The sequence below is a fragment of the Geotrypetes seraphini genome, chromosome 11, assembly GCF_902459505.1.
Source record: "Geotrypetes seraphini chromosome 11, aGeoSer1.1, whole genome shotgun sequence".
Lineage (NCBI taxonomy): Eukaryota > Metazoa > Chordata > Amphibia > Gymnophiona > Dermophiidae > Geotrypetes > Geotrypetes seraphini.
The window spans coordinates 1,426,042-1,550,402 of NC_047094.1; the positions used below are offsets into that span (position 1 = coordinate 1,426,042).

The 124,361-nt window shown below is 44.4% G+C and overlaps 1 protein-coding gene across 4 annotated transcripts; it reads left to right on the forward strand.

Moving 5' to 3' along the window:
• The first annotated feature begins 19,964 nt into the window (after positions 1 to 19,964).
• On the forward strand, positions 19,965 to 94,802 carry ERN2 (endoplasmic reticulum to nucleus signaling 2). Of its 4 annotated transcripts, none has more exons than XM_033963764.1 (22): positions 19,979 to 20,131; positions 42,251 to 42,368; positions 44,086 to 44,119; positions 48,025 to 48,097; positions 48,190 to 48,262; positions 48,598 to 48,720; positions 49,254 to 49,355; positions 52,950 to 53,211; positions 59,717 to 59,795; positions 68,766 to 68,916; positions 69,507 to 69,625; positions 73,203 to 73,373; positions 74,485 to 74,746; positions 75,987 to 76,077; positions 76,153 to 76,342; positions 77,448 to 77,547; positions 78,994 to 79,193; positions 84,356 to 84,503; positions 84,689 to 84,816; positions 87,752 to 87,875; positions 88,712 to 88,779; positions 94,268 to 94,802. In XM_033963764.1, the coding sequence occupies exons 1-22, from the start codon at positions 20,048 to 20,050 to the stop codon at positions 94,430 to 94,432; spliced, it is 2,865 nt and encodes a 954-aa protein (XP_033819655.1). In that variant the 5' UTR covers positions 19,979 to 20,047; the 3' UTR covers positions 94,433 to 94,802. The 4 variants fall into 4 exon arrangements, 3 of the variants coding, with proteins under 3 accessions (XP_033819655.1, XP_033819656.1, XP_033819657.1); XM_033963765.1 differs by having other exon boundaries at positions 74,488 to 74,746; XM_033963766.1 differs by lacking the exon at positions 44,086 to 44,119 and adding an exon at positions 44,160 to 44,268.
• The last annotated feature ends 29,559 nt before the right edge of the window (positions 94,803 to 124,361 follow it).

A 124,361-nucleotide genomic window follows, 5' to 3' on the forward strand; every position in this document is an offset into this window, starting at 1 on the left:
TAATTTATTTTCCTAATGGCCAACCATCCCTCCTTCCCTCTCTGTTCGCTTAGAGGTCACCCATGCGTTAAGAATATGCTGCCTGCTTGTCCTGGGATAAAGCACAGTTACTTACCGTAACAGGTGTTATCCAGGGACAGCAGGCAGATATTCTTGCGTCCCACCCACCTCCCCGGGTTGGCTTCTTAGCTGGCTTATCTTAACTGGGGACCACGCACTCCTCCGTCGGGCGGGAAGGCACTCGCGCATGCGCGGTGCGGCCAACTAGAACTTTCTAGTTAAAAGTGTCCGTACCGGGGCTCCGTCGGTGACGTCACCCATGCGTTAAAGAATATCTGGCTGCTGTCCCTGGATAACACCTGTTACGGTAAGTAACTGTGCTGTTTGGGCAGTCCCCCTAAACAAATATATTGGAATGGATTGTGGTCTGGGTGAGGTTGGTACCATCTTGGGAATGCCCCTGGCCCCCTCCTTGTCCTAGAGACAGATGCTAGGAATGATTAAGAAGGGTATCATGAACAGATCGGAGAAGGTTATCATGCCGCTGTACCAGGCCATGGTACGCCCTCACCTGGAATACTGCGTCTAGCACTGGTCACCGTACATGAAGGACACGGTACTACTCGATAGGGTACAGAGAAGAGCAACTAAAATAGTTAAGGAGCTGGAGCAGTTGCCGTACAGTGAGATTAGAGAAACTGGTCTTCTTCTCCCTTGAAAAGAGGGGACATGATCAAAACATTCAAGATACTGAAGGGAATAGACTTAGTAGATAAAGACAGGTTGTTCACCCTCTCCAAGGTAGGGAGAACAAAAGGGCACTCTCTGAAGTTAAAATGAATAGATTCCATACAAATGTAAGGAAGTTCTTCTTCACCCAGAGAGTGGTGGAAAACTGGAACACTTTTCAAGAGGCTGTTATAGGGGAAACACCCTCCAAGGATTCAAGACAAAGTTAGACAAGTTCATAGAAACATAGAAAGATGACGGCAGAAAAGGGCTATAGCCCATCAAGTCTGCCCACTCTACTGACCCACCCCATTAAGTCTGAGTACTAATGACCTAGTTCCTTAACTTTCCCTCGTAAGGATCCTACTAGGGCATCCCATTTATTCTTAAAGTCAATAATGCTGGTGGCCTTGATCACCTGCTCTGGAAGCTTGTTCCAGTGATCTACAACCCTTTCTGTGAAGAAATACTTCCTTATGTCACTATCGAATTTTCCTCCTCTGAGTTTGAACGGATGCCCCCTTGTGACCGAGGGTCCCTTGAGAAAGAAGATGTCTTCTTCCACCTCGACACGTCCCGTGATGTATTTAAATGTCTCAATCATGTCCCCCCTCTCCCTGCGCTCCTCTAGAGTGTAGAGCTGCAATTTGTTTAGTCTTTCTTTGTACGAGAGATCCTTGAGCCCCGAGATCATCCTAGTGGCCATCCGCTGAACCGACTCAACTCTAAGCACGTCTTTACGGTAATGTGGCCTCCAGAATTGCACACAGTACTCCAGATGAGGTCTCACCATGGTTCTGTACAGTGGCATTATGACTTCAGATTTGCGGCTAACGAAGCTTCTATTGATACATCCCATAAGTTGCCTTGCTTTGGATGAGGCCTTCTCTACTTGTTTGGCGGCCTTCATGTCTGCACTGATGATTACTCCCAAGTCTCTTTCTTCTGAAGTCCTAGCTAGTGTTTCTCCATTTAAGGTGTAAGGTTTGCATGGATTTCTGCTACCGAGATGCATAACCTTACATTTCTTAGCGTTGAAGCCCAGCTGCCATGTCGAGGACCAGTTTTCCAACGTAAGCAGATCCTGCGTCATACTATCCTGCAGATTGCTTTCACTTACTATATTACATAGTTTAGCGTCATCAGCGAATAGTTACTTTACCCTGAAGCCCTTGGGTCAAGTCCCTTATGAATATGTTAAAAAGGAGTGGACCCAGGACCGAGCCCTGTGGCACTCCGCTGGTCACCTCCGATGTCTCAGAGAGGGTGCCGTTGACCACCACCCTCTGACGTCTTCCACTCAGCCAATCATTGACTCATGCAATTAGTGTCTCACCTAACCCCATCGATTTCATCTTGTTTAATAGTCTACGGTGTGGGACGCTGTCGAAAGCCTTACTGAAATCCAAGTACACTATGTCCAGAGACTCTCCCGAGTCTAGCTTTCCTGTTACCCAATCAAAGAAGCTGATAAGATTGGATTGGCATGACCTACCCCTAGTGAATCCATGTTGACTAGGATCCCTTAGATTCCCCTCATCCAAAATCGTGTCTAATTTACATTTAAGTAGTGTTTCCATGAGTTTACACACTATTGATGTGAGACTCACTGGTCTGTAATTCGCAGCCTCCGCTCTGCAACCCTTTTTGTGCAGAGGAACGACGTTAGCTGTTTTCCAGTCCAGGGGGACTCTCCCCGTACTTAGGGAGAGATTGAAGAGCATGGTTAACGGTTCTGCCAGGACATCGCACAGCTCCCTGAGCACTCGTGGGTGCAATTTGTCTGGTCCCATGGCTTTGCTCACCTTGAGTCTTGACAGTTCGCTGTAAACATCAGCTGGTGAGAACCCAAAATTCTGAAATGGGTCTTCCTTGCTTGGCTTTGCTTCCAGCTGTGGCCCATGTCCAGGTGCCTTGCAGGTAAAGACTGAGCAGAAGTAATCGTTCAGTAGTTTGGCTTTTTCGGAATCTGTTTCCACATAAATCCCGTCTGCTGTTCTAAGGCGTACTATCCCGTTTGTGTTCTTCTGCCTGTCACTAATATACCTGAAGAAGGATTTGTCCCCTTTCTTAATGTTCTTTGCTAGAGTTTCTTCCACTTGAAGTTTGGCCTCCCTGACTGCTGTTTTGACCGCTGCAGACCTTGTCTTGTATTCAATGTTAGCTTCTTTCTCCCCGGTGCGTTTGTATGAAAGAAATGCTCTTTTCTTGTCCTTGACTAGGTGTGAGACCTCATCAGTGAACCAACGGGGTTTCTTCTTTCTTCTTTGTTTATTTACCGATTTTATGTAGCGGATAGTTGCTTCGTGTAGTGTCCTTTTCAGTGTTGACCACATAGCTTCCACATCGTCCGTTGTTTCTTGAGCCTGTAGCGTCTGATGGACGAAATCACCCATGCTTGCGAAGTCATTGCCCCGGAAATTGAGTACCTTCGTTTTTGTTTGTGATCTAGGGAAGCCCTTTCTAAGGTTGAACCATACCATGTTATGGTCACTGGTTGCCAGTGTTTCTCCCACCGAGACTTCCGTGACGCTTTCCCCGTTCGTAAGTACCAGGTCCAGGATGGCCTGGGCCCTAGTGGGCTCTAGTACCATTTGTTTGAGCTGTACTCCCTTCATGAATGTTAATATCCTCCTGCTACTACAAGTTGTTGCTGATAATGCGTTCCAGTCTACATCAGGCATGTTGAAGTCCCCTAGCAGGACAACGTCCCCCCGTAAGGTGATATTCTCAATGTCTTCAATTAATTCTGTGTCCTTGTCCTCCGATTGTCTTGGAGGTCTGTATACCCCACCGAGGTATAGGCATTTCTCTCCGCCCCTGGCCAGGTTTACCCAGATGGATTCCCCAGTGTACTTGACATCTGTGATCCTAGTTGTCTTGATGTTCTCTTTGATGTAAAGTGCTACCCCACCTCCCAACTTACCCTCTCTATCTTGGTGAAGCAGGTTGTATCCTGGTATAGTTATATCCCACCCATGAGAGTCTGTGAACCATGTTTCGGATATTGCTACCATGTACGTAGGTAGGGCTGGTCACAGGACACTGGTCTTTGACCTAGGGGCCGTCGTGGGAGTGGACTGCTGGGCATGATGGACCACTGGTCTGACCCAGCAGTGGCAATTCTTATGTTATGTTATGTTAAGAAAGCAAACAGGATGTTAGGCATGATTAAGAAGGGGATCACGAGTAGATCCGGAGACGTCATAATGCCACTTTACAGAGCAATGGTCAGACCACACTTAGAATACTGTGTCCAACACTGGTCTCCATACCTTAAGAAGGATATAACTCTGCTGGAGAATGTGCAGAGGCGAGCCACGAAACTTGTCAGAGGTATGGAGAATTTGAACTACAAAGAACGCCTCAGTAAACTCGGACTGTTCACCCTCGAAAAGAGAAGACTGCGAGGAGATTTGTTAGAGATTTTTAAAATATTAAAAGGATTTGATAAAATTGACAAGGAAACAGCATTACTGACATTTTCAGATGTGACACGGACAAGAGGTCATAGCCTGAAACTGAGCGGCAGCAGGTTCAGGACAAATGTCGGGAAGTTCTGTTTCACACAACGAGTGGTGGGTGTTTGGAATGCTCTCCCGGAGGAGGTGGTGGCAGAGGCTACTGTTCTGGATTTCAAGCGCAAGTTGGATTCACACCTTCTTGCAAATCACATCGGGGGATACGGGAAATCCGGGTCTCCAATAAGGAGCACCTAACTGGGCCTCCGCGTGTGTGGATCGCCGGACTAGATGGACCTAGGTCTGATCCGGCGAAGGCGTTTCTTATGTTCTTATGTTATGTCTTGGCTAAAAGGTTTCATTTTGGCAGGCCCAAAATTTTAAACCAAAGCACTTAACACCGATAGTATCAAATGCCAACTGCATTATTGTTTCAGAATATAGAGTCCTTTATTTCTGAATTGAACCCATGTTTCAGGTTGTCACAGATCAATAGCAACCTGTTTCTATGAAAAAACCTTGGACAAAGAATGGGAGAAGAGTCTTGTAAATGGGACCCTAAGAGATGCTGAACTTCCTGGGCTGGTGCTTCCTCTTTGATGCCATGCTATTTAAATGCCTTCTCCTGTGCTTCCCCTCTTCACTGCAATTTAGATTCACAGTGGTTGATATAACCACAAAAAGTCTAATGCATCTTATTAGGAAGGGAGAAACCAAAGGGATTGTAACCATCAGCTCTGCTCTAGCTTCTCAAATACTCCAGCTTTCAGATATGCAATCTGAAATGGGGCCCTGTGCTCGCCATTGAGACACAGAGCTTCTGCAAGCTGTCGAACACTTTTCCTTTTTTGTTTGCCTGACTATACTGTAGTGTTAATATTTCCCATCTAGCCGTAGCCTAAAGCCTTGCTAACATCCATGCGTGGAGCAGACAGGAAGATTAAAATCACTTGTCCGTCATTTCACAGGAGCTGCACACAGGTCACTACATTTCTGGGTAACTTTGGTAAAAATTATATTGTTGTTTTCAAGTGGTACTAAAGCCAACAGATATTTAAAAAATAAACCTGAAAGCTGAATCTGGCTGCTAGTTGACGTGTTAGAGTTTTGTCCTATCTCCCTCTTTAATTTGTTTCAAAATGGCTCGATGGTCTAGTTTGTTTAATATTTGGGGAACATCTGTATGTGAGCTTGTAAGCATAGGAGCCAGCTTTGTGACCCCTTTGCTCCTGAGTCTTCATTGGCTCCCGGTTTATCTTAGAATTCAATTCAAATCTGCTTGCATCTCTTTCAAAATTTTATATGGCATTTTTATTCCCCTCATTCCCTTATGAAATGCTTACAGATTTTCCTTTGCAAGAGGCATCCAACAATTCAAACTCTCCCTTCCTTCTAACGGACCTCTTCTCTTTCTCAAACAGACATAAGAGAAGCTCACACTCGAATTTTGTTTCCCCACCAGTTAAAGGATGTAAATTTAAAAAACACCATCAATATCGTCTCTCACATCAAGCGGCATTATGGGGCAAAGATCTGGAACAATTGCTCACGCCTACTACTTATGGGGAATTTAGGAAACACCTGAAGTATTTAGGCAACTAACCTGTCCAATCCTACTCCACAATAACTGGTCTCTAGCGCTGTTACTAACTAGCTTCTAATTTTGTTAATTCTAATTAATTTATAACCCGCATAGAACTTCACAGTCCTGGGGTATATAAACTGTTGTTATTATTAAGATCTTCAGTCAATCTCTGGCTTTTAAACTTTCTCAACTTAATTCTGAGGAGCCCCAGTTCTTTCCATAAATTTCTAAAAACTGTTCTATTTGCCAAACATTTTGAAAACTTAATTTCTCTGAAACCTTTGTTTTTACTTTCTTTAGGGTTTCTTTAATTGTAAACCAAGTCAAGCGTCCTTAGGTTGATGACCTGGTATATAAAGTTAAGCTTTAGTTTAGTTTAGTCAGTCACCCCCACTAGTGAGGAAGCTGCTTCATGGTGTCAAGGGAGGAGTAATTTGTATTGTTTGCACCCCAAATCATTAATAAAATTTGGCACTAGAAAACTGCTTCACAAAAGGATGGATAAGCACCAAATTTTGTTTTAAAAAGCCCCCCCCCCCCCCTGTTTAAAGCTCTTTTCAATGTCCTTGTTTGGTTAGTTGCATTCTCCCTTCCACAGTTTGAGCAACAGTAGTGATCAACTGGCAACTAGTGAGCTGCTGAGGCTCTTGAATGGTTTAATAAGAGAACGGAGTTGTCGTTATCTTGCAATTTCCTTTTTTCCTGCCTCAGGTATAACTCCGTCTTTTGAGACCTTCTAAAGAGGAAGTAGGCAGCTCCAGTCAAGTGCCACAAGCCAGCTGGGTTTTCAAGATAAGTCACTTCATGAAAAATATTCATAAATGTTAGTTCAATAATTGTCAATTTATATATCTAATAGAACTCTGCTCAGAGACATGAAGGCAATATGTTCCGCCTCACCACCCAATCATTGCAGTGTTCAAGGTAAATTTGCTCCAGGTAAAAAACTCTCATTAACTGTTTATGTTGCTAGCTACCACAGCTATGCTTAGCCTTTTATCCAAATCTAAGGTATAAAAACAGATTTGTTCAAACTTAGCTTTGAAAAAGTAGCTGGTTCCGATGTGCCACGTTTCGGTCCTGCGTCGGGGAACCGACAAACAAATAAGGTTAAATTGGAGGTGAAAGCTCTGAAATAAAGATGAATGTGTGTTAAAACCACAATATTTAATTCAATACACAAGGTTAAAAACTACTCACTTTTTTGTTTTAAATCTATGTATGGCTCAGTCTAAAGGGAGGTACTCACCATAAAGCATAAAATGCGGTTTACTTATGCCGTCAGAACGTAATTTCTTCTCACTATACAAACGGAGACCTGCACTCCAAATGAACTATTTAAAGGCTGCCACACGCCAAAGTGAACCACACGTACAACCCACGTCACCACGTAAAGCTACGCATGCAATCCAAGTCCCATTCACACTCTCAAATGCTACAGATTCAGAGAGAGGGGATATCCAGCACCCATTATTAAAAGAGCTTATAAAAGGGCACTTTGGTCCAACAGAGAAAACCTATTACTACCAAGCAAAAAACACGATACAGATATAGTATGTGTTCTCCCATACTCTCAACATGCATTTAAAATTAAGCAAATTAAACAACATTGGAACATCTTACAATATCATGATGTTTTTGAAAACCTTCCTAAATTTGCTTTTTCACGAGGGTGGAACCTCAAACAGCATCTCCCTAAAGCCCAATACCATTCTGAGACATCCAACCTAAGTTCAATAGGCACTCATTCACCATGCTCCTCTTGTACTATTTGTCAACATAGTGTTAGACTAACAGACATTAATGTCCCTGAATGGGTGAAAATGTAAATCTTTGAAAGCAACTAATTGCAATACCAAAGGGGTAGTGTACATCATTGAGTGCCCCTGCCACTTGCTCTATGTAGGTCACACCATTAGGAGTATACGAGTGAGAATAGGTAAGGAGGTTTTGGAAGCTCCTCTCACCCATCATTGGCTTACAGCCAAACACCCTATTTCCTCCCTGCGTTTTTCTATTTTGGATGCGCCTACACTCCCTAGAGGGGGTGATTTGAAAGCTAAGTTATTCACCTTAGAACAGAGGTGGATCTATACCTTGGGTACTCTGTCTCCCCATGGACTAAACAGTGAAATTGAGTGGAGAGCTTTTTTGTGACTCTCTTTTTGGAAGTACAGGGTATTTCCCTTGTGGGAGTTTTCTCATGTAGCTGCAAGAGATCACTTTTGTTTGATTCCTTCCCCCTGTTTTTGCCGTGGTCTGTTCGCTGTTGGCTGCTATTTTCCTTCATTTCTCTTACCATATATTGTGTACTTTTAATCTGGAAGAGAAGGACGTTTGTCATCTTGTTTGTAAGGCAGTGTGTATGTGTAGCGCATGGGTATCGGGTTTCATATTGACTTAGCATTTGAGAGTATGAATGGTTCTTGGATTGCATGCGTAGCTTTACGTGGTGACGTGGGTTGTACGTGTGGTTCACTTTGGCGTGTGACAGCCTTTAAATAGTTCATTTGGAGTGCAGGTCTCCGTTTGTATAGTGAGAAGAAATTACGTTTTGACGGCATAAGTAAATCGAATTTTATGCTTTATGGTGAGTACCTCCCTTTAGACTGAGCCATACATAGATTTAAAACAAAAAAGTGAGTAGTTTTTAACCTTGTGTATTGAATTAAATATTGTGGTTTTAACACACATTCATCTTTATTTCAGAGCTTTCACCTCCAATTTAACCTTATTTGTTTGTCGGTTCCCTGACGCAGGACCGAAACGTGGCACATCGGAACCAGCTACTTTTTCAAAGCTAAGTTTGAACAAATCTGTTTTTATACCTTAGATTTGGATAAAAGGCTAAGCATAGCTGTGGTAGCTAGCAACATAAACAGTTAATGAGAGTTTTTTACCTGGAGCAAATTTACCTTGAACACTGCAATGATTGGGTGGTGAGGCGGAACATATTGCCTTCATGTCTCTGAGCAGAGTTCTATTAGATATATAAATTGACAACTATTGAACTAACATTTATGAATATTTTTCATGAAGTGACTTTTCCTGAATTCAAGCAACTGTCTTTAGTCACTCAACAGTAACAACATAGCGGTTGAGTTTGTTACCCCTTCAGTATTTTTCTGACTGGGTTTTCAAGATAGGCACAAGATGCATTTGCAGCAAATGTTTCTGGCTGCCCTAAAGGGAAGGGGACTTGTATACCAGCTTTTTATCATTTTGGCATGTCAAAGCAGTGGGCACTGGAGGATTAAATCACAAGGACCAGCACTAGGCTTTGATTTTGCAACCTTTGGATGCAGAGGCAGCAGCTCAACCAGTGAGCCATAGCCCTTCCTAAAGCCCAGTTGGCAGAGTGTAGCTCTTTTCTGCTTCTAACCTGTGTTAAAGCATGAGGAGTGCATCACTGAGGGGACCAAAACCTTTCCTTCAGTTGGTGCTCTTTCCCTCCCTGTGCAGGAATCCCTGCTCTCAACATCTGACGCTATAATGTAGTGTTCCAGGGCCCCCCTCCCCCCAGTCAGGTTTTCAGGATGTTTACTCGTTTGGGATCTTACCAGGTACTTGTGACCTGGATTGGCCACTGTTGGAAGCAGGATCCTGGACTTGAAAGACCTTTGATCTGTCACAGTATGGTAACTCTTATGTTCTTGAGAGATCTGCATGCACTGTCTGCATTAAATGCAGATTTATCTAATGCCTATTTAATTGGGTTATCACGAAAACTTGACTGGCTGGGATTCTTTTCCTGTACTGACTCGGGCAGATGCTGAGACGGCTTTCAGGGGTTGTGTGTGTCATGTAGATAAGTGCAAGCATTGGCTGCTTTTACATAAAGCAGTGGTTTTATTGCTACGATTAGTAATTTGCTATAGCAGAAGGCTTAGCTGCACCCGAGGACTTCAAGTCAGTTGTTGTGACTCCTGATGCAGGTGGTTTCTTGCCGAAACGCAACACCATGTGGTGTCTGCTATTTGAGCCTTATTTTATTTCTAATAAATGTCGATTGATCCAATGCTCTGGACCCCAGGATATTTCATTTCAGTAGAAAGTCATTGTCCTATTCCTTCTCTGTTTTGGATTTAGGATCCAATAGGGTAGTGCTTCATTTCTGTTTAACTATGATAAGGTCCACTGATTTCCTAATCATTATTGATCTAGTGACAGAGCCATAAGTTCTGTTAATAAAAATTGGCAGCCTAAAGTCACTTCCAAACCATTTTATCATTTTTAGCAGAACGGCCCTGGTGATGGTGGTCCCCTTGCAGCTTCCCTTTTCCATGTTCTTTGTCCTTCCCCCCCCCCCCCACCCCGCTCCCAACAGTTTAGTTTAGCTGTGCCTTTGTTTTTTTACTGGTGGGGTTCAGGCCCTTTCAGAAAGATCAGAGCAAAGCGTCATGTCGATCAACGGTTTTGAAAACTGCTGTTGCTTAGTCATGGTGCACCAAAGAAAAGAAGGAAAAAAGGCTTGTGTAACTTTTATAAACATTTTTGTTCTCTTTACAGAAGAGATAGACCCCCCCCCCCCCCAAGTTCTTTGATTCCTTCATGGACTGGATTAGAATCTGAGAGATTGGTTTGTGTATGTGGCTGTGGCTGCTGGGGATACAGAGGAAAAGGATTTACTACTGTATCTTGGGTCTGATTGCAAATGAAACAGTGAGCAGCACTTGTTGAACTAAACAATGAGCCCATGTTCAGAGGGCTGCAGCGTAAGAAATATCGACAACACCAGAGATTAGCAGAAATTGTATTTAAATGTAGTCAAACGGATGTAAATGCGGTAATTTGCTATTCCTTCCCAGCGCTCGGAGAACAGCGCACAAACATATCTTGCCCTTACCTCTGGCATTGGTGTGTAATATTTTTCAGCTTAAAATCTGTTGGTTTTGATTTATGGCAGAAGTGAAGCCATGCAAGCCTTGGAAGTGCTGGGAGTAAAAAACAAATGTGTGATTCCAAGCAAACATTAAAGTAAAAACACACATTGGTGCCTGGTTTCTGCGCTTAAATATAAGCCTTCCAAGTGAAAAAAAAAAGTTGTAAAGATGTAGAATGACACCAATCTGCTTTGCCTGACCCAAAACTCTTCTGTGTAAGCACCAGGCCGGTTCTTCATGTTTACTTTTGATCTCACAGTTTGCATTGAGCACCGGATAGATGTGTATTGCCACTTCTCTGGTATGAGTTGGGCGTTGTTCTCTATGGCGCAGGAGTTCTGAGCATTGGCCCCCCCACCAGTGCTGTAACAGCCTGTCCTTTGCCAGTGGAAAACCAGAGTGGATTAGAGGAACCAGTTTAACATAATTGCTGAAGAGGAAAGGAGTATGCAGGTGGGACACTTGGCTTCTAATCTTCTATCTAACACTGGTTGTGACCTTAGGATATACACTTTCCTCCTCCTGCATCAGCTACTCAGAATGTAAAGTCTCTGGGTCAGGTGTCATTGTACCTGTGTATGATTTCTTCTAAAGCCCCAGGTTTAGGAGACCACTTAAATTCTAAAAAGTCTTAAATTACACTAAGGGGCTCATAATTGAAATGGATGACCTAAAAGACAGGTCATCCAAGTGCAGAAAATCAAAACTTTTTAAAAAATGTATCCGGAGACATTTTAGGCTCTGAATGCCACTGTGCACCCAGAGCTGAAAGGGGCGGTTTTGGAAGAGTGGTGATTGCGGGATTTGGGTGGGATGTGGGCCGACCTAGACTGCCTGGATGGAACTTATACATTGTGACTCAGGCGATCTAAAATGAAGTCTAATTTCCCAGAAGATATCCAGAGTGACCACATAACCACTGCAGACACAAAGTACAGACACCCCTCCCCCCACACACACCCCCTCCCTCCCACCACCATAAAAATCAGAATAAAATACATACCTGCCTCCAGAACATCAGCACCTGGCATAGGAAAGCCTAGTAGAGCTGCACCGATGTGGCTTACGTAGTCTGGGGGTGGGCTAGTGAGCCATAGAGAGGAGGACACAGGCCCATAAGCCACTCTAACCACTAAATTCATGGTGAAAAATATGAGCCCACCAAAACCCTAATATATTGCCATATAGGTGTTGCCTTCAGCCATAAGCTATTGGGGTTTTAGACAAGTGGGTATAGTAGGTTTTGGGGGGCTCAACATAATGTAATGTAATTTATTTCTTATATACCGCTAAACTCCGTTAGGATTCTAAGCGGTTTACAGAAAAATAGACAATAGAGTGCATTAAAATTATAAGTAAAATAGGTACTTAGAAATTCCCTTACTGTCCCGAAGGCTCACAATCTAACTAAAGTACCTGGAAAAATGACTTATAACTTATATAGGAGATCTGGTGAGATGTTTGACACCCTTTTTGTGAAGTTGTTGCCATGTCTGGGTAGCCCCTCCCACACACGTAACACAGCTGGCCTTTCCCATGTCCAAAAGGTCTTGTTCTGGGCATTTGGGATTTGGAGACTAATATTTGGCCGAGAATGTGATATAAAGATATGTAGTGGCGGTCTGGATGATCAAACGCATGGACGAGTTTTGGAAAAAAGTATACTTTAGAAGCATTTTTCGAGAACGGACATTTGTGTCTTGCCAACTTTGGGTGACTAGCGCCCTACATCCAAATTGGACTTGGACATATATTTTTATTATGCTTCTCTTAAGCGTTCAGAATGAGAACTCAGGTTCACTGAAGATCATTTCCCAGTTCACACAGGGCTCGGGATGTTTGGCTAAGCTGGTTGCTCTAATCTCATTTCGATCTGAAATATATGTATTGGATCCTAAGTTGGAAGGAAGTATTAAAAAGTTTTAGAGGCCAGAGAGGTAGAACTGATTTTGCAAGTCTAAGTTTGGTATTATGTATGTTCTCCTCTAAGGCCCTAACTCCAAGATGCCAAATTCCAGATGCTATATGACTAGGCATGTCATGTGAAGGAGATGGTCTCCTTGGTGTTCCTCTATCTTACTCCCAGGATTCCTTTTCTCTGCCTGAAATGTGAGAGCTGAGTAGCCTTGAGTGTGGGGTTTTAATATTCTTTTGATAATTGCTTCGTGATCAACCCAGATTTTTTTTTCTTTCATCTTTTTGCTTGGAGTGGCAGAAGTGGCTGACAGACGACAGCTAGCCACTGAGGGAAACTGGGAGTTCAGGTTAATGTGATAGCTCCCGCTGGCTCTCTTCCTCCATACTTCACTTTTAAAGCTTAGCTCTGTACTATGGTATATTAATTGCCACTGAACATTATATAAAAATGGAATGTGAATCTCTGTATCCATAGGATATGCTTTTTGTACCTGTTTGGGAGAAAAAGTGAAACGTTTTAGTTCTAGATTTTCACTGCTGGATATTTTTTTAGTGTGATTGTCACTGGTTATCCAGTGTTTATTCTGTATGACTAGACTTTACCAATTAAAGTTTTTGATATTTAAGCTCTGGTGTGGCTGTTTTTGGTGAAATACAGACTTAATTACTTGGATTGAGCATGTACCAATGACTAATGTGTGCTAACTATCACGCAGACCACTGTATACACTGATTCATTAGAGCAGCTTAATGAAAGGACCCCTTGGTAAGCGTTTACTGTTATTTGAATGTACTGTATTTTAAAAAAATACTGCTTTCCTCTGCATAAGCCAAATCTAGTAAAAAGTAATTGCATTTTAAATAGAGGAACTAAAATGTTTCTTGCAAGAAGTATATTCCAATCCTTGGATTTTATTTATTAAATACAACTTATATTCTGCTTCTATCCTTAACAGTATTTGATCTTCTTTTCTTTCATTTTGACACAAATGTATTGCTGCAGACACTATAGATGTCTCCAGGATGAAGGAAGAGACATTTTAAAGAGCTACTTTACTGATTACACCCCTTTCCCCCCCCTCCCAAATAAAGATTCTGTATGGGGTTGCTTTTTACTGTTTCATGAGCAAAACATAGGGATATTGCTGTAGTCTTGAGTCGACTGATACAAACACTTCTTGTTGTGTGCCTTATCATGGTGGTAGGTATGGATTAGATTGATGTAGGGAGGGGACTTCATCTTCTCAAACTAGTGGTTATAGTGTCATATTGTTACACTGCTTTTTACATAATTGTATCCTCCTTTATCCCATTTTTAACATCGGAGATGGCAGATGACCACCTATGGGGAGCTCTAGTATGCCCAATAAGATAAACGGATAAGGTATGATGTGATACTACGTCTGCCTAGCACTGGTTTGCTTCTCAATGTGTAGTGTTGCCATCTATGGTCTGTGCCCTGAAAATGCCAAGGACAAATCCAAGCAAGCATAAGTAATTCTATATTACAATGGTTAGGCCAAGGGTGATCATTTGTATAGTTTCTATGTTAGGACTATTTTCTGGATACTATTTCTTCCATATTGAGAATTCTTAATTTATATCTTATGACCAAAACCAATTTTTTAAAAATTCAATCCTCATAGGCTTTAGGATGAGCAGTTGGATGTGTGACTGTGAAAGGAAAGGATGAGGGAAAAAAGCAATAGCTAGCAAGGGAGTTTACTGGGAAGTGAAGAAGAGGAAAGTATACACAAGGATGATGGGTAAATATGAATCACTGAAGGGGTGATGGAAGTAGGAAAGAAGTGTTTCACATGAACTGGCACTTGTGATGGAGCGACTCTCGGTGATGGCAATCTCTCAAGCCAGGCGTGCTGTAGTGGAAGAGCACATGAGTGCAAGAAGAGGCAGCATTATCAGGATGATGTGGTGAAGCAGGAGCGATGAGGAGGATGTTGACATGACTGCTGCAGATAGCAAGCCTGGGCACTGGGAGGGTTAGGAGAGGACAGGGAGAAGGTTGCTGCTGAGATTGAAGAGAGCCAGATAGCAGCAGATTTTATTTTCAAATAGTTTTTATTGATTGTGCAAAATACAATGCAATAACAGGACTTGGATAACAGCATGTACAGTCATGTACTTTTGTGTTTCAACCCCCAAATCGTCCCCTTCTCCTTTAACCTTGCAACAAATCTTCCAGACTTTGCAAATTACCCAACATTGTTTCAAACACATCCATCACCTATTTAAAATGTTCCACTGGCCCTTCCTGTTACAGATAATGTATCCGCCAAGGGCCTTGGTTGTTATGGCCCTAAGCCAGCCTTAATCAAAGCCCCCCCCCCAACTTCACCCCCTTACCCTGGTTAATAATTTTTTGGTATGTCTACATTAGGTAGCAGTAGCTTAATAGAGGCAACCCGGAGATGTTGATGAGCTGGGGAAGAAACTGAAAAAAGATGGAGAATTGAGAAGAAGCAGCCTGATCTAAGGGATATAATTGGTCTAAGGTCTGGTCAGAGCCAGTTCCTGTGATAGTAATGTATAAGTGCGATTACACTGAGGGACAGGGGTGTGTGAGTGGTAAAGGAGGGCTGAGATTGTGAGCAACATTGCTGAAGGGTTAGAATCCTTTTTTGTAGATGATAGCAAGATTTGCAACAGTATGGATTCTCCAGAGGGAGTGGAAAACATGAAAAAGGATCTGCAAGAGTTAGAAAAATGTTTGATAATTCAATCCGTTCAAAATTCTGCTGCACGACTCATATTTCATGAGAGCCGCTATGCTCACATTACCCTTCTCAAGTCACTTCATTGACTCCCTGGCCATTGCCAAATACAGTTTAAACTCCTCTTGCTGGTATCTTAATTCATCCTGCTTCATTTTCTCAATCAAGTTCCTTATATTCAACTTGATGTATTTTATCTGTTGTATGTATTACTTTTTTCCCTGCCATGCCGGTATTTTCTGCATTATATTGTAAATGCTTTTTGTCTTTATCTGTTTTTAAGTCCATTATTCTAATTTGTATTTTATCTGTATCCCATGTATTAGCTCACCTTGTTATGAACTGCCTAGAACTTTATCGGTATGGCGGTATATAAGAATAAAATTATTATTATTATTATTACAAGTGTATTCACTCTGAAACCCCACGATATCTCTCCTCACATATCTCCCTCCCCTGCAATCTCTGCTCATCAGGCAAGCCCCTCTTATTTGTACCCTTCTCTTCCTCTGCCAACTCCAGACTCCATCCTTTCTTTCTTATGGCACCATATGCCTGGAACAGGCTGCCTGAATCAATACGTCGTGCTCCACCCCTGGCAGCGTTCAAATCCAGCCTAAAGGCCCACTTTTTTGAAACTGCTTTCAACTCTTAACTCCCACTCACTGGTGTCAAGTACCTAGACCCACTGTATCATTTCCTCTACCATAATCTCCCCAATCTTGAAATGTCCTGTCTAAATTAGATTGTAAGCTCTTATGAGCAGGGACTGTCTATTGTATGTTAAAATGTACAACCCTGTGTATGCCTTTTCTGCGCTATAGAAATTAATTAGTAGTAGTAAATTTAATGTAGAATGATGCACTTAGGATTAGAAATTCAGGGAAGCCTAGGACATGAGAGGCTGCCACCCACAGTGACAATCACTCAAGAAAAAAGAAAGTCATAGCGCAATATACATTTTATATGCCAGGTGGGTGGTACTGTACAGATGAAATTCACTAGTTCAAAATGCTGGAAAATGCATGTCACAACAAATGAGCTTAACTGATCACAAAAAAGCCCTCAAAGGAGAGATCAATCTTAAATGTGGTGCCAATACATTCCAGAAGGCTAGACAAGTAACACCAAACATTTTGTGTTGATTTATATTCCTTTAGCTATGTAAGGCTGGATAAATAATCAAAAGGCCCAGAAAGAACAGGGGCAATCGTTTATCTAAAGTTCTCATACTGCCCTGCTCACTGGTGTAAAAGTGTTTTCTGAAATAGAAGTGTGGAGTGGATGCAGAGGCTTATACTAAAATATCCCTCTCAAAAATTACTCCCCTTGACATAAACCACCCAACCTCCCTGGGTACAAATGGCTGTTCTTGTACAATCCCTCTGGAGGCTGAACTTAGAAATAAAACCAACCTCCTCTGCGATGTCACCTGTGCGGACACTCCCCTTGAAGTTCAGTTTGTTTATGCAGCTTCATTTTTGCACCATACTTCACAGATGGCCACCTCAGGACAGGATGGCATGGATTCATACCTTAGATGCGGTAGCTGTTGGCCGGTTTTGTGGCCATGTATCCTGTGTGCCACGGGCCACAAGGAAGGAGTGAGACTAAACTAAACCTTAAGTTTATATACCGCATCCTCTCCACGGAAATGGAGCTCGGCACGGTTTATAAGAACTTAAAATATAAGAAGAGAAAGGAAAAGGTTTACATGAGCTTATATTTAGAATGGAAGAGTAAGGGGGGAAAATAGAATTACATGTTAGAGAAGAGCCAAGTTTTCAGTTGTATGCAGAATAGTTGGAGAGAGCCCAGGTTCCACAACGGGATAGTAAGGTTGTTCCAGAGACCTGTGATTTTGAAGAGAGGAGATTTTCCCAGTTTACCTGCATAGAGAATACCGTGTAGAAAGGGGAAGGATAGTTTATATCTTTGGGCGGGTCTGGTGGAGTCAAGACTCGAGGAGTTAAAGAATAGTGGGATTAGGGGAGGAAGGATGCCGTGAATGATTTTAAAAGCCAGGCAGGAGCATTTGAAATGTGAGACGTGTGCGGATCCCATGCTCCCCTCCTACTGAGAGGCCCAACGTCCTTTAATTCCACCAGAGTTGCGATTGCTGCGTCCGGGTGCCTAAACTGGGCGCGGATGGCATTTTTGTGAAATGCAAGCGCAGTTCCGGGAAAAAGTCTGCTAATTTTGTGAGATCCGAAATGCGTTTCCGGCCTCCGGTGACTGTTTTTCCCCAGATTTTGTGGATCTGAGCTATCTGGCTGTATGCGAAAAAAGGAAAAGAGGTTTTGCCTGTTTCTCCTGCTCAGACTCCAATACAAGTCTGCACCTTCAGCTGCCAGCATGTCAATTTGTTCCTTTGCTGGGGTACCAGAAAGCAGGCAGCTCGTCCCCCGCCCTTGCTTCTGCTTCGGTGTCTCTGCCTTTGCTGTCACCTGTTTCTTCAGTGGAATCAGCAGATATGGCTAATTTGGCAGATCTGGGTGATACCCAAAACAATGGGTTCCGAGACCTTGTGGATTGCCAGGGGGTGTGCAGGCATTTCCAGACTGGCCGCCTGCCCATCTTTATTTCTGGGTCATTGTGAACATGGAACCTGGTTTCAGAACATATGGGTCAGGCAGAATGTAAAGTTCTGAGCCTCTTCTGTCCGCTTCTTTGCTGGACAATGCGGTTTTGGTGGGAGTGCTGTTAGAGGTCTGGGAGTCCCTGGAGGGTTCCCTTAGCTTGGACATGGCAAAGTTGTATCCCATGGCATCGGACTTTAACTAGCACCTGGTGCTGCTGACGGTGGATTCAGCTGTGGCTCAGGTCACCAAGCGTACCTCTTCTCAGATACAGAGGTTTTCCTGCAGGATGCATTTTGTTCTCAAGCATCTTTCTCTTTCTGCTAGGGCGGGAGGGCGAGCTGCGGCAACCACTTCCTTGTGTCCTGGGCATGTCTAATTTTTTTTGACTGATGCATGCTATGGCATCTTGAACTAAGCTGGGAGCTTCTTCAGTGTCCGCTCGACGAATGACTTGGATTCACCAGTGGTTAGATGCTCCTTCAGCTAAAGACTATGCTGAGCAGGTTCCCTTTTAAAGGTTCGATCCTGGTTGGCCAGGGTTTGGATGACCTTATGGCCAGTGTTCAGGGCCGTAAGCCTGAGGTGCTCCCTGGCTCTAGACCTCGTCCGGCCAGGGGTGTGGGATGGCTGGATTTTCGTCCCTTCTGGTGCACTTCTCAGTTTGCCAGACCCTCAGCGGTAGGACAGCATTTCAGAGCTCCCTCCAGTCCTTGCTTTGGAGGTGCAGTGTGCCAACAGTTTTCTTACGCCCGGCCTTCTGCCCCTCCCTATAATTATGCCAGGTTTCTGGCGGGGGTCCCCCCCGGCTTTCGGCCTTCCTTCCGGAATGGCGAATGGTACTCTTGGACTAGTGCGTCCTCAGGCAGCAGCTAACTCTTTGGGTCAGGTACCCAACCAAGATTTACAAAATTCAAGCTGGGCATAGGCCAGGGCCAGACTTAACAGTAGACTGAGGATAATTTTCCCTGGTGTCCAATCACTTCACATAGTGTTTTACTTCATTAAAAAGAAATCAAGCTGAACCTGATGAAAATTGATAATTTGAACTTTATACCTGCAACTCAGATTTTCAAGTAAACTTCCAAAACTAGTTACAAAAGTCTTTCAAAGCATTTCTTCAGCCACATTTCCAGGATCCAGTCACTTTAGTAAATCCCTTTCCTTGTTACCAATGGTGATCTGCTCCTGGTCCCACGTTTTACCTGCTATAAACAGAGTGACAATTGCTTTTCTTTTACCCACTGAGATTTCTGTCCTGACAACAGTCTTGGAGCACAAAGCTGTGTTTCTCAACTTGCTCCTGGTCAGGTTTTCAGGTTATCCACAATGAATATGCATAAACTTAATTTGTATACACTGATAACTGCTGTAGTCCAGGTCGGGGTAGGTAGAAGCAAAGTTTCAACCATCATGGTTCCATGCTTCTTTGGGTTACCAGATGTTCGGATTTCCCTGGACGTGTCCGGGAGTCTGGACCTGGCACTTTGTCCGTGTTTTGAAAAGCTTTCCAGCTCGCAGTGAGGTTGGGACAGCAACACGGTGATGTCATGCACATGAGGTTGGGACTCGAATGGGGCGGGGCCATGGATCCAGATTTTTGGTTCCCCAAAATCGGGTAACCCCCTAGTTCTGTCCTACCCGGACGCAGTGAAATCTTAATAGCAATAATGATGGCAGCCACGGAAGCATGCACTGCCTCCATTCTACGCAGACTTCTTTCCTGCATATTGATTGTAGATTTGAAAACCTGAGTGACAAGAGGGACTCCAGGACGAGTTGCGCCCTTGATTCTTCTCCGGATGAGCCACTCCAGGTCTTGCCCTCATCCCAAACTGAATTAAACACACCACAGTATTGCACTCTGGCAATTCCATTTCCTCTACCATAATCTCCCCAAGCCTGAGATGTTAGATTGTAAACTCTTCTGAGCAGGGACTATACAAATGAGGCATAGTAGAGAGGGATCTCTGCTCCAGAAGGTCGGAGCCAGGCCAAGGATCTTCCACGTGGCATCTGACAACACGCCTGCATTTCCGGGCTCGCTGCCATTGGCCAGCAGCAAAGAGTCTGGCTTCTGATTGGCAGAGACGACGCAGGCGCAGCAGCAGATCCGGTTGAGGCGGAAGCGTTCGGTCGCGATGGTGACAGCGGAGGCCAGATGTGGCCCGAGGCGGCAGCGGGGCGAGAGCGGCGGCCAATGGCGAGGGAGGCTCTGCTGCGCTTCGGCTTCCTACTCTTGCAGGTAAGGCGCGAGACGGACATCGTTGCAACCCCCCCCCCCGACCCCTGCCTCTGCACACGTCATTCAGGACAAGAGATGCGTCTTTAATTACACCCCCCCCGGATAAGAGAGGCATTTATCAACCCCCCCCCCCAGCAAGACCTGTGTCTCTCCACTCACTTTTCCTTTTAGGACTAAAGATGCATCCCATTAATAGCCCCCTCCCCCATCAAATCCCCCCCCCCAGGCAAGACCTGTGTCTCTCCACTCACTTTTCCTTTTAGGACTAGAGATGCATCCCATTAATAGCCCCCCCCCCCCCCCCCCCAGCAAGACCTGTGCCTCTCCACACACTTTTCCTTTTAGGACTAGAGATGCATCCCATTAATAGCCCCCCCCCCCATCAAATCCCCCCCCAGGCAAGACCTGTGCCTCTCCACACTTTTCCTTTTAGGACTAGAGATGCATCCCATTAATAGCCCCCCCATCAACCCCCCCCCCCAGCAAGACCTGTGCCTCTCCACACACTTTTCCTTTTAGGACTAGAGATGCATCCCATTAATAGCCCCCTCCCCCATCAAACCCCCCCCCCCCCAGCAAGACCTGTGTCTCTCCACTCACTTTTCCTTTTAGGACTAGAGATGCATCCCATTAATAGCCCCCTCCCCCATCAAACCCCCCCCCCCCAGCAAGACCTGTGTCTCTCCACACACTTTTCCTTTTAGGACTAGAGATGCATCCCATTAATAGCCCCTCCCCCATCAAATCCCCCCCCCCAGCAAGACCTGTGCCTCTCCACTCACTTTTCCTTTTAGGACTAGAGATGCATCCCATTAATAGCCCCCTCCCCCATCAAACCCCCCCCCCCAGCAAGACCTGTGTCTCTCCACACACTTTTCCTTTTAGGACTAGAGATGCATCCCATTAATAGCCCCCCCCCCCATCAAATCCCCCCCCCCCAGCAAGACCTGTGTCTCTCCACTCACTTTTCCTTTTAGGACTAGAGATGCATCCCATTAATAGCCCCCCCCCCCATCAACCCCCCCCCCCAGCAAGACCTGTGCCTCTCCACTCGCTTTTCCTTTTAGGACTAGAGATGCATCCCATTAATAGCCCCCTCCCCCATCAAACCCCCCCCCCAGCAAGACCTGTGTCTCTCCACTCACTTTTCCTTTTAGGACTAGAGATGCATCCCATTAATAGCCCCCTCCCCCATCAAACCCCCCCCCCCCAGCAAGACCTGTGCCTCTCCACTCGCTTTTCCTTTTAGGACTAGAGATGCATCCCATTAATAGCCCCCACCCCCATCAAATCCCCCCCCCCCAGCAAGACCTGTGTCTCTCCACACATTTTTCCTTTTAGGACTAGAGATGGATCCCATTAATAGCCCCCTCACCCATCAAATCCCCCCCCCAGGCAAGACCTGTGTCTCTCCACTCACTTTTCCTTTAGGACTAGAGATGAATCCCATTAATAGCCCCCTCCCCCATCAAATCCCCCCCCCCAGGCAAGACCTGTGTCTCTCCACTCACTTTTCCTTTTAGGACTAGAGATGCATCCCATTAATAGCCCCCCCATCAACCCCCCCCCCCAGCAAGACCTGTGCCTCTCTACACACTTTTCCTTTTAGGACTAAAGATGCATCCCATTAATAGCCCCCCCATCAACCCCCCCCCCCAGCAAGACCTGTGCCTCTCCACACTTTTCCTTTTAGGACTAGAGATGGATCCCATTAATAGCCCCCTCCCCCATCAAATCCCCCCCCAGCAAGACCTGTGCCTCTCCACACTTTTCCTTTTAGGACTAGAGATGGATCCCATTAATAGCCCTCTCCCCCATCAAATCCCCCCCCCAGGCAAGACCTGTGTCTCTCCACTCACTTTTCCTTTTAGGACTAGAGATGAATCCCATTAATAGCCCCCTCCCCCATCAAATCCCCCCCCCCAGGCAAGACCTGTGTCTCTCCACTCACTTTTCCTTTTAGGACTAGAGATGCATCCCATTAATAGCCCCCCCATCAACCCCCCCCCCCCCCCCCAGCAAGACCTGTGCCTCTCTACACACTTTTCCTTTTAGGACTAAAGATGCATCCCATTAATAGCCCCCCCATCAACCCCCCCCCCCAGCAAGACCTGTGCCTCTCTACACACTTTTCCTTTTAGGACTAAAGATGCATCCCATTAATAGCCCCCCCATCCCCCCCCCCCCCCAGCAAGACCTGTGCCTCTCCACACTTTTCCTTTTAGGACTAGAGATGGATCCCATTAATAGCCCCCTCCCCCATCAAATCCCCCCCAGGCAAGACCTGTGTCTCTCCACTCACTTTTCCTTTTAGGACTAGAGATGCATCCCATTAATAGCCCCCTCCCCCATCAAATCCCCCCCCAGGCAAGACCTGTGTCTCTCCACTCACTTTTCCTTTTAGGACTAGAGATGCATCCCATTAATAGCCCCCTCCCCCATCAAATCCCCCCCAGGCAAGACCTGTGTCTCTCCACTCACTTTTCCTTTTAGGACTAGAGATGCATCCCATTAATAGCCCCACATCAACCCCCCCCCCCCAGCAAGACCTGTGCCTCTCCACTCATTTTTCCTTTTAGGACTAGAGATGGATCCCATTAATAGCCCCCTCCCCCATCAAATCCCCCCCAGGCAAGACCTGTTCCTCTCCACACACTTTTCCTTTTAGGACTAAAGATGCATCCCATTAATAGCCCCCCCATCAACCCCCCCCCCCAGCAAGACCTGTGTCTCTCCACTCACTTTTCCTTTTAGGACTAGAGATGCATCCCATTAATAGCCCCCTCCCCCATCAAATCCTCCCCAGGCAAGACCTGTGTCTCTCCACTCACTTTTCCTTTTAGGACTAGAGATGCATCCCATTAATAGCCCCCTCCCCCATCAACCCCCCCCCCCCCCCAGCAAGACCTGTGCCTCTCCACACACTTTTCCTTTTAGGACTAAAGATGCATCCCATTAATAGCCCCCCCATCAACACCCCCCCCCAGCAAGACCTGTGCCTCTCCACACACTTTTCCTTTTAGGACTAAAGAAGCATCCCATTAATAGCCCCCCCATCAACCCCCCCCCCCCAGCAAGACCTGTGCCTCTCCACACACTTTTCCTTTTAGGACTAGAGATGCATCCCATTAATAGCCCCCTCCCCCATCAAACCCCCCCCCCCCAGCAAGACCTGTGTCTCTCCACTCACTTTTCCTTTTAGGACTAGAGATGCATCCCATTAATAGCCCCCCCCCCCATCAAACCCCCCCCCCCCAGCAAGACCTGTGTCTCTCCACACACTTTTCCTTTTAGGACTAGAGATGCATCCCATTAATAGCCCCCTCCCCCATCAAACCCCCCCCCCCAGCAAGACCTGTGTCTCTCCACTCACTTTTCCTTTTAGGACTAGAGATGCATCCCATTAATAGCCCCCTCCCCCATCAAACCCCCCCCCCCCAGCAAGACCTGTGTCTCTCCACACACTTTTCCTTTTAGGACTAGAGATGCATCCCATTAATAGCCCCTCCCCCATCAAATCCCCCCCCCCAGCAAGACCTGTGCCTCTCCACTCACTTTTCCTTTTAGGACTAGAGATGCATCCCATTAATAGCCCCCTCCCCCATCAAACCCCCCCCCCCAGCAAGACCTGTGTCTCTCCACACACTTTTCCTTTTAGGACTAGAGATGCATCCCATTAATAGCCCCCTCCCCCATCAAATCCCCCCCCCCCAGCAAGACCTGTGTCTCTCCACTCACTTTTCCTTTTAGGACTAGAGATGCATCCCATTAATAGCCCCCTCCCCCATCAAACCCCCCCCCCAGCAAGACCTGTGCCTCTCCACTCGCTTTTCCTTTTAGGACTAGAGATGCATCCCATTAATAGCCCCCTCCCCCATCAAACCCCCCCCCCCAGCAAGACCTGTGCCTCTCCACACACTTTTCCTTTTAGGACTAAAGATGCATCCCATTAATAGCCCCCCCATCACCCCCCCCCCCCAGCAAGACCTGTGCCTCTCCACACACTTTTCCTTTTAGGACTAGAGATGCATCCCATTAATAGCCCCCTCCCCCATCAAATCCCCCCCCAGGCAAGACCTGTGCCTCTCCACACCTTTCCTTTTAGGACTAGAGATGGATCCCATTAATAGCCCCCTCCCCCATCAAATCCCCCCCCCCAGCAAGACCTGTGCCTCTCCACACACTTTTCCTTTTAGGACTAGAGATGCATCCCATTAATAGCCCCCTCCCCCATCAAATCCCCCCCCCCAGCAAGACCTGTGCCTCTCCACACACTTTTCCTTTTAGGACTAGAGATGCATCCCATTAATAGCCCCCTCCCCCATCAAATCCCCCCCCCAGCAAGACCTGTGCCTCTCCACATACTTTTCCTTTTAGGACTAGAGATGGATCCCATTAATAGCCCCCTCCCCCATCAAATCCCCCCCCCAGCAAGACCTGTGCCTCTCCACACACTTTTCCTTTTAGGACTAGAGATGGATCCCATTAATAGCCCCCTCCCCCATCAAATCCCCCCCCAGGCAAGACCTGTGTCTCTCCACTCACTTTTCCTTTTAGGACTAGAGATGCATCCCATTAATAGCCCCCACCCCATCAAATCCCCCCCCCAGCAAGACCTGTGCCTCTCCACACACTTTTCCTTTTAGGACTAGAGATGGATCCCATTAATAGCCCCCTCCCCCATCAAATCCCCCCCCAGGCAAGACCTGTGCCTCTCCACACATTTTTCCTTTTAGGACTAGAGATGGATCCCATTAATAGCCCCCCCATCAACCCCCCCCCAGCAAGACCTGTGCCTCTCCACACACTTTTCCTTTTAGGACTAGAGATGGATCCCATTAATAGCCCCCCCATCAACCCCCCCCAGGCAAGACCTGTGCCTCTCCACACATTTTTCCTTTTAGGACTAGAGATGGATCCCATTAATAGCCCCCCCATCAACCCCCCCCCAGCAAGACCTGTGCCTCTCCACACACTTTTCCTTTTAGGACTAGAGATGGATCCCATTAATAGCCCCCTCCCCCATCAACCCCCCCCCCAGGCAAGACCTGTGTCTGTCCATTCATTTTTCCTCTTAAGACAAGAGATGCACCTCATTTATTGGCCCCTATAATTGTCTTCACTATAAGGAAGGGACTAGGGATCAGTTTAAATTCACTTTCCCAACATGTAAGGGAATAAAATCTTTTGAGCTTTTTCTGTGTAATTTTTGTATTAAGCTACAAAACTCTGGAACACTTTGCCAGCAATTGAAGTTAGGAAAGATTTAAAATCTGTATTAAAAGTATTTGATTTTAAAAAATACAGTATGTTCTGAATGAATAATAGGACGCAATGCATTTAGCCTAGTTGATGAAATCATTTGAGCAGATAAGAGCTTGGGACATTTATATCATATTGAATTCCTGGAAGTAAACTTTTAGTTTTTTTATGTAATCCACTTCCAACTAGAGTTAGTGAAGGCAGAATGTAAAAACTGGGTGATGTAAAGACCCTGAGCCCTAGCTACGTTACCCAGATTGTGAGGCTGCTTAGGTTATAAGTGGTTTATGAATGAATTAAAATGGTGTAAATCCCCTGTATTTCCCCCTTGCCTTGCTCCTTTTCATTTAAGAACATAAGAATTGCCCCTGTCGGGTCAGACCGGGGGTCCATCGTGCTCGGCAGTCTTATCTGTTTCCTTATTTAGCTTTTGAATTATACTGTATATTCTTTCCTGAGGCTCCTCTGATTTTTATGTAGGAAGAGCAGTATAGCAATTTATCATTAAATATAAATATACAGCCTCCTTTTATCAGATGTCAGGAAAAGTATCCTCCAAACCAAATCAGCATCTTTGTAATGAGTTACCATGAATCTGAATTGTAATGTATTTTCTGTCCCTGTAAAACCATCTTCTTTTGTAAATAAAGCACTTGTATTGTACAAGAAGAGAAGCAGCCTGGAGTCTCAAATTGTTCCATGAGTCTAGAACCGGAATGTTTCTGTGCAGGGCAGAGATTTTCATTTGCAAAGGAAAATACTGGATTCAGGGATTTCCATTCTATTTTCCTTGCATACAGTGCTTTTTGGTCCAGTCTGTTCACTTGCACATTCTACCTTAGAGATCCATTACTTAATAAAACTGAAACCTGTGAGGATCAGCAGTGGGCTGAGAAAGTAGTGGGGTGAGGTGCTGTTGGACCCATGGGGGAGGAAGGGGGAAGTGTTGCTGCATTCCATCTCTGCCGATGATGGACCTGGGGGGGAGAGCTGGAAGTTGGAGGGAAGGGATAGAAGATGCTGGACCCTGGGGAGGGGGGCAATTTGACTGGCTTAGGCTGGAGCTGGAGGAAAGGGAAGAGAGAGATAAGGGTGCTGGCCACATGGGATGGGGGGCCTGGAGGGAAGAAAAGAGAAGAGGGTACTGGCCCTATGGGGTTAGGGAGACTGGAGGGAAGGAAAAAAAGAGAGGATACTGGCCACATGGGATGGGGGGACTGGAGGGAAGGAAAAAAAGAGAGGGTACTGGCCACATGGGTTGGGGGGACTGGAGGGAAGGAAAAAAAAAGAGAGGGGACTGGCCACATGGGATGGGGGGACTGGAGGGAAGGAAAAAAAGAGAGGGGACTGGCCACATGGGATGGGGGGACTGGAGGGAAGGAAAAAAAAGAGAGGGGACTGGCCACATGGGATGGGGGGACTGGAGGGAAGGAAAAAAAGAGAGGGGACTGGCCACATGGGATGGGGGGACTGGAGGGAAGGAAAAAAGAGAGGGTACTGGCCACATGGGATGGGGGGACTGGAGGGAAGAAAAGAGAAGAGGGTACTGGTCACATGGGATGGGGGGGACTGGAGGGAAGGCCACTCAGTTTTACACATGCACTGCTCGGAGTGATTGCTGCCGAGATTGGTAGGAGTTGTGGCTGTCAGAGGATGAGGTCTTCAGCTAGCAGGGCTTTGGGATCTTCGCAAGCTGTATTTTGAGTTGGGGGATACTGGAACCAAATGAGACAAGTATTTTCCTGCTCTTTAATATAAATGAAGCCAACAAGAAGTTTTTCTGACCCGTGAATGTTTGTGTTTCAAGTTATATAACATACCTCATGAGGTCTTTTCTTGAGATGTAGTGACCTGAATTGTACACACTATGCAGCGATACCTAACATTCTGTTTGAATACAAATGGTAAGCAAAGAAATGAGAGCAAAGAAATCTTTGCTCTATTGTCCCTGCAAGCAATGAAGGTGTCTTAGGACCTCAGTTGGCTTTCCCATCGATGCTGCTTTCATGCCCTGGAGGCACACCGCATCCTTTCTACCCATGCCAGGCAGCTTCGGGGGGGATTCTGAATGTCAGTTGAGCCCTATGCTGCTTCTTAGATTCCATTGTAGAAGGAGCAGCTACAGTGCTTCTTTCGATGTGTCTTTTGGCACAGACTCCTGCCTTGGGTGTGCCAGTGCTGCTGTGCATGCCCTCTGCTTGCTAGAGGAGTATTTGCAAAGGTGGTGCCTTCCAAGTCTTGTTTAAACAGTGGAGGAAAGCTGTGAACATATCAATGCAGGAAGTACGAGAACAAATTGCTGCACCTAATTCTCTTGTACCACCACCAACCAGCAAATAAATGAATGTTTCCAACATTGGCAGCAAAAGTGGTAGTGCAAGTGCCTAACAAACGTCATTGTGTTCTCAGTGGGGGCAGGTGACGTGCTAAAACTAAAATCTGCAGAAAGTTCAAGAAAGGTCCGACTCTGCTCATGAATCTTGGCCAAAAGACCAAACAATACATTTCTGATTTCTCAGCCTGGCCTAGTTAATAATGTACCAAAAAAGAGGTTAAGGGAAGCAGACTGTGCTTGGTGCCTCCTTTCCCCTCTCCTCTTGGAAATTGGCAACCACTGCTGAAGAGGAGAGAAACCTTTCCATTATAAAGAAGTCTCACTGCAGGAGCTTAATATACCTACGTCTAAGAAGGAGTTACAGTAGACCAATCGGCTTATTAATAGCACATGAATTGAGGTCTTTAGATAAAAGAACATAAGAGTTGCCAAAGGGCCAACTAGCCCAGTATGCTGGTTTTTTAACAGTGGCCAAGCCCAAAAGTAACACAATTCCATGGCTTTCCCAATGTCTACTTTAATAATGATTTATGGACTTTACCTCTAGGAATTTATCCAAACCTTATTTTAATCCAGCTAAACTAATTGTTTCTATTACATCCTCTGACAACAAGTTCCAGAGCTTAATGTTTTCTCCTATTTGTATTTTGCCATATATAATTTCATGGTGTGTCCCTTAAACCTTTGTATTTTTTGAAAGAATAAATACAGTGGTACCTCGGAATTCAAGCTTAATCCATTCCTGAACCCCATTCAAGTTCCAAAACGTTCGAGTTCCAAGACAATTTTTCCCATTGAAAATAATAGAAACTGGATTAATCTGTTTCTTGGTCCCACAAACTCAGCAAGATCGGGCCCCTCAACGGGCATAGACAGCAAGATTGGGCACCCCCCAGGCAGAGACAACAAGATCGAGCACTCCCCCCAGCAGAGACAGCAAGATCAGCCCCCCAGGCAGAGACAGCAAGATCAGGCCCCCATCGGCATAGGCAGCAAGATCGGGCACCTCCCAGGCAGAGACAGCAAGATCGAGCACTCCCCCAGCAGAGACAGCAAGATCAGCCCCCCAGGCAGAGACAGCAAGATCAGGCCCCCATCGGCATAGGCAGCAAGATCGGTCCCCCCCAGGCAGAGACAGGAAGATCGGGTACCCCCCTTCTCCGGCAGAGACAGCAAGATCGGGCACCCCCCTCTCCGGCAGAGACAGCAAGATCGGGCACCCTCCCAGGCAGAGACAGCAAGATCGGGCTCCCCCCAGGCAGAGACAGCAAGATCGGCCCCCCCAGGCAGAAATAGCAAGATCAGGCCCCCACCGGCATAGGCAGCAAGATCGGGCACCCCCCAGGCAGAGACAGCAAGATCGAGCACTCCCCAGGCAGAGACAGCAAGATCGGCCCCCCAGGCAGAGACAGCAAGATCGGCCCCCCAGGCAGAGATAGCAAGATCAGGCACCCCCCCAGGCAGAGACAGCAAGATCGGCAACTGCAAGCATTGCTCAGCCCAATGCGTTCTTCCCAAGTGGAAACAGGAAGCTTTGGGCAGTTTCTTTACGTTCGAATTCCCAAGCAAAAATTAATTTTAAAAAAGGTTCGGATTCCGGATTCCGAGGTACAACTGTAGTCAGTTTGTGATTAACCTTTCCATTTCGCTCAGGATTTGGCTGCCTCATCTCCAAGCTGAACGACCCCAACTCTTTAGCCTTAGCACTTATGAGTCGCTTCATTCCCTTCTTCTACTACTATTAATTATTTCTGCTCTGTACCTTTTCTAATTCTGTATCTTTTGGTTTGAGCTGTAGCAACCAGAACTGCAGACAATATTTAAGTGCATAAGAACATTAGAATAGCCTCTCTGGGTCAGACCAATGGTCCATCAAGCCCAGTAGCCCGTTCTCACTGTGGCCAGTCCAAGTCCCTAGTATCTGGCCAAAACCCAAAAAGTAAAAACATTCCAAACATATGGCAGATAAAGGCCAAATGGCCCATCAAGTCTGCCCGTCCGCAATAACCGTTATCTCTTTCTCTCTCTTGAATTCAGACAGTTTCTGTCTCCACCACCTCTTCCGGGAGGCTATTCCATGAATGTACCACCCTTTTTGTAAAATAGTATTTCCTTAGATTACTCCGGAGCCCATCACCTCTTAACTTCATCCTATGCCCTCTCATTCCAAAGTTTCCTTTCAAATGAAAGAGACTCAACTCATGCACATTTATATTACGTAGGTATTTAAACATTTCTATCATATCTCCCATCTCCCGCCTTTCCTCCAAAGTATACAGATTGAGATCTTTAAGTCTGTCCCCATATGCCTTATGATGAAGACTGCATACCATTTTAGTAGCCTTCCTCTGGACCAACTCCATCCTTTTTATATCTTTTTGAAGGTGTGGCCTCCAGAATTGTCCACAATATTCTAAATGAGGTCTCACCAGAGTCTTATACAGAGGCATCAATACCTCCTTTTTCCTACTGGCCATACCTCTCCCTGTGCAACCTAGCATCCTTTCACCAGGACTTTCTTCATGTTATTCACACCATCCGGCGTGTCTACTCTATTGCAGATTTTGGTATCATCCGCAAAGAGGCAAATCTTACCCGACAACCCTTCAGCAATATCATTTATAAAAATGTTAAAAATAACAGGCCCAACAACAGAATCTTGAGGCACCCCACTGGTAACATCCATTTCCTCAGAGCAATCTCCATTGATCACTACCCTCTGTCGCCTTCCACTCAACCAGTTCCAGACCCAGCCCGTCACTTTGGGACCCATCCCGAGGGCACTCAGTTTATTTATACATGTCTGTGTGGAACACTGTCAAAGGCTTTGCTAAAATCTAAATATACCACATCTAGCGCACATCCTCTATCCAATTCTCTGGTCACCCAGTCAAAGAAATTGATCAGATTTGTCAAACAAGACCTACCTTGCTAATAATTCCTAACTTCCTCTTTGTTTTCGTAGCTGAGTAGTGTAAATCATATTGGCCATGATGGCACCTAGATCTTTTTCCTCGGTGGCAACTCCTGCATCATGATTGGCAGTGAAAAAGAGAGGTTATTAAGGCAAACTGGCATAGGTAGCAAGACTTCTTTTCAGTGAACTATAGTTTAGTTATAGCTGATGGAAGGACGGCAGGCAATGAATTAATTCACCTTTACTCTTATGAGACTGTACGTTTATCAGATTTATGAGGAGTTTGAAAGCAGACGCTACCCAGGCGGGAGCAGAGCTCCTGAGACTAGGGCGGAGATATCCTAGCTGAATGTTTGCAGAAAGTAGGGTTGTGGCTGATGCTGTTTGAACAAAAGCTGGCAGAGCGATGATCTGCGGTAATAGCGATTTTCTTAGAGGCACCCTCTGGAAGAGCACCAAGGAGCTGTATGCTGCCCTAGTGCACTGTAGATGTGGAATCCTATTACACAAGGAACTTAAAAACCAAAAAGAGCAACTAAAGAACTGTAAGAAACAAAGGGTGAGGAGAAGAGAAGAACGGTAACAAAATTCCAAAAGGCATGGGAAGAACACAGGGGATCAAAACTTAAATGGTTGCTTGTGTGTTTGAGCTGCAATAGTAAACCTAGTATTACATACATAGGACGTGGGCCACCACACTGCTCTGTGTATTTCATGTATTGTAGCGCCTTTGTAGAGGCTCTGAATTAGTAGCGGTATAGAAGCTCTCAATAAACAACTCCGGCTGTGAAGAACTAAGGCTGGAACTAGGCAGACATTCACAGTCTATGTCGCATATATAGCTGGAGAGGCTTTGATGGAAACTTCAGTAATTTGGGATATGAGGACAGTATTGAGCAGCCTTCTACAGTCTGTGTCCCACAAGTGACATGATGGCTTGGATGGTCTGGAGGGGGCTTCGACAGCGACTCCAGTAGTTGGGACCTAAGGACAGTGCCAGGCAAACTTCAAGACAATTTAATCATGAATTAATGGGCAGAGTGGATGGCCCTGGCAGGTCATTTACTATCACTGGCTTTTACAAAGTTGCATTAGAGGCTGGCGAGGTAAATGCTCTACCACGGCTTTGTAAAAGGAGCCCTATGTTAATATTTAAGTGCAAGAAAACCAGTTGCTCAGTTGTTGGTGAGTCATGTATGTAGCCTTAACCTTATTGATAACATCAGAAAGCTCTGTAGTTCCAATGATCAATATTAGTGGAACAACTCCCGAATAGTAGAAATCTTTTTAGATGACATTAAAGTACTTTTTGGTTTGCAATAATTCCAAAAATAGGAGTATAACTCAAAAAACACTGAACCTAAATTGATTGACAAAAACAAAAGAAGGTTCAGAATAAATAAATATGAAATCTACTAGTGTTTAAGCCCGTTAGATTAACGGGTGCTAGAATAGATGTGCAATCTTAATAGTTTATAAAATTTACTGAAAACTTACTGTGAGAGCTTTAAAATGCTCTCCCCTCCCCAAGTAACAATGCATACAAGCATGTAAACATGTAGAGCAAAGTTTCAACTATCTAAAAACTCCGTCAACTGAACATAATAACATGACTGGTTGAATACTAATAAGCTTTCTTGAAATATTTCGAAAACTAACACTCTCCTCTTCCCTGGGAAAGAGGGAGCACAATTAATTTCTCCAGTCACCATTGAAAATACCCCACTTCTACCAATCACAACTACTAAAATCTTAGGTGTCCTTATAGACAATAAGCTAACATTTCGACCACAAATTAGTGCATTGGTTAAAAATTGTTTTTATAAATTAAGAATGATTCGATCATTGGCCCCTCTTCTTGATATTAGTTCCCTGAACGTTCTGATCCATGCACTTGTAATATCAAAAATGGACTATTGTAACTCATTATTAAAAGGGATCTATCATAAAGACTTAAAACGCTTGCAGCTTATTCAAAACACGGCCATTAAGATAATCTCGGGCGCAAAGAAATTTGATCATGTTACCCCTTTGCTTCAAAATGCCCACTGGTTGCCTGTCCCACACAGGGTAACTTATAAAATCACCCTTCTGACATTCAAAACTTTGCAGACCAATACACCAGCATTCATAGACAGACTTTTGATTCCATATGACCCTCCGAGAGCTTTAAGATCTATTTCTCAATACAATCTTAACATTCCTTCTTTAAAAATAATTGGTACACGTCGTACCTCAATCTTTCCTGTGACAGCCCCTATGATCTGGAATACTCTTCCTTTACACTTAAAAATGGAAAAAAATTTAAAAAATTTTAAAAGCAATTTAAAGTGCTTTCTTTTTAAAGATGCTTTTAATTGATCAATTATATTTTAGTAATTAACCTATTCTTGATTTTTACATTTATTTTCCCAATCCCCTTTTGTGTTTACCTTAAATGTTTCTCACATTTTCTATATCGATTGTATTTCTCCCCCTCTTCCTATTCGTGTTTAGGGGCCTTTTGGTCCGTTTTTATCTAGTATGTAATTGTTGTCAGTCTTGTAGTTTTTATTATAGAAATGTATGTTTTACTTGTTAAATTTTTGTTTAAATGTTAATTTTAAATCTTGTTCAACGCTTTGTAGTTTCGAAAAAGCGTTTAATCAAAAATCTGAATAAACAATAAACCCTGAGTAACTCAAGAATGAAAAGGAATGTTTGGTGCTTAGATGCTTCTCTTTTTGGTGGTAATAGTATATTGTGCATGTGCAGGAATGGATTTTAAAAGTGGGCATGTGTATGTAAGGGTTTTATTGTTATTTTTAAGATAATTTTAAGAATTTTTTTTTTTATGTTGTATATCTATAAATGTCCTTATAAACAATATTCCTTGTGAAGATTCTGTTTGAGTTTGGTAATAGTTTTCCTTGGTTTGGGCCATCTACAACTGTCATCAGAATGTCTGAAAAACTTCTAACTCTAGAAAAAGCACCATATAAATGGCCATGGCTGAATACTGGTTCTTGTAAGTAAATGCCCACTTTGTCTAAAGTTTGGCCCTGAGATTTATTGATTGTCATGGCGAAGGCTAATGTGCCTGGAAATTGTCTCCTTCGTAATGTAAATGGCAAATCAGTGGACGTTGGAGCAAATCAATACGTGGAATAAAAACTAATTTTCTTTCTGCTGAACCGGTTATTACTTGAGCAATGATGAGGTTGGTTTTTAAGTCATTAATGATGAGGCGGGGGGACCATTGCACAATCCTCTTTTAGTATTTAGATTTCTCAGCAACATAATGATTGCTCCTTTTTTAAGGTTGAGTTTATGTTTTTGGCATACCTGTTGGAGTTAGTTCATTGAACAACTCTATGGGATAATTTTGTGTGTCTTCCTGAGTGGAGTCATCAATTGAGGTGGAGCTGAGATATGTTACAATCTGTCCTTCCAAAATGTTGAGTACCTCTTCATTTATGGAGTTTACATCAGAGTTTTTTGCACAAAGTATAGATTTTTTAATTAATTTTGGAATATCTGTAAAAGTAATTTTTTCTCCCAAAAAGTCTTTGATGATATTTTCCGTGGTTAAAATTTTGGAAGGAATTTCAATAATGTCATCAGGCAAGCCTTCAATGTGTGGTGTGTCACCATTACCAACTTTGTTTGATAAGTCAAATGCTGAAATCAGTGTCTATTGATTGAATATTGTTTTTAAGGCTTAGGACTTTGAATTTGGGCCAGAGGTTGTTATTCTTTATACATGCCTCTAAAATTTTTCTCCGGTCAGCATGAGGCACCACAGGAAGTATTTGACGCAAATCTCCACCAAGTAAGAGAACTTTTCCTCCAAAGGGTTTCTTGTTATCCATTATTTCTGGTAGTAGTTTGTCAAACACTGTAAGAGCTATAGAGGGGGCCATAGTACATTAGTCCCAAATGATTAGTTTAGCAGATCGTAAATTGTCAGCATCATTTGAATTTATACGCATACACTTCTCCCTCCCCATTCGCGGTTTCTGCACTCGCGATTTCACATAATCGCGATTTTTTTTCTGGGGAGGGGGAAAATTTAAAAAAACATATTTTTTTACCTCCCTGCTGCCTTCCCGGCCTTACCTGGTGGTCTAGCGGGCTTTCGGGGCAGGAGCGATCTTCCTACGCTCCTGCCCCGTGCAGATCGCCATGAGGAAATGGCTGTAGGGAGTTCCCGTTTGATGTTGAAATGGTTTTGGGTAATCCTTACTGCATTTGGGGAGGGCTTCAATGGCTGGGAGGATGTAGATGGCTGGAGTAGGTTTTAATGGAGATTTCGGCAGTAGGAACCCAAGCACCGTACCGGGTAGAGCTTTGGATTCTTGCCCAGTAATAGCTAAGAAGAAAAAATTAAAAAATTTAAATTGAATCAGGTTGGGCAGACTGGATGGACCCTTCGGGTCTTTATCTGCTGTCATCTACTATGTTACTTAGTGTGTGCATAAGTTCTGGATTTATTCCAGAGTTAGGTGAAATGTGCATTCTTTGTTCTGCAGCTTCTGAGGGATCTAAAATATATAATTGTGCATACTGTCTGTTTTGTCCCTGTTGTGGGTGCAGTGTGCCTACTCTGTGACAACTGGAACCATGGATGCAGAAACAGTATGGGCCATGGCCAGGAGGTGGAGTAATGTTTGCTCCCATGGAGGCAAATGCTAGGGCACTATTTAAAGATCATATATTATCAAATACATTTTTGCTATAATGATGTTGCCTGGTCATGAGTTGCTGGAAGAAAGGATTGGTAGTAATTTGAGGAAGATATACTTTTCCCTTTGAGCAACATTGTGAAAATTTACAATCTGAAGGTCTTTCTGCTTCAAAATGTTTAGCATTACAAAAGTTGCAGATGTGATCTAAATATCCACATGTGTGTGTTTGAATGTTGTTCTCATTAATATTTTGCATGTCATTTATAAATGCAATTGGTTGTATTGCGGTCATTGTCTGTTGTGTATGGTTTTTTTTTTCCGTGACAGATGTTTTATAATGGATTTGTATAGGTTGGTGTGTTGCTGACTTTGTGAATGTTGTTCTTCTGAAGTCAGTGTTGCTATTGTAGATATTTGTCGTTTTGGTTTTTTTTTTGTTGTTGTGTTTTTTTTTTTTTTGTTCAATAATTCTTTTTGCTCGTCTTTGTTTTTCTGTTTTGGCATGTTTATGACGCAGTGATTGCTGTTCTTCTGGAGTTAGAGTTGATATTATAGTTCTTTTTCTTTCTGTGTATTTTTGACGTGGTTCTTTTTTTTCTTCTCTAGATATACTTGCTCGTTTTTGTTTTTCTCTTTTGGCATGTTTCAGACGCAGTGATTGCTGTTCTTCCGGAGTCAGACTGTGTTCTGTGTTTTTCTGACGTTGTTTTGTTTTTTTTTCTTCAATAGATATACGTGCTCGTCTTTTGGCAAGTTTCTGACGCAGTGATTGGTTTTCTTCTGGAGTTAGAGTTGCTCTTTTAGCTTTTTGGGGGGCTGCATTTTTTTTTCCTTGATATTGCTGTTGTTGAACAGTTTTATTTGTTCGTCTTTGGTTTTCTCTTTTTGCCTTTCTCCTCTTTAACTCTTCCTGTTGAGGTGAGTATTCTTCCTGTAGGTGTCTTTTTTTAATCATGGTGTTTTAATTTTTGTGAATGTTATTTTAATTGTGTTTGTTTAATGTGATGGTTGGAGTAGTTGAATGGTGTTGCTAATTGTTGTTGTTTTTTTTGGCCCACTGAGTGCTAACTCTGTTGTTTTAGCTACTGTGACTGCTGACCCAGGGTTTTTTTGGGCACAGTGAGTGCTGCCAATGGTTTTATATGCTCACTGACTGCTGGCACTGGTTGGTTTTCGTACACTGAGTGTTGGCAATGATTGTGTATGCTCGCTGACTTTTGGGACTATTTTTTTAGGCCCCTTCCAACAACACCTCTCCCCTCAAAGCAAAGCAAGATCACTACCTTATCCCAACCAAGCACACCCCCTTCATCCAAATCAATCCCTGGTCCCTTCCCCAGCACACCTTTCCTGGTAAAGCAATGCAAGATTGTTTCTTTTCCCTTACCAAGCACACCTGTACCGCAAAAGCAAAGCAAGATTGCTCCCTGGTCCCCTTCCCAGCACACCCTCTTTACTCAAACCAATGAAAGATTACTCACTGCTCCCCCGGTACACTTGCTTTCCACAAACAAAAGCAAAATTGCTCCCTGCCCCAAGCACACAGGTTTTGGCTTATCTGAGAAGTATCCCTTTTTCTGAAGCAGCTCTGACAGGGTCCAATTCAGGCTCTTTGTAGCGATAGGGAAAACGCCACACGCACACCGCCGTAGGCTTCTTAGTGAGATGGAGGAAACAGCCACACACAAATAGCAGCAGGTGCTAGAAGAGATATGTAGACTTAGACATTTATAAATTTATTTCTTTGTGTAAGTCTGCCTCCCTGTTTGTCTGTTGTTTTTTTTCCTGGGTGTCTCCTTGGCCACTGTCTGTCTATCTCCTTGGTCGCTGTAGGTTTGTCTGGTTTTTTTGCTGTCTGTCTGTCTCCTTGGCTGCTGTCTGTCTGTATTTATTTATTTTGGTCTCTCTCATTGGCCGCTGTCTTTGTCAGTCTGTTTTTGGTGTTTGTCTCATTGGCTTCTGTATGTTTGTCTGTGTTTTTCTGCTTTCTGTCCCCTTGGTCGCTGTTTGTCTGTCTCATTGTCTGCTGTATGTCTGTGTCTTTTTTTGTGGTATTTCTCATTGGCCACTGTCTGTCTCCTTGGCTGTTGTTTGATTGTCTGTATTTTTCAGCTGTCTGTCTCCTTGCCCACTGTCTGTGCGCCTTTGTTTATTTAGGTCTATCTCTCTTTTTTTGCTGTCTGTCTCATTGGTCGCTGTATATCTGTCTCTCTCATTGGCTGCTGTATGTCTGTCTGTCTGTCTTTTTTTTTCAGTATTTCTCCTTGTCAACTGTATGTCTGTCGGGGTTTTTTCCCCCATCTGTCTCTTTGGCTGTCTGTATTGTTTTGATCTATGTCTCTTTGCACACTGTCTGTCTATCTCCTTGGTCGCTGTCTGTGTGTGTTTTTGTATTTGGTCTGTGTCCTTAGCCGCTGTATGTCTCTCTTTTTTTGCTTTCTGTCTCTTTTTTTTTGCTTTCTGTCTCTTTAGCCATTGTCTGTCTGTCTCCTTGGCCGCTGTATGTTTCTCTTTTTTTGCTTTCTGTCTCTTTAGCCATTGTCTATCTGTCTCCTTGGCCGCTGTATGTTTGTGTCTCCTTGGCTGTTGTTTGATTGTCTGTATTTTTTTGTTCTTTGTCTCCTTGCCCGCTGTCTGACTCTTTTTTTGCTGTCTGTCTCCTTAGCCGTTGTCTGTCTGTCTATCTCCTTGGTCGCTGCGTTTGTGTGTTTTTGCTGTTTGTCTACTTGGTCGCTGTCTGTCTGTCTGTCTCATTGGCTGCTGTATGTCTGTATGTATTTTTTTCCTGTATTTATCCTTGGCCACTGTATGTCTTTTTTTATTTTTTTTCCATCTGTCTCCTTGGCTGTTGTTTGGCTGTTTGTATTTTTTTTTTGCTCTCTGTCTCCTTGCCCACTGTCTGTCTTTCTATCTCCTTGGTTGCTGTCTGTGTGTCTTTATTATTTTGGTCTGTCTCCTTGGCTGCTGTATGTTTCTCTTTTTTTGCTTTCTCTCTCCTTAGCCGTTGTCTGTCTGTCTCTTGGCCGCTGTATGATTATTTGTGGTTTTTTGCTGTCGGTCTCCTTGGTCGTTCTTTTTCTGTATGTCTCATTGGCTACTGTATGTTTGGCTGGTTTTTTTTTTTGCTGTATTTTTCCTTGGCTACTGTATGTCTGCCTTTTTTTCCCCCCCCCGTCTATCTCCTTGGCTGTTGTTTGGCTGTCTGTATTTTTTTGTTCTCTGTCTCCTTGCCCACTGTCTGTTTGTTTGTTTTTTTGCTGTCTGTCTCCTTAGCCGTTGTCTGTCTCTTTGGTTGCTGCGTTTGTTTGTGTTTTTTTGCTGTTTGTCTACTTGGTCGCTGTCTGTCTGTCTGTCTCATTGGCTGCTATATGTCTGTATGTCTTTTTTTGCAGTCTAACTCCTTGTCCACAGTATGTCTGTATGTCTTTTTTTCCTGTATTTATCCTTGGCCACTGTATGTCTGTTTTGTTTTGTTTTCTGTCTGTCTCCTTGGCTGTTTGTATTTTTTTTTGCTCTCTGTCTCCTTGCCCACTGTCTCTCTGTCTGTCTACTTGTGAGTATGTCTGTATTTTTTGTGTCTGTTTGTCTTTTTTTCCTTGTCCATTGTATTTTTATTTTTATTTTTTTTCAATCTGTCTCTTAAGCCCCCTGTCTTTCACTGCTACCTAATTCTGTTTCAGTATGTGTGACATATTTCTATCAGTCTGTCAATGTCTCCTCTTTTTTTTTTTTTCTTGCACTGTCTCTCCCTAGCCCCCTGTCCTTATGTGTGAATGTGGAGAAGTCAGGGGGCTGTTGGGGAATATGCCCCTTCTCCCACCTACCTTTTTTTTCTTTATCACGAAACTTGCAGAGAGTAACTCCAAACTGGCACAGAGTAAATTGGCACAGAGTGACTTGTGTAAGTTAAACCGGCACTCGACACTCGTTGGTATGCGAACGTGCGCCCGCGGAAAATTGCTTTGACAACCTTCGAACTCGCATGCTATTACCCCGACGGCGCTTAGTTCAGGTCAAAAGAAGAACGTACATACCTCTTTACTTTGATTGACGTTGGGTTCAGCTGCCACATTTGTTCTGGGAACAACACTTGGTGCGGTGCCTCAAGTTTCAAGTTTATTAAAATTTGATAAATCGCTTATTGCATACTAAGCGAGTAACAATTAATATTTAAGATAGATCAAGAATCCATTGTACATCATTAAGGAGGGTTAAAAACAAACAGACAAAGCAAACAAACATGATTCATAGGGGAATGAAAAGTAAGAGAGAACAGTTACAATGTTAATATTTATCTTAATTTTAAGGAAAAGAAAAACGAATAGGGAGAAAACATGAGGAAAGGGATTGGAATTGATACAAATGAATTATTTAAACATTGAATATTAAATAAAATGAATTATTTTAAACATTAAAAGCATCTCTGAATAAATATGTTTTTAAAATATTTTTGAATTTATTGAGATCTTTAACTTCTCTTATATGTAAGGGCCATTACAGAATATATGTCGTGTCATCTGGTTCCGATAATTTTCAGACAAGGAATCATTAACAGACCCTGAGATGCGGAACGGAGAGAACGTGTCGTATTATAAGGAATGAGTAGCCGATCTATAAATTGCGGTTCGTTAGTGGATAATGTTTTAAATACTGAAAGCATGTGGCTCTTGAGAGGAACTAACCAATTCAACAGGTGTAGCTGTGAGTCTGCTACAGCGCTCGAGTGCTGGTGAGGCTCTTGAGAGGAGCTGCCGCCACTCTTAATAAATTCAGCAGGCGTGCAGTGTAAAAGAGTCGGCCACAGCGCAATGTAATAGCACCACAGCTCGTGCATCCCGTTGAAGAGGAACTTCCGTCTTGCAGCGATTTACTTTGGGGTCAGGTGCGGTTCGTGATAGGAGCTGCTGCCGCGGCTTGAAAGTTAGCCGGCCAGGCCGCGAGTGTGGGGGCCCAATTTATCTTGAGAGCGGCAGCGGTGTGTATGTGGCATGAAACGTTGTGCACATTGGTGGGGGGGGGGGGGGAGCGGAACCTTTTCTTCAATATCTGTGCCTTTGCCAGCAAGGGAAAGACCAGGCAAACAGCTGACTTCTTCGGCTTCTTCCCCTATTATCTGGAGTCAGCTGGGGCAGGGCTCGCTGTAGGCTCCTTTTATCACCTGGGGAAAATGAAAAACTCCACCGTCAGAGTCTCTTTTTTAATCTGGGGAAACCGCCATGCAGAAAGTGCCATTGCTGGAGAGCAGGGAGTGCTGCATTTTAAAATTTCTCTGCCGCGCATGCGCACTCTTGCCGGCAACGGATCATGGAACACGCTGGTAAGAGTGCGCATGCACCGCTTAGGGTTTTATTATAAGAGATTGAAAATATATGTAAAATAATGTGATAGATATGCTCAGAAAAAAGTAAATTGTGCCTACTATGTAACTTAATAGAGGGCAACGCAATGCTTAACACAACATGGATTCATTTATATATTCAATTTTCTCTCCTAGGGGAGCTCAGAATGGATACATGAATTTATTCAGGCACTTGAGCATTTTTCCCTGTCCCGGTGGGTTAACAATCTATCTAATGTACCTGGGGCAATGGGGGGATTTGTTCCTGCCCCCTGAAGATGCCTCTGTAATGTTCTGAGTTTTGGATTTTGTATTGTCTAGTCTATTTTGGGTCCTTGGTTCAGGCCTCAGAGGCAGCGGGAAGTAAAATAATGAGACAAGAGCCAGATGGTACAGAAAAAGTATATTTTATAGAGAAATAGGTTTAGAGTCTAAATGAATTCCAAAACAGCTTCTGTGTGTGTCTAAAAATGTGGCTGTCCTTCTGAAAATGGCTGAGGGGGGAAATGTGTTGGTGTGAAGAGAAGGGCACTGCAGGGTCTTTCAGTGTTTGAAACGATGGTTCTTCTTTTGAAGAACTGGTAGCTGGAGCCATTCTGTGTCTGAATTCCTTTGTTATACTTCAAGCATATGTCTTAGAAAGCCACTACAAGCAGACTAAATGACTCCTGAAAGACCAGTACTTTTTGCCCTGAAGATAGAAACATAGAAGATGACGGCAGAAAAGGGCTACAGCCCATCAAGTCTGCCCACTCTGCTTACCCATCCCCTGTCTATGCCCTAATGACCCAATTTCCTTATCTTGACCCTCGTAGGGATCCCACATGGGTATCCCATTTATGCCAGACTTTAAGAATAAATGGGATACCCATGTGGGATCCCTACGAGGGTCAAGATAAGGAAATTGGGTCATTAGGGCATAGACAGGGGGTGGGTAAGCAGAGTGGGCAGACTTGATGGGCTGTAGCCCTTTTCTGCCGTCATCTTCTATGTTTCTATGTTTCTATCTTCAGGGCAAAAAGTACTGGTCTTTCAGGAGTCACTTAGTCTGCTTGTAGTGGCTTTCTAAGTAAAAGGTCTTTGGCTCTTGCTCATCTGTTGCTATCTTCACTAACATTTCCCTGGATCCGATTGTTTTAATATATCCCACAGCCCCTCACTCTGGATATGCCAGCACGCTAATGCTGACATCCATTAGACCACTAGGCCTTCCTAAAGTAGGCAAGAGATTTTGCTCCATTTACGACTGAGATCGCATACCACTTATCCTAGCTTAGACTGAGGTTCATTACTGTCATGGTATGTACAAAACTACCCCAACTGAAGTATGACTCGGCCATCTTTGTTAAAGGGGATCTGAAACTTATTGCCTGTCTTGCTGAATAAACTACTGCAGTATGAAGCTTTTGAGTCTTTACTTCCACTTCAAGAAAGGGGTTTTCTTGGCTTTCCCCGTTTATGGCTATCCTAGGAGTTTTCTACTCATGACCCCATTCCATTAACTGAGCTAGCGTATGGCTCTTCTGGCTGTTGTGGTTCTGTGGCTGGCTGCTTGTCCCGGTTGGCATTTAGCAGTAAAGATTAACATGCTGTTTTTCAGTGTGGCGCTGAGCACACAGAGAACCTTCCGGAGACCCTGCTCTTCATCTCTACACTGGATGGGAACCTGCATGCAGTGAGCAAGAGAACAGGAGTCATCAAATGGACATTAAAGGATGGTATACGAGAACTCTCTGTTCATATGTTAAGGATACTGTAGAGAAATCTTTCAACATAAAAGTAGGAATAGGGTGAGCCAGGGGTATAACAGGCAGAAGAAATGGCAAATGACATTTAATGTGAGAGACTGCAAAAGTGATGCATGTGGGAAAGAGGAACCCGAACTATAGCTATGTGATGCAGGGTTTCACATTAGGAGTCACTGCCCAGGAAAAGGATCTACCATATATACTCGAATATAAGTCAAGATTTATGGGCCAAAAAATGGCCCCAAAATGGGGGTCTCGGCTTATATTCGGGCCATCGCCTACCCACCCACCTCCTAAACCTATTGCGGGCCTTCACAGGGCCTGCCACAAGATCCGGTGGTCCAGCAGTAGGCTTGGACTTGAGGGATCCCCCCCCCCCCCGTCTCCTGTTCTGGCTGAATCCAAAACCCCATACACACACCCCAACTCCTCGGCGGTGGACGGGACAGTGGCCTAGAATGGAGGAGAAGGAGGAGGGCAGGAAGATCGCTCCTTCTTCATGATCCAGCTGGGTACCAGGGACCCAAAAGGTATGTGGGGGAGGCAGGAGGGAGGTGTGGTTGTCAGTTTCATCAGGCATAGGAGGCAAGAGGGATTCCTCCTGTCTCGCCCACCGCGAGGCTGGGAGGGAGTGCGGGGGGGGGGGGGTTGGATTTGGCTGGGACGGGAGACAGAGGATCCCTGATATCCCGGCCCACTGCTGGACCACTGGATCACTACAGGGCATTGGGAGGGAGGGAGATGGTACAGGGCAGTGAAGGAGGGAGGAAGAGCTGGGTGCAGAGCCTGGCAGGGAGGGAAGGGGGCTGGGTGCAGAGCCTGGCAGGGAAGGGACTGAGGGAGGGGGCACTGGCTGCAAGGCATTTGAATATTAAGCCCCGTCCTATATTTAAGTCAACCATTTTCCTCCTTTTTGGGGGGAAAATGGGGTCTCGACTTATATTCGAGTATATGAGGTAGGTGCCATTGTTTTAGTGTTTTCTATAACATTGATGATGCCTCTCACAAAATAAATAAAAGCCTTGTGATGTGTTATATCCTAACTATCTCAAAAGTCTAAGTTGGAAATAATCAATGCAAATATTAAAATAGACAACATTGTGTAAATAGAGCAATGGTAGATCATCTCGTGTGTTCCCATGACAGATTGATCCCTTCATCTATAAGGCTTGTAGCATTATGATTGCTAAAGCCAATTGCTTCTCTGTGGGGCAAAGAGAAATTTCAACTGCTGCCTTTTTGATAATGCAGGGGAGAGGCTGGTGATGTTGGCTTCGGCTTCACCATAGAAATATACAGGGGCAAGGTTATGACTTATTTGTCCTTGAATGAGTTGTTGGGGTTTTGTTTTTTTTTTTAATTCTTTTACTGGAGTGCAAGTTCAAGGCAGGACCCCCTAGAAACATAGTGGCTGTGGGTCTGTCTCAGAAGATCTGGGAAGAGCTGTTTTCTTCCTGACTCCCCCTGCACTGGATGGACCTGAAATCCTATAAAACCTATTACACAGTATGTGAACCTCTGAGGGCAGCCCAGCTGTAGGACTAATACACTGGATTACAAGCTAATTAATTAATTTCTAAAATAGTATTATCCATAGTTGGTATCGTGGCAAAGCTTGTGTGCAACCTGGCTGCAGTCACCAGCCTTTATTTCTGTGTCTTATTAAAGACTTCTTTCCCTCTTTCAGACCCCGTCATCCAGGTTCCTGTGCATTTGGCTGAGTAAGTTGGATTCTCTGCTCTTCTCTCTTTCTCTTTTTAGGCTGTGACATGCAGTAGTGGGGTCTTTACTGGGAAGGGGACAGGGATTCTGACTCAAGATGTCAACAATAGCAGCATCTGTGGACTTCGGCCTGAAGTCTGAGTATCTGGTAAGGACCATGGATGTTGTCTTGTTCCCCCCCTCCCCCCATGGATATTCAATATGAATCCATATTGTTAAGACAAAGATCCTTAAACTGGAGGGGGCTTGGAACTTAGTTGAGAGGGCTGAGTTGATGCTTTTTATGTCTTGGTGCAGTTCTAGGAACAGTGAGTATATCACATGCAGTATGTAAGCTACAGCTGAGCTTCACAGTAAAAGTAGAGCAGGAATATCCCAGTACAACCAAATAATCATAAAAGAGGTGGGGGGGGGGTTAGATTGTGAGCCCTCAAGGGACACAGCATACCTACTGTACCTGAACCTACACTGCTTTGATAGCTTTCAGACTTACAGGCAGTATATGTAATTGTTGTTAGGTGCCATCGACTCGTTGCTCAGGTCCTAGCGACTTGTTGAATTGTGGATCTAAAGAGAAATTGGTTTTGTACTAGTCCAGAAAAGTCCTCCAGCATCATCTCCATGGTTGTTTTCAATGTGCCCAGCCATCCGATTGCAGGTCGCCCTCCTATGGTTCCTTCAATCTTCCCAAACATGATGTCCTCTTCCAGTAATCTCTCTCTTCTGCCGATGTGACCAAAATAAGACAGTCATAACTTCATCACTTGGGCTTCGAGTGACATAGCCAGTTTGATCTCTTCCAGAATTGATTTGTTAGTTCTTCTGGTGATCCATGGCACGCCTACAATCCTTCTCCAGCACCAAAGCTCAAATGAGTCAATCTTCTTTCTGTCTTGTTTCCGTAGTGTCCAGCTTTTGCATCCGTAACTGGCCATTGAGAAAATGAGTGTGTGGACAAGTCTGATCTTCGTTAGGAGTGTTACCTCCTTGCCTTTGTCAAGAGCCTTCATTGAAGAGCAACCCAAGTGCTATTCTGCAGAGTATTTCCTCCCTCTAGTTGCTTCATTGTTTACAAAAGAGCCCAGGAGATTGAAATCCTTTACAACAGGGTTGCCCAAGTCCGGTCCTCAAGATCTACTGGCAGGCCAGGTTTTCAGAATATCCACAATGAACATGCATGAGAGAGATTTGCTTGCACTGCCTTCTTGGTATGCAAATCTCTCTCATGCATATTCATTGTGGATATCCTGAAAACCTGGCCTGCCAGTAGATCTCGAAGACAGGACTTGGGCAGCCCTGCTTTACAACTTCTATCACCTTATAAGAAACCAAATTAAAAAAATAAATACATTTATATCTCCCAATAAAAAAAGAACAACAAAATAGAAAAAACCCCAAATAAAACCAGGACTTAAATGGTCCCACTTATATCACATCATGTGCTCTGTCATTCACTTCAAATAGTGAAAAGATGGTGCTGATATTTCTAAGATAATATACTGGTCGAAATTCAAAATGATTTAACTAACCAGAAATGGCCTCTGACTGGTTAAATTGCTTGTTTGGAGCTATCCACTCATTTTCACTGACACGTAACTGGTTAATGCCGCTGAAAATGAGTGGTCAGTGTCTCCAAATGCCAGCATGGACTGGTTAAGTGCCACATGACTGGAACTGCATAAAACACAGTCCCATCTTCATGTGGCAGGTCATGGCCACTCTAGTTCTGAATAAGTTAGCCAGCGTCGCGTAAACCGGCTATTTGATGCCAAAGCCTGAACATGGCCTGGCATTGAATTTCCAGGAATATTGGCAAAACGCTCACTGCTGCCGTGTTAATATTTACAATCATATTCAAAAATGGTTGAAAAACTTTTATTCAAAACAGACTATTGATTATATTTGAATATAAATTAAGATATAATCTTTGATTTTATATTCCATCAAAACCCGAATTCAATATTGATGTGGGATTAAAAATTAATACTTGGCCCTTGATCTGGAATTTGCAGTCCTTGCTATAAAACACTGGCTTGTTCTTCTATATATGGTGCCAGTGTTTAAAAATTTTCATCTAATTAAAACAATACACCCGATTCCAAGAAAGAAGAAAATGCCATTCATCCCTGGTATTAAGACCTGTGGGTTTTATTGTGTTTAAGTTACATCCTTGTTCTGTGTCCAAAATGGAAATTTGATCAATAATCCCATACTAGTTAAGAAAATAAGATAAATTAACTTACGATGGATCCGAAGAAATTTAAGTTACAGATTAGAGAATGACACGGTGAAAAAATTGGTCCCCGTCACCGCCCCGTCCCCGTCTCACCATCCTCTGCACCGCCCCGTCACCGCCATTCCCTTCACCGCCCCGTCACCGCCACTGCCACCCCATTCACCGCCCCGTCACCGCCACTGCAACCCCATTCACCGCCCCGTCACCGTCACCGCTGCATACATAAAAGCCTCAAATGGGTACGATTTTATATACTTTTCTAATATCTCCCCTATGTATCTGCCATTGCCCCCCCCTGTGTCCATATTCCATCCCCATGGCATGTCCCCTTTTTGTCTCTGTCCCTATGCCCCATGCACATAATTTCCCCTCTTTCTGTTACCTTCCTGTGTCCAGATTTCCCCTATCTTCCTCTTCCATACCAGTGTGTCTCTTCTTTTCAACCCCATCTAGCTTTTTTCCCTCTTTCTTCCCCCCCCCTGCTTCTAGCATCTGGCTCACCTGCCTGTCCTTCCCTTTCTTTCCTGCTGTGGGTTTTTCTTTCCGTTTTCATCACCTTGGCCCAGAATCCTTTTCCCTTTCACTCCCTCCTTACAGTCTGAGCCGGGAACACTAGCGATCGCACGGTCCTCGCAGCCCCCACCCGCCTGCCCAATCGATCCTAGTGTTTAGCCAGCTCTCTCCCTTCTCCTCACCTTAATTTGCAGGCTTTCTTTTTCAGCGACCTGCACGCTTTCCCAAAGAGCCGCACACGCGCGGCTGCTCAGTGTTCAATCTTCTGCTCTGCTGCAACTTCCTGTTTCCGGTTGCGTCAGAGCAGAAGATCGAAACTGAGGAGCAGCGGGTGCGCGGCTCTCTGATAGCGTGCGGGTCGCCGAAAAAGAAAATCTACAAACTAAGGTGAGGAGAAGGGAGAGAGCTGGCTAAACACTAGAATCGATTGGGCAGGCGGGTGTGAGCTGCGGGGACCGCGCGATCCTTCATGCCTCACTGCGGGGACAAGACCCATTCACCGCCCCGCGGGCGGTGAATGGCCTTGTCCCCGTCGCCGCAGCGACTGCTAGTTTTCTTCCCCGTTTTCGGCGGTGACCCGCGGCTAAAATGCGGTGGCCGCGGGTAAACCGCCACCGTGTCATTCTCTATTACAGATGTTTCCTATTGCTTTTGTATTCACCTATCCTTTTGTTTGAAAATCCTAGATGTTTAGCAAACAGATTTGCTGCACAGATATTTAAGGATTAAGCCAATTACTTCAGCAGAGAGAGACACCCTACTAACCCCTAATACTTCTGTCTTACACAGTGCCATGTGAGGCACCTGACTAACCTATACTGTAAATGAAGACCCAAGAAAGTGGCAGGCAGCTGAGACCCTACATCTCAACATAGATGAAGAACAGACCTCAGAGCAGCAGAAACCCAAGAATGAGTCTGGCTGCTAAAGATTTTCCTCTAAAAATCTAAGTCTGTTTGAAACTCAGCTATGATCATGGCTTTCACAAATTCCACAGCCTAGTTGGAAGTTGAGTGAAAAAACAGTATAAAAAATATGTTCTCTTGTAGTGTTTGAAGGGTAATCAACCCCTCTTTATCTGCACCTGAGAAATGTTCTATTAAAGAGCGGTGAATTTGATGTCTCCAGACTGAATTTGTATTCTTATCTTTTTAGGCCATCTTTCCTCCCTGATCCCAGTGATGGCAGCCTGTACATATTGGGTGGGAAGAATAAGGAAGGGTTAATGGTGAGTAGCAGGCTCTGCAAAGCCATGTGGCCTGCATTTAATTTTCTAAGAAAAATAACCCTTGAAATGCTGTCTTTGATTCTGTTTTGTAGAAACTTCCATTCACCATCCCGGAATTAGTTCAGTCCTCTCCATGCCGCAGTTCTGATGGAATCCTGTACACAGGTATGAATCCTTTATGTGTATGAGGACAATGTATGTTATCCGCCAGGACAGGAGAGTGTCACAATTTGTATCAGTGTGTCTCACATTACATGTCTCTCTATAGAGAATAATAATATACTGTATTTCTAGTATGTGAAAGTTAGTCTTGTCTCTGTAACATTACATGTGTTGAATGTGGCTTTGAAGTTCTCTGGCACTAGTGGATGGTTTCAGGTGTCCATAGTTAGTCTTTTATGCTATAAGTGGTGTGGACAGTAAAGGGTATGGACTTGAATATTGAAGGAATAGCAGGGATGTCCTTGAGTGTTTATGTAAGAAGAGATATATTCTTACAGGAAAGAAGCAAGATAGTTGGCTTGTTCTAGATCCAGAATCCGGAGAGAAACAAACAACTCTGTCCACCGAATCCAGGAATAGTCTGTGCCCTTCAGCTCCACTTCTGTATATTGCACGGACAAGTGAGTGTATGGACCCACAAGTACAACTCATGCATGTATGCTGTTCTGGGCAGGGAGGGGAAGAGCAGCTTTGCCTTTGCACAGGAGCGGTTTGCAGGCTTGGGGCTGGGGGAGGAAGAACCCTCCCCCAGTTTCTGAGTTTGAAGAAGAGATGCGTGCTGACTGTTTGGATAAGTTCCTGGAGGAAAAGCCCAGAGTCTGCTTTTGAGGTAGACATGGAGGAAGCCACTGCTTGCCCCATGATCAGTAGCATGGAATGTTACTACTATTTGGGGTTTTGCCAGGTGTTTGACCTAGATTGGCCACTACTGGAAACAGGATACAGGGCTAGATGGACCATTGGTCAGACCCAGTAAGGCTATAGACAAAGCCATGTAGACATGTGCACATACACATACACGTATGTGCTGATAATGTGGGAAGATGCACATACAAGCAAACGGCTTCCGAGGAAATCCGCACATCCCCACAACTAACAATGAGCAATGTGGTGAAAGAATTGTAAGTCTCACATGGTTTCCCTCCGTTTGCAGAGTACATGATCATGATGTTTGACACCAAGTCTCGTGAACTGCACTGGAACGCCACATATCACGATTATTCTGCTCCACTCTTTGATGAAAGTCATGGCTACAGTGAGTACCTGTCCTTTCAGGTCTCTTTAGTGTACAGTATCTCCTTTCTTGCCTTCCTCCCTTTGTGATTTCATGAGCTGCATTTTCTACCTCTTATTCAGGTGACAGGTCAAAAGCGCGCGCCGACAAAGGTGCGCCGAAACAACTGAGCGCAAGGCGGAAGCCCGTGCTGAAGAAAAACACTGTTTTAAAGGGCCCCGACGGGGTGTGTGAGGGGGAACCACCCACTTTACTGAATACAAATCGCGCCGGCGTTGTGGGGGGTTTGGGGGGTTGTAACCCCCCCCCCACATTATACTGAAAACTTCACTTTTTCCCTAAAAAACAAGGAAAAAGTTAAGTTTCCAGTATAATGAGGGGGGTTACAACCCCCCAAATGCCGCACAGTACCGGCACGATCTGAATTCAGTAAAGTGGGAGGGTTCCCCACCAACATCCCCCGTCGGAGCTCCTTAAAACATTGTTTTTCTTCGGTGCGGGCTTCCGCCTTGCGCTCAGTTGTCTCGGCGCGCCTTTGTCGGCGCGCGCTTTTGACTGTGAACCCTCATTCATCATCTTTCATGCTGTAGGATTTAGAGGACTAGTTTCATTTAGGGCGTTGGTCTTTGACCAGAGGGCCACCTTGTGAGCGGACTGCTGGGCATGATAGACCACTGGTTTGACCCAGCAGCGGTAATTCTTATGTTCACATGAGTGGCTGACATCAAAAGTCTCCGAGCTTTCTAAAACAGCTCATCACGCATGTGAAGGACTTCTCACATCAAGCCATCTTTTTGCAAGGCTCATCAGGCTTGAGTTTTTATCCCCATGAAGCTTTTGGTTTTGTGTTGGGTCATCTCGGTGTCAAGTTTCCTTCTCTTTAGTGGTCCCCTTAGTTTAGTTCGCTATTTAAAAGGGGGTAAGTTCAACATCGAAATCTTAATTGTACTTGAAATATAGCCTCTCTATCTCAGGAAGAGATTTGGGGTCCCAGTTTAATTTTCCATAAAATACTGTTTCAACATTTCTTGAGCTGACAACAAAGAGCTGTAAGGAAAGTTCCAAAAATGTGAATTACTATTTTGCACATTATCCAGTTTTCCTGTTTTAGCAGCAAGCATCACATTGCCCTTCATCAAGGCACTATTTGGTGCTTCCAGCAGTTCAGTCCTTTTCGTCTGGTCTTTCATAATTCCCCACTGTTGCCCCAACTCCTGTTTTTTGCAACTACTCGCCTTTCAAGGTTAATCCCCTCCCCTGGTAGGTTCAAAGGCAAAGGGCAACCAGCTTTACTAGGAATCATCTCAATTATGGGTTGCCAATAATCCACTTTTGTCAACAAGTACAGTGGGAGCAACATCAGAGGTACAGTAGTCCCAAAAGATAGTTCTTGCCTTTTACTTTTAAGATTTCTCTGTCTGGAACTTGACCTCTACATTCTTTGGAGTTCTCAAATAAAAATGGGAAATCTCTTCCTAAGGAGCTCAAGTTCCTACCTGTGGTTAGTAGTAAGTGAGGAAGAGGACTTAAGATACCTTCTCCTGGATCTTTACTCATTCCATTATATAAACCACAGATCGGAAAGAATATCTCTGTCCAGGAGGAATTGCCACTGCGTACTTCAAAAACATCTTCTGGTATTCCCCACTTGGCACGAGGTGTTTTTAGTTGATGATAGGAGTCACAAACACACAAGGTGGGAGCTCTTCCTCCGAATCCTCCAAAGCTTAGCACCAGGTCCTCTCACCGAAGCAGGTCTCCCACCTATGTAAAATTTTATGACAGTGTGGTTCTACACATGCAGTGCAAAGTTCCTGCGTAAAGTAATATCCAGATTTCCACCTTAACCAGTCATCCTTCCAACATTTTTCTCCAGGTTGCATGTCTATGAATGTGAATGGCCTTTCAGACCTTGGACAGCAAAAGAATCTTAGCCTTGCACTTGGAAAGTCCAACCAGTGTTTCTTCGGACTGCCATAGCCTAGTACACTTTGTCTAACTGAATAGCTCACACTCGGAGTTGTGAGGAACAGAGCTGTACAGTGAACTTCTGTCCCTGTGTTCAAGTCCCATTGCATTCAGAGAGGGATTTTTGATAGAATAGGACCTTTGATTAAGCTGCTTTTTGGAATGTCTTTGAGGTTCAGGATCTAACTCTTATCTCTCCAAAATGGGGTCCATTTATTTTTCACTTTGTCTAAATTCTGAAGATGCAGGTTGCTAACAATCATATTTGCTCGTTGGCATGCTGTGTTTTGTTTTTAAGTCAGCCCTGTAAGGGATTTCAACTTAAGAGAAAGCCATATTTCTTATCTATAACAGGGGTTGGCTTTGCACAATGACATAGAAAGCTCAGAGAGCCTGAGCTCTATATGTAGTGCTATTGCCCATTGCTGTCCTAGAAGAACTCCTCTTCCAGCTAAGTAGCTTCCCTCATGCTGGCTCCTTTTCCCAAGCATCCTTTCTGGAAGCCAATTGACTTGAATTTGGTTTCTCTGATCTTCTTTCTCTTTTGTTAAGATTCTTCACTTGATCTCTATGACTCATACAGCATTACCAGACTCAGAAACAGTCTACACCAGAAATGCCATTCAGAGTCAACGCACCTACGCCACCTAATCTCACCAGATGCTGCTTAGTGTACTGTATATGTTTTGTTTTCATGTCTACTGTATATTGTAAATTATGTCATCTCTGTCCTATCTTGATTATATTGTGGATGTACTTTGTAACCCATTCTGGGTTCCTTTGGGAGGATGGGTTAAATAATTGAATAAATAAATAGCACCAAATAGTGACCAATGATCAGATCAATAGGTTCAAATTCTGTTTCTGCTGCTGACTTTGGGCAAGGCTCACTTTTCTCCCACTGCCTTAGGTTTCTAGTTAAATTGTAGGCTTTTGGGGTCAGGAACATGTACTGTATATTTCACTCCATAAGACGCACCTAACCATAAGACGCACCCTAGATTTAGAGGAGGAAAACAAGAAAAAAACCCATTCTGAACCAAATTCTCTCTGCCATGCTCTGCACCCAACCCCACACTCCTTGCCAAGCTCTGCACCTTGTCTCCCCTCCCTGCCAGGCTCTGTACCCTGTCCCCCCTCTGGTGGGCTAGTGGCTGGCAGGGACAGGGCAGGCAAGCTCCCCCCCAAACCTCTTCTCCCAAGGTAGGGACAGGGGACAGGTAGGCAGGGAGGGGAGACAAGGTGCAGAGCTTGGCAAGGAGTGTGGTGTTGGGTGCAGAGCCTGGCAGAGAGAATTTGGTTCAGAATGGGGTTTTTTCTTGTTTTCCTCCTCTAAATCTAGGGTGCGTCTTATGGTTAGGTGCGTCTTATGGAGCGAAAAATACGGTACATGTTCCTGATTTAAGGTAGCAAAGAAATGTGGGAATCACTGAAGTGTTTGCTTTATATATTTCTCCAAATCATCTTAGTGAAATGGGAGTGTGAGGTACCAACACAATACAAGTTTCAGTTTGCATCAATTTTCTCTGTCTGCACTAGTATTGCTTTGTTTGTCCTGTGGTGCATGGATAGGGAGGTGGAAACAGTGGATTGACAGGAGGCAGCAGGTTGCTTTGGTAAGACATTTTCTTTTTATGTTTTACGTAGAAATGGTACACTTTGCTTCAGATGGTGATGGGCTGGTTGTAACAGCAGACAGTGGGAATGGCGAGGTTATCTGGATGCAGAACTACGGCTCACCTGTGGTGGATATTTTCCTATGGCATCAGGACAGCCTACACAAGATCCCCCACCTAAACATGGCCATGGAAACCCTGAGATACCTGACCTTCAACTCGCAAGATATTCGGATGATGAAGTGGAATTACCAGTCTGTGAAGGATCTCTCCAGCATGAAAACGCAGCTCTTGTGAGTCTACCTCAATTCTGTACTCTTCATTCTGCTCAAGATGGCCAACCCCCAGCTTTCTTGAATGAGGAGAAGAAACACAGGTACTGGGTAAAGACCTCTTTTGATAAATGAGATTAGCTAGGAGTTGCAGCCTACAGAACCCCTTCCTCATAGGTTCTGCGACTGCTACTAATCATTTTCTATAGGTGCTACTGAGTGGTCCGTCCACTGTATTAACAGCATTATAGGTTGCACAGAATTCTGTCAGTCGCACTTTATTTAGGTTATCAAGGTGTGATCACGTATCTGAGTTTTACATTAAGCTGTATTGGCTTAAGGTAGAATACATAGTGAGGTATAAATTGTTGTTGTTAACCTATTTAGCTATACATAGATTGTCACCATGGTACCTGTTGGAGGTAATCGCATACCAGAATTCACTCGTAAAATTACGGTCTGCTGGTAACGGTGATTTGGTGATACCATCTAGAAAGGAGTTGCGGTTGCAAACCATGAGGGTGGCAACATTTTCATGTGTGGGCCCAGTAGAGTGGAATAAACTCTCATCTGCACATCATCCAGAGGTCTTCAGTTCCTGTTGATTTTTAATGCTTTGGGACAGTGACAATTTTGGACCAGATTCAGCCAGTGTTTATACAAACTTAGCAGATTTGGCCTTCTTATATCCAGCCATCCCAGTATAACATGAGTGTTCCAAAGAAGAGCAAAACCTACCACTTTCATGATGGATAGGAAATGGACTACTTCTTCGTCATGGTGAAAGACAGGTGGTATTGTCTAATTTGTAATGCCTCAGTATCCTTGCCAAAAAAGGGTAATCTGGAACATCATAATAAGGCTCTTCATAACAATACGTTTGATGCTGATTTTCCACCCAAAAGTGAAATTCGTAAACTGAAGCTCAAAGAACTTAAATTGAAATTGGATACTCAGCAACAGTTGATGACAAAGCCAAGGTCACATTCGATCAATGCAACCATAACATCCTTCAAGGTCAGCAAACTGATTACAAAGAAATGCAAACCTTTCACTGAAGAGGAATTTGTAAAAGATTGTTTTCTTGAAGCAGCTGACAATCTATTTGAAGAATTTAAAAATAAGAAAGATAGCTGCTCAAGATGTACAATTGTCAAGAAACACCGTTGTGCGGCGAATAGAAAAGATGTATGGAGACACAACTGAACAATTGTTGGAGGATTTTCAAATTGTGTTGCTTTCTCACTCCAACTGGATGAATCTACAGACATAAGAGGCATAGCCCAGTTACTAGTCTTTATCCGAATGGTTTTTGAGGACTTCAGTGTTAAAGAAAAACTACTTGGAATGATTTCTTTAAAAGGGAGAACTACCGGTCAGGAAATATTCAGTTCGTTCCATTCTTTTGTGACAAAGTGTAATCTTCCATTGCATAGACTTGTTTCCATCACTACTGATGGAACAAGAGCAATGACAGGTGAGGTTAAGGGTTTCATAGCTCTCTGTAGACAGCATGATCACTTCCCAGATTTCCTTTCTTACCACTGCATCATTCACCAGCAAGTTTTGGCAAGCAAGAGACTCAATACAAAGATTGTCATGGATATCACTTTCAAAATTGTAAATTCAGTTTGTGGAAGATCACTTCAAAGATGGCTTTTCAATCTTACTCTTGATGAAGGGCCAGCGGAAATCATTTTGCACGCAGATATAAGGTGGCTAAGTAGGCACAAATATCTGCAAAGATTTTGTAATTTGTTGAATGAAATAAAAAGTTTTTTGAAGGAGAGGGGAGATGCAAGATGTTGCAGAGTTGAATGATGAAGAGTGGTTATGTGATCTGGCATTTCTCGCTGACTTTACAGGTGAACTAAGTGATATAAACAAGAGCAAATTTGAGCTAATGATGACTGACTTTGCAAACAACACTTTTGATCATTTTCCTAATACGCAGGACCATCTGGGACAATATCCAAATTTTGTTTTTCAGAACGAGAAGTATGGATTCCTTTTACTAAGCTGCACTAGCGTTTTTAGCGCACGCTACAATGCCGCACTTGCTAGACACTAACACCTGCATAGAGCTAGCGTTAGTTTTTCCGCGTAATGCAGGGGTTAGCGTGCGCTAAAAACGCTACCACAGCTTAGTAAAAGGAGCCCTATGTGACAGAAATCTGTTCTGTTACCCAGGAATTCGAAAATAGATTCTGTGACTTCCAAAAAATTGGAACAGTTGTGGAGTACTTGTCATACCCATTCAAAGTAGATGTGGACATTAAAGAAACTGCAGCTGCTGTCAGTAAAAATTACTCATTGAACAAGCCATCTCTTGAAAACAAAATATTAACCCTTAAAAATGACATTTTTCTCAAGATCCGTGCTGTGCAAGAATTGTTTTGGAAGCTAGTGCCTAGAGACAAATTTCCCAACTTGAGAAGATGCAGTGAAGTGAACAGAGTTATCTTCTAACTCTGATCTTAGATGCTCTGGAATAATGATAATTGTACAAATATTTCCAATCAAATATTGTTTGTTAAAAATTAACAGTAATATTGTTTCAAAAGGCATTTGTACAATGGAGACACGTTACAGTCAGAAGTGTAAATGCAGATTTTCTGAATAACAGTCTCAAATGCTGTTCTGCTGCGTTTACTTATATACCTAATATACGACATTCTTCTACCTGCATATAATTGGTCAAAAATATTTGATACCATATTAGGCTCCCTTCTATACATTCACACGGGGGGGGGGGGGCGTGGTTTTTCCCCCTTACAAAAGAATTCCTAAAAGTTACATTCTAGTACTAGCTTAAATCATAATAAAGAAAAATACAGAAGAAACAACTCATGCTTACAAAGAAAAATATTCATGCACATAGCTATAAATCATCTCTCTTTTCTGTGTTCCTTAAAATACCCTCTGCTCCTCTTGCATGGTACTGAGTGAGTTTCCAGCATGCATTGAAAAGTCCTTTGTCTCACAGTGAAAAAGGGGAGTGGCTAACCAACTCCAAAGAAATCTAACTTTTCCTAGATAAGTCCTCTGATACATTTTTGAGGTAGCTACATTCTAATCTAAGGCATTTAAATGAAAGTTCCTACATATCTAAGTACTAATTTATATTTTAATAGCTTACTAAAAATTGAGTCATATACTTATATGCATACATTTATTTATTCATTTATTTAGCCCATCCTCCCAAAGGAACCCAGAATGGGTTACAAGAGTACATTCATAGTATGGTTAGGACATACTTTGGTGAGAAATATAGACTCTACAGCATTCACAGTATAGACAATGGGGTTAGATTACAGTATAGACATAACATGCAACATAAAATACTGACTTGGTGGGCATAGGTGTATCTAATTAGCGTTTCTAACTTTACTCTGCAAAAAAGAGGGCCCCTTGGAATGTGATCCCTGTAGCCCAGAGTAAGAAGAAAAATCCATCTCTATAGCAACCAGGTCAAAGGCCAATCTATGTCTGCCCATGGTCTCTGGAGTATAACCCCCCCTAGACCAGACTGGGCACAAATTGAACAATGAGCCTCTGTGAAATTAGGCTGCGGGCATCTGGTTTGTATCTTCTCTAGCCATCAACAGAGCTTATCAATCAATTCTAATGCCCCAAGATGAATTCCTGCTCTTTTCCTGTTTCTCTTCAATGTCCACAGCACAGATATTTTCTCAGATCAATATTTTATATTTTATCCCATCTTTGTCCAACTGGTTTTGTATTCTGGTTGATCCAATTTTGGTTTTATATATCCACTCATAAAACTTTCTCACCTGCTCTTGGATTAAGTCCTTATCTTATCTTATATTCTCCTTGACTATTAAAATCCTTTAAACAATGGTAAGAAAGTTTAGTGGCTATTTTTTTTTTTAATTTCATGTTCGCCCATACCACCAAATACCTTTCCATTTTTAATAGGCTGCCACCCCCCAGGCTCATTTAAACCCAAAGAGCCAGATCAGAAGCTGTACACTCCTGTTTCGGTTCAACTTATTTGTGTGAATCTGTGTTTTCCCATCTGAAAATGACAGAGTTCACAACGTTCCAACATGACAGATGAACATCTCCAGGATTCCCTGAGACTGACCCTCACGCAATATTCACCCAACTTCAAAAAGGCTCAGGCTCAGATATCTCACTAATGAGCAAGAGCGAAATATTAAAGATTGTGCAAGATCAGCCTGGATCAATACTCAACCTAAATTTAACACAAATTACTCAATAAAAGTTAGTTATTAAGTCAGTTACAGAAAGTTATTACTCAATAAAACTCAATAAAACTGGATCTTCATCTGTCTGTTTTGTTTTTGCTTAATTTACTTAACAGCTGATCACATCTAAGTAAATGACAGAAGGTTCATTAAAAATGGGTGGGGGGAAATCCTCCAACTTTATTGGGTTAAAATTTAATTTGAAACTTAATTTTCATGGTGGTAGATCACCAACACTTTTGGCCGGAAAAAGTAGATCACGACCTGTTTGAAGACTCATAGAGGTAAATATTCTGTTGCTGGTGTTATTCCCAAATATTTAATGCCAGGCCAATGTCCTGGCTTTGGCTTGAATAACTGGTTTATGCGGAACCAGCTAACATATCCGGTTAAGTTGGTGAAGGCAGATAGGTCATGTGGCCTTTATTTAATCTGCCTAATCATCCTATCTACTATTCCCTCCACTCCTTCAGAGAGCCAACGGACTAGTCCCAAGCTTTATTGAATTCAAATGCATTCTTCATCTCCACCACTTCCACCAATAGTATTTTCTGAGGTTACTTCTGAATCTATCCCCTTTCACCTTCATCCTATGCCCTCTCATTCTGGAGCTTCCTTTCAAATGAAAGAGACTCAATGTATGTGCATTTATGCCATATAGGTATTTAAACATTTCTGTCATATCACCCCTTTCCTGTCTTTCCTCCAAAGTATACAGTATATATTGAGACCTTGAAGTCTGTCCTCACTTGCTTTTTGATGAAGACCTCTGACCATTTTAGTAGCCTTCCTCTGGACCAACTCCATCCTGTTTATATCTTTTTGAAGGTGTACACAATATTCTAAATGAGGTCTCACCAGAGTCTTGCACTAGGGTTTAAGCGGCTATGAATTACTGTAACTATGACAAATTGCAACCTGTAAATTGTATATTGGTATTAGATCCCTAGTATGTATCAAGTTAAAATAAAAACTTGTTCTGTAACTATGGAAAATTGTAACCGTTAACTGTATATTATGTATGTTAACCATGTCTGTAATCACAATAGCTGGGCACTAATAAAAACCAACAGTCAATACCAAAAACATGTACAAAATAGCCAACCTACCTGCTTAATATAACAAATATTGGGGCAACCTTTTTTTTGTTTACAAAAACAGTTCTCAATGTGAGAACCATAAACTATTCAAGTTTCAAGTTTCAAGTTTATTATGGGACTTGATAAATCGCTTAATCGGATATTCTAAGCGATTTACATTTAAAATTTACAATATAAAATCAAAGAACAATAATAATGCAATACATAATACATACAATTTAAATACTGGCTAAAATATTCTAAATTTAAACAATATAAAACACTAGGAAGGGAGGGATGAAATATGATTTTAAAATAAAGAAGAAACATTAAGGGCATATACGAACAGGATATACAGTAATTAAAACATGTTCAACCAAATGATTAATTCATGAAATATAAAATTATGTAGAAAAAGCATCTTTAAAAAGAAAAGTTTTTAACTCAATTTTAAACTTTCCAAGGTCTTTCTCCTCCCGTAAAGAAATAGGGAGGGCGTTCCATGTTTGAGGTGCCGTACAAGAAAAAATAAGTTGTCTTCTTGTATTAATAATTTTTAAAGATGGGATCGATAGCAGATTTTGTTCACTAGAACGTAAAATTCTCTTTGCAGAGTATGGAATCAGCAATCTATATAAAAAAGCAGGGGTCTTATTAATTAAAGTTTTAAAGATAATTAAACATAGCTTATAAGTGATTCTGTAGTTAACAGGAAGCCAATGAGCCTCTTTGAGAAGTGGTGTTACATGATCAAATTTTTTAGAGTTATTTATTAATTTTATAGCTGTATTCTGGATAATTTGTAATCGTTTTATTTCATATTGTGCAATTCCTTTGAATAAAGAATTGCAGTAATCAAGTTTAGAAATCACCAAGGAGTGAATCAAAATAGTGAGTGATTTAGCACAGAGAAATTTCGAGATAGAACGAATTTTACGTAATCTATAAAAGGTGATTTTCACAATGTTGCTGATATGATCATGCTATTGAAATCGAGGCTACCAGCATCATGCTAAAAATAATTAAACCAACAAAAAAACTATATGCAAAAGACAGGGCTGAAAAGAACTGACACGCTACTAGGAGAAAGACTCCTTGAGTGCATGGCTGCAATGACTTGCTTTCAAACTGCACCCAAATGAAGACATGTAGAACCCACTTTGATTGTACTAGAGAAACTCCCCTTTCCCCATACTGCTTCTGTTTGTTTTCCAGGCCAGCGTTATATGTGGGGAAGCATGCATTAGGCTTCTATGCCTCCAAATCTCTCATCCACCAGGGTGTGGCTGTTGTGGTAAGCACTTGCCTCACAAGATATTGTCAACTGATAGTGCCACGGATGGATTAGGTCTCCCAGAGCTCAGTTAACCCTCCTTCAGCCGTTTCTGCTCCAGTCCCTTCTATCCCCCCTGCCTAAAGAACAGATCCTCATGTTCGCATTCTTTTTAAAACCCTTCTCTAATCCTTAATCATTTAATTGCTATAAATAAACTTTTCTTTTTTCATTGCTTCTGGTTCCTTCAAAAAATAGTTTCTGACATAATGTTATGTTTCGCCCCAGAAAGATGCATCAGGGAAGCTCTTTTGAACATCCAGTCCTCGCATTACCTTTGCTGGTGAGTGGTAGTGAATGTTTATATGTATTGAGATAGATGACAGGAGCCTATGGGAGACTTTTACAGTTGCTAAAGTCAGGGGCTTGTACAAACTGGTTTCAGTTCAGATGCTGAGATGCTAATGTGTGGCATGTGAGTGTGTGGATTTCTTGCTGTGAAGTTTCTCAAGGACACCAACCAGTGCTGGAAAGACAATGAGCTATTTGACAGCGCTGAAAGAAAATGCAAGTCAGCAGAACACTCCATCCGGGAACCTAAGAACTGATAAAGTGATGCCAGGCTAATGTGCTGAGGCACTGATACTGATGTACCCGTGTGAAGAATGGAAACTTCAAGAAGAAGAAAGTTCCAGAAGCTATGCCTGTCTAGGGCCCCCCAGGGAAGAATGGAGGCATAGACTAGGAGAGGGTTAGATAGGCAGTTGGTCTCTCCAGTAGGGTGATACATATTCACAGCCAGGGGAATTGTCTAAGACTATGACACCTTCTGTATAAAACCCCCATGCTCTGGCAGAGTGTCTTTAGAGAAGCTGCCCATACTTACAAAAATATGCTGGCACTGTTTGTATGAGGTTTTTTCTCACCATTGTATATGTCCAAACTGATTTATTTCTGATTTGACAAATGCTGCTATAATACTAATTACTAGAATAAAAAGTTATTTGCTTTGGAAGTTACAATGTAATTTTGAGAGTTTTATTTTTGGGTTTTTTTTCTTCACGGCGGATCCCCAGTGAGGTAAAGTAAGCAGCCTTTTACTTCAGTATGTCCAGACCGGTAGTGGTTAATCTTACAAGTGGGTATATATCTCATCATGACCAGCAGGTGGAGACTGAAAAAAAACTGGAATAGTACATAAGAGATAACTTCCCCTATTCCTATAAGTCTTCTTTCAGTCTCCAGCAGATGTGAGTGAGCTGTACCCATCTCCCTTGGTAGGGCTATTGGAATTTTTTTAGGGTTTCTAGTCCCCGTTTTTGGCCGGATTGAACTTGGGTGGGCTCTGTTTGGGGGTCCGTCCGACCTCAGGGGTGTCAAACCTTGCAGGTCTCGTGCTGGGTCCCTCCCCCCATTTCCTCCACCTCCCCACATTTTTTTAGAGGAGCCTCAGCAGTAAGCCTTGCCCCCTAATTCAAGCAAACCATATTGCTTTGAGAGCCTGAGGAGTCTGTTCTGTAAGAAAAAAAACCTCGTAAAAAACAAAATCCTGAGGTAGTGCTGGTCTGAAGGGTTGCTTTCTCTTTAACTATGCTGTAAATTACTGTATTTTTTGACTAACCGGCACTTTTATTCTAGCTAGGTCGCGTATGGAGCAATTGAGCACTTTTCAGGGGGAGAGGTGCACAATTTGGTCCAGACGCAAGGCACTAGCAGCCGGCCTGAAAACAGCTGTTCGGGCCGGTGCAGTCGTGGAGCTCCGTCGGCAGCGGCTGCAGGTATCCAGGGTTCCCCGGCCTTAGTGCCTCGCGAGTCGACAGGGAGCAATGGGGAAGCCCGGTCTTCCCCCACTGCCCCCAGAGGGATTCCCTCTCAGCTGATTTTTGTTAACAGCTGATGCCAGCTTGCCTGTTTTAGTGGCTGGGTTAGATCAGGCTTCCCAGCCACTACAGGCCCTGGAGGGATTATTTTTGGCGGGATCTTTGCCATTTTCATAGACAGGCCCCTCCATTTTGTCTGCAACCTCAGGTGACCTTCCCCCTATATTGGAAAAATGGGGGCAGGTTTCAGCTGGGTCCCCTGGGGTATTTTTCCCCTGATTTAATTTTTTCTTTTTGCAGAGCCTATTCAGGCGTCTGGGGTTCCCATGTGTACCCAGGGGTTTTTTTGGGGGGGGAGGAGTTCCCTCCGCACCCCCTCTGGCTTTGCCTCCCTCTTCTCCTTTGACGTCTCCTCATCCTCCTCCCTCGTCCAAGCGCTTACAGGTGGCTTGGGTTGCTGATTGGTGGTCAGAAGAGTGTGTTGGCCTGGATGAGGACCTGGACCCTTTTTAGGAATTCCAGGATCCTCCCAAGGGGACGGCGGTGGGGTGTTAGGTTTCCGGCGACAAGGCATCCATGGTTTGCCATTTTCAGAGGGTTGAGCTACCAGACCTGATTCAGCAGGTCTCATCGGTGCTGCGTTTTGCAGGAGCGCCACCGGAGACCCCTTGTGTGGGGGACCGTCTTCTTAGGGGGATCCGTACTGTTTCGCGCTCTTTTCCTATGCATCGGGATATTCGGCATATTGTACTGGTGCAGTGGAATACGCTGGAGGCACCGTTTCGGTTAGCGTGCGCCATGGCTCGTTTGTATCCCATCCCGGAGGCTACTTTAAAGTCGCCAGTGGTGGACACGGTGGTCTCGGCGATTTCTAAGTGGCATACTGTGCCTGTTGAGGGCGGATCTGCCTTACGGGACCCTGAGGAGCGTACGTTGGAGACCATTCTTAAGCAGAATTTTGCTGTCTCTGCCTTGGGGGTCCAGGCGACTATTTGTGGGGGGGCTGATGGCTTCTTCCGTGTTTCAGTGTGCCGAGCGTATCCTGGATCGTGAGTCTGATGACTGGTCCTTAGTGGATCAGGAGGTGGCAAACATTGAGATGGCTGCCTCGTTCCTCTCGGATGCTCTCTATGACTTGGTGCGGACGTCGGCTAAGTCTATGGCTTTTGGAGTGGCCACATGCCGTACCTTGTGGCTTCAGGTTTAGTTGGCGGATGCCACGTCCAAAATTAAGCTTACCAAATTTCCCTTTTGGGGTTTTTTTTTTTTTGTTTGGAGAGGACTTAGATAAGTTGGTTCAGACTCTGATGGACTCTAAGGTGCCCTGCCTGCCTGAGGTCTCGGGGTGGCACTCTCCATGGGCGTCTACAGGAGTTCTGCAAGTATCACTCTGGGCGTGGGGCTGCTACTTTCCAGGCTTCAGGGTTTTCCCGGTGTCGGTTTTCTCAGCGCATGCAGTCCTATCGGGGGCCTCGTCAGGGGGCTCAGAATCCCTCCACCGGTTCCCCTGCTGCCCGTCCAGCACAATGACCTGTTGCCGGTGCCCCCTTTGGTTCCGGTGGGTGCCTGGCTGCGCGACTTTTTTCCCAAGTGGGCCGAGATCATATCCAATCAGTTGGTCCTCAAGGTGGTGCAGGTCAGTTATGCTCTGGAGTTTGCCCGCTCTCTGCCAGATCATTTTCTAGCCTCTCCATGTCAGGCGGAATGGAAGACGCAGGCTTTTCACCAGACCCTTCAGCGCTTTCTAGATCTCAAAGCAGTTGTTCCAGTGCCCTCTCAGAAGTGCGGCTCCGGCAGGTACACCATTTACTTTGTGGTGCCCAAGAAGGAGGGGACCTTTCGGCCCATCCTAGATTTAAAAGGGGTCAACAGGACTCTTCAAATTCCCTCTTTTCGCATGGAAACACTGCGCTCTGTCATTCTGGCGTTAAAACCGGGGGAATTCCTTCCTTCTCTCGATCTGACGGAGGCCTACTTGCATGTTCCCATTCGGGTCTTCCATCAGTGCTTCCTTTGCTTTGCAATTTTGGGTCAGCACTCTCAGTTCTGTGCACTTCCCTTTGATCTGGCCACGGCTTCTCTGACGTTCACCAAGGTTATGGTGGTCATTGCGGCAGCCTTGCAGTCAGAGGGCATTCTGGTGCATCCCTACTTGGACGACTGGTTGATTTGGGCAAAGTCGTTGCAGGAGAGCACCCGGGTTATGGCTCGGATGGTGGAGTTTCTCCAGTCACTGGGCTGGGTGGTCAACCTTTTCAAGAATCGGTTGGTCCCATCTCAGCATCTGGAGTACCTTGGGAAAGGTCTTCCTTCCAGAGTCCCGGGTAAACAAATTGCAATCTCAGATTCACCTCCTCGGGCGCAGGATTTCCTCCAAGCCTTGGGGTCGCGGGTGGCTTCCCTAGATGTGGTGAGGTGGGCGCCGGCCCACATGCGTCCTCTTCAGTTTGCTCTGCTCCGTAAGTGGTCGCCCCAGAGGCACAGTTTGGATCTCCCTGTTCCTCTGCAAGGCTTGGTGCGCTGCAGTCTTCGTTGGTGATTCCAGACCTCTCCTCTTGTTCAAGGAGGCGAGTCTGGATCAACCACAGTGGACGGTGCTTCTCACGGATGCCAGTCTCCTCGGTTGGGGGGCTCAGTGTCTAGGTCACTTAGCTCAAGGCACCTGGTCCACAGAGGAGGCGTCATGGTCGATCAATTTGTTGGAGACCAGAGCCATCCGTCTGGCCATGTTAGCCTTCCAATCCTTCTTGTCGGGCAAGTCAGTCAGAGTTCTGTTGGACAATGCCATGGCGGTGGCTTATGTCAATCATCAGGGAGGCACCAAGAGCACTCGGGTAGCACAGGAGGCGGCTCTGCTCATGCTCTGGGCAGAGTCCCACCTTCAGGACATCTCAGCCTCTCACATAGCCAGAGTGAAGAATGTTCAGCGGACATAGAAACATAGAAGATGACGACAGAAAAGGGCTACAGCCCATCAAGTCTGCCCACTCTGCTTACCCATTCCCTGTCTATGCCCTAATGACCCAATTTCCTTATCTTGACCCTCGTAGAGATTCCACATGGGTATCCCATTTATTCTTAAAGTCTGGCACGCTGTCTGCCTCGATCACCTGCACTGGAAGCTTGTTCCAATGATCAACCACTCTCTCTGTGAAGAAATACCTTCTGGTGTCGCCATGAAACTTTCCGCCCCTGAGTTTGAGCGGGTGTCCTCTTGTCCCTTGAGGGTCCCTTGAGAAAGAAAATATCATCTTCCACTTCGACACGTCCCGTGAGGTACTTAAATGTTTCGATCATGTCTCCCCTCTCCCTATGTTCCTCGAGAGTGTAGAGCTGCAATTTGTTCAGTCTCTTTTCGTACGAGAGACCCTTGAGCCCCGAGATCATCCTGGTAACCTTCCACTGAACCGATTCAATTCTGCGCACATCTTTACTGTAATGTGGCCTCCAGAATTGCACACAGTACTCCAGCTGAGGTCTCACCATGGCCCTGTACAACGGCATTATGACTTCAGGCTTTCGGCTGACGAAACTTCTATTGATACAACCCAATATCTGCCTTGCCTTAGGTGAAGCCTTCTCCACTTGATTGGCAGTTTTCATGTCTGCACTGATGATTACTCCTAAATCTCGTTCTGCTTAAGTCCTAGTTAAAGTTTCTCCGTTCAAGAAGTACGTCCTGCATGGATTTCCGCTTCCGAGGTGCATGACCTTACATTTCTTAGCATTGAAGCCTAGCTGCCAGGTTGAGGACCAACTTTCCAATGTAAGCAGGTCCTGCACCATATAATTCTGTAAACTGCATTCACTTACTATATTACATAGTTTGGCGTCATCGGCGAATAGTGTTATTTTACCTTGAAGCCCTTGAGTCAGATCCCCTATGAATATGTTGAAAAGGAGTGGACCCAGGACCGAGCCCTGCGGCACTCCACTGGTCACCTCCAATGTTTTAGAGAGGGTACCATTAACCACCACCCTGGAAGTCTGCCACTCAGCCATTCATTGACCCATGCAGTTAGTGTCTCTCCTAACCCCATCGATTCCATCTTGCTTAGCAGCCTGCGGTGTGGGACACTGTCAAAAGCTTTACTGAAGTCCAGGTACATGACGTCCAAAGACTCTCCCAAGTCCAACTTTCTTGTTACCCAGTCAAAGAAGCTGATGAGATTGGATTGGCAGGACCTACCCTTGGTGAATCCATGCTGACTGGGATCCCGAAAATTCCCTTCATTCAAGATCGTGTCCAATTTGCTTTTAATTAGTGTTTCCATGAGTTTGCACACTATTGATGTGAGACTCACCGGTCTATAATTCGCAGCCTCTGCCCTGCAACCCTTTTTATGCAGAGGAACGACATTAGCTAATTTCCAGTCCAGGGGAACTTTCCCCTTACTTAGGGAGAGATTGAATAGCTCAGCCAACGGTTTCGCCAGGACATCGCTCAATTCTCTGAGCACTCTTGGGTGCAAATTGTCTGGTCCCATGGCTTTGTTCACCTTGAGTCTTGCCAGTTCACTGTAAACTTCACCTAGTGTGAACTCAGAATTCTGAAACGGGTCTTCTGTGCTTTGTGTTGCCTTCAACTGCGGACCGTGTCCCGGTGCCTCACAGGTGAAGACTGAGCAGAAGTATTCATTCAGTAGTTCGGCTTTATCGGAATCTGCTTCCACGTAACTTCCTCAGTCGTCGCATGCGAGATCCCGGAGGGTGGTGTCTAAGCCCGGTAGCCTTTCAGTTGACAGTGCAGTCTTGGGGTCAGCCCCTGATGGACCTGATGGCCCCGAGTGTCAACGCCAAACTGCCCTGCTTCTTCAGTCATCGCAAGGACTGGCTGGCTGAGAGTCTGGATGCTGTGGTTCAACCATGGCCAATGGAGGGGCTGTTCTATGTGTGGGCAGAGTTCTTCTCCGCATCATTCACCATTCGGGTCTCGTGGTTCTAGTGCCTCCGGATTGGCCTCGACATCCTTGGTACGCAGATCTGGTGCGGCATCTGGTGGCGGATCTTCTTCCTCTGCCTCTCTTGGCAATCTTCTGATGCAGGGTTCCATTTTAATGTTCGATCCGGGTCACTTCTGTCTTATGGCTTGGCTCTCGAAATGGGTCACCTAGGTAAGAAGGGGTATTCAGGTAAAGTGATCTCAACTCTCTTGGGGTCGCGGAAGCTTTCTATCTCTCGGGCTTATGTGAGGGCTTGGCGTCTATTTGAGGAGTGGTGTGATGCGCATGGAGTGATCTCTTTTCACGCTTCCCTGCCTAACATCTTAGAGTTTTTGCAGGATGACCTGGATAGGGGACAGTCTTGGTCTTCTCTCTGGATTCAGCTTGCGGCCTTGTCAGCCTCTCGTGGGTTGTTGAAAGGTCAGCGTTTGACTGCCATTCCTGATGTGATTCGCTTCTTGCGGGCGGCCAAATTACTCAAGCCTCCCGTACGACCCTCTGTTCCATCTTGGGATCTGAATTTTGTTCTGTCAGTGCTAGTCGCCCTCCTTTTAAACCATTGGGCGACTGCTCTTTGAAGGACCTTACTCTTAAAGTCATCTTCTTGGTGGCCATTACTTCTGCTAGATGTGTTTCTGAGCTTCAGGCTTTCTCTTGTAGGGCTCCCTTCTTAGAGTTTTCTAGGGAGCGGGTTATCTTGAGGCCTGTTTCTTCCTTTCTGCCAAAGGTAGTTTCTCCTTTTCATGTCAATCAGACTGTGGTCCTCCCGGTGTTGGGTAGTCGTGAGGGATTGTCTGAGCAGAACAGTTGCGCAAGTTGGATGTCGGTCAGGTTCTTCGCTCTTATGTGCAGAGGACCCAGGAGATCAGGAAATCAGATCATCTCTTTGTCCTTCTAGCGGGTCCTCGTCAGGGGGATGGCGCTTCTTAGGCTACTATTGCGCGCTGGATCAAGGAGACTATTGCTTCCGCTTATCTTCTGAAGAAGAAGCCTGTTCCAGAATTTCTCAAAGCTCATTTCACTAGGGGTCAGGCAGCTTCTTGGGCTGAGTCTTCGCTTGTGCCTCCAGTGGACATTTGTAAGGCTGCGGTTTGGTCTTCCTTGCATTCATTTGGCAGACACTACCGGGTAGACGTTCAGATGCGTTGGGATGCTGTGTTCAGTGAGAGTGTTCTGGTGTCGGCCCTTCGGTGGTCCCACCATTGATGAGGACTGCTTTGGTACGTCCCACTCATAAAGATTAACCTCTACCAATCTGGAGATTGCTAAAGAAGGAGAAATTAGGTTCTTACCTGCTAATTTACTTTCTTTTAGCTTGTCCAGACCGGTAGAGGTCCCTACTCTGTCTATTGTTGTGTTGTGGCTGTTGCGCGGGTATTTTTGTTTTTTGCTACGGGTTCTAGTATTATTCTAGGGCTGGGGAGAATTGAAGAACAGCGACTGTGGCTTGGCTGGCTTAGCTGGTGAGCTGTGGGGACATTTTCTTTCTGGGATCTCTCCTTTGCATTTTCCAACAGCATTTGGGTATGTTAGTTATTACTCCTGTTCGGAGTATTGTTTCTTTCTGTTTCCAGTTCTTAGTTGTTCTTGGCTATTCGGCAGACTGATAGGAATAGGGGAAGGTATCTCTTATGTACTATTCCAGTTTTGTTTGTCTCCACCTGCTGGTCATGATGAGATATATACCCACTTGTAAGATTAACCTCTACCTGTCTGGAGAAGCTAAAAGAAAGTAAATTAGCAATTAAGAACCTAATTTCTCCTTGCTTCCCTGATACAGCCTTCTGGGGCAAAACATAACATTATGTCAGAAGCTAGTTTTGGGAATGTTGATAGCGCGTTTACTTAATATAAGATTAATACTATCTATGAATTCTAATATTGTGGATTATTGCATTTTATGATATTGAAAAAATTATATAATCCATAATAATTTGTGACTGGATCAATAAATATGCATAAACCATATATCATCTGATGGTCATATAAACTAGTTTTGGAACTATCTGGGTGGGTGGCTGTATGCATGATAGTTCCACTGGCTGTAGCTATTTTTGGGATCACTTAATTGGATTACAATATTGATTTATTTTCCTGTCTACATATAACCACCCCCTCCCCATTTACAGTAAGTAATTTCACTTTCCTACTGCACAATATATAAAATCATAGCTAAATTATGTCCCCAAGTTGTCCTGTGCTCATACAAAGCCATGTCCTTTTCTCAGCCTCAAGGCATCAGGCTGGCTAATGTGGAAGGCCCTACAACAGAGGATGTGACCCTGAAAGAGAGCAGCGAGTGTGACATAACGCCCAGCACGGACATCAGGTACCCCCAGGGGAGTGTCATCTCTTTCCAGAGCCAGTGGCTTCTTATAGGTTAGTCTTTCCTTATAACTTCAGGGGCTCTTAAGATGTTGTCTCTCTACTGATCGGGGAGCTTTAGATTAGATTTTGGAAGGTGTGATTTTTCTATGTGGTACTGATAAATGTGGATGCTGGTTTTGCTAAGAAAATTTTGAAAGTTTACTTAAGTTTAGGTCTTCTCTAAATGGTCTGTTTTGTGTTTATATTTGACATGGATGGGCAGCCCAGCTGGGCCTTAGGATCTTGATCTGCTGTTTCAGTTACAGCTTGTGCTTAAAAACCTCCTCATATTTGAATAGTCAGGTTTGCCATCATACCAAGGAATGGAGTTAGGAATCTTTGCAAACGGGCATCTCCTTCCCTGCTGATTCCAGCTGTTCTTGCAGTGATGACGCTTACCAGTTTTTGTGTTCTGTATAGTAATTGTCCAGGGCTCAGTAGGGATTTTATAACACATACATATTACATGTCCCCAAATCTCCTGTCAAATAGGCTTAAAAGTTGGTACTAGAACATGGTTTATTTTGGATTGCCAATACTGGTGCTAGTCGTGCTGTTGAGAGCAGACCTTGTAACCAAAGCCTCCTGTTGGATGCTCCCAGGTCACCATGAACTCCCTCCTGTGGTTCATACAACCATGCTGAGGATGTTTCCCCAGACCCCGAGGAAAGACACAGAAGTGATCATCCCCAGGAGTCCTGCCAGTAGGACGCTCTTTGATGTAAGTAGATGTACAGCACGATACAATATCGATTCTTGTGTAAACTGCATCTACCCATCCAGTGAGTTTCCCTTTTTCTTGATGTAAGCGTTGAGTTACATGACTCTTGTTTTCTGATCCAGCACTGTGACAGATAAGTGATTGCTGTTTTGTATACATTAGAAACATAGAAATATGATGGCAGATAAAGGCCAAATGGCCCATCCAGTCTGCTCACACGCAGTAACCATAATCTCTTCCTCTCTTTAAAAGATCCCACATGCCTATCCCATGCCTTCTTGAATTCAGTCTGTCTCCACCACCTCTTCCGTGAAACTGTTCCATGCATCTACCACCCTTTCTGTAAAATAGTATTTCCTTAGATTACTCCTGAGCCTCTCACCTCTTAACTTCATCCTATGCCCTCTCATTCCAGAGTTTCCTTTCAAATGAAAGAGACTCGACTCATGCGCATTTACATTATGTAGGTATTTAAACATCTCTATCATATCTCCCCTCTCCCGCCTTTCCTCCAAAATATACATATTGAGATCTCTAAGTCTGTCCCCATACGCCTTACCACGAAGACCACACACCATTTTAGTAGCCTTCCTCTGGATCAGCGCCATCCTTTTTATATCTTTTTGAAGATATTTGAAATGATGTCTCACCAGTGTCTTATACAGGGGCATCAATACCTCCTTTTTCCTACTGGCCATACCTCTCCCAATGCATCCTTCTAGCTTTTGCCGTCACCTTTTCAACCTGTTTGGCCACTTTAAGATCATCACATACAATCACACCCAAGTCCCGCTCTTCTGTCGTAGTTCTTCATCCCCTAAACTGTACCGTTCCTTTGAATTTTTGCTCCCAAATGGCACAGAGAGATTAATTTTGTCATGTTTGCACCCTTTTTTGGGACATTGGTGCTTTATAGTTTATGGGAGCAAGTGATTTGAATATCATGTTAAGGTCTGGAATTGTAAAGAGACACTGATGCTGTCTCACAAAAATTCCTGTGATCATCTCTCAGTGTCACATATACGTATATTAAAAGTAAACACATTTAAAAAAGCAAAAAATAAAGACACATCCATATTTCGAGTTACATGTTCTAAAGATTTTTAATACTTCCTTAAGAATTTGGTATCAATTTGCCATTCCTTAACATTCCCTACTACTCTACCCCCGCGTTTTTGTATTGTATAAAAATCCAGAAATAACATCAGATTGTTTATAGATGATTTGAAGTTTTATAGTTCCATCAATCAACACCTTGAGGAACAACCCGGTGTAGTTAAAAGCTTTCCAGATTACATCAAAATGACTTTTTACTGGGACAAATATGCTAAGGCAATGTTCCTTAGAAAGAAATTGAACAAAACCGAAAAAGTGTCTCTGTAACAAAGGAACTTGTATAGGAAGGTGTGTGTAAATCCATAGAAGTAGAGGAAGAAGCAACAATTCAGCATAAATCACTGAGAAAAAAGGCCAGCAAAGAGATACAGAAATTAAAATCAATATAGAAAAGTGCAGTAGGATCACAGAATAAGTTAAAAGCCATTAATCAGCTGTCAATTCCAAAACTTTTGTACAGCTTTGTGCAAACTAGAAAATTCCTCCATACCCACAAGGTAAGTTATAAGAATTGGTGTATGCAGACTGCATTTGGTGAGCCAAAGGAGGAATGGGCTTTAAAGCTAAATTATTTCTATAGAGCTTTATAATCGTAGGCCTCCAGACCTACTGAACAGCCTCAACAGATCCAAATACAGAAAAATTATTAGAACCATAGAAAAATGATGGCAGAAAAGGGCCATAGCCCATCAAGTCTGCCCACTCTAATCACCCACCCCCTCGACTTTACCCCTCTAGAGATCCCACATATGTATCCCATTTACTTTTAAAATCTGGCACACTGGTTGCCTGAATCACCTGCAGTGGAAGTTCGTTCCAATGATCAACCACCCTTTCGGTGAAGAAATACTTCCTGGTGTCGCCATGAAATTTCCCTCCTCTGATTTTCAGCGGATGCCCTCTTGTGGCCGATGGTCCTTTAAGAAAGAAGATATCATCTTCCACCTCGATACGGCCTGTGATATATTTAAACGTCTCAATCATGTCTCCTCTCTCTCTACGTTCCTCGAGCGAGTACAGCTGCAATTTATTCAGCCTTTCCTCATATGGGAGATCCCTAAGCCCCGAGACCATCCTGGTGGCCATTCTTTGAAGTATGAAAGTAAACATCCAGAATCCATGTGCCATTAAACCTGGATGAGCAATCAGATGAGAAGGAAAGGACCTAGCTGAATTTGTGAAGCAAGAGGAGAAAAGAGTCTTTAAAGAATTAGGCCAGCAAACGAGGAAAAGCAAGACAGTAAATGATGGAGCCATGTTTGCTACATACTCCTTTGGGACTGAACATAAGCATCACAACCAGGGCAGCAGGCGATTGACCATGCCTGTCACACATAGGCACTTCTGTATGATGCCACAGAGTTTGAATACTGCTTTTATTATGATAACAATCCAACCATATTGCTAATTAACATTTTACTTGTGTCTTTCCCTCCTCTGTAGAAATAACATAACATCCACACTCATAGCATATGATATAAATGTGATTTAAAATACATTTATATGATCCTGACCAGTCTTTTCCCAGCTGCAAGTGGCAAATGCACAAAGTATTTTTCCAAGAACCACATGTGAACGAAAACTAGACATGTGAATGGTACATAGATAAACTGATGCCAAGGGATGAGAGATTGATAGTTGTAGCCCAGAACATCAGTTTACAGACCAGATGATTCACAGCGGGTTGATGAAAAACTGGACAATTGAACATATGTAGATTCTATAAGGAAGAGCTGGAAATGGCTAGATGGGAGGTTTACATCTGGAAAGATACAAAAGGTGTCTCATCCTTTGGAAACTTTGAAACTTTACATCGCTGTACCAGACAAGCATTAGGATCACCTGGGACATTCCAATTCCAACTGGACCCTGTGGCAAGGGAGAAAACGTGAGAACAGCATTGATAAAAGCGGTGTTATTTCCAAGTGACTATTCTGTGAATTGAGAGAGCGAAACCAAGGAAATGTGGCAGAAATAGTTCCCATCAAGAGGCTTGATTAAAAGGAGTTTTCAAGAGCACCTTCATAAGTTTCCTATATGTGGAAAACCTTCATGAATTCCAGAAGGCAGTTTCTTTCGCATGATGGAGGTTCTGTGGTAAGAATTAGCAGTAAATTTGGAAGGCTGAGATCCTACTCCATGGAGACAAGGAACTGGGCTTTCTATCACACTAAAAATGATAAATGTTTCCTGTTTTCTACCCCCTTCCCCTCAAGACACTCACTTTGTATATGCAGATATTGTCATCCTCTGCTCACACTGTCCTGACCTGAGGAAAGAGGTTTTGGCCTCTGAAAGCTAATCAGAAATTGTATTAGGTTTGTTCTTTTCTCTGTTTACTCTACTCTCCTAGGAAGGGTGCACCTTTTTGCCTGTGAGCTTTGCAGTTTCCAGTCTTTTATATGCATGCTAATGAGAGTTCCTTCTTTAGTTTAAAAGCTTTTTGTTTTTCTGGTTAAAGTATTTTACACCTAATGGATTGGAAGAGCAGCTTCAGCAAAGGCACCAGTTGAGTGACTTTGATCCCAGCAGTGCAGATCCCCCAGAGCCAGCAGGATGGGACCTAATCGCCACGGGGCTCGTTACGGTGCTGGTGGGAGCCTGGATTTTGTTTGCCATCATATACATAAAGGTAAGCGAATGTCTCCCTCAACCTCTGTAATGAGAGAGCAGAAACAGTTTCTCACCCCCAAAACATAGCTGAAAGTACAGAAAGAAACTCTCACAGCAGTCCATCGTCTTGGGGTCAAGAGAGATCCTTTTCTACCCCCACTTGCCTCCTGAAGTCCAAGTGCCAGACAATAAAGGGAAACAAATTTTGGATTTCTTATTGGCCTGACCCAGCAGCGGCAATTCTTATGTTCTTTTGGCAATGTCAGATAGGCAAATTGAGACTCGGGTCTGGAGATATTTGGTGTGGAGAGGTAGATCCAGGAGTCGTCAGCCTAGAGATGATGCTGAAAACCATGGGAGATCAGTTCACCGAAGGAGTGGGTATGTATAGAGAAGAGGGGAGGTCCCAAAACAGAGCCTTCAGGTACACTGATTGACAGTGGGATAGCATTTGTGCAGGATTTGAGTCAAGGACGCTCAGCAGATCGAGCGCAGGTAGCGGATGTTGGAAGTCAGCCAGGGCTGTAGTTTGACACACCTTACAAGACACGACATAGGAGGAGCAGGGGTATCTAGAAGATGGTGTTAGATAGGAGGAAACAGCTTTATTGACAGTAGTTGAAGGGAGTGATGAGACGGTGGGATCCACTGATTTAGACAAGTTCTAGAGGAAGTCTATGAAGCTTCAGTAGCAAAAGGCTGGGGAAAGGCTTCTACTACTACTACTACTATTATTAATTATTTCTGTAGTGCTACCAGGTGTACACAGAGAAGAAGAAAACAGCTCAATAGAGCTTACAATCTAAACAGGATGTCATGCATACAGGGGAAGGGTTAATCTGCTGGCTGGGTTGGTGAGCAGAGGAGTAAGGTTAAGGATTGAAGGTTATATCAAAAAGGTGGGTTTTCAAGATAAGTCGCTGCTTTTCTCTGGGTATGAGCAGTAAGAAATTGATTTGTTCCTTGGGATTCTGCCAGGTATGTATGACCTGGATTGGGAACAGCATGCTTTGACCCGGTTTGTTCTTAAAAGCAATCTTCATCTGTCTCCACAGCAAATTGGTGTGAACCTGAATACGAATATAGATAACTCTTCCACATAATGTTAACTTAATCATGTTTTATACCAGAAGATTCAAGAGCAGCAGCATCTGGAACAGCAACTAAAAGAAAAGCTTCAACGCCTACAACAGCAGACTCCGACTTCACGCTCACAATTTCTCTCTAATGATACCAGACTGGATGCCATAGATTCTATGGAAGAATCGACACAGACACCCTGCAAAGACTCTGTAAGCTCAGGCCGACAACACGAGAGCAACAGCTGCTCAACATCACAGGATACTGTACCACAGGGAATACTGCATAGGTATTCGAAAGCCGGTTCAGGAGGTGAGTGACCCTCCCCTACCTGTCTAAGAAGGTCAGTGGCAGTAGTGTGATGCATTAGCTCTCCATGCTGGAATCAGTACAAAAGTCATTATATTAAGTAGGATAACTCTTTGGGATGTTGCCAGGTACTTGGGACCTGGGTTGGCCACTTTTGGAAACAGGATACTGGGCTTGATGGACCTCCGGTCTGTCCCCATATGTTCTTTAATCTACAATTAAAGTTGCAGGATAAACCCTTGAAATTAGAATCTGAACTTAAAGTTTTGGGAATAGTTTAAGATAGTCATTTGTCCTTTTAAGGCTCAGTTACAAGCCTTGCTTAAACACATTTTTAATAGAGTGAAAAAACGGATTTTTCTGAGTGAAATATGAAAAGCTGCATCCAAAGGAGAGCAACGAAACTGGTAAAAGGGCTGGAACACTGCCCATACGCCGAGAGGTTGGATAGGCTGAGGCTCTTCTCTCTGGAAAAAAGGAGGCTCAGGGGAGATATGATAGAGACCTTCAGGATCATGAGGGGCATAGAGAGGGTGGATAGGGACAGATTATTCAGACTGAGGGGGACAACAAGTACGAGGGGGCATTCGGAGAAACTGAAGGGAGATAGGTTCAAAACAAATGCAAGGAAGTTTTTTTTCACCCAAAGGGTCGTGGACACTTGGAATGCGCTACCGGAGGAAGTGATCAGGCAGAGTACGGTACAGGGATTCAAACAGGGATTGGACAGATTCCTGAGGGATAAAGGGATCGTGGGATACTGAGAGAAGTATCCAGGAAATAAGTACAGAAACCCGACCAGGTCGTGCATGTGCAAGACCGGAGGGTTAGGACGTCGATGGGAAGAGAGGACTTCAATGGGAAAGGTGCACCAAGGTGGCAAGGGGGCCCCTTCTGGTGATTCAGACAGGTTTGGGCCACCGCGGGAGAGGACTGCTGGGCATGATGGACCTATGGTCTGACCCGGCGGAGGCACTGCTTATGTTCTTATGTTCTTCTTCATTCTCACATCTAGAAGCAAGCAAGTGGAATGTATTCCTTCTTCTGGGACATTTTGAAAGGCCCATAACACTTACCTAGTTGGTAGTAGGTGATTTTAAAGATGATTCCTGAGAATTGGAATGGGGTTTTTAAAATTCTGTAATTCCTGGTTGTGACCAATTTTTTTAGATCACTGTAAATTACATTGCACTATTAGCGATTCATAATTTAACATTTCTGTTTTCATTTCTTCTATTTCCAGAGACAAGTGTGGACTGGCAGGTAGTAGGGAAAATTTCCTTTAACCTGAGGGATATATTGGGTCATGGGGCCGGAGGCACTTTTGTCTTCAGGTGAGCCTGGTCCTGTAGGGTTTACCACCTTGCGAGACTGTTGACGTTCATGACACTTTCTCTTTCTACTTGTAGGGGAAGGTTTGATGATCGAACTGTTGCGGTCAAGAGGATCTTGCCAGACTGTTATAGCTTTGTTGATCGGGAGGTGGAGCTGCTTCGGGAGTCTGACCAGCATGCTAATGTCATTCGCTATTTCTGCACCGAGAAAGACAAACAGTTTTACTACATAGCAATTGAGCTTTGTGCAGTGACTCTTCAGGAGGTAACATGAGGCGAGGGAAGAGTGGGCACTGAGATTTGTGTGTGTTGCAGAGTTTGTCAAATTGGCTGCTCTTTATAAAGAGGTGGTGAGTAAATGAATGGTAATGTTTCTGGGTTAGAACACTTGAAGCAGGTCTTGTCAGACTAGATGCTGAGCAAAACTACTTTTTTACTGAAACTGTTGAGACTTGTTTTTCAAAACACTGGTAATTCGGTCATCTGATTAATTTCTTTGACCAGAGAGTTGGATCGAGAGAGAGCACTGGATGTGGTATATTTAGATTTTATCAAAATGAACAAATACATAGGAACTTAATGTAACTAATTGCTTCAATAAATTACTAAAACACAATAAAAAATGAAGCAAACTATCTGCAAATTATTAATAAATATAATAAAGTCAGAGTTAATACACATTACATAGTAATTCTAAATCAAAGTGAAACATTTGACACAACCTCCCTCCCATTATAGAAGTGCAATAGTGCAATCTAAAAAGTATATACTCCAATAAAAGTTCTTATTTCAATGATGACTTTGATGAAAGCTGATAAGATTTTCTATATTTTCTCATCAAAATTGTTGTCTCCAATTACCAGACAGTGTTTCGCAGAAAGCATCATCAAGAGACAAGACATAAGGGTGGAGGGCTCTGAAGTTGAGATCCTGTAACTGTAAAATTTATTATAAATACAAAAGGCAGAAGGAGGCCTGTGTAAGTCTCCAGAGAGACCTAATTTAAAATACCATATTTTCCAAAAGGAGTCTGTGCACAGGGCTGCTACTAAAATGGCCAGTGGTCATTGTCATAAAGGGAAGACATGATGGAGACATTTAAATATCTCCATGGCATAAATTCCAAGGAGGTGAATCTAAGGATGAAAGTGAAAGGGTCAGACTCGGGGCTAATCTAAGGGTGTTGAATTGATGGAATGGAGAGGGCGGAGATGAAGATTGTATCTGAATTCAAGTACATTGGATCTCTAAGGGAGAAAGAAGGGCCATATGGTCTTCACCTGCTGTCATTTTCTCTGCCTCTGCTTATATGTTCTTACAATGAGGATAAAAGTTGGTTCTACCTTTCTCTCTCTCTCTCGCATTATTAGTATGTTGAGAAGCCGCCTGAAGATGGGCCTAGATTAGATGCCATCTCCCTGCTTTATCAGACCACGTGTGGTCTTGCACACCTGCACTCGCTGAATATTGGTAAGGAAGAAGCAGCTTATCCTCGCTCTGCAGTCATTTGCAGAGGGTATCTGAACCTTGGCTTCAGAAATAAGAGGCTGGATTGGTTGCATGGAATATTGCTATTCCTTGGGTTTTGGCTAGGTACTAGTGACCTGGATTGGCCACCGTGAGAACGGGCTACTGGACTTGATGGACCTTTGGTCTGACCCAGGAAGGCTAAGAAAGTAATGTGAGAACAGAAAATGGCTTCTAGGGGCAGTATAAACACCGAAAGATTGAATCTGAGTAGAGTTTTGCACTGTGTTCATGCCACTGACAGGATCTGTCATTCAAACATGATTCCAGTGTGCATAGATTGGGAAAATTACATGCAACCAGTTGGAGGTTGGTGAACTTGACAGCACAATCCACGCACAAGGTCATATGAGCAGTAAATCTTCCGGAATATGTAGTAGGTACCTGATTACAGCTGGATAAACAGGGACCTAAAAGTAGTTGGCCAGGGTCACACAGTCATGTTTCATTCATAATTCCTGGTCACATGCTTCAGGCTCTTTCTCGCTCTTTTGGCCAAAAGTAACATAGTAAGTGATGACCAGTTTTTGGCCCAGTTTTTGAATTCAATGCATTTTCAATTCTTATACTTAGATAGGATTGCGTGATGTGCAGGACTTTTCCTCCCTCCCAGGCCCTACATTTCAATGTGTTTGGGAACCATTTTGGACTACTATGACTCCTGTGGCTCGCAGCTGTTTGCTCAACTGTTGACTCCCTGTTTTTGTCACATATGTTGTAACTGTTTTCTTTGCTACTTTTCTCTTTGCTATTGTTGTATTTCGAAGGAGGACCCAAAGAGGGGTTGGGGTTGGGTGGGGTAGTTTGGTGTGTGTGTGGGGGGACTTCGGATTTGTAATATCAAAATGTTGAGCATACCTGAAGTTTGTTATGTATCATTGTTTGCTGTTTTTCAAGAGCTCAATAAAATATATTTGCTATATACTTAGATAGGATTGAAGTCCACAGAATCCTGTTGCAAGTGGAAAAGTTTTTTACTCCATCCAAAATTACAAAGACTAGGGGACCCTCGATGAAGTTACAGGGAAATACTTTTCAAACCAATAGAAGGAAATATTTTTTCACTCAGAGAATAGTTAACCTGGGGAATGCATTTCCAGAGATTGTGGTAAGAGCAGATAGTGTAGCTGGTTTTAAGAGAGGTTTGGACAAGTTCCTGGAGGAAAAGTCCATAGTCTGTTATTGAGAAAGACTTGGGGAGAAGCCACTGCTTGCCTTGGATCGGTAGCATGGAATGTTGCTTCTATTTGGGTTTCTGCCAGTTATTTGTGACCTAAAATGGCCACCGTGAAGACAGGATACTTGGCTAGATGGAACCGTATGACCCAGTATGGCTATTCTTATGTTCTTAGTCATACAATTCTTAATTTCTGCGCATTTCCTTTTCAGTACATCGGGATATAAAACCATGCAACATTTTGATCTCATTACCAAACTCCTGTGGAACAGTAAGAGTGGTTATCTCTGACTTCGGGCTATGCAAGAAACTGCAGAATGGGCGGCACAGTTTCAGTATGCGCTCTGGGATTCCTGGCACGGAGGGCTGGATTGCCCCTGAAGTGCTATTTGGAGACCCCAAGAACAACCCGGTGAGCTTTGAAACCCCCTCTCCCTATAAACCAATATAGCTTATTCACTCAACAGAGGGGCTTCTCGGAGGCTCTTATTTTGTGTCTAGGGGAATTGCAAATTGTTCAGTAAATCAGACAGTAAGAGGTCAATTGTGGAGGGAGGGGTAAATTTTCCAAATTTTTATAGGTATCATCAAGCCTATATTTTAAGACAGGGTATGTATTGGATCCTCCCAGACCTTATGGAAAATGTTCCCGATTGGTTATATTTAGAATGGCGGCTCCTGTTTCCTTTACATTTGTCTCATCTTATTAGTATAAATTTGCCCAGGAAATATAAAGATAATAGAATTTTGCTTGACACATGGAAGACCTTACATTATGTTAGTAATTTATCACCAGATCCAATTTCTAAATCATTAAATCAATCCATTTGGGTAAACTCCAAGATCAAAATTGGCGGATTTAAAATCGTTTGGAAGCATTGGATTATTGCAGGTATATGGACTTTAAATGATGTTATTCTAAATCACTGCTTAGTTTAAATAAATCACAAAATTTTAAGTGGTTGCAATTGAAGCAGGCTATTCAGGAGGGGTTCCCTGAATGGAAAGTTCTTAACTCTCAGTATTGTTTGGAATTCCTATGCTTTCAGGCGGATTTCTTGGGTCACCAAGCCGCACAGTGGTATAAATTGTTGTATGGGTATTTGAATAAAAAACACAAAACTGGTCTTAGGGATATTTGGAGCATTGAGATTGGGCACCAAATTTCTGCCTCTCAATGGCCACGTTTTTGGTCTTGGAGAATAAAAACTACAAGGTCAGCATCTATGAGGCAGACCTGGTTCTTTTTGTTGCATAGAGCTTTTTGGACCCCAGTTCGTTTACAGAAGTTGGATAGCTCTAGGTCCAATAGATGCTGGCATTGTAGTTTAGAAGCTGGGACTTTAGATCATTTTTTTTTTTTCTGTCCCTATATAAATGCCTTTTGGAAGTTAATTTGGTCCCAAATTAATTCATTGTTAGAAAATCATGTTGCCCTTTCATATGATACTATACTATTTGGTACATCTATGAGATTTAAAAGCCCAATTTCAGCAAATAATAATAAACTTTTATTAATATTGACCGGGGTTGCCATTCAACAGATTATACTAAACTTAATTATACCTTTTGGTGGAATTCAGTATGTCATATTTACAAAATGGAGAGGGTGCTTGCCATACAGAAAGGAAATTATCATAATTTTAAAAAGATTTGGGGGCCATTGATTACTTATTCTAATGATCAGACATCTTAAACACCTTGCTATTATATAAGATATAGGTGGGGTGGGATTGGGAAAGATAATAATTGCTAATTGTTTTATTATTAATAAATGGGGGTGGGGGTGGGAAGGGATTCTTTTATATTTTAATGATTATAAGTAAGATTGTCAAGTGATTTGTTTAAAATTTTTCTGATTGATTATTATACACTTGTTGTAAGATATGAAAATGAATAAAGATTAAAAAAAAAAAGACAGTAAGAGGTCAATTTTCAAAGCAATTTTCTTTTGCTTAAAAATTGTTGTATCTGTATAAATCGTGAGGTGTTCAAAAGGAAGCACACATGTACATCAGGGGTGTCAAACTCAATCACATAAGGGGCCGAAATGTGAAAAAAAAGCTAAGTCGTGGGTTGAATTTTTAATTAATATTCTTAGAGTCGCTCTTCCGGAGTCTGTCATAGGGGAAAACACCCTCCAGAGATTCAAGACAAAGTTAGACCAGTTCCTGCTGAACCAGAACGTACGCAGGTAGGGCTAGTCTCAGTTAGGGCGCTGGTCTTTGACCAGACGGCCGTCGCGTGAGCGGACTGCTGGGCACGATGGACCCCAGCAGCGGCAATTCTTATGTTGTTAGGATTTAGCGGGCACTAAATGCGCATCTTAATAAAAGGACCCCTTAGTCTTAGTAGAAGTCTAGGGTTACAACGTCTTCAACCCCACGCCGGCTCTGTGGTGTAAACAAAATAAATAAAAAAGACTTTTCCTCTCTCTGTTAGGTCCTAGTTCTAACACCAGCTCTGGCAGGATACACATTTCAAATCTGACATACTGTAATCACAAAACAGAAAATAAAATTATTTTCTACCTTTTGTTGGTCCCAGGCTCTGGTTGTCTGTCATTTTCTCTTTCTCGGTGCATCTTTCCTTTTTTTTTTCATCTCCATCCCCCCAGCTTCAGCAATGGACCCCACAATCCCCATCTATCCTTTTCTCAACTACCCTTTCATCTAGCATCTCTCCCTCCTTCCCCACCACCTCAGGGTTCACCATCTCTCCCATTCTCTTCCCAAGTACCCTCCTATTCAGTATCTCTATCCCCCCCACATACCATTCCTTATGTCCAACTTCTCTCCTTTTCTGTTCCTTCCCTCCCTCCATCCCATTGTCCACCATCTCTCTCCCTCTCCTCTGTTTTATTTCTTCCACCCCCACGCCCTTCATCCACCACACCCTCTCCCTTCCCTTCCATCTCTTCTTCTGCTGACATCTGTTCCAGTGTTATATATATAACACATGCCAGGCAAGGTCCTCCACTGGAACAGATGTCAGCAGCAGAAGAGATGGAAGGGAAGGGAGAGGGTGTGGTGGATGAAGGGGGTGGGGGTGGAAGAAATAAAACAGAGGAAAGGGAGAGAGATGGTGGACAATGGGATGGAGGGAGGGAAGGAACAGAAAAGGAGAGAAGTTGGACATAAGGAATGGTATGTGGGGGGGATAGAGATACTGAATAGGAGGGTACTTGGGAAGAGAATGGGAGAGATGGTGAACCCTGAGGTGGTGGGGAAGGAGGGAGAGATGCTATATGTTTTTGTAAAGCCACTCACATAAACATCTACTCATTCTCTTCACTCTGAAGTTTGGCATTGAGGTTCTTGTGGTTCTTGGAATAAACACTGTGGGCAATTTCTGCGCAACAGGACCTATTACTCATCATGAGCACCTCGAGCTCCCTAATGTGCACCAGAATACTGATGGTAAACGTGTTTATTTTTCTTTTTGCTCCCATAACCAATGTTTGGCATCAGGATGTGGCCCTTGAGTCTCCTGCAAATTTTATTATCAATACCTCAGTAGTGGCAAATTAACTTCTTGGTTCTTTTCCCCCTTCTTCTTCCCAGTCTCACCTTCCGTTTGGGCCCTCTGTTCCTACTCTCCCTCCATCCCGGCTTCCTGGTCTCCTCTTCAAAGCAGCCTGCTAAGGATCGCTGGCCGACTGTAGCAAACCTCGCAGGCTGCCATCGACCTCAGTAGCACATTCCCTCTGCTGCAGTACCGCCCCTCCTCTGACGTATGGGAACGTGTCAGAGGGAATGTGCTACTGAGGTCGACCAGACGAAAGCAGACACTTGTGAAGAACAGTAGCAGTGGTTTGTGCTGGCGGGCCAGATTAAAGCAAAAAAAGTAAATGTCTAGCAGGCCAACTTTTAATGCACCGCAGGCCAGAGTTTGACATGCCTTGATGTACATTGAAAGATTTGATTCTTACCTTGATAATCTTTCCTATAAACAGGAGCAGAGATCCTAAACTAATGGGTAGTCGCCCAAAACCACCAGTTTCCTTGACAGCTGTGCTATAGTCCCTCAGTTTGTCACAAAGCAATGGAAGTAGCTAACACGAAGAAACTCCCCTCATAGTAGTTATAAGTAACATGCAAAAGCCACATGATGTAAACGCAAAACAAGATGGAATAACATTAGCCACTTGCACTAAGAGTTAATGAGTTTCATGCCATCTCTGGATAGTGAAAGTCCAGCAAGGATCTTGAGTTAGAAGCTTTGATGGCAACTCCAGTAGTTGGGGAATAAGTCCATTTGTCTGTGCCCTTAAAATGATGAGAACAGATCAAGGATATATATGTTATATCACATCCCATGCTGTAAATTTATCTTGTTAGGCAGACTGGATGGGCTGTACAGGTCTTTATCTGCTGTCATCTACTGTGTTATGTAATAAGGACACCGAGAATGGGAGAGCACTACAGGAGTGTAGCACATACCTAGGGAGGACTTCTGAACTTTTACCGGGCAATGCTGTATCTCCTCTGGAGGGGATGTAGGAGATCCCCCAGTGGGGTGCAGTGCTGTCACCTTCAGTATGTCTCTTAGTCTAAGGTCTATGAAGAGCCTCCATTACAGGTAAGGAATCTCATGTTACCTCTTCCATAACTATGAGCTTTTTTAAATTTTTACTTAATTCATTTGAATTATGTGTTTAGAATTACTAGTGGAAGCATGTCTCAATCCTCTGTGGGCCTAAAGAGAGAATTTTGATGATGTACTCCCCCCCCCCACTCCGAATAACCTGACTCATACTTGCACGCTAACCAGAGCCCAGAAGGGGATTGCTCATCATGAACCAGCCATATTACACAGGAATAGGTGATAGAAGTCATGTTTCAGTTCAGTGCTCTTGAACAGGAATTGTTAACTCAGCCCTGAACGCATGGCCTGTCCTTCTCAGGCTGGGAAGGGGATCCTTCTGCTCTTGGGACCTGGTCCAAGGCTGAGCCTTCGACCAGAGAGTCCAATGTAACCTCTACTATGAACACTTATCTTTCTGTTCACTTCTGTTTTATTGACTGACTGATTTATTCTTTAATGCTTTTTCAGTGAAGTAAACAAGAAGAGCATAGCTTTGTTTTCATGCACAGATCTCTTGCAGACATATGAAAATGCTAGTTGTTCACTGTGGCCATTGTATGTACAGTTTCTAACAAGAAACAGAGTTACTGGAAGGGATTACTCATCTCTGGGGTGACCATAAAGCTTCCTGTCCCAAGCTAGCCCTGGGTTTGCCCTGTTGCCCGTAGGACGATGCACCTGCAGACTGTAGCTTGAGTTCTTTTTCTAGGGGAGAATTCAGTTGGGAAATCCAGACGTACATTTGCTCCATGCATGCAGTAGGATGAAACCAAGTCTGGGTCAGCTTGTTTTCTCTGAGATACAGTTGTGTGATCACTCTGTTTGTCTCCAGCCTTTTTTCATTGTCCCAGAAATGTTGTGTGACTTCAGCTCACTTGAGCTTTGCTTATTTGACAGAAATAACTTTTTGCATAGTAAGCTTGTGTTGTCCAATTTTCTTCCTTTGTTTGATATGGAAGTATAACTGATCTCTTTGGTTTCTTTCAGAGCTACCCAATGGATATTTTTTCTGCAGGGTGTGTGTTTTATTTTGTGCTATCCAAAGGGCAGCATCCGTTTGGCGACAACTTGAGAAGACAAGCCAACATCATAGCAGGGAACTACAGTTTGCAGTGTCTGCAAGAGGACAATCACGGTACAGAATTAAACTATAAATCCTTCAGGGCCAAGGAAATACTTACTGTATCTAAAGTGTAACTTGCCATGAGCTACTGCTGAAAAAAAGCAAGAGCATAATCAAGGTGCCGCGTTATCTCCCGTGTGTGTGTCGGCAACCATTTCTTGACTGGGGCGTCAGTAACACTGTCTTTGTTTACCTAGAAAATGTGGTGGCCAGAGATGTGCTGGAGGCAATGATCACCAACGCACCGGTACAGCGCCCATCGGCACACCACGTTCTTAAGCACCCTTTCTTCTGGAGGCATGAAAAGCAGCTGCAGTTTTTTCAGGTCTGAAATGTTGTTAATATCGGGGCCAGATTGGTAAAAAGAGGCCTTTGTATGCCCTTATGCAGGTTTTTCCCATACACTAAGGCTATTTTTACCACAACTGTAAAATAGCCTTGTTGCCATTTTAAAAAATGAACACAGGCCATTTACCAGCTCCTGTTAAGTAAGCATCAAGGGCTTCTGAATTATGGCAGTGTAGACATCCCACTGTCTGTCCCTGACATAACCACGCCAGTGCACGCACATTTCAAAGCTACCATGTGACACTATAATACATCCCATGGTAGTCCCATGTTATGCTCTGTTAGGCACACAGGAGTAAATTCTCTATTAGTACGTTTAACTTAGGCGTGCTTTGGACGTCCGGTAAACGTAAATACCAATTAACTATATTTAGGCGTGAGATAGACGTCCCTATAACTTCGTCTCGGTAGACGTCCCGCAAAATAGACGTGCGCAAAATAGACGTCCCTCGTCGCGCAAAATAGACGTGCGCAAAATAGACGCAGGTTTCTGAAACGTCTCCAATGGACCCGTGATAGACGTGAGTACGGGTTTGTTTTTTGTTATTTGTTTTTTTTTTAAATTATACTTTATATATACTCTTTATTATCACACATTCAGCATTGATAAGTATAGGATGATGAAAAACATAACTAAAACACAGTATCAGAATTGTACAGTTTACCATTAATACAAGGAAAAAAAATATGTTATGTTTCAAAGGAAAACTAGAAAATGAAACGTACCGAGTGGGTGTTGAACTTACATTATCATTATGGAAGGTGGGAACCGGTAGATGTGTGCTACACAGAAAGCTGTACAGGAATGTCATACTCACCTCCTATTAGAAGTGGAAAGGATAGGACTTTGAACACCATATAGACTTTTTATAAACTTCGTTTAACTTCCACAAAGACTGGCAGGAAAGGCACCCTAAGTCATCCAATAAGCTTTCTCTCGATTTCCCAGAGACATTATTTCAGAGAGGATAGTTTAGAAGTGATATCTTGCTCGAAAGAACACTCTCCTGGTCTTAAAACATTGCAACAATCACCTCATTCTTCACAACAAGAAACAGAATCAAAACACAGATTAAACCTGAATGTGGCTTCCAGTTCACAGGAAGAGGAAATAGCAAGCAGCACAATACTGATCTCATTGTGACATCATCAAAGTGCACCTGGAAGGCAGATACGCCACAAGTAAAATACAGGCTGGGATTTGAACCCTCAAAGGCCGGACGATTGGTAGAGAGTGCCTTTCCTCACTGACCCACAGCTCCAATTCCTCTGGTTCCCTTGTCATATCATATCTTAGTGAAGTGCTAAGGGAAAAGGAGTTTAGCTATAATGTCATAATAGGCTGCCACAAAAGAGTGGTAGCTCAATGGTTAAAAGCGCTGCTTTCACTGAGCCCCAAACCCATATTCCCAAGTGTGCTTGAATGCATGTGAGGTGGAACTCCGTTTTTCTTACACGCTAATCTTCATTCTAAGCACTGTACTAATGCATATAGGACTGTAAATAATCTGTTCCGTTTAGGCGTTATTTGTGCTGCAATTCTTTAATACATATTTCATATTTGTTTTCTACTTGAAAACGTTCCAAATCTTTACGCATTCCTTTGCTTAAACTTATTTGAGTTCATCCTGATATGATACCTAATGAAGCACGGACAGCTCAGTCAAGCAGCTGTAGCTCTATCGGTTAGGAGCCCAGCCTGTGCTGCTAACATCCAGAGGTTGTGGGTTCAACACCCACCACGTCTTTTAATTGTGGCATATTACTTTGAAGATGCAGATTGATGAGGTCACAATGAGGTCAGTTTTGTGCAACTGAACACCTCCATTTTGCAATGAGGGAAGCTGGATTGTTAAGGTGTGTATCTGTTTATTCTCTTTTTAAGTGCTGATAATGTGTGCTGGTTTTTCTTTGCTTTCAAAAGAGAGCCGATTGCAGTGCTGTTTGTTGAGACAAAAAAGGGGGTTGTAAAAGCCATGTGAAAATTATATTATGGTTTGGGCTGAAATGTGGTTTGTTATCCATGCAATATAATGTGTTCCATTGTTATGGTGTCATTATATTTATTAGGACAGAGAAAATATGAAAACTACCTATTGAAATTCACTATTGGAATTATTGATGAAAAAACACAGTGGACGTCTGCCTCGCGTGTAACAAAGAGCCGCAATTACGATAGTTGAAACGGCATTGAAATCCAAGTTAGACCAGGGTTTCTTACGTCTACATAATTCACGAGATTTAGACGCACAGGTTCGCCCAGGTAGCGCCTATCTAGCGTCCCCACGTGGCACGCCCATGGAACGCCCACGGAACGCCCACGTCCAGAGCTACAGACGGGACTATGCTTTCGATAGACGTTAGTTCGTTATGTACTACCTAGGGACGTCTATGTGTCGTTCATTACTCAATTAACATTAATTAAGACCCTTAACTCCGTGATTATTCAATTATATTCGACGTCCAAAGCACGCCTAAGTTAAACGCAGTAATAGAGAATTTAGGCCACAGCGTCTTACACAGCTTAGTAAAAGGGCCCCTAAACAGCTGCTAATCAGAAGGAGCATCCCCTCCCTCCTTGATCATCCCTGCTAGAATCTCTTTTCCCTCTATAGTTTCTCCTCATCTTCTCTTTCAAAGCTCTTTGTGACACCAACCGCACAGCACTGATTTGAAAAAGGAAATTCACTAGGGGCCTGACATACCCAAGACACCTGCATGAGAAGCTGAATTGGGCACCATCAGTGCTGAAAGACAACAGTGAATTTTCTTTTTAAAGATGGTGCTGCAGGACCAGTGCCATTTGGAAGGCATAAAATACCTATTGAAATCTGTGAGTGGGACTGGTGTGGGATTGGCACTTGCAAGCTGGGTGTGGACTGGAATAAGAAGTGGAAGTGTTTTCCTTTCAGGAGGTCAGTGACCGAATAGAGAAGGAGCACCTTGCCAGCCCTCTTGTGACTGCCCTGGAATTCAAAGGCCGCAGCATTGTCAGAGTTAATTGGAGGCTGCACATATCTGCCCCACTGCAGACAGGTAACCCCAGACTGGGCGTACGCAGCTACATTTCCGACTTATTGGAATCTCCTTTCGATTACAACCCTGAAAAATGTGCAGATAAACGTTTAGAAATTAATTATAAAGCCGTTAAAAGTCATCTGCTCTTTGCATTAGAGAATGGCATGGGACAAATGGCAGGGTCCCCGTCCCGTCCCCATTCCTATAAGCTCTGCCTTAACCACGCAAGCCTCGAACACTTATGATTTTAAAGTATTTAAGGCTTGTGCAGGTGAGGACGGAGCTTGCAGGAATGAGGCAGGGACAGGGAAAAATTTGTCCCTGTGTCATTCTCTACTTTGCATCTTTGTAAGTTAGCACTGGTGATTGATTGAAATTCAGCATCCCTGTAAGAACTGCCACACTGGGACAGACTGAAGGTCCACCAAGCCCAGAATCTTGTTTCCAATAGTGGCCAAGTACCTAATCTAATCTAATACCAGATTTCTGAATCGTTTAGTTCAAGGTGATTTACACTAAAAAGAAGCCATACTAATTCTATGCTGCTTGTCTTAGCAGTGACTTTCCCCAAGCCATCTCACTTCTGGTTCAAGGCGATTTACAAGTCAGGAGGCCCTTGTAGTAACATGGGAAACTTTACAACACAGAGAAGTAAGGGAATAGTGTATTGGAGGGCGAGATACGATACAATTAGAGGAAGGTTACATTGCAGCTGAGTTGCAATGCATGTCACCAACCCTCAGTGCTCCAGCAGGAGGCCAGCTTTATCCTCAAGGATCAACAGAGCTACCTAAATCCTGGATATAATAGCACTGTATAACTGAATAATATAGATAATGCATTCTTTGTCCTAGACCTAAAAAAATTCCGTTCGTACAAAGGGAATTCAGTGCGGGACCTGCTGAGGGCAATGAGGAATAAGGTAAGTTCTACTGAAAGCAGTTTCTTAACTAAGATTTGTGTCTCGATTATGTGGTTTATTCTAAATTGTCTGCAGTGGTGTTTGGGAAGGACTCAGGTTAGTGTAAACCAAAGTATTTTATTTGTATACCGTCATACCCAGAGAGTATGGCGGTATACAACCCACGATTCTCTGCACTAACGTTGTTTGCATGTAATATAGTACCCCCTCCATATTCACGGGGATTAGATGCGCAGCCCTCTCACAAATACCATAAATTTGCAACCAACTTAGTCCCCCCAAGTGATGTCAGAAGCATCCATTGTCTGATTGGGCACAGGAGTTGAAAGCCAGCAGCCCCCACCCCAAGCCCTGGCCCTGCCAGCTGATGGAACACTCACGACTATGGAGGGAGACCAGTAGAGTTAAAGATGATCAACTGAAGCACTACCACCTGTCTCAAGTCTTCTCAGTCTATTTCTATGTACTATGTATGTTTGGCTCCCCCTTCATTTTATGATTAGTCTCTGTCTGTGTCACTTGGATTCTTATTATTCTTTCCTCTTACCCTCTTTTCATCCTGTGAATCAGTCTCAAATTAAAGTTACCTGCACAGATGTTCTCTGAAGACAGCAGGATACATATTCTTACAATTGGGTGATGTCACCTGAAGGAGCCCACAGGGGAATGTGCCCTTGCTCATTTTCTAGAAACCTTTGGAAGCGTCACACCATCTCCTTCTTATGTTCATGCTTGCAGCTGTCACTTGGTACCTGATCAACTCTAAGAGGAGGTGGGCAAGTGTTGCACATCCCTTCTGCTACCAAGGAAGCTGAGTGGTTCTCATTTCAGTGGTGCTTTGTGGACACCAGTGATTTCCATGCTTTTGTCTCTGAAGTCCAGTATTGATGCACTCTGGTCCCCACCTGGCATTTAGGTTAAGTCTTTATTATGTGCAAATAAAGACTCTTTGAAGATTTAATCTTTTTATGCAAAGTTGTGGTCAGTGCTCCCTTGGTTGGTCTTTTAACCCATTCCCACTTTTTGGGGGGCTTGGTTTGATTTGTGGGACTTGGTTCCAGTTTTTTGGGTTGTTTAGTCAAAAGTGACTCACAGATAATGGAAGGAAGAAACTGGTTAAATAGAGGTATTGAGAAGAATTAGCGGAACAGCAAAGATTGACAGACCTCCAGTGAACAAGCAAGTTACCGTTTTCTTTGCATCCAGAGCTAGCTTATGATCGTAGAGCCATTTAGAGACTGATTCTAGATGACCCTGCAAAGGTCCAATTGCAGGTGCATATGCATAGGTCAGGCACAGAAAGAAAATGTCATTGGTGTAAAAGTGGAAACAAATGCTGGTCCTTTAAATAAGTGTTGCTAAGGGATAATAAGTTAAAAAGAAGGGGAGAAATATGAAAATGAGCAGCCTGAACCTAAGAACAGCCTTACTGGGTCAGACCAATGGTCCATCAAGCCCAGTAGCCCGTTCTCACGGTGGCCAATCCAGGTCCCTAGTACCTGGCCAAAACCCAAGGAGTAGCAACATTCCAGAATCTCAAAGATTAACAAGATTCCGGAACCCCAAATAGGAGCAACATTCCATACAGAATCCCCAAAGGGTACCAAGATTCCGGAATCCCCAGAGTAGCAAGATTCCATGCAGAATCCCCAAAGAGTAGCAAGATTTCATGCTCCTGATCTAGAGCAAGCAGAGGCTTCCCCCATGTTTTTCTCAATAATAAACTATGGACTTTTCCTCCAGGAACTTGTCCAAACCTTCTTAAAACCAGCTACACTATCCACTCTTACCACATTCTATGGCAATGAATTCCAGAGCTTAACTATTTTCTGAGTAAACAAAATATTTCCTCCTATTGGTTTTCAAAGTATTTCCCTGTAACTTCATCGAGTATCCCCTAGACTTTGTAATTTTTGACGGAGTGAAAAATCGATCCACTTGTACCCGTTCTACTCCACTCAGGATTTTTTAGACTTCAATCATCTTCCCTTCAGCTGTCCCTTTTCCAAGCTGAAGAGCCCTAACCTTTTTAGTCTTTTCTCATACGAGGAGTTCCATCCCCTTTACCATCTTGATCGCTCTTCTTTGAACCTTTTCTAGCACCACTATATCTTTCTTGAGATAAGGAGACCAGAATTGAACGCAATACTCCAGGTAAGGTCGCACCACGAGAAAAGTGAATCTGAAATTCCAAGTGAACATACAAGTAGATGAGACAGTAAGAAAGAATGGTTAACTAAATCCAATGCCGCTGAAAATCAAGGGAGACTGACAGAACAGTGTTAAATGGGAAAAAAAATTTCACCAAGTACTGCTGGCAGGTCTGTTTCTGGGCTGAAATGAAATCTGAACCAGGATTGTTTGAGGTGAAAGTAAATTTCTGGTGTCCAGATCTTACTGCTGATAATGGTGGGCAGTTTGGAAGGAATCTGTCCAATTGTCTGGACTATTTTGAGAACCTATCGGTCTGCGGTTACCTTTCTTGGAAAAAATTCAGCCCCCTCTTTCCAGAAGATTGCTGGGTCAGGCTATGTGAAGTGGTCTTATTTTAGGAAAGTGCCCCACCTCGCCATCACAGGTTTTGATAAACTTTTTATGCTGAATCTTAAATGACTCACCAGTGGAATACTTGTGGATATGTGGAGGGGAATTTTTGATAAGACGTCTAAGTCTGTGTTTGGACGTTTTGAAAAAGACATTCAGAAATCCAGCAGAGAAAATGTTCATTTTCAAAACTGCAAGATGTCCATTTTTATTTTTTTTTTAATCTAGACTTATCTAGACTTTTTGGTCCTTAATATATCTATCTTTTTTGGCCATTCCTGAATATAAAGACGTCCCCATGAAAAATGTAGAAACGCAAGCGTTCCCGATGTCCAACCAGTCTACAGCTGAGCATAGCAGATGCCCTAAGAAGTGGTGAGTACATAGACACACACAGAGACATGTGCTGCAATAGAAATCAATGGCAGCCAGCTAACACAGAGCAAGCAGAGAGATCATACCTCAGGAGCTGAAAAAACTTCAGATATTCTGACCACCTCACCTTCTCAGTCACCCAGACAGGGACTCTCCGGACCTCACAAGAAAATTAGGGAAGACACATGATCCGATTCTGATCCCGGCATACCTCCAAGGAACCGCAGCAGCCTGCACTCTACCCTTTTGTGGACGAACCCAGGGTGAGATGGTTCCCAATCCCATAGACCCGATCTGACATGCAGGCTGTCTGAGGGGTTTACTGCAGGTCTGCTAATAGTGCCCCCCCCCCAGAAGCAGGCGATGTAAATACCAAAGTCTGCGATCTCTCACCAAAGGATGTCTCCAAAGGGTGAATCCACAGCACAAGGGCAACCTGTGCCAAAAGATGAAATAAAAAATTAGAAATGTAAAATGAAGCACGAGCAGAAAAGATAAACCAGCAGTCAGAGCTGTAGGAACAGACTGGAAATCTAAGGCACATGACAGGAGGGGCTAAAGGTTTGTTTTGGAGTACCTGCAGCTCAGACTAGAGAGGAAGCACAAATCCGCTGGTGAAGATTCCAGAGTTTATTGTACAAGAACAGGATATTTGTACCTTGCGTGATCTGAAAGTTGGCAAGCAATTGCCAAAAGAAGTATTCGACAGAGTACGACAGTTTTATAAAGATGATGAATTCAGCAGCATGTGTTTCCTGTTCAAGGCAATAGAATCAAAAGTGGTTGCTATTGAGCAACCAAAAAGAGATGTATGTGGTGTATCTTCGGAACCTGAGTGCTCTCCAACCCTTCCGTAAACATCTGAAAACCTGGCTTTTCTCAAAAATGTAATCACTCCCTCCTCTCTAACACTCTTCTTTCCTCCGATCTTCATCTAACCCTTTCCCTGGAGTTCCTTTCTGAGCTCTATAACCATGGAGATGGTGCGGTATACAAACCTAAGGTTTAGTTTAGTTTAGTATCATGACAAATATGGAACTGAAGATGAAGGTGCTATGGTTTGATGATCACAACTCAATAACACTATCTGCAGGCGAGAAGCTCATGATTTATAAAACATCAAAAGTATTAGGAGTAATTCTAGATTCCTATCTCACCATGGGCGAGCAGATTACCTCCCTGTTCAAAAGACTTTTCTTCAGATTGAGGCAGTTGAGAACAATAAGATCAGTCCTGAGCCTGACTAGTTTTCTGACAGTGACTCAAGCAGTTCACGTCCATATCTAGATTATTGCAACTCTTTATATTGCAACATCACAAAGAAAGGACTTCAGAGGTTGCAGCTAGACTGATTTGAGAGGGACAGTCCACTGCTGATAGAATTACACTGGCTGCCAGTCAAGTATAGAATTCAATTTAAAATTGCATGTATGGTTGACTGGGCCAACTTAAGCCATCTAAGTTTCACATGCCTCCTATAATTCAAGAATGACTCCGCGCTAAAAATTATCTCATCCCTCTCCAAGTCAAGTTTGGAGGAAATCACTCTTCAAATCCATCTTCGAGTTTCAAGGCCCAAAAATTTGGAACTGCCTCCTGACCTGCTTGCCAGTTGCAGGGTATAAGGCACAATATGGTAAATCAGATTCTCAAAATTTTGTGAGCTTACACCAAAGTGGTGTATAACTCTTGGTGCTTCAGGCACTCGTTCTGTCTGCATTTGCATTATACATTAGATCATTAAGCTTATGTTACAAAGTGCACATATCAAAAACAGCTATAAAGTACTTATGGAAAAATCCTATTTGCAATATGAATTCCAAAGATTGTATGCTACAACGATGACAAATGTGTGTATGGTTGTGGTTCGGTATCGTATATCTCCACTGGTGGATCTTAAGAGTTCGACTGGGCCATGTAAGATTTAGCACAGTTTAATCACAATCTGTGTTAATGAGGTGGTATGAGCCTGCTGGAACAGTCCCAGAATTGAAGCTGCTGTGAGAGGTTATGGAAGCCATTTTCCTATGGTAGTCACAAGGGGCAGGAGCGAATGGGTGATCATCCTAGGGGGGAAGGTGGTTTGTACTGTTGTGGGCTGAGGGGGGGGGGGAGCAAGATTTAAAAAAAAAAAAAAGGTGACGTGGTTCTTGGCCAGCACTTGTTGCTAGCCCAAAAGCTGTCCTAAGTTAGCTTTGCGGGTCTCTGGCACTGAATATTACTAGCAGCTGCATAACTGCTGGCTGCTCCCCAGTGCTGCCCACTTTCAACATGGGCAGTCAATGATATTCAGCAGTTCTGCCCAGTTTAGTATCTCAAAGTAGAGCAAATCCTGCCTGCTTGCATTTCATCTACATTTAGGAAACTCTTTTGATTAAGGAGGAATTACAAATTGGTGATCTTATGTTGAATTTGTATCATGCATTTACACTCTTTTTGGCAGTTTCCTCAAAATTTGTGAATACTAGCTCTGACCAAACTGTCAGCTTCAGGCCATTTTGTTGAAGCAGTAAGTGAATCACCACTGCAAATCCGTTACTTACCCTGTCTTTGTTCATCTTTTCTAAAGAAACACCATTATCATGAGCTTCCTGTTGATGTCCAAGAGACCCTTGGGGAACTGCCCGATGACTTTGTGCAATATTTTACCTCTCGTTTCCCTCATTTACTCCTTCACACATATAAAGCAATGAGTCTCTGCGCAGCAGAGCGACTGTTCCATGCGTATTACTGACCCAGCAGGGACTATTCTGTGCATACTACTGACCCAAGCCCAGGAATGATTCTTCCATATGGTCTGCTGAAGACTTCCACGTGTGCCTCTGAACCAGAGCTGCAAGAAACCACCAGGCCAGATTACAGCAAACTGGGTGTGAGCCTGTGAATATAGCACTCAAATGCCATTTACATTGCTTTGAAATTTTTTACATTTTTTTAGATCATGACAACTTGATTGTAGATAGTCTGTTACTGCTTTTTATACTGAACTTGAAAACTTTGTGTAAAAGTTTATTGGGTGGTTTGAACTTCTGCTTTACACTTTTGGCCAAGCCTGTTGTAAAACAGAAAATCATACAGGCTAATAAAAGTCTTTAAACCTGTGATATCTGCCTGCCTTCTTTAAGGTGCTATTATGCCTTAAACTTTTAGGGCCCAGGTGCTTATCCCAGTAGTGTCTGTTGTCCAAATAAGTGCCTTTGGCTGGGACTATCCAATGATTTTTCAGCTACACTTTCTGGAAATGGCCACTGAATATCACTGCTAAGTATTCTGTCCTGACTATCTAGACCAGGGGTGCCCACACTTTTGGGGCTTGCGAGCTACTTTTAAAATGACCAAGTCAAAATGATCTACCAACAATAAAAATGCTAAACATATATATATATATATATATATATATATATATATATATATACACACCGAGTGTACTTTGTATTTATGTTCAAATATTTTTTTATTATACAGCCCCCCCCCCCCAAAGGCCTGACCCCCCCCCTGAAGGCCTGCACTACCCCTCGAAGGACTGCACTCCCCCCCCCCCCAAGGCCTACCCTCCCCACATCCATTTACCTAATTCCAGCAGGGAGCAGTCTGCAGAGAGGATCGCTGGTACTTTAGCGATCCTTGCAGGTTGCCATAGGCCTCAGGAGCTGTCTTCCCTCTGCCCCAAGCCTGTCTCTGACTTAGAGGAGGGACAGGACCACGGCAGAGGGAAGACAGCTCCTGAGGCCTATGGCAACCTGTAAGAATTGCTAAAGTACCACCTGCCACCGGCCGTCTCCCATTCGTCCCCTTTGGAGATCCCCACAGGAATAAGGAAGTTAAATTAATAGAATACTTAGGCACAGAAAAACAAAGAAATACTTCCAAGAACTGCCCCATAAGAACTGCCTGTCACAATGCTCATTAGTGGAACTGAATAAAAGTCAAGTACAATGGATTTAGAAGGGGGATGATCCACCCGGGTGCACGGCTTGGAGGGGTGCACAGCCGGCCAGGTCCGGGTCATCCTGCCTTTCTTTTCCCCCGGTCCGCGCTCGGGACTTGCGCCTGCCTGGTCCCACGCCGACGCTCGAATGGTGCCGTCAACTCCCGCGAGTCTTGCAATAACCAGCAGCACCATTTGGGCGGCGGGTGCAAGCCCCATGCGCAGACCGGTGGAAAGGAAGGGCAGGAGGACCCGGACGGCTGTGCATCCCTCCAAGCCGTGCACCCGGGGCGGGGGCGGACCTCCCCACCTTGGTATGCCACTGATTGGGAGGCCGATTTTGGGGTTTTTTAAATTGTATATCGGGCAGCATTAGGCCTTGCTCTTACCTCAATCATTACAGGCGCTTCTATTTCTTTTGATGCACTGAGCTCCGTCCCCCACCGACCTTCACCCCGCCCTTCCAGCACTCTGATTGGCCAGCGTTCTTTAAGAGGCGGGCCAGTCAGGAGGGGAAAAAAAGAGAAGGGAACCTGCTGTGCGATCGACTGGGGTCGCCTGAGCGAACGACCTGTCGATCGCGATCGACGCATTGGGCACCCCTGATCTAGATCAATGGTCATAATTACAAGGCCCACAAACCAATGGCAGCCCCCCCCCAGTTGAGATCTGGTACTTTGGTTCCTGTGCTGAGTGGACTGCTGGGCACAATGGACCACTGGTCTGACCCAGCAGCGGCAAATCTTATGTTCTTATGCACTCTTTGGGCCAAGGGCAGCATGAATAAAGTAAACACTGCATTTAGTGACCCCCAGAAGCTTTCCCTCTGCTGCAACTTCCTACCGCGGGAAGCTGTAGAAGAGAGAAAGTTAGAGCTGGGCTGCCCTCAGTCCAAAGAGTCCAGCACAGGAAACAAAGAAAGTGCCAGATCTGGACAGGGGATAAAGATGCCAGACCTCTGAGGAAAAGGGAAGGGCAGCGAGCGAGACAAGATGGTGAGCATGGATGGAGAGGAGGGGAAGATGTGGAAAAGTAGACAAGATTGAGAAGCAGAAAAATGGAAGAAAGTGAAAGCTAAAGATGGATGTCAGGTTGAAAGTGAAGGAGAGAAAAAACAGCAAATTGGATTAGGTCCTAGAAACAGTTAAGAGCACAGACAGAAGAAAGTGCTGCCACAGCCTCGGAAAAGATGGTGAGAAAAATAAAATCAGCAAAGGTCAAAAATGATTTTTATTTGAAATATGTCAGTTTTGAGAATTTTCATCTGCTGTCTATATTTTGCATCGTTCAGGAAGAAATGTGCTGCATGAAGAGTCTGGCATCATGGTTTCAGTTGTGTACTGTATATTAGGACTTTTAGTTTGTGTTGTGGTCCCGTATTTGCATTGGTTTCATTGTGTATCTAGAGCTAGAATTAACAAGGTAAGTAAATTTGCTCATGACAAAGTTGTTAAAATTGCAAGATTGTAAAAAATAGCAAAAGGACCTTGCAAAACATTGCATTAATTCATGCATAATGGCATAGGTAATTTTTCTATTTAGAAGATACCAAATGCTTGCTTTTGCCTTGCTCAAAACTGAATTTGTGTCTACAAAGATAACATGCTTCTTCATAGCACAAATGCTATAAAATATAACTTGAGAAAAAGACAGCCTCATTGCTTCTTTGCAAATTGATATACACAGCATCAATTTTCAGTGCTAAGTTTATACATCTGCAGAAGGAGCTAAGTGAGGAGGGAGGGGCAAGTATTAAACATGAAAGTAAAACCTTTTGAGCAGACTACTCCACAAGTCTTGGGATCTTTGTGTACATAGCTTGAGGTTTAACATTATATTATTCTCTCCTTGGAGGAGGAAACCTATAATGGCAGCTGGCGCCATTCTGTGTCTGAATTCCTTAGCATATCTGTTCCAGGGCTGTACAGGTTACTCCCCAGTACTATGTAAAGGGTTCTTTGTTAATCTCAAGTACTGGTACAGTAGAATCTCAGTTAACCAGTATTCAACCAACTGCCAAAAGGTCTCCCATGCTCCTGATCCAACTCCCCCTCACATCAGTCCCAGAAGCATCATGGCAGCCACAAAAAGCTGCCTCGTTTGCGCCTTCAGCTTTAGAACCAAGCCATTGTTGGAAGCTGACACCATCAGCTCTAATGCTAAACATTACCATCTCTTCACTATACAAGTGAAGGCTTTCAGGGATAGCAACCATTCCCCAGGAGCCAGGGTTTGGTGGCTAAGAAAATCTGCTTTTCCGTTGTCCATCCCTGCTACGTGCACTGCTGAAAGCACTAGCCCATGGAAAGAGCATTTGGGCTTCCAGGCATAGAGGTGTACTCCTTGTACCCCCTTGGCAGTTGCCATAGCCCAAAAAGGCTCAAACCACCTTGTCCTGTAGTATACTCGCATATTTCAGGAAAGCGATTGATGAACCACTTCCTCTGAGAAGGGAACCGGTGGTCTCCAACTCAAACCCTTTGTGGGGCCACATTTTGGATTTGGAGGTACTTGGAGGGCTGCAGAAAATATTGTTAATGTCTTATTAAAGAAATTACAATTTTGCATGAGGTAAAACTCTTTATAGTTTATAAAACTTTCCTTTTAATTGTTAAAAAGGAAAGAAATATAAACTATAAAGAGTTTTACCTTATGCAAAATTGTCATTTCTTTAATAAGACATTAACTATTTTTTCTGCAGCCCTCACATTTAAAATTTAATATCTTTCCTTTCTCAAACTGACACATTTCAATAACTATATTGAAAATAAAATCATTTTCCCTACCTTTGTTAGCTGGTGACTTTATTTTTCTGTGCTTTTAACTGTTTCCAGGGCCTTCTTGTCCTTTGACTGTTTTTCTCTTCGTCTTCACTTTCTGCCTTGCATCCATCTTTGGCATTAACTTAATATTCAATTTTTCTGCTTTCTTTTCAAAATCTACGTTTCCATGTCTTCCCTTCCTATTTCTCTCTTCTGTCCTATTTCCATGGTCTGACATCTCTTTCCTTCCTTTCTCTCAAGGGATGATAGCCCAGGAGGGGGACGGTAGGGCTAGGAATCCCAGAGGAAAAGCGGAGACGTGGGGTGGCAGGAATATGGGGAAGCAGGAAGCCAAGAGGGTAAAGGCTGAGGGCAAAGCAGAAACACAGAGAGCGGGAAAATTGCCAGAAATCCAAGGGCAAGTGGCCCAGGTAAATACAAAGGTGGAAGAAAAACGACGGGACCTGCGGGGCTTATACGCAAATGCAAGAAGCCTCACAGCCAAGATGGGTGAACTAGAAGTCGTGGCCAAAGAGGAGGACCTGGATATAATTGGGATTGTAGAAACCTGGTGGACAGAGGAAAATCAATGGGATGTAGCGCTGCCGGGGTACAAGCTCTACAGGAGGGACAGGACCCACAAAAAGGGGGGAGGCATAGCACTATATATAAAGGACTCTATCCACTCGATCAGGATGGATATGGCAACAAAGGCAGAGGAGCTGGAATCGCTATGGGTCAAATTACCGGGAAACAAGGGTGCGGGCATAAAACTGGGGCTTTACTATCGACCACCTGGTACACCAGAGGGAGTCGGACACGACTTGGAAGCGGAACTGAAACAGGAGTGCAGGACTGGAAGTGTAACAGTGATGGGGGACTTCAACTACCCAGGGATAGACTGGAGTACGGGTCACTCCAACTGCACGAGGGAGACAGGATTTGTAGAAGCTGTGAAGGACTGCTTCATGGAGCAACTAGTCAAAGAACCGACGCGAGGGGGTACTACTCTTGACCTCATCCTAAACGGTTTAGAGGGGCCTGCAAGAGGGGTAGAAGTGGGAGGACCGCTAGGCAACAGTGATCACAACACGATCAGATTCACATTAGAAAGAGGGACACCCATAGTTAGGAGGACCGCAACAACTGCGCTGAACTTCAAGAAAGGGAACTATGTTGCTATGAGGGAAATGGTGGGGAGGAAGCTCAGAAACATCTTTAGGATGGAGACTGTGGGAAGCGCCTGGACCCTATTCAGGGACACCCTGCAGGAAGCGCAAAGAATGTACGTCCCCAGTTTCAGGAAAGGCTGCAAGAACAAGCGATCAAAGGACCCGGTTTGGATGTCAATAGAAGTAAAGAGGGCGATAAAAGACAAAAAAGTATCTTTCCAGAGTTGGAAAAAGGACCCAACAGAGGAAAACCGTCAGGCGCACAGGAAATGCCAAAAGGAATGCCACCGGGAGGTTAAAAAAGCAAAAGGGAAATACGAAGAGGGGCTGGCCAGGGAGGCGAAAAACTTCAAGGCATTCTTCAGTTACGTTAAGGGGAAGCGACCAGCGAGAGAGGAGGTGGGGCCGTTGGACGATGGGGACAGGAAGGGAGTGATTAAGGAGGATAAAGAGGTAGCTGAGAGGTTGAACACGTTCTTCTCGTCGGTTTTCACGAGCGAAGACACTTCTAATATACCGGACTCAGAGGACCTCATGAGTGGGGAACAGGCTGAGAAATTAGAACACATAGAGGTAAGTAAGGAGGATGTCCTCAAACAGATAGACAGGTTAAAATGCGGCAAATCACCGGGCCCGGACGGGATCCACCCAAGGGTTCTGAAGGAACTAAGACAGGAAATAGCGGGCACAATCCAACATGTTTGCAACCTATCCTTGAAAACGGGTGAGGTACCAGAGAACTGGAAATTGGCAAATGTCACACCCATCTTCAAGAAGGGATCGAGGGGTGACCCCGGGAACTACAGGCCGGTGAGCCTGACTTCAATTATAGGGAAGATGGTGGAAGCTATGATCAAGGACGGCATTTGCGAGCACATTGAGAGGAATGGCCTACTGAGAACAAGCCAGCACGGATTCTGTAAGGGGAGGTCGTGCCTAACGAACCTGCTGTACTTCTTTGAGGGAATAAGCAGTCGCATGGACAAAGGGGAGCCCATAGACATCATTTACCTCGATTTTCAGAAGGCTTTCGACAAGGTGCCACATGAAAGGCTACTTAAGAAGCTTTGGAACCACGGGGTGGGAGGGGATGTGCACAGATGGATCAAGCACTGGTTGTCGGGTAGACTGCAGAGGGTTGGAGTAAAGGGTCAATACTCTGACTGGCGGGGAGTCACGAGCGGTGTGCCACAGGGATCGGTGCTGGGGCCGTTACTCTTTAACATATTCATCAATGACCTGGAAAAGGAGGCAAAGTGTGAGGTTATAAAATTCGCAGACGATACCAAACTGTGCGGCAGAGTTAGGACCAGGGAGGAGTGTGAGGACCTACAAAGAGACCTGGACAAGCTGGAAGACTGGGCAAACAAATGGCAAATGCGCTTCAACGTGGACAAATGCAAGGTCATGCATATAGGGAAAAAGAACCCGTTGTTCAGCTACAAATTAGGGGGGGTATTGATGGGAGACAGCAGACTCGAGAGAGACTTGGGTGTGCTGGTGGATGCATCACTGAAGCCATCTGCACAGTGCGCAGCAGCCTCGAAAAAAGCCAACAGGATGCTGGGCATCATAAAAAAGGGCATAACAACCAGAACACGGGAAGTCATCATGCCATTGTATCGAGCGATGGTGCGTCCGCATCTGGAATACTGCGTTCAGTACTGGTCGCCGCACCTCAAGAAGGACATGGCGGTACTTGAGAGAGTCCAAAGGAGAGCAACAAGAATGGTAAAAGGGCTGGAACACTGCTCATACGCCGAGAGGCTGGATAGGCTGGGGCTCTTCTCTCTGGAAAAAAGGAGGCTCAGGGGAGATATGATAGAGACCTTCAAGATCATGAGGGGCATAGAGAGGGTGGATAGGGACAGATTCTTCAGACTGAAGGGGACAGCAAATACAAGGGGGCATTCTGAGAAACTGAAGGGAGATAGGTTCAGAACAAATGCAAGGAAGTTCTTTTTCACCCAGAGGGTCGTGGACACTTGGAATGCGCTACCGGAGGAAGTGATCAGGCAGGGTACGGTCCAAGGATTCAAACAGGGATTGGACGGATTCCTGAGGGATAAAGGGATCATGGGATACTGAGGGAGGAGCTGGGATGTAACAAAAGTATAGAAAGTTTGTCAGGTAATGAGTATAAACCAACCAGGTCGTGCATGTGCAGGACCGGAGGGCTGGGACTTCGATGGGAAGGCAGGACCAAATTGGGAGGCCAAGGTGGCAGGGGAGCCCCTTCAGATGATTCAGACAGGTCGTGATCTGTTTGGGCCGCCGCGGGAGCGGACTGCTGGGCAGGATGGACCTATGGTCTGACCCGGCAGAGGCACTGCTTATGTTCTTATGTTCCCTTCCTCCTTTCCTTCCTTTCCCCTGGTCTGGCATCTGTCTCCTTCCCTCCCCCCATTCCCTGGCATCTCCCCCTCCCCCTCTATGGTTTGATATCTCCTTTCCTTACCTCCCTCCCATGAACTTGCCATTTCTTGTTCCTCTCCTCTCCCTTGTCTTCCTTCTCCTTCCTTCCTTCTCTTTCCCCAATTGGGTGCAGCAGCAACATAAGCAGCATTTCCCTTCCCCCTTTCCTGTGCAGGAGAGGCATTTCTCTTCCCCCTTCACTCCCTCTCCCTATGGAGCAGCAGCAGCATTTCCCTACCCCCTTTCCTGTGCAGGAGAGGCATTTCTCTTCCCCCTTCCCTCCCTCTCCCTTTCCCTATGCAGTAGCAGCATTTCCCTAGGGTCCTCCTTTCATATGCAGCAGAGCATTTCTCTTTCCCCTCCCCTTCCGTTCCTTTCCTTGTGGAGCAGCAGCGTGTCTGGCCGGCTCCCAATCTATTGTTCCGTTCAAAGCCGCGGGTGGCGGCTCCTCACGAGATCCACGCCTGCGTCGGAAGCCTCTGATGTTGTGACGTCAGAGAGGCTTCCGATGCAGGAGTGGATAGCGCAAGGAGCGGCCACCCGCGGCTTTGAATGGATCGATCGACTGAGCCGGCCAGACACGCTGCTGCTCCACAAGGGAAGGGGGAAGAGAAATGCTGGTGTGGATGGCGCGAGGAGCCACCGCCGGCCGCAGCTTTACAGTTGATCATCGCGTCCAGACTGCGGGCCGCAAAATAGCACCTGGAGAGCCACATGCGGCCCACGGGCTGCGTGTTTGAGACCGCTGCCCTAAATCAAATGCTCCTCAGCCATAAAAGGTTGGCATTTGTCATCAAGATCACCAATGTTGAGATACGGAGGGGAACTCCTTTGGAAAGAGAGGCTTCAACCACAAGATGAGTCTGCACTGTCCAAGGGAGCTCTGACCTTTGCCGCCTTTTGTTTTCCCACTGAGGAGTCCAGAAAGAAATCTGGAAGAGGATGATAGAACTCGAGTTTGAACCTCTCTCCTGCAGGATATCTAGCACCCAGTGATCTATGACCATTTCTCTACAAATGCAAAAGCCTCCCTCCAGTGTGTTTAGGCTCAGCCTGGCATCATAATTGCTTTTTTTGGGGAGAGGTAGAGCAGGCTGTCAGTGGTTGTGCCTAGCCCTTCCAAATCTTTGGCATTCTGAAATGGTCTCTGACCTAAGGAGCCTCCAGAATATTGGCGATAGCACCTGGAGGCATGTAAAGTACCGTGCCTGATCCGGTAAGGATTTTGGTTTACGGTCTTGTACATCTTATAGTAAGGTCATCTAGGCCACAGTTCTTCAACCGCCGGTCCGCAGAAAATTCCTGCTGGTTCACGCAGGACCGGCGAGATCAACATCTTTAATTTCCTGCCGGTCCGCGCAGGACCAGCAAGATTGAGGAGCTGTAGTTCGCGCTGGTCCAGAGAGATAACGGAGAGCCTCCAACAGCCGTGCTTTCTCCCCTCCCAGCGGCTCTCCTTACTTACAAGCGCAGCGATTCAGAAAGGAAGCCTTGGAGCTTTTGCTGAGTCAGGCCGCCTCTGATGATGCAACTTCCGCTTTCCTCGGAGGCGGTGCAACCCAACAAAGGACCCGAGGCTGCCTTACTGAATCGCAGCGCTGACAAGTAAGGAGAGTTGCTGGGAGGGGAGAAAGCTGCTGGGCATGGTGAAAAAAAAGGGACAGCTGCTACTGGAGAGGGAGAAGGAGAGATGCTGCTGGGAGGGGAGGAGGGAAAAGAGTCTGGGAAGCTACTGGGCAAGGGGAAAAAGGGACAGCTGCTACTGGACCTGGAGAGGGAGAAGGAGAGATGCTGCTGGGAGGGGAGGAGGGAAAGGAGTCTGGGAAGCTGCTGGGCAAAGGGAAAAAGGGACAGCTGCTACTGGACCTGGATTGGGATAAGGAGAGATGTTGCTGGGAGGGAAAGGAGTCTGGGAAACTGCTGGGCAAGGGGAAAAAAGGGACAGCTGCTACTGGACCTGGAGAGGGAGGAGAGATGCTGCTGGGAGGGTAGGAGGGAAAGGAAAGAGAAGAGAGTTACTGCTGGACAGGGGGAGGAGGGAAGGGAGAAAAAAGAGGAAGGATCGAGGACATATGCTAGATGTAATTTACTTAGATTTCAGCAAAGCCTTTGATACAGTTCCTCATAGGAGGCTGTTGAACAAACTTGAAGGGCTGAAGTTAGGACCCAAAGTGGTGAACTAGGTTAGAAACTAGCTGTCAGATAGACGCCAGAGGGTGGTGGTAAATAGAAGTCGCTCGGAGGAAGGAAAAGTGAGTAGTGGAGTCCCTCAGGGTTCGGTGCTGGGGCCAATCCTGTTCAATATGTTTGTGAGTGACATTGCTGAAGGGTTAGAACAGGGGTGTCCAATGTCGGTCCTCGAGGGCCGCAGTCCAGTCGGATTTTCAGGATTTCCCCAATGAATATACATGCACTGCTTTCATTGTATGCTAATAGATCTCAAGCATATTCATTGGGGAAATCCTGAAAACCCGACTGGATTGTGGCCCTCGAGGACCGACATTGGACACCCCTGGGTTAGAAGGAAAAGTGTGCCTTTTTGCAGATGATACTAAGATTTGTAACTGAGTAGACACCGAAGAGGGAGTGGAAAATAAGAAAAAGGGTCTGCAAAAGTTAGAGGAATGGTCTAATGCCTGGCAACTAAAATTCAATGTAAAGAAATGCAGAGTAATGCATTTAAGGATTAATAATCGGAAGGAACCGTATATGCTGGGAGGAGAGAAGCTGATATACACGGACGGGGAGAGGGAACTTGGGGTGATAGTGTCCAAAGATCTAAAGGTGAAAAAACAGTGTGACAAGGCAGTGGCTGCTGCCAGAAGGATGCTGGGCTGTATAAAGAGAAGCGTAGCCAGTAGAAGGAAGAAGGTGTTGATGCCCCTGTACAGGTCATTGGTAAGGCCCCAATTGGAGTATTGTGTTCAGTTTTGGAGACTGTATCTGGTGAAGGACATAAGAAGACTTGAAGCGGTCCAGAGGAGGGTGACGAAAATGATAGGAGGCTTGCGCCAGAAGATGTATGAGGAGAGACTGGAAGCCCTGAATATGTATACCCTAGAGGAAAGGAGAGACAGGGGAGATATGATTCAGACGTTCAAATACTTGAAGGGTATTAACGTAGAACAAAATCTTTTCCAGAGAAAGGAAAATGGTAAAATCAGAGGACATAATTTGAGGTTGAGGGGTGGTAGATTCAGGGGCAATGTTAGGAAATTCTACTTTACAGAGAGAGTAGTGGATGCCTGGAATGCGCTCCCGACAGAGGTGGTGGAGAGTAAAACTGTGACTGAGTTCAAAGAAGTGTGGGATGAACACAGAAGATCTAGAATCAGAAAATAATAGTAAAAATTGAACTAAGGCCAGTACCGGGTAGAGCTTTGGATTCTTGCCCAGAAATAGCAAAGAAGAAAAAATTTAAAAAATAAATTTAAGTTGAATCAGGTTGGGCAGATTGGATGGACCATTTGGGTCTTTATCTGCCGTAATCTACTATGTAAATTCAGGTAATTTAATAGTAGCCATCTGGACAAGGGATAGTGGCCAGTGAGGTAACAAAGTTTGAGAGCACCATGGTTCCTGTACTGAGTGTAGCAAAATGCAACACAATTAATGTATTTACAATGGTATATGTTTAAAAAAAGAGACAAGATTCATGTACTTAATAAGACATTCAGAATAGATACCTTTTTATGTTCTGCATACAACTATTATGTTACTCAGGAGAGACCGTGCAGACAGACTGATTCTACTACAAAATAATTTGTCAGAAATAAATGTTCACTGTACTGCTGATAGATTATAAAAAGAGAAACCTTTCTTTTTAAATTTTATATATAACTATAGAACCCTGAAATTAAATAGCAATGAGCACACCTTGGACTGGTGAAAGGGTGGGAAAGCTCTAGAGTACTGGAGTCCAGTACTGTGTCTAGTATTGGTCGCCGTACCTCAAGAAGGACATGGCGATACTTGAAAGGGTCCAGAGAAGAGCAACGAAAATGATAAGAGGGATGGAAAACGTTTCATACGTTCATAGGTTAGAAAAGCTGGGGCTCCTCTCCCTGGAAAAGCAGAGACTTAGAGGAGACACGATAGAAACTTTCAAAATCATGAAAGGCATAGAGAAGGTAGACAGACTATGGGGAACCACAAGTACAAGTGGGCACTTGGAGAAACTGACAGGGGACAAGTTTAGAACCAATGCCAGGAAGTTCTTCTTCACTCAGAGGGTGGTGGACACATGGAACGCGCTCCCGGAAGTTGTGATAGGGCAGAGTACGCTATGGGGATACAAAGGATTGGATAAATTCCTGAAGGATAGGGGGATTGAGGGGTACAGATAAGAGTAGAGATAGGTTAGGAAGAGTATAGATAGAAGAAAAAGGGAGATTATAGGGTTAAGTCAAGGAACACCTGACAGGTCATAGACCTGATGGGCCGCCGCAGGTGTGGGCTGCTGGGCGCGATGGACCTCTGGTCTGACCCAGCGGAGGCAAGTTCTTATGTTCTTGTTATGCTTCCCAAGCTACCCATAAGCTAAAACAGACAGAACAGATCACATGACACAAACAGAAAGCCTCAAAGAATCAGAAAAAAAATACCTGAAATTAAAGTAGATGCAGAGCAGAAGAGACACCTTTGCAGAAAGAGAAACATAAGGGCACTGCACCATGACACAATGTGGAGCTACAGAAATTGTTTAGATGCCTCCTGCAAGCATAGGGATAAAACTTCTGGTCCAGACAACTGTACTCCTTGCACCAGAACACAGTTTAGGCACAGACAATGCTGCAAATGTATCCAAGATAAGAAGATATTTCTAAGAGCTTGAAGAGATACCAACCTAACATGGGTGCTGGGCTTATTTGCTACACCTGTCCCAGAAAGACTAATATCACTGAAATTGTAGATCCTTCTGCAACTTATTTTGCTGCTGCTACAGCAGCACTGAAAATAATGTGGAACCAGCGGTATAGTAAGGGAGGGTGGCACCCAATGTCACCATGCACCTCTTGAAATGTTTGCCAGTGCGAGCAGCACTCTCTTATGTGCTCATGCCAGCCTCAGCACCCTTTCGACATCATATCCTGGTCCAGTGACCAGAAGTAACATCAGAAGTGAGCAGAGGTCAATATGAGCAGCAGGTAGAGGTTGCTGCTCACATTGGCAAACATTGCAAGAGGTAGACGGTGGGTGGAAAGGAGGCGGGGAAGTCTGGAGCCCCAGCCCCAGCTCTAGCCCTCCACCACTGGGTAGAAGCAAGCCAACATTCCCACAAGCTGGTACATGGAATTCTGAAGTGGACTGTTTGTATAAATAATAATAATAATAATAACTTTATTCTTGTATACCGCATTACCATGGAAGTTCTATGCAGTTAACAGATGAAGAGACTGTACATTTACAGCGAAGTTACAATTTCGTTAATGTTATATTTACAATTTTAGATGATACATATTTGGTCAAGTTACATTTACATTCTAGACAATAAATATACGCTGAAGTTATTTTGGCAGCTAGGTTATGTTCGGAGTGTTTACATTTGCTATAAGCTCGATACAGCAGCGTTATAGATGTCGATGTTACATGAGGCGGTAAGGGTCTAGGGGAGAGGGGTCAGAAGAGGAGGGAGGGGGGAGGAGGAGGGAGGATAAATCAGAGGAATTTGTCAAAAAGGTAGGTTTTAGTTAACTTCCTGAATGTTTGATAGTGGGGGGAATTGGAGATGAGAGTAGAGAGGCATTTGTTCCATTTGCCCGCTTGGAATGCTAGTGATCGGTCAAGGAATTTTTTGTAGAGGCAGCCCTTCAGGGATGGGAAGGAGAACAGATAGGTATTTCGAGTACGAGAGGGGCCAGTAATTTCAAGGTGCTCAGATAGGTAGATTGGTGAAGAGCCTGCTAAGGTTTTGAAGCAGAGGCAAGCGAATTTAAAGGTGATTCTTGCCTCCACCGGCAGCCAGTGGAGTTTGGCGTAATAGGGGCTAACGTGGTCGTATTTTTTTAGAAAATAAATGGCAGTTTTGGCTAAAATCCTCAACCTTGGCCTTAAGAGGTTAAAGATATACTGAGAATCCCCAAAATCCATTTTTTAAAACCGTTTTATTGCTGATGCTGTTGAAATTTGGAAGAGCTGAGTGAGCACTTAAACAAAACTGTATAATTCAGAATTAAATTACAAGCATTAATAAAACAAATGGGACAAGCACCGTCTCCAGCTCATTTGCTTGCAAATATTGTCAATATCCAATACCAGAGCCAAACCTTAAAAAGTTAGCTATGACAGGAATATCTAGGAATCATCCCCATGTAATGCCAACTATAATAAACTTCAGGGGCACCATTCAAGAAAGATGTTTGCCAATCATGTTTTAAAGAAAAAGTCACACCAGTCAACTGGTGGTCACACTTACAGATCACTTAACAGCAGTAATTACTACTGCTGGCATAGAAAGAATAGTCTCTCTTTAAATTCATTGATGAGAAATCGATTGGGACCATGAAGGAGGAAGGCTTGTTTTTCTTTTCCAGATTATGAACAAAGCTAAAAGATGAGTGTGCTACAGCAGACAGTTTTGGTTTTCATCTGTGAACCTGGCCAATTTAAGTTTTTTTTAAAAGATATTTTAACTACATCAGTTAACATGGATGCTTAAGCAAATACAAGAATACATATGCTATATTGTTTTGGTTAAATAAAACTATTTAAGTTGTTAAGGTAATGAGTTGTCCAAACATGATTAACTTATTAAAAGTGGATATCAATAGTTATGAAATTATGAGGGGAACTGTGTATTTCTATTAGTATAACCAAAAACTAATCTGCATGTAATTGTAAATACTGTGTCAAGATCAGCCAAGCAAGAATGAGTCTCCTCTGTAGAAAACCATGATTTGAATCAAGTTCACCCTGCAACTTACTCAAGTACCATTCAACACTCCAGCCCAACCACAGCACTATAGCTTCATGTATATCCGTTTTACTACAGTTCCCAAACTACTCACCACTGAGCAACAGTTTCTTCAGCATTCCTACAGAACGGGTTTACTCTCTTCTGCCAGCAGGTGGAGACTGAGAACACTGAATTCTACCAGTCTTACAAATGGGCTGTGCAATCCCACATAAGATCAGTCTGTTCTCAGCCTCCAGCAGGTGGTTATAAGCCTGTGCAGTCCTATTCTATTTCTTGACCTTTAGTTAAGGTCTGTTGGAGAGAATGAGCAGGGGCCTTTTAATAATAATAATAATTTTATTCTTATATACCGCCATGCCCATCGAGTTCTAGGCAGTTCACAATTACATTAGGATCCGCATTGACATGCCGATTTACAACACCTTCCGCCGAACATGGCTGAAGAAGCGGAAGAGGGAAGGAGAGGAGGAAAGCGGTCAATAGAGGGGGGGGCAGGGCCGAACGGGCTGATTTACCACAATTTATTGGATTTACAACAACTTTAGCCGAACTTGGCTGATGAGGAAGGAGGCGGAAGTCAGCGATCAATAAAGGGGGGAAAAGGGTCGAACGTGTGGCCGGGTGATTCCGGGGAGGGGGTGTTACGGGGCTTGTTTGTTGAATAGATAAGTTTTGAGTGTTTTTCTGAAGTCGAGGTAAGTGGGAGCCTCAAGAATCATTTGGGCGATCCATGGGTTCCTCTTGGCTGCTTGGAAGGCGAAGGTTTTGTCTAGGAATCTTTTAAGATGACAGCGAGGGATAGGCGAACAGTTGAATTCTGCGGGATTTCCTGTTGGTGCAATAAAGGTTAAAGAGGGGATTGATGTATCTTGGCGAGAGGCCATTTACCGATTTGTAGCAGAAGCATGCGAATTTGAAGAGCACTCTGGATTCGAAAGGTAGCCAGTGAAGTTGGTGGTAGAAAGGGGTGATATGTTCCCATTTCTTTAGGCCGTAGATGAGGCGAACAGCGGTGTTTTGGGTCATTTTTAGTCTTCTGGTAGTTTTCTTCATGGAGTTCAGGTACATAATATTACAGTAGTCTAGAATGCTGAGAATGGAAGATTGCACTAGAAGGCGGAACGAGGAGTCATTGAAGTATTTTTTGATAGTGTGGAGTTTCCAGAGTACCGCAAAGCATTTCCTGACGCTGAAGTCGGTGTGTGTTTCTTAGGATAAATGTCTGTCCAGCGTAACACCCAGAATTTTTACTGTGTTTTCAAGGGGGAAAGGCCTTCCTTTCAGTAGGATTGTGGTGTCCTTGATTTTGTCGTTGGGGGAGGCCAGAAAAAATTTTGTTTTGTCGGAATTTAGTTTCAGCCTAAATGCTAGCATCCAGAGCTCAATCTGGTTGAGTATGTTTGTAATGTAATCGAGTGTTTCAGGTGTGAGACTGGTAAAAGGGATAACTAATGTGATATCATCAGCATAGATGAAAAATTTGAGCTTGAGGGTATGTAGAAGGTTACCTAGGGAGGCTAGGTAGATGTTGAACAGGGTGGGGGATAGAGGGGAGTCCTGCGGTACACCGCAGGTGTTTTCCCAGCTGTATGAGAAAGCGATGTTCTGGTGTACTTTGTAGGATCTGTTTTTTAGAAATCCCTGAAACCAATTGAGGACCTGATCAGAGATACCAATGTGTGACAGACATTCAAGGAGAATGGTGTGGTCGAAGGCACTGCTTAGGTCTAGTTGTATAATCAATGCACTAGAGCCCTGACTCTAGTGCATTGATTTTATGATAGGGACTGAACTTGGGTCCTCAAGGGTGGTACACTTAGGCAGCTAAGTCCCTTGTCCCATTTCCTCACCTCAATTTTTGGCTAGAAATGCCTGCATGACTTGCTAAGGGGACTATAGCTTGGAGAGCCAGTGAGTTCTATTCCTTTAAGCAATGAAGTTGAATTAAAAAAACAAACAAACCCAAACCCGAGGCAGAGATATTGAATTTTTTTTATTTTTATTACTGCCGGTCTGAAGGCAAGCCTCATATTCATTAATTTTTCTCACTTCTAACTAACCAGTCTCTGACTTGAATCTGCCTCATGGTTCACAATGAGCAATTCTCACCCTAAGTGCTCAGTGGGCGTTCAGATCTCAATGCAACCGGCATGTGCTCTTTTTGCTCACAGCCACACAAAGGGAAACCCTCATCGGGTCAGCTTTGCATGCCAGCAGGAAGGATTCCCCAGCATCCACAAAAGGAGAGTCAGCCATAAAAAAGCACAAGACTCCCCTACCACAGAAGGCTCTGTGGCTTCCCCAGCCATTGCAGCAGCTGGTGGTGGGCCTAGGGTTCCCTTGCCACAAGAGGCACTGGGGAGTCCCTTGCCATCACAGAGGAGTGTTCTGGGGATTCACTTTTTGCAGCTGGTTCTGTTCAGGCCTCCAGTGATTTTTACCTCAGGGGAGCCTTTTTCAGCAGGCTTTTCTTCTTTGGCAGGAACTCCACCATTTTGACTGAGTCTTCTGCTGAGCTCCCACCTAGATTGGAAAGGCAGGAACAGGGCAGGTAGACCTCTTCCTATGCACTGGAGTGTGAATCGCCCCTGCCAGTGGGGATGTTTTCCCTAGATTTTGTTCTAGTAGTCTTGGCTTCAGCCAGAGGGCTTTTTCTTCAGCTCCAGCCTTCTCTTCCATCCCCCCAAGTGGCAGCATTTCTTGTTGGATGACATGGTGTTTCTGGATAACAATATGGCACCAGATGAGTCAGGAGAGCTGTGGGACTTAGGGGGGAAGTTTCAACTGACACAGGTGGCAGGGGATCTGAGCTGCAGGTGGGAATTTTTCAACAGGAGCTACAGTAGCTCATCTTTCATGTGGCCTCTGTGTTGCATTTTGAAGATGAGACCAAAGAGGCCCCTTGCATAGAAACATAGAAAGATGACGACAGAAAAGGGCTACAGCCCATCAAGTCTGCCCACTCCTCATCTTCATCCTCGTAGGGATCCCACGTAGGTATCCCATTTATTCTTAAAGTCTGGGACGCTGCTGGCCTCGATCACCTGCACTGGAAGCTTGTTCCAATGATCTATCACTCTTTCCGTGAAGAAGTACTTCCTGGCGTCACCATGAAATTTCCCTCCCCTGAGTTTGAGCGGATGCCCTCTTGTGGCTGAGGGTCCTTTGAGAAAGAAAATATCATCTTCCACCTCGACACGTCCCGTGATGTACTTAAATGTCTCAATCATGTCTCCCCTCTCCCTATGTTCTTCGAGAGTGTAGAGCTGTAATTTGTTCAGTCTTTCTTCGTATGAGAGACCCCTGAGCCCCGAGACCATCCTGGTGGCCATCCGCTGAACCGATTCAATTCTGAGCACATCTTTACTGTAATGTGGCCTCCAGAATTGCACACAGTATTCCAGATGAGGTCTCACCATGGCTCTGTACAGCGGCATTATGACTTCAGGCTTCCGGCTGACGAAACTTCTCTTGATACAACCCATTATCTGCCTTGCCTTAGATGAAACCTTCTCCACTTGAGTGGCAGTTTTCATGTCTGCACTGATGATTACTCCTAAATCTCGTTCTGCTGTAGTCCTAAAGTTTCTCCATTCAAGGTGTAAGCTCTGCATGGATTGTCTCTTCCGAGGTGCATGACCTTACATTTCTTGGCGTTGAAGCCTAGCTGCCAGGTCGAGGACCAACTTTCTAATGTAAGCAGGTCCTGCGCCATAGTATCCTGTAGATTGCATTCACTTACTATATTACATAGTTTAGCGTCATCAGCGAATAATGTTATCTTACCTTGAAGCCCTTGAGTCAGATCACCTATGAATATATTGAAAAGGAGTGGACCCAGGACTGAGCCCTGCAGCACTCCGCTGGTCACCTCCGATGTTTAGAGAGGGTACAATTAACCACCACCCTCTGAAGTCTGCCACTTAGCCAATCATTGACCTATGCAGTTAGCGTGTCTCCTAAGCCCATCGATTTCATCTTGCTCAGCAGCCTGCGGTGTGGAACGCTGTCAAAGGCTTTGCTGAAGTCCAGGTACACGACGTCCAAGGACTCTCCCAGATCCAACCTTCTTGTTACCCAATTGAAGAAGCTGATGAGATTGGATTGGCAGGATCTACCCTTGGTGACTGGGATCCCGTAGACTCCCCTCATTCAAGACCATGTCTAATCTACGTTTAATTAGTGTTTCCATGAGTTTACACACTATTGATGTGAGACTCACCGGTCTATAGTTTGCAGCCTCTGCCTTGCAACCCTTTTTATGCAGAGGAATGACGTTAGCTGTTTTCCAGTCCAAGGGAACTTTCCCCATACTAAGTGAGAGATTGAAGAGCACGGCCAACGGTTCCGCCAGGACGTCGCTCAACTCTCTGAGCAATCTTGGGTGCAAATTGTCCGGTCCCATGGCTTTGTTCACCTTGAGTTTTGTCAGTTCGCTGTATACGTCTCCTGATGTGAACTCAAAATTCTGAAATGGGTCCTCCGCGATTTGCTTTGCCTTAAACTGTGGACCATGTCCCGGTGCCTCGCAGGTGAAGACTGAGCAGAAGTATTCATTCAGTAGTTCGGCTTTATCGGAATCCGCTTGTCAGCCTAGAGGCTTATGGGAAATTATATCAATCTGACTCTGGCATGGGAAGGCAGATAGACCCTTAGTGCAGGGAAACTGTGTTAAGTTTCCCTGATATGGTTTTAAGTTTCCCTGATTGAATCATGACTAGCTAAAAGTTGTTAATGTCTGATTAAGAGGGTGCTTAGGACAATGGTGCACAGATCAAGCCAGAGACTTAATCCCATCACCATGCTTGCAGGTATCTCACCCTCCTTAGCAATTAAATTAACCATTGTTTCAAACAGTTTACAAATTCTAAACAGAAAGATACTGGGGCATACAGGTTTCTATATTGAGCCAAGGTATAAAAGCCTGCTCTCTGCAACACACATAGATTTCTCTTTTTCTATCAAGCTATCAGGAGAGGGGTCTTGGCCCTCTCTCTCTCTTTCTATCTAGCTATCTCTTGGCTCTTTGCTTGGCACTCTGGTTCTGTCTTGGCTCTCCCTCTCTCTGTCTATCCTTCCCTTTATCTATGGAACACGAAGCTTAGACCATCCCCCTTTTCTCTCTCTCTGGCTCTTCCTAGAACTGCAAGCTTCTATGTCCCTCTTTGCCTCTGAACTCTGTAAGGCAGGGAAACTGCTATGCTCTCTATTTAATTGTAATGCTTATAAATATTACTTTTCTGTAAGTCTATTTCTATAATATATTCTTTATGCAATCACCTCTGGCTATGCCTTCTTTATTCTATTTTCTGGTGAGTCATCTGTGAGGGAACTGAACCTGGGACCAGCGTTTGTCAGTACGCCTTTCACTTAACCCCTACCACCATACATTGGTGGGGGCTACGAACCAAAACTGTAATGATTATAAATACTGCCTTTCTTTTCCCCTATTTATATAATATATTCTTTAAACGAAACTTACACCACTTCCGCGTAGTTTCCGTCCGGTCTCCTAAGGCGTACTATCCCGTCTGTGTTCCTTTTCCTATCACTAATATACCTGAAGAGGGATTTGTCCCCTTTCTTAATGTTTTTCGCCAGAGTTTCTTCCACTCGAAGTTTGGCTTCCCTAACTGCCGTTTTGACTGCTGCAGACCTGGTCTTATATTCCACGTTAGCTTCTCTTTTCTTCAAGGGATGCGAATAGCCTTCCCTTCCTATGCACTAGGATATACAGGATATTGTGCACATGCAGTGGAAGACTCAATACTCCTTTTCAGCTGGTGCAGTCTATATCCCGGCTTTAGCCTATGCCTGATTCAGAGAGCACCTCCTTAAATCCGCCGGTTATAGATGCAGTGGTTTTGGCCATTGCCAAGCGACAGACAGTGCCGAGGGAGGGTTAGCCCTGAGAAATCTCCAGTCCCAGAAGAGGGAAGCTCAAGCAGAGTTTTGATGTAGCTACCTTGATAATCCAGGCGGTGATTTGTGGTGGTCTGGTAGCCAGGGCAAATATGTGCTGGATAGGGAATCCAATGACTTGTCTCTGTTGAGTCAAGAAGTTACCAAGACTAAACTCAGCTCTTATCTTACAGATGCCATGTTTGATTTGTTGTGAGCGGGGTGACTACTAAATGTAGTTTGTGGCTCTGTGGTTGATCGACAGACAGCCTGTAAATCGAAGCTCAGCAAATTTTTCTTTAAGGGTTTTTTTCTCTGTGGCAAGAACTTAGACAAACTGATGCAAATTTTAAATGACTCTCAAGTGCCTGCAGCGGATTCTTCTGGCATAGGGTACACACAAGGGAGGGCAAGAATCTCCCAGTCTGCACAGGTGGTGTTTGGATCCAGCCCCAGTTCAAAAAGACCAATTACAGGAGTTTTACCAGAGGTGGATTAAGATAAGAGCAGTGACTCCTGGAAATTATTCGAGACATTCAACTGGCCCCTGCCAGTTCTTTTCTCTTCTCCATGTCAGGCCATTTTGAAGCAGCATGCATTTCATCTGATGCTCCAGAGTAGCTCCTTTGCCCACTCCAGAGACTCATACAGGGAGGTACTATTTACTTTGGGATCCAAGATGGGATGAGAGAAACCCTCTTTCTTGAGCACCACAAAAGGTGTGAACCAGACACTCTAGGTCCCTTATATTTGTATGGAGAGCCTAAAGTCTGTGATCCTAGCTGTTCAGCTCAGGGAGTTTGACTGCTCTCGATCTGATGGAGCCCTTATCTCGATTTGGAACAATCAGCAGCAGCTACTTCACTTTGATTTTGGGAAAGCATTATCAATTGTGTGCTTCCGTTTGGTCTGGGTACAGCTCCTCATACCTTCACCAAGATTATAGTAGTAGTGGCAGTGGCCTTGTACAAGTCGGGCATTTTGGTTCATCCTTATCTGGACAACAAATTGATTTGAGCAAATTCCTTTCAGGATAGCTCCTGAGTTACAGCCAGTTTCCTGAAGTTGCTGTGGTTGTTGGGCTGGGTAGTCAATCTTTCCAAGTCGGTTGGCTCCATCAACGCTTATCTCGGAGTTCTTTTCAATACTGGCCTGGGGTGGGTGTTCCTCCCTGAGGCCCGTGTACAGAAGTTGCAGTCACAGATTCATTCACTCATGAGCACTCGGCTGTGGGCGCAGGACTTTTTCAGGTCTTAGGATCGATGGTGGCTTCATTGCAGGTGGTTTCAGTGGGTGCGTACACAAGCACCCTCTCCAGTATGTGCTTCTTCAGAGATGGTACCAGCATATTCATGATCTGGACATAAGAATTGCCGCTGCTGGGTCAGACCAATGGTCCATCGTGCACTGCAGTACGCTCATGCAGTGGCCCTTGATCAAAGATTGGCGCCCTGAGACTATCCTCACCTGCGTATGTTCTTGTTCAGCAGGAACTTGTCTTTGTCTTGAATCCCTGGAGGGTGTTTTCCCCTACGACAGACTCCGGAAGAGCGTTTCAGTTTTCTACCACTCTTTGAGTGAATAACTTTCTTACATTCGTACAGAATCTATCCCCTTTCAATTTTAGAGAGTGCCTTCTCATTCTTCCTACCTTGGAGAGGGTGAACAACCTGTCCTTATCTACTAAGTCTATTCCCTTCAGTACCTTGAATGTTTTGATCATGCCGGTTCCTCTTCGCAGGCACGTTCATCACAGTCTGCATGGGTGGCTTCAGTCCCATAATCTAGTCCATGGAGCGAGTCTGAATCAGTCCCAGTGATGGCCAATGATGGATCTCATGGCCACATGATTCAACTTCAAGGTGCCGAGGTTATTTAGTCGGCACAGAGATTGTCAGGCTAAGGGGCTGGATGCTTTGCTGCAGGATTGGCTGACGGACGGTCTGCTGTATGTCTTTCCTCTGTGGCCGCTGGTTCTTTGCATTGCACATCCTGCAGGCTGCATGATCCCAGGGGCTGTGGCTTGGCCCAGCCCCCTGTGGTACATGGGATCTGGTCTGTCTTCTTGTGGCGGATCCCTTTGGTTCAGGCCTGGGCTCGCAATGTTGTCCTTTCAGTCCTGATTTGTCCTCTGAGGCATCAAGTTCCTGCGTACGGAAAAACCTTACTTTGAAGGCAGTATTTCTTATAGCCATTACGTCAGCAAGGTGAATGTCAGAGCTACAAGCCTTTTCATGTCAAGCTCCCTTCTTGGAATTGTCGCGAGAGCCTCTATTGCTAGTCTGTTCCTTCTTTTCTTCCTAAATTCATGTCCCCCTTTCATGTGAATCAGACAGTTGCCCTCCTGTTTTGGGTAGTCGGGAGGGTACTTTAGAGCAGAGGCAGTTACACACGTTGAATGTCCACTTATGCGAAAAGGACTCAGTAGTTCCGATGGTCTGATCATCTTTTTGTTCTCCTAGCAGGCATACATAAGAAACGCCTTCACCGGATCAGACCGAGGTCCATCTAGTCCGGGGCTCCGCACATGCGGCGGCCCATTTAGGTACTCCTTTTTGGAGACCCGACTTTACCGTATCCCTCAATTTGATATGCAAGAAGGTGTACATCCAACTTGCGCTTGAATCCCAGTACAGTAGTCTCCGCCACAACCTCCTCCGGGAGTGCATTCCAAGCACCCACCACTCGCTGTGTGAAACAGAACTTCCTGACATTTGTCCTGAACCTGCTGCCACTCAGTTTCAGGTTATGACTTCTTGTCCGTGTCACATCTGAAAATGTTAGCATTGCTGCTTCTTGGTCTATTTTATCAACTCCTTTTAATATTTTAAAAGTCTCTATCAAATCTCCTCTCAGTCTTCTCTTCTCAAGGGTAAACAGTCCCAGTTTCCTGAGTCGTTTTTTGTAGCTCAAATGCTCCATTCCTTTGACAAGTTTCGTAGCTCGCCTCTGCACTTTCTCCAACAGAGTTATATCCCTCTTGAGGTATGGAGACCAGTGTTGGACACAATATTCTAAGTGCGGTCTGACCATTGTTCTATAAAGTGGCATTATGACATCTTCCGATCTACTCGTGATCCCCTTCTTAATTATGCCTAACATCCTGTTTGCTTTCTTCGCCGCCGCTGCACATTGTACCGATGGCTTTAGGGTACTGTCAATCAGTACCCCCAAATCCCTTTCTTGTTCGCATTTTGCTAATGTCACCCCCATCATCTTATACTCATATTCTTTGTTTTTCTTTCCTAGATGCATCACCTTGCATTTGTTTATGTTAAAGTTCATCTGCCACTTTGTCGCCCACGTTTCCAGCTGGTTCAGATCTTTCTGGAGGTCCTCGCAGTCCCTTTGAGAGCCAACCGCCCGACATAGTTTTGTATCATCTGCAAACTTTATTATATTGCATGTTTCCTCTTCTAGGTCGTTTATAAAAATATTGAACAAGATAGGCCCAAAAACCGAGCTCTGGTGCACACCGCTAGTCACTTTCTCCCAGTCCGAGAATTTCCCATTTATGCTAACCCTCTGCCTTCTTTTTTCCAGCCATTTGCCGATCCATCTTTGCACTTCTCCTCCTATTCCATGGCTTAGTAGTTGCTTCATAAGCCTTGCATGTGGGACCTTGTCAAATGCTTTCTGGAAATCCAAGTAAATTATATCCACTGGATCTCCACTGTCCATTTGTTTGTTCACTTTCTCAAAGAATTGTAGTAAATTTGTCAAACATGACTTCCCTTTTCTGAAGCCGTGTTGACTAGCCCTTATTAGATTGTGATCCTCCAAGTGTTGTACAATGTTATCTTTTATTAGTGTTTCAATTATCTTCCCTGGAACCGATGTGAGGCTCACAGGTCGGTAGTTTCCTGGATCACCTCTTGATCCTTTTTTTAAAATTGGGATGACATTTGCTATCCTCCAGTCTTCTGGTATTTGCCCAGTTCTAATAGACATGTTAGCTACGGATTGTAATAATTTGCTAATTTCCACCTTAAGTTCCTTTAATACTCTTGGGTGAATTCCATCCGGTCCAGGGGATTTGTTGCTTTTTAGTTTGTCAATCTGAAAGTATATCATGTCCAACGTCACATTTACTGTTGTGAGGCTTTCCTCTATGCCCCCGGTGAATATCTTCCCTGTGGTTGGCACTGTTGAAATATCCTCATTTGTGAAGACTGAGGCAAAGAATGAATTTAACCTATCGGCAACCTGTTTGTCCTCTTTAATTGACCCTTTCCTTCCCTGGTCGTCGAGAGGGCCCACTGCCTCTCTTGCTGGTTTCTTTCCTTTTATATATCTAAAAAAAGGCTTGAAGTTTTTGGCTTCTTGTGCTATCTTTTCCTCATAGACTTTTTGGCATCTCTTACCACTTTATGACACTTTTTTTGGTCGATTTTGTGACAGTTCCAGGCTTCCGTCGTTTTTTCTCGTTTCCATTTTTTTAAACGAGTTCCTCTTCTCCCTCACTGCATCTTTCACCTCTTTGGATAACCAAGCTGGTTCTCCTTTGTTCTTTTTTCGCCTTCCTTTGGATATCTTCGGTATGTGAAGATTCTGTGCTTCTGTGATGGTGTTTTTCAGTAGAGACCATGCTTGATCAACTGTTTGGATGTCCGCTTTGCCCTTCTTGAGCCGTTTTCTAACCATAGTTCTCATGCTGTCGTAATTTCCTCTTTTGAAGTTAAAGGTCGTGGTTCCAGTCTTAATTGGTTTCCCCTTTCCGATGCCAATGGTAAAATTTATCATATTGTGGTCACTTGTCCCTAGCAGGGCCATAACTTCTACATCTTCTGCCCTACCAGCAATGCCATTTATGACCAAGTCCAGGATTGCATTTCCTCTTGTCGGTTCTCCTACCATTTGTTCAAGTAAGCAATCTCCTAACATTTCAAGGAATTTTAACTCCCTGCCGCAGTTTGACGTTGCCAATTTCCAGTTGATCCCCTGAAAGTTGAAGTCTCCCATGATCGTCGTATTTCCCGATTTACATCTACGATTAATTTCCTCCATCAAGCAAGAAGGTGCCTTTAAGGCTTCAATTGTGGGATGGACCGAGGCGGCTATTGCTTTGGAGTACCTTCTTCAGAAGCCAGTTCTGGATTTTCTCAAATCCCGCTGGGCAGAAAGTTCTCTTGTGCCCCCGGTGGATATCTAAGACTGCAGTTTGGTCTTCCCTGTATTCTTTTATGCGCCACTAGCAGGTGGACACATTCAGGCACCGCAGGATGCCATTTTTTGGCAGGTGAGTTCTTACAATGGCCTTTCTGGGATCCCACCTATGATGAGTAATACATTGGTACGTCCCATCTGTCTGTGCCTGTCTGGAGGGACACTAAAAGGAGGAGAAATTTACCTCCTAATTTTTTCTCTTTAAGTCCAAGGATGTCAAACTCGTGGTCCACAACAAACATCTTTGCAGACCAGCCAATGTAATCCAATAAGTCATAACTAGAGTCATGAAATTTCTCCCGCAATCCATTGGCACCGAGCAATTGCTTATCTAAGCCAGTCGAAAACAATACAACGTACGAGTATAACCAATTGCTTATTCTTATTAAGTAATACGATGTGGACGCCTTTGGTACCCGAGACAAGTCCACACCTCTGGTCATAAAGCAATGTTACTTACCGTAACAGTTGTTATCCAGGGACAACAGGCAGCTATTCTCACTAATGGGTGACGTCATCCAACGGAGCACCGATGCGGACATCTCACAAGCATACTTGCTTGTAGAAACTTTTAGAAGTTTCGAGTTGCCCACACCGCGCATGCGTGAGTGCCTTCCCACCCGATGCACTGGGCGCGTCTCCTCAGTTCAGATAGCTAGCAGAGAAGCCAACCCAGGGGAGATGGGTGGGACATGAGAATAGCTGCCTGCTGTCCCTGGATAACAACTGTTATGGTAAGTAACATTGCTTTATCCCAGGACAAGCAGGCAGGTATTCTCACTAGTGGGTAACCTCCAAGCTAATCCAAATGGGATGGAGGGAGAGTTGGCAACTTAGAATAAATTTTGTAATACTGTTTGGCCAAACTGTCCATCCCGTCTGGAGAAGGTATCCAGACAATAGTGTGAGGTGAAGGTATGAACCGAGGACCAAGTAGCAGCTCTACAAATCTCCATAAGAACATAAGAAGTTGCCTCCACCGGGATCAGACCAGAGGTCCATCGCACCCAGCGGTCCGCACCCGCGGTGGCCCATCAGGTCCATGACCTGTCAAGTGTTCCCTGCCCTAAAAAACCTATCCTTACTTCTATCTGTATCCCTCAATCCCCTTTTCCTTCAGGAATTCATCCAAACCTTCCTTGAATCCCTGTAGTGTCTTCTGCCCCACCACAACCTCCGGGAGTGCGTTCCATGTGTCCACCACTCTCTGGGTGAAGAACTTCCTGGCATTGGTTCTAAACCTATCCCCTTTCAGTTTCTCCGAGTGTCCCCTTATACTTGTTGTTCCCCACAGTCTGAAGAATCTGTCCCTGTCTACCTTATCTATGCCTTTCAGGATCTTGAAAGTTTGTACCATGTCTCCTCTTTTCCAGGGAGAACAGCCCCAGCTGTTCTAGCCTGTCGGCATACGAAAGGTTTTCCATACCTCTTACCATTTTTGTCGCTCTTCTCTGGACCCTCTCAAGCAATGCTATGTCCTTCTTGAGGTACGGCGACCAATACTGGACACAGTACTCCAGATGCGGGCGCACCATTGCACGGTACAGTGGCATGATGACTTCCTTTGTCCTGGTCGTGATACCCTTCTTGATGATACCCAGCATTCTGTTTGCTTTCTTTGAGGCTGTCGCGCATTGTGCTGATGCTTTCATTGTTGTATCCACCAGCACACCCAGGTCTCTTTCAAGGGTACTTACATCTAGCAATGTTCCCCCCATTGTATAGCTGAACATCGGGTTCTTTTTCCTAACATGCATGACCTTGCATTTCTCTATATTAAAACGCATCTGCCACTTTTTGGCCCACTCTTCCAGCTTTGTTAGGTCCCTTTGCAGGTTTTCACAGTCTTCCGTGGTTCTAACCCTGCTGCAGAGTTTGGTGTCATCTGCAAATTTGATAACCTCACATTTCGTCCCTGTCTCCAGATCGTCTATAAATATATTGAACAGGAGCGGTCCCAACACCGACCCCTGCGGAACTCCGCTTGTGACCCGTTGCCAGTCTGAGTATTTGCCCTTCACTCCAACCCTCTGTTTTCTGCCCGCCAACCAGTGTTTAATCCATCGGTATACATCCCCTTCCACTCCGTGGTTCCACAGCTTCTTAAGCAGCCGTTCGTGGGGTTCGGTGTCGATCTGAGGAAAGCTAGAGACTGCCATTGCTCTGACCTTATGGGCTGTGACTTTACTGTGAAGGGGTAATCCAGCCTGGGCATAGCAGAAAGAGATACAAGCCGCCATCCAGTTGGAGATGGTGCGCTTAGAGATAGGACATCCCAACTTGGTCGAATCGAAGGAGATGAAAAGTTGAGGAGCAGTTCTGTGAGGCTTGGTGCGTTCCAGGTAGAAAGCCAAAGCACGTTTACAGTCCAGAGTGTGAAGAGCTGATTTTCCAGGATGAGAATGAGGCTTTGGAAAAAACACAGGAAGAACAATGGATTGATTCAGATGAAATTCCGAGACCACCTTGGGGAGGAATTTGGGATGAGTGTGAAGGACCACCTTATCATGATGAAACACTGTAAAAGGCGGATCCGCAACCAATGCTTTAAGTTCACTCACTCGACGAGCTGAGTTGAGGCCAATGAGAAGCACCACTTTCCAAGTGAGAAATTTCAGAGGAGCCTTGTTAAGAGGTTCAAATGGAGGCTTCATAAATTGAGAAAGAACAACATTGAAGTCCCAAACCACTGGAGGCGGTTTGAGGGGAGGACTGACATGGAAAAGGCCTTTCATGAATCTGGAAACCACAGGATGTGCAGAAAGAGGTTTCCCTTGAAGAGGTTGATGGAAAGCAGCAATTGCACTAAGATGGACTCTGATCGATGTAGACTTGAGGCCAGAATGAGACAGGTGCAAAAGGTAGTCCAAATCAGAGGACAAGGAGGCATGTTGATGTTCCTTGTGATGAGAAAAACACCAAGTAGAGAATCTAGTCCATTTCTGGGAATAGCATTGTCTAGTAGCAGGCTTCCTTGAAGCTTCCAAAACATCCCGCACAGCTGGTGAAAACTGAAGGGGAGTTACGCTGAGAGGAACCAAGCTGTCAGGTGTAGCGACTGCAGGTTGGGATGAAGCAGAGATCCCTGATGCTGCGTAAGCAGAGAGGGAAACACTGGTAGAAGGAAGGGCTCCCTGCTGCTGAGTTGCAGAAGAAGGGAGTACCAAGATTGCCTGGGCCACCGAGGAGCAATCAGAATCATGGTGGCCCAGTCAGACTTGAGCTTGACCAGAGTCTTTTGAATGAGAGGAAACGGAGGAAACGCATACAGAAAGAGATTCCCCCAGTACAGAAGAAAAGCATCTGCCTCGAGACGATGAGGAGTGTAGATCCTGGGGCAGAACTGAGGCAGTTTGAAGTTGTGGGGAGCTGCAATGAGGTCTATCTGAGGCGTTCCCCACAGGGAGATGTGATGAAGGGGCGTGGAATGGAGAGTCCATTCGTAAGGCTGGAGAAGACGACTCAAGTTGTCCACCAAGGCATTGTCCGCCCCCTGAATGTAGACAGCTATGAGGAAGGCGTTGTGGCAAATCGCCCAATCCCAAACTTTCAGAGCTTCCTGACAGAGGGAGGCCGATCCCGTGCTGCCCTGCTTGTTGACATAATACATGGTGACCTGATTGTCCGTGTGAATGGGGACCACCATGTCGTGAAGCAGATACTGAAAAGCAGTGAGAGCATTGAAAATCGCCCTGTGTTCCAGGAGATTGATATGACGATCCACACTCATCTAATAGCCCTGGGTGCGGAGACCATCCAGATGAGCCCCCCAAGCATAGTTCGAGGAGTCGGTCAAGAGGAGTTTCTGATGGGGAGGCATGTGAAACAGCAAACCTGTGGAAAGATTGGAAGAGAGCATCCACCAGCGAAGCGACTGTAAGAGAGCAGGAGTGACCTGAATGTGTCGAGTCAGAGGATCGGAGATCTGTGACCATTGAGACGCCAGGGTCCACTGAGGAATCCACAGGTGAAGTCTGGCAAAAGGAGTCACGTGAACCGTAGAGGCCATGTGGCCCAGGAGCACCATCATGTGTCTCGCCGAGATGGACGGGCAAGAGGAGACCGAGTGACAAAGATGAAGAAGAGCCGCCAGGCGTTGAGGAGGAAGGAACGCTCTGAGCTGAATAGTATCCAGAACAGCTCCGATGAAGGGAAGATGTGAAGGTTGTAGATGGGATTTGGGAAAGTTGATCTCAAATCCCAGACTCTGCAGAAACCAGATTGTCCTCTGAGTGGCCTGGACGACACCCTGCGACGTGGAATCCTTGATGAGCCAGTTGACGAGGTAGGGAAACACCTGCAGACCATGGTTCCTGAGTGCTGCGGCTACCACAACCAGGCACTTGGTGAAGACTCTGGGTGACGAAGCTAGGCTGAAAGGGAGCACTCTGTACTGAAGATGA

Bases quoted from the DNA above. Each gene is read 5' to 3' on its own strand.
- ERN2 (XM_033963764.1), top strand. From the start codon at position 20,048: ATGTGGCCCGAGGCGGCAGCGGGGCGAGAGCGGCGGCCAATGGCGAGG. The intron at 59,796-68,765 runs GTAAGCACTTGC...TCCTTTTCTCAG, and splicing joins ACCAGGGTGTGGCTGTTGTG to CCTCAAGGCATCAGGCTGGC. The intron at 74,747-75,986 runs GTGAGTGACCCT...TTCTATTTCCAG, and splicing joins TTCGAAAGCCGGTTCAGGAG to AGACAAGTGTGGACTGGCAG.